The 117,512-nt window shown below is 40.0% G+C and overlaps 4 protein-coding genes across 5 annotated transcripts; 3 read left to right on the top strand and 1 right to left on the bottom strand.

The window, feature by feature from the left end:
* The first annotated feature begins 14,087 nt into the window (after positions 1 to 14,087).
* LOC137195366 (aggrecan core protein-like) lies at positions 14,088 to 34,234 on the top strand. Of its 2 annotated transcripts, XM_067607692.1 has the most exons (19): positions 14,088 to 14,175; positions 14,349 to 14,440; positions 15,387 to 15,678; positions 16,421 to 16,595; positions 17,105 to 17,232; positions 17,341 to 17,634; positions 17,820 to 18,824; positions 18,963 to 19,137; positions 19,226 to 19,353; positions 20,811 to 21,104; positions 21,191 to 21,289; positions 21,392 to 23,239; positions 24,234 to 24,311; positions 25,282 to 25,395; positions 27,663 to 27,821; positions 27,918 to 28,000; positions 29,661 to 29,805; positions 31,391 to 31,573; positions 31,691 to 34,234. In XM_067607692.1, the coding sequence occupies exons 1-19, from the start codon at positions 14,088 to 14,090 to the stop codon at positions 31,771 to 31,773; spliced, it is 5,463 nt and encodes a 1,820-aa protein (XP_067463793.1). In that variant the 3' UTR covers positions 31,774 to 34,234. The 2 variants fall into 2 exon arrangements, with proteins under 2 accessions (XP_067463793.1, XP_067463879.1); XM_067607778.1 differs by lacking the exon at positions 25,282 to 25,395.
* A 4,716-nt stretch (positions 34,235 to 38,950) lies between these two features.
* znf408 (zinc finger protein 408) lies at positions 38,951 to 61,043 on the top strand. The gene is made up of 9 exons (XM_067607570.1): positions 38,951 to 39,180; positions 41,605 to 41,881; positions 45,019 to 45,077; positions 46,813 to 47,033; positions 50,473 to 51,206; positions 52,552 to 52,761; positions 53,169 to 53,292; positions 55,713 to 55,946; positions 59,038 to 61,043. The coding sequence occupies exons 2-9, from the start codon at positions 41,609 to 41,611 to the stop codon at positions 59,697 to 59,699; spliced, it is 2,517 nt and encodes an 838-aa protein (XP_067463671.1). The 5' UTR covers positions 38,951 to 39,180; positions 41,605 to 41,608; the 3' UTR covers positions 59,700 to 61,043.
* Positions 61,044 to 74,988: 13,945 nt separating this feature from the next.
* Positions 74,989 to 91,428, bottom strand: LOC137195221 (interleukin-17C-like). The gene is made up of 3 exons (XM_067607442.1): positions 90,876 to 91,428; positions 76,015 to 76,259; positions 74,989 to 75,235 (listed from the first exon to the last, which is right to left on the bottom strand). Exons 2-3 carry the CDS (start codon positions 76,179 to 76,181, stop codon positions 75,007 to 75,009), a joined length of 396 nt encoding a protein of 131 aa, XP_067463543.1. The 5' UTR covers positions 76,182 to 76,259; positions 90,876 to 91,428; the 3' UTR covers positions 74,989 to 75,006.
* Positions 83,531 to 92,654, top strand: LOC137195148 (alpha-2Db adrenergic receptor-like). The gene is made up of 2 exons (XM_067607324.1): positions 83,531 to 85,992; positions 91,337 to 92,654. The coding sequence occupies exons 1-2, from the start codon at positions 85,666 to 85,668 to the stop codon at positions 92,480 to 92,482; spliced, it is 1,473 nt and encodes a 490-aa protein (XP_067463425.1). The 5' UTR covers positions 83,531 to 85,665; the 3' UTR covers positions 92,483 to 92,654.
* Positions 92,655 to 117,512: the final 24,858 nt, after the last annotated feature.

The raw sequence follows: 117,512 nt of genomic DNA, 5'->3' as shown, positions 1-117,512 counted from the left end.
ATCATTTTAAAAACAATACGTATTATTATTTATTGTCCTCTACTCCAATACATTTATTTGACACACATATTTACTAGTTACTTTGAAGATTAAGACTGAGATTTTGAATGAAGGACTTTACGTTGTAATGGAGTAATGTGGAGTAATGGGTCTGAATACTTGTATCCCACCATTGGACAGCTATGGAAATAATTTATGTTACTTCCGGTTTCCGGTGTTTGTTTCCGGTGTAATGCTTAAATTTTTTGACTACATGTGTTTGTGTCTAATGCTATTTATAGCTGACTATAGCCTACAATAGTTTTATTATTAATATTATTATTTTGTACTTTTTTTTATACATTCATGGCCAGTTGGTGCATCTGTGGGAGTTTACTTCCAATAGTATCACTGACCAATCTTGATTGAACTCTTTATTGACTTGTGTTTTGTGAAATGTGTGTTTTGCACCTCAGGGCCACTGTAATCTTTATATTTTTCTTTTTTTTTAATGACAGAATATGCACAAACCAATATACTACATGTGTTTCTGCTACTAGTTCCACTATAATTTACTATCACTAAATTACTAGTCCCACTACTGCCATTACATCTCAATGATTGTACTGTATTACATGAATCCAACAACAGGAAATGTTCTGAAGGCTTCTCTGACTCGAACTCAGCATTTTTAAAGGTGACCCTGCCCTCTTTCAATATAGAGTCAGCAGAGCGAACCGCCTGCCTGCTGCAGCTGCTGCCAACATTGACGCAAGTGTGTCTCTGAGCTTCCCTGTGCAGACCGGAGCCTGTTTGACCAACGCACCACCCAGTCGATTACATACCTGTGTGCAGGCCAGCTGGGGCTGCTGCTGCTGCTGCTGCTGCTGCTGCTGCTGTGAACTTCTCTGAGTCACAGTGGGCCGCTATACTACTTATGAAAAGAGCATTTTATAAACAGCAGGCATGCAAACAAGGCTCTTCTCAAATCAAACTGAACATGGAGAAGAGAGGGTGTACCCACTTGCACAAATATTGTCTGTATGCAACATAAAAATATGTTTGTCCTCCTGGCGTAAGATTATTTTTTTTATCATAATCAGCTACAATTAACACTAAAACTCACATATGGTGTTTGTGCTGCGTCACCCACTGTATATAGTTGGAACAGAGTATCTTTAGGTAGCGGTCAAGAGGCAGCTTTTCTCAGATTTTCACTCAGATTTACCTAAATGATCCTTGCCTTCACTGCCTCCGGCTCCTCTCACAAAGACCCTCTGTAAAGCAGACCCTCTGCTGCTCAGTGCCCTCATATGGCTTCTATTTGCCAAATTCAGGGGTGTTTCACTCCCGGCGACTTACAGCAACAGGTCAGACCAGGACAAGGAGTCTCATTATGAATGCAGTTCCAGTCTCTGTACCTCTGGGCTGCTGCTGCTGCTGGTGGTTGCTTCGGTCTCTGGGCCCCTGGAGGAACCCTATCAGCTTATCCCACCTTTAACTGGCTGTTCATACTGTCAGGTTGTTCCTTAAACTGCACAACAGGTGGATGCGGAGGGAAGCCATGTGGGTGATGCAACCCTTAGATTAAGGTGTGGCATGTGGAAATTTCCACCAAAGGTTAAGTAAGCACTTCATCATTCTTTATAACATGTGCGCTTGAGTAGACCAGCCCAGATGTGGTTTTGAAATGAAAGGATACAGCTGATGATGTTCTATATTTCTCTTTTTAATGAATCCAAAACCTGATATGTCTTATTCCTCCGTGTCGCAGAGCTTCATTGTTGTTTGTGGTGTCCTGAAAAGGCTGACTACAGTAATACATTGGAGCAGTTAGGGGGTTAAGTGCCTTGCGCAAGGGCTCTGCTCCGCTCTTTCACTTCCTTACCCAGATTTCTCCTGCCAGTCCAGGTATTGAACCGACAACCTTCTGATCAGGAAGCTGCTTCTCAATTTGAACATATCAGACGTTCATATTAAATATTAATGTTTGATTAAAGAGTTTAAATGATCAACAGTAACCTGCTTGTGTTACAATAAGAACATTTATCTTTATCTTTATCTACATTGTTATCATCACTGTGAAATGCTTTTGAACAATGAACACATTATAAATAGACTTTTGTCACAATTTGTCACTTTATCTCAACAGGATACACCTCTCTTTTCATCTGAGTCACTTTTTATATAGTTTTGCAATCATGTGAAAACAGAAAGAGACTGAAATGTCAGTGACAATACCTGTGAGGCTGGATGTACTGAAACACTAAATAAACAATCAGAGACAGAAATACAGGCAACAGAAACCTGTTTATACAATCACAAATCTTACATCTTCTCAATTTCATGCGGGAATAAAACTGCACATCATTCATCCTGCACCCTGACTCTGAATACTGTATCAATATTAAACACATATTTCTTTATTTCAGTCTTTGAGTTACCAGAAACTAAAATAAAATAACAATAACCTGTAAGAATTAATAATAAGTCAGCCATAATAATAATAAATCTACAAACTCTTTTCTCCTCTTTCAGTGTCCCTCTAATTACAGTCACTTAAGAAACCCTATCAAGGAGCTACAGTGGCTTTAAGTTGTTTTAACACATTTGAACATGTCCTGTTTGACCCGGCTCAGTACTTATGGTGTCAGAAAGCCATATAAAACACGTACAAGACGTCTTTCAGAAAGTGAAGGCACGTGTCACAACACCCGTGCAGTTATGCGAGTAACGCAGCGGTTAATGACTCAGGGTGTTGAGTAAACGCAGGCTGGTTGCGGTCTGGCTCCCGGTTATCAGCTGTGTTTTCCAGCTCTGCTCAGTGAGAAGAGAGGCTGTTCTGTACTCAGCCAGAAGGAAACAGTGTTCTGTCAGAAACACTCCGAACAAGTCCACAGATTAAGTATTCATTCTCATTTTCGCAGAGAAAAGTAGACATGCACGAACACGCGCAGATGTGCGTTCAAGTTCATCGCGGTTGGGAAAAACTGTAACTGTAATTTCAAGGACTTTCATGTTTTCACTGATTGATGACGTGACATGGAGCCAGTGACCACCGGGATAATAAAAACACTTAGAAAACCCGCTGGAAAAAACTGAAAATGCTTGGTCATGAAGTTAGAAACAAGACGGTTTTTCATTTTTGCAAACATTCAATGGAACCAACAGCAAAGACTGTAAACTCTTACTTAATTGCACAAAAAGGAATGTTCAATATTTATAATGGACACGCATGTGAAAAATAGACTATGTCAACTCATCATGGGCATTTTTTTTTTTTTTAAAGATCCTCTCCAGTCGTGTTTAAGACATATAAAAGTACACTGGAGACTTCAAGTTTCCACATCACACTTGTGTACGTTGCATATTGGACAACAATTAGCTCCAAACTAGTTGTAAATTCACAAATCATGGCTGTAGGTGTACGTCTTGAACTCAGATTTAAGGTGAGCAAAGAGAAACTTTTTCCCCTTCAGCAAACTGCACAGACATCATTCTGCAGCAAAGCTCAAACATCCAACTGTATGAACGAAGAAAAAGCTTATGTTGTACTTAGGAGCAGTACAACAAACTGTATACACTATATTTACTTATTATTACCAAGCAGCAACCTCTGGGGCTGTAACATGAAGCCAATGCTGAAGTGCCAAAAACCGCAGTTCCTTGAATGGCCACTTGAGGCTCCAAAAGCGAGTCAATCCCCATAGACTTCCATGTTAAAATACCCAACTTTACAGCAGAAATAAACATGTTTACAGCCTGGTACAAAAAACGGTTCTGGTCTCTAAAGCTAATTTCCCCTTTCATGACAACTGTACGGGGGTGAATTTTTTTATAACTCACTCGTTTAAATTTTATTAAGCCGTAAAGTTATGCATAATGAAGGACATGGCTGCTTTGAGTGACAGGTCCGCCAGCCGCTAGGTGGCTTGTTTCAGCCATTCAGCCCGCCTCTTTGCCATTTTTGATTGGCTGGGAGTTACGCAGAGTCACGTACTGCCAAGATGGCGACGGCCGGAGCGGTTCACTTTGGGCTTCAAAAACCGCTCCTCAGAAACCAACGGGTGACGTCACGGTAACTACGTTCATATTTTTATACAGTCTATGATTATTACCCAACAAAGTTGATAATGGTGAACATGTTAACAAAGTGGTAAGAGTAAATCAAAATATTAAAGGTGTGGGCTGTAAAACCAAAACAATAAGTTAATAGACACTAAAATGCTCCATAAAGTTCAGGGAAACTGTAGATTGGGTGATAAATCTCTGTGGTTTCATCACTACAAGCGAAACCTTTCACACTACATGTAGTCATTTGATCAGTAAAAATATCACTTAGAGCAGCTTTAAGATAAATGTGCAGCAGTTTAAAATAGATTCTTTGTGTCAGGATGGTGCAAGCAGAGAGCTCAATGGAGATTTTTATCAGACAGTCAGTTGATGAGACATTTCACTCTAAACTAAAACTGTCATTTAAAAAGTCATTGATTACAATTAATCTTCTGGAGACTTTGAATATCTGCAACTCATTAATTCATTCAGTAGCCATCAAGAAATTTCACTCTGAGCCAAGCGACCAACATTTCCATCCATAAAGCCGCGCTAGTGTGGCTAAAGATTTGTGCTTTTCTCAGACACTTAACAAATTGCTGAAATAATATTTTACAGTCTGTAATTTCAAACTTCTCTGTGTCTTGATGTGACCATGCACCTTGTGTTTTTCACTGAACAGCCTCACACTGATGGAACATTTTTATTTCTTGATTACAGTTTGCATTCCTGTGGACTAAAATCAACTTGAATATTTATTTTTTCTCTTAAACCCAATTCTGTCAAATCCAAAGACGCCTCAAATCCTACAAAATTTCCTCCCAACGCAAACACCACGAAACAAGTTTGACCTGTTGTAATATTTAGACTCCGACAACAGACATGGTGTAGTTACTGTGAGTCTCCTGTGCAGCAGGAATCAGCTGCTTGTGTCTGATCTCTAGTACACGGTGAAGCTGCAGACTCAGTTCTGCTCTGTAGGTACAGAGAGAGAGAGAGCTGCACACAGCAGCCATTCATACGTACAAGGCATGAAAAAATAAACACACTCTGCTTTCAACAAATGTTCTCCTGAGAGGTTCCTAACAAAATCCTTTCAGCAGTAGAGAGCAGACTTCCTGACTGCAGGGAAGCTTCTCGGGTCTGAAAAAGTTCAAATGGAAGTTTGCTACAAGTCCATCAGATTGGAAACCCCTGCTGGTCCATCAGGCAGAACAATGAACAATGACAAACAACTGAGCCTATGTGTCCAGGTGAAACCACCCCAACAGACTCAGGATAGTGAGTTTCTTTGCAGTTCTTTGTTTTAGTTGCAATTACATTCAATACACTGACAGAAGTGCGGTGATTAAAGGGGGCATGCTTTTTGTGATTTTCTGTCATTTATATACTGTTATGATGTCAGATGTTAAACATGGATGCAGTTCCAAAACTTGAGGTGAACCTACGTAAAAATGCTCCCTGAAAGACAAAGCAACATGCTCTAAATGCTTCGTTTGCAAAGTTACCTCTACTTCCTCCTCATGATGACATCAGATTGTTCACGTTTACCCACAAACATCCGTTTGTAATATTTGTTGCTAAGATTGTTCCACGAGTAGTCGGATTTGGGCTCGAACATGTACGGATGTATTTGAGAAGCTTATATTTTACTTAAAGAATGAGAAAAAGAAGTGAAATCCAACTATGTTTGTCTGTGTAGCCTTTGGACTGCAGTTTGACGAAGCTGACCAATCAGAACAGAGTGGACACTTAAAGAGACAGGAGCTAAAATGGCCTGTTTCAGACAGAGGCTGAACTGAGGGGCTGCATATAGTGTCAGTAAAAGATAAATAAGGAGTTTTTTGAACTGTTAATCGTGCAAATATATTCCACTTGAGCCCTAGAATAAAAAAAATATAGACCTGGAAATGTGCAGAATATGTCCCCTTTAAGTCCAAATCTTCATCCTGTGATGACCTTCTGGAAAACCAGATGTTCTTCATGTTTAAAATGTCTTCACTGTTCTAACCACAAGTCTCTTGAAAACAGGTTAGTTTACATTCTCACAGATATAAATGAGCTTCCGCTTAATGTCCCCTGAGACTCAGATACGGATAAATAATATGATGCTTCTATGCAAGCTGTACAGCAGACTATTGATTATGGAAGGTCTAAGACAATGAACCCTATTGGGCACACTCCCCCGGTTACTGCAAAAGCACCTCGCCATTCTATATGTCTTTATTTATAATTGATGCAATCTGTACATTTACTAAGAAACAATAGTCTGGGAGGATATATTGATTTTGAAGTAGGTGGAAGGAAATTTGCCCAACTGTTCGGATAATGAACTTTTCCAAAGTTCAAGCTGCAGGATACAAGTTTATTTCTGTGACTGAGGAAAGAAAACACAATCATACACAAAACGCTGAAGGCCTTGGAAATATACAGTATATTCAATTGTACTTAATGTCAACAGACAAACAGGTGCTGAGGAAAAAGATATATATATAAAAGTCAGGCTGAGGTGGAGAAATAAAGAAATATACAGAGAAATATAGAGTGAAACAGACAGAACAGAGTTTACAGTCATGCTAGCATCAGCATGCTAACATGGTGATGTCCCTAATTTAGTCTAATTAGCACTAAACACAGAATGTCATTTGTTTTGTAGGTTTTTGCTCATAAACATCACAACATTTAATTTGTTCTGCCTGGCTGTGCTCGCTTTCTTTTTCTCTGCTGTACTCAAAAGAAATGTTGATATCAAAGATCAGCTGATTAAAAATAAATGTCATACAGTACCGGTTAAAAGTCTGGACTCACCTTTCCATGAATGAGAAAGTGTCTCCAAACTTAGTATTCGACAAATTAAAATTTTGACCTGATGATGACAGAGAAGTTATTGGTATTTCTTTGAGGGGGGCATGAATGTCTGTGGCCCTCATGGTGGCACTAGAGGAAAAGTCATTAAATCATTGAAGAACCATGAATGTCTGTATAAAATGTTGTGCCAATAGATAGATGGATATAGTCTTTATTGTCCCGAGGGAGATTTATTTTCACAGCCTGTGCATATTCCACACAGAAATATCCACACAACAATAAACCGATATACACAATACATAAACATGTAACATTCATTCCCCATATACCAACAAATGTACACAGATACACACACACACAGATGAGTCTGGATCTATACAGGGCTGCGATGGCAGAAAACGAGCTCTCAGGGAGGCAGCTGGAGGCAGTATGTGTAATCCTGATGAGTTTATTTCTGTTAGAGATAGTTAACAAGGTAAAGAAACACAGGGAACAGTACAACAGGATGGGTTGAATTATGCTTTTGTAAAGCAACGGCAAGAGGTGCGCTCTGAGTTTGGGTACGATATGGAGTCTTTGCACGGATTGTAGATATTTCAGTGGATAAGTGAAAGCTTTGACCTGCTGGTGGAGCTAGATGAAAAGTCAAAGGCTCAGTAAAGTCAGTAGGATTCATCCCAGTTGTTAAGATATTTCAGTCTGGACCAACCGACAGAACAAACCGCCACACAGAGAGAGAGAGAGAGAGGCAGCAGTATTAGTTTGTGTACTCTCTGTCTTACAGCTCTCAGACAGCAGTCCTATTGAGAAAGCGGCCTTTATTGTGAAAGGAGCTTATGAATAAAGCTAAATCCCCGAGGATTTAACCGAAACTCTGTCATCGATACATCACCGTGGGTCACTTCGGTTCCACCTGCTAGAACCAGACAGACACCGCTCTAACGGGCACGAATGACGCCCAGTTTACCGTTATTCTTATGTCATCGCAAAAAAAAACAAAACAGCTTTGCTTTGTTGACAGGTTGCCGAGGTGGGGCTTGAGTGAAAATTTCTTCAGTTAGTCTAACAATTTAGTCATTTCACCCGACCCTGCCTCCAGTATAAATAGCCCCCGTCTGCAGACACACCTTGTCCTAAAAATCTCTGGACAAATATTCTAAAAGTGGAAAAATCTAAACATACTAGAAGAAAACGGGACAACTGGTGACACAATCACACCATACAGGAACAGAGTCTCTCCCCCCCCCACCCCCTCGTCCTCCTCCTCTTTGAAGTTCGGTCCAGGCGGTTCAATTTCTGTACTCTATTTAGATTTAAATCCAGCGAGGCCGACGCAGAGAGTTCAGGTTCTCAGATCTAACATTCTCTCCATTCCTGCATCTCTTCAGCCTCTCATCGCAGCGTTCATATGGAGATGAAGCGAGAGGAGAGTTCACAGAGGAGTCAGGGAGCAGTAAAATAATCTCATTTTAATAATAAAAAAAAAAGTACAAAAGATTGAAGAGGAATTTGTTGTAGCATCATAGAATAAAAACTTTGAGTGCTGCTGGTGGAACAGCACTTAAAACTCGACCTAGACTCCCTTTATAAGTTAAGTGGGGTTCATTTGTATCCGTGGCAACAACATTATTAGGTGTGTGAACTGTTGCCGTCTCCTGCCCAATAAGCGCTCACTGGTACCTGTTTGAAAGAGCGGCTTTGTCTCCAGTTTTTTTCTTTTCTTTTCAGGAGTGAAAGCAAGCAGGCGGAGAGAAAGTTAAAGGAGGCGAGGTGTGATACTCTCAAACGTTTTTAGGAGCAGCTTAATGAGCCCAGAGATGACAGTGAAAGAGCAGGGAATCATATGAAATCTGTCTTAGTCTGGTCCAAGAATTCAGTAATTACCTAATTGGATTAAATTAGAGTAGTTATGACAAATTATGTAGTTTGGGTTCCCTTAAGAGGCGATGATGGATAAAAAAAACAAACTCTATGCAGATCAGTAAAGTAGAGTTAAGACGGTGCATAAGAATATTTTACTTGGGGGGCCACTGATTTGAATTGAAAAGCCTTAAAATACAAGAGACAACACTAGCTGACTCCCTGACTGTATAAGGATCATTACCTCATTTCTAACAGGCTGCAGTGGGACGAGCACACACCTTCCACCTCCTCAACCCCCCTCCCTCTCTCACCACCTTCATATAAATCAAGTATGCCAGATATCCCCTGATACATTTCCTTCAAAATAAAAGCATAACTTAATTGGGGGATCAGCTTGGTCTAATGAGATATTTGTTCTGGTTTGAAACATGTTTGTCCATTATGTATAAAGTGTTATATTTTCTCTCGTTATTTTCTGCCACATCCTGTATTATTTTATTGATGATTCATCACTCTAACGACTTTCAAATCTAACTTAAAAACTGTTTTGTTTTTTCCTGCATCTTTGATCGATTAATTGATTGGTTTCTCTACTGCTATTGTGTTTCCTTTTTCCTTTTTACATTTGGGGTATTTTGTAATTTCTTTCTGCACTCTGGACTGTATTTCCAGTATTTATGACTCTGTTCTTAACTTTTCAAATGTCCTTTTAAAAAGGTTTCTATTCTCTTAGTTGGCATTTTAATGTTCTTATATTGTTTTTCTAATGCATTATGTAAAGCACTTTAAATTGCTCTTGTGTATGAAATGTGCTGTACAAATAAACTTGCCGTATATTTTTTTCTTGCCATATCTTGACAATTGTTTCTCTTGTTTCTTTTGTTTTTATCTGTTTCTAAACTGAGTCAGGCCCACAGCTGGTAATGTTTCATTGCTCCACTGTTTTTCCTTCTTAAAAAAAAAAACCCAAATAAAGTGAAAATGACAATGAAACATGTTACTTTGTCTGAAAAAATGTTACAGTGTTGAACTCACTCACCTCCTGAGCAGCAAGGGTTTTACCCAGCAGCCTGGTTTTATTTTGAAAGCGGTAACGTGGCTTCCTCACGTTTCACTGTGAACAGCTTGACGCCGGTGTTTCCTCTGAGGTTTGACAGCCAGACCTGGTCCCAGTTTCTTTCCTCTGCACACAGCCAAGCATCCTGAGCTGTTGCTTCTGCTCACTGGAACTTTTAAACTCACAACCTGGCAAACTGGAACCCCACTGAGCCAAAAATACACCACTGAAGAAGAAGTTCTGCAACAGGTGGGTAATATTCTTTTTTATAAAAAAGTTTTATACAAAGTTTCCTTTTATGAAGAAACATGAACATGTATGCTCTCTTTACCTTAAGATACTCTGTTCTCATCTACATTAACTCACATCCCTGTGATTGAACTTAACACAGAATATCATTCATTGTGAAGATATATTCAAGTCTGAAAAGAAGGATAAAGTGAATTTCAGATGAGTTTAAACTCTGCTGTTCCTCCTGAATCGACACGTGGATTCATATTCAGTCTTGTCTTCTTTTTGTCTTCAAATATTCAATATGAAATTTTATTTCTGAAGAAGGAAAAAATTATTTCAAAAAGAAGATATGTAGGAAATCAACAGATTAGATCTGTGTTTTTCACCTAAAACTTGAAAAACATGTATGTCTATTGGACAATTAACACGTCAGCATCATATCGGTTTAATATCTGAACGGCCTTGACAAATAACATAAAATAAAATAAAAAACATCAGAATAAATTTGACAAAAATGAAATGAAATAAACGAAACAAACTAAAACCAAATCTGTCATTACTTTTACTACATAGAAGACAAACATGTCAAAACTATAAACTTTATTTGTTTGGTCTTCCACATGTGATAAAGTACCTAAAAGTATGAGAATGTCAGTTTAATCACTCTTGTGTATCACACACACACTTATATTTGAGTTAATTATATTTTTAATCAGATTTAAAAACAGTTTATGTTGATGAAAGTACTGCAGAATGTTAATATATCTATAAAATAAACTTTAAATAGTAGTAGACGAATATTAAAGTGATTTTTTCTGTTTCAAAAGTGTGTTTAATATAATGTAGAGAATCTATTGATTGTATTTGACAAACTGGTTGTTCAAACCTGATTGTTCACATGAGAAAAGTGCCTCATGTAGGGAGAAAAAATAGATGGACAGGTGAGGAGTTGTCCTGTCATGGCCTCAGCTCCTCCCATCATGTCTCACATTTTTCCGAGTCTCCTTCCTGAATGTTTGCAGTGTTGAGACGTGATGGAAAAAGGGCAGACTCTGGAATATATACACCGTGCTGTTTACATAGGCCCCGGTGTCGTCAGAGCTCCCATAATACAGGCTTCAAGTGGGCGAACAGATCTGGTCTTATGGGCCCTTGGTCTCTCTGGGAGTGGAGCTCACCACAGCAGCTCAATGAGCTCAGTGTGGGGGCCGGCCACCAGTACGACTCACACACACACACACACACACACACAACTCAGCTGCTAATGAACTGTCACTTAGTCCAAACACCACGTCTCAGTCCTGAGGAGACACTCCCTCCAGGTTCTGAAGAAAGGCAACTTTTAACAGATCAGATGTACATCTGGGAGCAGCTGAGTTGAGTTTTGGGTCCTACATAGACGTGAAACCAAAGAAACTTCTCCACATGAAGTTTCACATCAGCCTTACGAGTTACATAAACTCTATTTGGCAAATAAAAGCAGACAGGAGTGTTCACCTTTGCTTCACTGCATCTCTGGCGATAAGTGAGCAATTTGTTCAGGTTGTAGAAAGTGTGTTAGATTTCCGCAGCTCAGAGCAGTTTGCAGGAGCTTGTTGAATCTGTGCTGAGTGCCAGAGCTGCATCCACACCTGGTCTGATGCCCCAGTGACAATTTGTCCCAGGGTTTCTGAGCTGTTTACGTGAACTCTCTGTGCTTTCGGTGCTGCTGACCAACTGTAAAATCTAGGAGTGACATTTTATTATTTGTATTCCAATCCTTTTACTGAGAGACCCTGAAGGAAAAGTTTTGGTTATTTCCCATGAGAGACTTCTGTATTTGTATATCTGTGTGAGCTCTTCTCACTGGTTTGAAGTGGGCAGGTCTCAGTTGGGAAACGGGGATGTCACATATTTCTGTTGACCAGTCAGAGTTTAGTAATATTTGAATCAAAATCAGGATGAAAGTTGTAGGTTTTGTTCGTTTATGGCGTCAGGCCATTGCCACACCTACACAGCCCAGATGAAGCACATCAGTTTTTGAGTGATAAACTCTTCTGTCTATTTAGTCATGAATCTCTGAAGCGGCTATAATCAATATTTATAATGACGTATGAATGTATGAAATCACCATGTGTAGCCAAATGTGTTGGTTGCAGCTCGTAGTGATGAACCTACAGAGATTATCAATGACTCTGCAGCTCCTCTCGGCTTTATAGTGAGTTTTAGCTCATTTTTTAGCTGCAACTTTGCAACTTTACTGTTTTAGTTCACTCTCAGCGCTCTCATAGTGTCATTTAAGGCCGCAGCAGGCAGCTGTTTTCAGAGAAAAAGCTCTAATAAGCCACTGTACTGCTGCTCAGCACCAAATGGCAAACAGACACAGTTAGCTGTAGGCTAGCTGGTGAACGTTGTGGAGCATTTAGCAGATAAAGAGCCAGATATTTCTCTCAGGTGTTGGTAGAGAGTAAAAACAGAAGCTAAAAGAGAGTGAATATTGGACTTATATTCACCAGGTGTTGTTGCTCCGTAACTGCTGGATGTGGAAAAAAGCAACTGTTTGCTAACAAGTCCAACAAATCAACTTAGAAGGTCATGATATAGCCAAAAAATCAGTTATGGCAGGTTCAATCTTCATGAGAATTATCAAGGGTTTTAAACCATGCTGTCAATGAATTTAAGTTCTGTAAGAGTAGAAATGTCATGGTGGAAAAATACTTAATTGCAAGTAAAAGTCTTGCATTTAAAGTTGCACTTAAGTAAACAAGTATTAGCATGTAGCATACTCAAGGATCAAATGGTGAAAGTGAAATTGTATAAAATGGGAATCAAAGTCCAAATACCTCAAAAACTGCTTATAAACTTGTGGTTTAATGAGCAAATATTCCTCACGCACTTCTTTTAGGTTCTTCACATATTAAGTAATGGAGTTAATTTTGTATTATTATTGTGTTGAGACTGGAACATACGAACCGAATTTAGGAAAAGTCTCTTCACTCTTCACAAGTCTCTCACTGGGAGGAGGAGGAGGAGGGAGGAGCAGGAAGTGTTGCTCAGATGTAATAACAGCAAACATTTACTTTTTGAAATAACTGCAGCTCCTTGTTTTCCTCCTTGTAGAAAATAAGAGGCGGTTGTTAGAGAGTGAGTAATTGCTCACATGAACCGGTCGTGCGGTCGTGTGTCATTCCTCCCGGAAATGTAGCTGCTGTGTGACTTTTGTGGATTCATTCAATTGGAATCATGTCAGTTTGGTTTTAGGAGTCTGGAGGTGTACATCAAATGACTTGGACTTCAGAGCTGATTTGTTAACTTGACTTTGAACACCAGCGACTTGTGCTTTAATTTGGATATGACTCGGCTGGACCGGCAGCGTATTCACAGACAGAGCAGTGTTTAAACTGTAGGACTCCTACATGTGTTTTGAATGAATGCATGTGACTTTATTGCAGGATTTCTTTGTATTTTGTGTGTATTTGTAGAGAAATGGGGTCCGCTAACAACATAACTGTGGAATGAGAGCTTGTATTGATCCCTCTTTGACTGAAAAAATGTTTTATTATATGAGACATTTTCACTTTTGTTTGCACTATTTGATATCTAATTGTTAAATTCAGTGGCACAGTTTGTCACCTCCACCGAGAAGGTCGTTTTCCATCTCGTTAATCTGTGTCATAGTTAATATATAACTATATATATAACTATATATATGTATAGATATAATATATCTCCAAAATCAGTGAACAGATGTCTTTGAAATGTAGTGAAAAGTCTGGTTTTATTCATAACTTAACTAACAAAAAATTAATATCTGATCGTTTCCAGTATTTTCTCATGCAGTACTGCACTTATTTGAATGAAAAAATATCAATTACATTAAATTAATTAATTTAATTTTCAAAACAGAAACAGCAATAAATGCTCACTGTTTTATATGTAGCAGTGACAAAAATGAGAGCGATGCTTTTATATCCCATCATTAGTGAGATAAGGTGACATGATGACGGTTCCTAAAAGAAAACTTTCTGGGGATTAATGAAATTCTTATTATGACTCATAATTGTTTTACTTGCATTTTGCTAATTTTCCTTCCTTTCCTTATTTCAGATAAAATATGATCAGGTGGACTGTGCTTCTGACTGTGTGTCTGAATGTCATCTCTGCAACATTTGACTACGTTTATGAAGAGCGTTCACTTCTGGGTAAGAGAGTATTCTGATCTTCATGAAGTGCACCTGAAAACATCATGACCGTAAATCAAGGCTGTATGAAATATATCTCTCTCGATACAGATCTCAAACATCTGTCATTTTTAGTCAGATAGAGTTTATATGTTGTCGTCTTTCTTCCTATTTTCTGTGTTTTTCTCTCACAGATCCAGAGGATGTGCTGAGTGTGGGCATTCCTCTGGAGAAACCACAGCGCCCTCTACTGGGAGGAACGTTAACATTACCGTGTTACTTCGAGGTGTGTGAATACGAGCTTTTGCTAAATATCACTCCAGAAAAAAAACAATTTGTCATATGCTTAGATGGCGGACTGTTTACATAACTTAAAGCTCTGCTAATTATTTCTTTTAAAATATATTTTATAATTAAATGTAAAAATGCTCTGCAGCTTTTCTGAGCCTCTTTTAGCTCATGACTTCATTTTGATTTTATGGTACATTTGTTTTCAACAAAAAATCCAATAAATCCACCATCGCTACTAGCTGGAGAGGAACGTGGAAGATCTTGGAGCTAAAGAGTCAGATATTTTTCTCAGGGGTTATTGTAAAAAAAAGAGCTAAAAGGAGAGTGAATATTTGACAGAGAGATGAGTGCTATTTCTGCTCCATATCTGGGAATTGTTAGCTAACAGCTACATAATAAACCAATGTCATGACTGTGTATCTGCCAGATTGTTTCAGAGTTTCTCTGCCCCCTAGTGGCCAAAAATGAATACAGCTTTAAAGGTGTACAGATTTAAAAAAAAAAAAAAAAAAGAAGAAGAAAAAATCAAGAGACAGATAATTAAAGACTTATCTTGCAAAACACAGAGGTATAAAACAAGAGAAAAAAAACACTGTTGCTCCCAAATTCAATTTGTTTTTTATTCTAATTTCAAAAAAAGCAGATTTTCCTACTAACCTCTGGCAGTCGTGCAGTTTCAGTTTAATGGTAACTAAATAAAAACTTCTTCCTCCACTCTAATATAATAAATGTAAATTAGTTTTTGGTGCTCATAGCATCAATAAAATACATTTAAAAAATTAACAGTAATGTGTATTTTCAGAAACTATTTCCACATAACTGGATAATGAAGAGAGCTCACTGTCACCCATTTCATAGGGATACATTTTAAAGGAGCTGCATCACACCCTGTAAGGGAGTATGAAGTAAATTGGTGGTGAATGTTGTTGTTTTCCATGTAGGACCACACTGTCCCAGACCCAGGAGCTCCCACCATCGCCCCCTTCGCTCACCGCATCAAATGGAGCCTCATCACCAAAGAAAAAGTCACGACCATCTTAGTGGCCTTGGAAGGACAGGTGCGTATCGGCGAGAGCTACCTGGACAGGGTTCAACTGACGGGCTACCCGACAACCCCGACAGACGCTACCATCAAGATATCTGAACTGCGGTCCAGCGACACGGGAGTCTACCGCTGTGAGGTTCAACACGACATCGAGGACAACCACGATGATATCAATGTGCAGGTTCAAGGTACGCAAAGGAGTGTCAGATCAGTGTCTCATAAAGTCAGCGAGACAAATGCGGTGGATACAACAGATCTGAATATCCCTGAAAAAGTTGTTTAATTGTTTTTTTTATATTTCACACTGTTTTCCTTTAATTGGTTGCCAAATTCATGTGGGTGTGGCCTATTTGACATAAGCTGTGACCAGATTTAGAAGTGCAACATGCTGCAAAATGTGTCGCCGTGGTATTACAGAAATAACTCAGTGGTCATGAACCAGACTTGATGTTTTGCACAAATTGATTTCATTACAAAGCCATAATATTCTCAGACAGGTTTTAAGTAAAATCAAGTTACCACCGTCACCAAATCATCATCTGTCGCTGTGATACTTTGATGCAAATCCAGATTAGGTTTAAAAATGTCTAAACATGTTTTATTATTAAAATAAAATTGGATAATTGTTCTTTACTTAACCTTTTCTAGAGACTTTGTGAGTGTTTTTTTTAGTTTTGTGGTCTTGAAAACATCTTACTGATATCACCTTTAAACAAGAGATGGACTGATCTATCGGCCGATATTAGTTCATGGCAGACATATCAGTATCTATTTATATGTCGACCCATAAGTAACAAAAAATTGTTTGGTTATATTATGTGTTTATGTTTTTAAAAATTACTATCAGCTGATATCAGATTTGTAAATAGATACAGATAAGAACTCCAGTATCAGTGAAGCTACACTTTAAACTATTGTTTATCTCTGTAGGTATCGTCTTTCACTACCGGGCCATCATGGGACGCTACAGTTTGACCTTCGAGAAGGCGAAGGCTGCGTGTACCCAGAACAGCGCCGTCCTGGCTTCACCTGAACAGCTTCAAGCAGCTTATGATGATGGATTCCACCAGTGTGACGCTGGCTGGCTCTCTGACCAGACAGTCAGGTCAGTCTGTGCTGTAACATGACGGACAATGACTGCCGATTAATGAAGATTCATGTGTTGAAGACGGTGACAAACATATTATATATAAGTGTCTTAACAAATACAAGCTATCCAACTGACAAATGCACAGTCTATGTACTTTCTAACATTACATACATTTAAAATATATATACTATATTATTATATATACTATAACTAGTATAGGTTAAAGGTTGTATATGTTTATGTTATGTATATGTTTGTATAACAGCTTAATTATGAGTAAAAATGTGCTTTAAATCATTCCCTGCATTGAACAGTTTGTCACTTTTGTTTAATTATTAAATTCATTTTCTGTCAGAATTGTGATGTGTTGCACGGTTTCTAGAAGGGACCATTTTTAAACACTCCTTAGTGGTGCGTTCATGAATGCTCCAACATCAGAGAATTCATAGTTGCCTGCAGAAAAGCAGCAATACATTAACTATTTCATACTTAAGAAACCAAAGCTCATTTGTCTTTGTCTGAAGGTACCCAATCCATGATCCTCGTGTGAACTGCTACGGTGACAAGGAGGAACTTCCTGGGGTCAGGACTTATGGAGTGAGAGAACTCAATGAGACTTATGACGTCTACTGCTTTAGTGAGAGGATGACAGGTACACAATGAATCTGTTGTGGGAATTTTCATACATTTTTAGATGTTCTTTGTGTATTTTAAGGTCATTCTTTAATTTTAATAATATAATCTCCCTTATACGATACAGGCAAAGTTTTCTACACCGCCTCTGCAGAAAAGTTCACCTTCTCTGAGGCTGTGGTGGAATGCTCTAAGCATGGTGCTCAGCTGGCCACTACAGGTCAGCTGTACCTGGCCTGGCAGGGTGGGATGGATGTCTGTAACGCTGGCTGGCTGGGAGACAGGAGCGTCCGTTACCCCATCAACATTCGACGGCCGCAGTGCGGAGGAGGTCTGCTGGGGGTGCGAACTGTTTACCTCCACACAAACCAGACAGGATACCCACTTCCTGAGTCTCGCTATGACGCCTTCTGCTACACGGGTAAGTCCTCGTTCAAATCCTGAGTGTCTAGATTTACAGTGCTTTCTGTGCTCCATAAGTAGTCTAGTTCTGTTCTGTGAAAATCAGACAACAAGATGAGAAAGACCAACACAAAAAAGATGTGAATATAGTCACAGCAAAGTCTTAGGATTCCCTTATTAACACTTCTTCTCCCTCACCTTCAGACTTAACTGATGAAGATGGTTCAGGTATCACAAGAGAAGGAAGTGACGTGTTGAGTGTTAGCACAGAGACACGAAGCCCGGAGGTGTTCTTCAGGAGGACGACTACAGAGAGCGAAGCGGTTGGAGAGGTGGAGACTCAGCAGCCCACCGTTGTGGACTTCACCTTCACAGAGAGCCCCACCGAGCTGCCGCTGCCTCAGCCGCCCAGCGTCACTGAGCTCATCACTGAGTGGATACAGCCAGCCACCGCCAAGCCTGACGTGGACAGGGAGCCGCAGCCACCCAGCGCCACTGAGCACATCACTGAGTGGATACAGCCAGCCACCGCCAAGCCTGACGTGGACAGGGAGCCGCAGCCACCCAGCGCCACTGAGCACATCACTGAGTGGATACAGCCAGCCACCGCCAAGCCTGATGTGGACAGGGAGCCTCAGCCGCCCAGCGCCACTGAGCACATCACTGAGTGGATACAGCCAGCCACCGCCGAGCCTGGCGTGGACAGGGAGCCTCAGCCGCCCAGCGCCACTGAGCACATCACTGAGTGGATACAGCCAGCCACCGCCGAGCCTGGCGTGGACAGGGAGCCTCAGCCGCCCAGCGCCACTGAGCACATCACTGAGTGGATACAGCCAGCCACCGCCGAGCCTGGCGTGGACAGGGAGCCTCAGCCGCCCAGCGCCACTGAGCACATCACTGAGTGGATACAGCCAGCCACCGCCCAGCCTGATGTGGACAGGGAGCCTCAGCCGCCCAGCGCCACTGAGCACATCACTGAGTGGATACAGCCAGCCACTGCTGAGCCTGATGTGTCCAGGGAGCCTCAGCCGCCCAGCGCCACTGAGCACATCACTGAGTGGATACAGCCAGCCACCGCCGAGCCTGACGTGTCCAGGGAGCCTCAGCCGCCCAGCGTCACTGAGCACATCACTGAGTGGATACAGCCAGTCACCGCCAGGCCTGAGGTGGCCAGGGAGCCCAGCGAAGGCTTTGTGATGCCTTCAACTGGTCAGTGATGGAACTGCTGGTGCATGTTATAGTAACTGTAACATCACAAAGACAGTCTAGTGTGGTCCTACTCCTAATATTGAATAAAAAGGCTCCACCACATGAGATTCTTTCTTTTCTTCTTCTTTCTGTACACAGGTGTGGTCTTCCATTACCGCCCAGGATCCGGTCGCTATGTCCTCACCTTCATTGAGGCCCAGCTGGCCTGCCAGAGTGTTGGAGCCTCCATCGCCACCCCAGAGCAGCTGCAGGCGGCATATGAGGCTGGATATCACCAGTGTGCTGCAGGATGGCTGATGGACCAGACTGTCAGGTAAATCTGACATGTATTTTCAGACCAGGCAGAGAGATTATTGTTCTAAAAAGACATTCAATAAGCCTTCACATCTGCTCTTTTCTAGGTATCCCATCGTTTCTACTCGAGATAAGTGTACTGGAGATCTGGGAAATCAACCTGGAGTTCGGTCCTATGGTCTGAGGCCAGCAGATGAGAGATATGATGTGTACTGCTACGCTGATGGGCTCAAAGGTGAGAAACCTACAGAGAGTTATCAGAAACTCCGCAGCTCCCCTCAGCTTTATAGCAAGTTTCAGCTCATTGTTTAGCTGTCCAACTGCAACTTTACTGTTTAGTTTCACTCACAGTGCTCTCATAGCGTCGCTTTTGGCTGCAACACTTTTCAAAGAAAAACCTCTAAAAACTCACTGTACACTACCTGCTCAGCACCAAATGGCAAACAGTTAGCGACTAGCTGCTGAACATAGTGGAACATTTAGCAGCTAAAGAGACAGATATTTCCCTCAGGAGTTGGTAGAGAGCAAAAACAAAATAAAGAGAGTGAATATTGGACTTACATTCACCAGGTGGACAGAAACACGACTCCAAATGAATGATAATGTTGTTCTGAAACTGCTGGATGTGGAAATAAGCAACTGTTTGCTAACAAGATCAACATATCAACTTAAAAGCTGATAATATGTCAGTGTTGTGTTCACTACTTGTTTCTGCTGAAAACAAGGCCAAAAAAACCAATTAATGCATCTTGCTGTAAGAAGATCGATGCCACTCTACTGTCTGTACATGAAGAATTGAACTTGAATCTGAAGGCAGTTAGCATAGCTTAGCATAAAGACTGGAAATAGTGGGAAACAGCTCTGGCTGAAGCTCAAAACTCCACCCGCCATTGGCTTACCAGTTAATGTGTTATATGTCATTTGTTTACTTTGTACACAAACAGAAATGTAAAAAATACAACAATTTGTGGTTTTTAAGGAGAGTTATGGTATGTGCTGTAACTATTTTTTGGCAAACAGCATCTAAGAGCACTGACTTTCAAGAGCCTTTTCGTTACTTTGAGGTTTCCAGGCAACCAGGAGACTCTACACAGAAGTGTGGTTGTTTGTCAAGAAATAGTGCAATGTTACTCTTTCTAAATCTGTACAGATTAAACCGACAAGATACAAGTTCTAGGGGTGTTGGGAGGTGGAGAAACAAGCTTGCTGTTTCCCCCTGCTTCCAATCTTTATGCTAATTGCCTCCTGGCTCCAGCTCCATACTTGACGGAGAAACACAAAAATGGTATTGATCCTCTCATCTAAGACTTAACAAGAAAGCAAATACTGTAAGCATATTGTCCTAAATGTTGAAACGGTTCCTTTAAGGTTTTTACAAGTCTATGCTAAAAAGCTAGCATTCACGTTTAATTTAGTTTTAACAAGTAATGAAAATTTTTGTGCTATATTTAACATCAATTAGTTAGCCAAATGCTTGTCAGTAAACAAGCAGTAAGCTTTTTAAATGAACTATAGGAGTCATGAAAACTTGAATCACAATTAACCAAAATGTACCAGACTTAGAATGATATGAGTATAACATATGTAAGACAGGTTAATCAGAATTTCAGTTTGTCTCTGACTTTATGTCTCCATTTTCCACATTTTTCACTTCTTCACCATCTTTACATCTCTTCGTCATCTGCTCCACAGGCGAGGTTTTCCACTTGGGCTCTGCTGAGGGTTTCACCTATGACGAGGCTGTTTCTAGCTGTCAAGCGCAGAACGCCATCCTGGCCTCCACAGGAGAACTCTATGCAGCCTGGAAAATGGGTTTCGACAAGTGCCGTGCTGGCTGGCTCTTGGATCGTAGCGTCCGTTATCCTATCACCAACCCTCGTGCTGGGTGTGGAGCAGGGAGGAGAGGAGTACACACTGTGTACGCTGACCCCAGCCGGGCAGGCTACCCTGACCTTCACGCCAGATATGATGCATATTGTTTTAGAGGTAAACACTTAATTAAAACTATCTAAAGGGCTCGTTCTGAATTCATTCATTAATGCATATAATTTTCCTCTGTTTAATTCTTGCAGCTGATATTCTACTTATTGCAAATGAAACTGGACTGAACATCACAGATATCCAGGAGGCTCTCCTGAACCTAACAACAGTTACTGATTTATTGAGGCCTGGTAAGCTATATTTCAGTCCTGAACACTGAATGCTTTATTTACCTGCCCAAACATTTCTTTTACTTCCCATGTAACTCACTCTCTTCTTATATGTCTCTTTAGCTGTTCCCTCCATCGTCCAACCCATCCCTGTGGAGTCTTCAGGTTCTGGTTCAGGCTCAGGAGACTTTGGCTCAGGGTCTGCGGTTGATAGCGGCTCTGGGGGTCACTCTGGAGACTTGTCTGGCTCTGGAGACGGGTCTGGATCTTCAGACTTGTCTGGTTCTGAAGACCGGGTCATCTCTGGAGACTTGTCTGGTTCTGGAGACGGGGTCATCTCTGGAGACTTGTCTGGCACTGAAGACCGGGTCATCTCAGGAGACTTGTCTGGTACTAGAGATGGGGCCATCTCTGGAGACTTGTCTGGTTCTGGAGACCGTGTCATCTCTGGAGACTTGTCTGGTTCTGAAGACCAGGTTATCTCAGAAGACTTGTCTGGTTCTAGAGACGGGGCCATCTCTAGAGACTTGTCTGGTTCTGGAGACCGTGTCATCTCTGGAGACCTGTCTGGTTCTGAAGACCGGGTCATCTCAGGAGACTTGTCTGGTTCTAGAGATGGGGTCATTTCTGGAGACTTGTCTGGTTCTGGAGACCGTGTCATCTCTGGAGACTTGTCTGGTTCTGGAGATCAGGTCATCTCTGGAGACTTATATGGTTCTGGAGACTTGTTTGGCTCAGGAGATCAGTCTGGCTCAGGGGACCTGGTTGGTAGTGTGAGTGCAGAGCTGCCCAGCGGAACATTGGGTCTTACCAGTACAGATGCTTCTGGATCAGGTCTCAGTGGAGAAAGATCCGACATCACTGTCATTTTTTCAGGCATCGACAGCACTCTGGCTGAAGGAGGTTCAGTTTCAGGAAGACTCCAAGAAGCCGAAGAGGGGAGCGTGGGGATCCTTATCTTCCCTTTATCTGAAACAGGCTCTGGAGTGGTCAGTGGTAGTGGGGACCTGTCCGGATCTGGCAGTGGATCTGGCTCTGCAGAGAGTGGCTCTTCCATGGAAAGTGGACAAAGTGGACAATTCTCTGGCATGTCGTCCAGTTTCATCACTAGCCGGGACTTTTCTGGGTTCAGTGGTTTCCCATCAGGAGCCTCTGGAAGTGCCAGTGGACAGCCAGGAGATGCTCAGATACTACTTGTAGATGATGAACTGGTTGATGCATCCACACATATTACCCACAAGGAGTATGAGCTTGGTGGAGGCTCTCTGGCATTCAGTGGCTCAGGATCTGGGGTTCTCAGTGGTGATCTCAGTGGCTCGGCATCTGGAAGTGGCTCTGGGTTCTTCTCAGGTGTTACCTTTGTGGGGTCAGGCTTCACTGACCTTACAGAGTCATCTTCTGTAGAGCAGGAGGCCTCTGGGTTTTTACTCTACAGCTCCGGACAGGGAAGTGGTGGACATATGTCAGGATCTGGAAGCTCAGGCTTCCACTCTGGGTCTGGATCAGGAATGTCTGGATTGGAGTCCTCTACGAGCGGGGAAGAAGGCAGTGTTACATTCTTGACTGAGGATTTTATGACAGAGGTATCTGGAGGCAATACAGTGGCTATGGAGCTTGGACAGGGGTCAGCGGAGTACAGTGGAGAAGGAAGCGGCAGCAGCGGCAGTGGCATCTACTCCGGCAGCGGAGATACCCACTCATCCACAGCCAGTGGCGTTTCTTCAGGAGCTCCCTCTGGAGATCTGCCACAAGTGGTGCTGCCCTCTCCGTCCAGTGAGTGGGTACTGACAGAGAGTACCACAGGAGCAGAGCAGATGCTGAGTGGAGTTGAACTAGCACAGACTCCTAATAATGTCTATCAGACCCCCGGCCATGCATTCGCCCCTGCAGGACTGGCTGCCCCTGCCACTGCAGCTACACCAGTCTCTGTGCAGGCACCAGGCATTGTGGCAGAAACTGATTCTGTGGAGGGTAAGTCTACCTATTCTTTCACATGAAAATTTTGTACTTTGTGTCTTTGGTTGTTAGGTATATTTTACAATTTGTTGTCTTGTATTCTGTAAAACCAAAGGATAGAGTGTGTGGATGGTATGGAAAGCAGGGTTTGTTCAAACTTATAGGGATTTTGCACCCTCATGATATAATGTTTAAAGGAGTTTACTGCGGGTTTTGCATGTTTTGGTCAAGAGCTGAAATGATTAGTTGAATCTTTAATGGAAAGAAAAGGATCAGTTAACGGTTTGGTTCATTTTTTATGCAAAACTTAAACCTCTCAAATGCAAATACTTCTAGTTAGTCTATGTCAGTAAACTGCACATCTCTGGGTTTTGGACTGTTGATCGGACAAAACAAGCAAACAATTTAAAGAAGTCAACTTGTGCTTTGTGAAGTTGTTGTGGACACTTTACACTGTTGTCTGACATTTTATGGACTCGAGGATTAATCAGTGAACTGAGAAAATAACAGCTGTGTCAGTCAGCATTAGCAACAAATGTTTGCGGAGCTGCTACGACTAGTTGATTAATTAATTAGACAAAAAAATAATCAACAACAATTTTGATAATAGTTTAATTTGCTGCTTTTGCTGCCTTGTCTTAAATTATAGTAAATATTTTTGGGTTTTAGACTGTTGGTCAGACAAAACAAGACATTTGAAGATGTCACTGTGGACTCTAGGAAATTAATAATAAAATTAATCGTTAGTTGCAGCCCTAAATCTTTGATAAAGTTTGCTGATGACACAACTTTGTAAGTTTATAAGCAATGAAGAAACAGAACATGGTCCTGTGCTGGAAGAGTTTAAGACTCTCATCTGACCAACAAAATCAAAACCCCCGGTAACTCCGTTTCAACACAACAATACTGTAACTTTAACAAAAGAAAAAAAGGCATCACGGCTCCACCGCTGAATTTACACTTGTAGATTCAGAGCATCACATTTTAATCATTTTACCTATGTTTCTAGGTGGCCTTAACCCATGTGAACCCAACCCCTGCGGCAGTGCTTCATGTACAGTAGAGGACGGGGTCGCTCTCTGCCATGGTAAGTCCCAACACTGTTCATCTTCTCCTCCTTTCTTTCTATGAAAACTACTGCATTCAAAATTGTGTGATGATGTTTTGGTTTAACAAACCTCGTCAGTAACGTTTCTCTGTATGTCTTTGTTGTTGAGCAGTTTGCATGTTTTATATTTTTGGACTGCATTCTGTATATTAATCAGCTTGTGACCTAAAATTATATTTTCAGATAAACACTTGATTATATTTACTGTTTGTGAATCAGCATTACCAGACTTAACAAAAATCCTTTTTCTCTCCCTGCTGTTCTGTCCTGTTTTGCATCATATTTTTGCTCTTTGTTTTGTGTGTTCCTTTTCGTTCATTTTGTCTGTGCCTGGTTATGGGTCTCTGTGTTTGTGTGGCAGATTTGAATGTTATGGTGTTTGTCAAATACGTATCGGCTCTGCTCTGACGTTACACAGCATCTGTGTCACACGTTTATCACAAGTGTCGTCAGCCTATATGTTGTTTTTGGTCTGCTGTGCCAATTCGCCACCTCCGCTCCACTGCATGCATGCTAAACACGGGCAACATATGTGCTTTCTGGCATTATATGGGTGCTCTAATCCTGCTGGAAATTGAATACTGATCTCCTGCTGCAACCAACCACAGATTCAAACATAAACTTACTGCAAATATTGTGATTTTTATCTACTGCCTTTGCAAAACTAAATAAATATGCATTTCATTATATATCATATATATTTGGTAACCTGGAAGACCTCAAATCATAAGATGTATCAAAAACAAAACATAGTTTGCAGTAACTCTAATCTGGATCAGAAGTTCCAGCAGTGATAGTATTGTTCACTAACTCCATCAGACCTGAGGTGTGATAGTCCTGCTATCACAGCCCCACCCCCACCCCCCACCCCTTCTTGTTTGCCAACCTAACCACCTCCCATCCCCACCCCTCGCTCAAACAGTAGTGTCACCCGCCCCCTTTTTTGCAGAGGTAGATGTGTGCCATTCCAACCCTTGTGCCAATGGAGCCACCTGTGTGGAGAGTGCAGACTCTTACAAATGCTTATGCCTGCCCAGCTACGGAGGGGAACGCTGTGAGATCGGTACGAGATCAGCTTCAGCTAATAAATACTAACAAAAGCCTCTCAAAAACAACTGAAGCGAAAGAGAGATGCTAAACATCACCATCATTACTCACTGTGGCTCTGTGAAAATACAAAGTCATGTGGAGTCCTGTTGGCCCAACAGTCGAAGATGCAAAATGTGTAACTGTGATGTCCCTGGTCTGCAAAAGGCTGTAAAAGTAGCTAAAGGGTCAGTTCATCCAAATCACAGAAAAAAATATTTCACTTACCACAAGCAGCGTCTAGTAATGCAGTAATTGTTCAGTTTTTTACAGCTCAAAACACTGAACAATTAACCCTTTTTTATACCCCTTTATTGAACAGCAATTGTCCAGTCATAGCTAAACAACCTAAATGACTCAGCAGGTCTGTTTGGAGACCTCCCAAGTTGCCGAAGTGATGAGCATAGGGTACTACTAGTAGTAAGTATCTAAAGAAAGAGATTTTTCTTTTGTCCAAAACCCAAAACACAACAGCACAATTTTAAGGAATGGATTAAACAAAGTATTTGTCTCCTGACAAATGCTAACGTTGTATCCTAGCATTGCTTCCAAGATTAAAGGGCAGCATATTATTAGATAACTACATTCATTTACAGGATTTCAGGTTCCATTCAGAATATCCCTGTTCAGGACCTGGTATTGGAAGCCACGTTGACACATCCCAATATTCCAATAATTACTGCCAATTTTGAGTGATAAATCTGCCACCATTATCAATAAAAACTGCATATGTGCCATGTTACTATTAAACGCCAGACTGGTGTAGCAACAGTAACTAAGGGAGGAGGGACTTAGCAAACAAACAAAGGTTTCTTTGGCAGAACGTTGATCATAGTGAGACAAAATAATCTCGGTTTAAGGTCCAAGATATTAGCTTATTCAGGGCTTTAAACCGCATATCACAGTCTTCATCAGAAAATGGAACTGGCTCAGGTGTCATCACATGACCACAGTTACACTCGGAGATCATGTGATTGACACTAGCTTCATTATGCTTGGGGCCGCATTCTAGTCATTCACTTTTTGTACCCGCGCTGGCCCAAAGCGACAATCTCTCTACCCTCCTCTTTACTGACAAGATGTTCTGCTCCGTGTTGGAGGGTCCTCACCACTGATCTTTGATGTTGTACGATGACACCTGAGACAGTTCCATTAGTGGATGAAGACTGTGAGAGGCACTTGAAAGCTCAGAAAAAGGCTAGTGAGTGGATCTTGAGTTGAGATTATGTTGTCACACATACTGATCCAAAGGTCAACAATGACCTTCCATGCTCGTGTTCATAGTGGGGTCTGCGGATTACCCTGAGCAAACTGGCGGTCACACCACAAAGTACATTGGCTCGTCCATGTGACATACGGCCAGTCACGATATCGCTCGCAGTTTCTCTATTTTCTCTCTACTGATCTGTTTATATCCCTCTGGCATTTTGTTCAGCATAGAAAACCATTTTCTTTAATAACATCTTATTGAAGAGGGAAATCACAGCTAACGAGCTTGCTAACGGTTAGTTAGAAAACTAATTCAAAGTAACTGAATTTGCCATGAAATTTCTCTGTTTTAAATGCTGATGTGACCAGACAGAAAATTGGGATGGTAACAGAAATCTCAGAGGTGGACATCTCAAACTCTGGGGCAAATAAAAACCAATGCTTTCTGCACGGCTAAATGCTACTAAGGCTAAGTGGAAATGTCTGGCTGAACCAACTCATTAAAGTGGAGCATGGGAGAGAATGAAGCCTTTCAATGTTTGAGTAAAAGAAAAAAAAAAAGTGGAAATTTACAATCACGTTACTGTTGGGCATGGCCCTTCCTGTTGAGAGTGAAATTATGTGTAATTTTCCCTTCTGTATTGGGACATTAGCACGTCAGGAAGGAAATACCATCCATCATCAAGTTTGTACTGGATGCAGGACTGACTGCGGGCATCGCAGTGGCATAATATGTTCCTCACTGACTTACGAGACAACAACTGAACATGTTAAACAGAAACACTACATGGGTTGTGAAGAACATCAAGCACTGTTCCAGCTGCTGAAACACTAACAGACAGCTGCATCTGATGATGAGAGGCTTCTCATCATCAGATTCAGTGCTTTAGTATTTCAACCCATCTGTAGTTGTAGATATTATCTTTGTCTCAGAGCCTCAAAATTGAAAAAAAAGGGACATATTTAAGTGAAAGTTCATACATTGAATGAAGTGACATATTTCACAATGTTTCCTCCTTGGTGTTGTGGCTGCAGATGAGCAGCAGTGTGAAAAAGGTTGGACTAAGTTTCAGGGGAACTGCTACCTGCACTTCTCCGAGAGGGAGGAGTGGCTGGACGCAGAGCAGCGCTGCCGGGACCTGAACGCACATCTGGTCAGCATCATCACACCGGAGGAGCAACACTTTGTCAACTGTGAGTGCTTAACGTGGTGTGTGTGCGTGTTTGTGTCTGTAGAGATGGAGAGAAAATGAAAAGTAAAGTTCTGTCGACATGTTTTTCTGCCTGCAGTGAACGGAAAGGACTACCAGTGGATCGGACTGAACGACAAGACAGTAGAGAATGACTTCCGCTGGACAGATGGCACTCCACTGGTGAGTGAAGGACGGTGTTTGATAGCATTTTATCCACTTATTGAATCCAAACCTTTTCAAATCCCTTACTGAATCTTCTAGGTTGGCAGAAACGGTTTCCAGTAGCAGCCAAATTAATGTTCATAACCTAAAAATGAGATGAAAAGCATAATATATGAAATGTGAATTGAATTATCCGACGCATTCAAATCATATGCTGCAGCCTTCTGTACTTCAGGAGCTACTTAATACAAGTACTGAAGGTCCAGATTCAGAACTATTAAATTAATCAGATTAAAATATTGATTTGATGTGAACCAGAGTTTAAGATTCTTGAAAGTGAGGCGAGGTGATCAGCTGATTATGTCTCTATCAAACTACAAAAACGCACAGTCCACAGTGTTGTTACAGAGTGATGCATCTTCACTGACAAACAATCTAAGTGTGAATACCAACACCTGCTGCTGAGAGCACATTCACCAGAGAACTTTTCATTGTACCCGTTACACAATTAAAGTTAATTAGCTACAGCTGATCTAATCTGCCACAGGTGACATCTGTTATTATACAGACAATGACAGTCAGCTAAAAATGAGAAGCTGCAGTGTATGTTTTCCACTACTCTCGACTAGTAAAAGATAAAAAGGTTTGATGTGTGAAAAGCTGTGAAAATTGCTGTTTACACTTGTGATAAGAGGTTCTCTGAGCAGGTGAAAACTCAATCACCAAAATAGCTCTGCACCACCTGATCTGCATAAACACGACCTCAGCTGCATCGCTGCACCTTCCTCAGCGCACAGATGCAAGAACGAAAGACATATTTCATCTGTACTTCTGCCACCTTTGCAGCAAGAGACCTAAAAGTTTAAACACACCCTGCTAGCGGACCCTTGATGCTGAAATGTTCATTACACACTCAAAAACACACACACACACAGTACTGATGATTATTCTACTCTCAGAGCTTTACCAGCAGTGGAGCCACCAAAGTAAATAATGTATTGCATTACATTTGATATTCCTGTGTGTAAGAGGACATTTATTTTTTATTGTAATGCTAGAGGAAAGCTCAGGGGCTCAACACACTGGTGCTGCAAATAACATTAATTCTCATCATTTATTAATCTTCCAGTTATTTTCTCTTAATCATTTTGCACATAAACTGCTGGAAAATAGTGACAAAAACCCTATTTTAGACATTACATCTGAGGTAACATGTTGAAATAGTTTGTTTATCTAACCAACGGTGCAAAATCCAAAGACATTTAATCTATTATCATATATAACAAGGAAAAGCATCAAATCCAAACCAACATGTTTGGCATTCTTACTTTAAAAACGACTGAAACTATTAATCGGTTATTAAAATAGTAGCAAAGTAATGTTCTGTTGATCAACTGATTGATTGATCTACTAATCCATTCAGCTCTACAACATACAAAAACTACATTTCATGGCAATCTGGCAATTTAGATGTTGATATTTCTTGCTGTGGACGAACATCCTGAAGGGCTAAACAAACAACAAAAACAGTAGTGTTGCATGGTATAAGATATTATAGTATAATTTAGCTAATACAAAATGATAAAAACAGTAAAATTCAAAGGTAAAGCTGTGAGGTCCCTCTACTCTGTGCTTACTTTGTGGTAAAGAATGTTTCTATTTCCTTTTTCTTCTTCAGCAATATGAAAACTGGAGGCCGAACCAGCCTGATAGTTACTTTAAAGCCGGAGAAGACTGTGTGGTGATGATCTGGCAAGAGAGCGGCCAGTGGAACGACGTGCCCTGCAACTACCACCTGCCATTCACCTGCAAGAAAGGCCCAGGTACGCCGGCTCAGGCTTCACATCTGCTCCGGTCTGTAGCAAAGCCTTTAAAGCTGCATCGATTGATATTCAGTCACTAGAGAGTAGATATTATTGCCTGATGTGGTTGCTATGGTAAATGTATTGGCAAATGTTTAAATGCTTGCACATCCAGTCTGACATTGACTCTCCTTTTAGCTCTATTCTGACTGTCACCAGCTCCTGAAAAAAACATGTTTTTTTACTGTAGCTGCTAAAGTAAATACTCCACTTTGTTCACTACATAGTTGCTAACATTGCATATCTGCTGTTGGCTGCTGAGCAGGTATTACAGGTCTCATGGGTCCAAAATTTTGGTGAGCTGAACTGAAATGGACCCATGGAAGACCTGCCCGAACCCAACCTGCAAACATTCAGATCAGGAAAGAAAAGTGCAGTGGATGCAGTAATTAGACCAACAAACAGACCCAAATGAGAGAAAACAGCAACAGCAGCAGTCTGATGCTCCAGCAATTAACGAGCTGCAGCAGTCGAAAAGAGCAAAACATGTCATTTTTTCCCTACGCTCCACAGCTCACACTCTCCGTCTTGCCTCTAAACACACATTTTCCCCTGCGGTAATAATGACACATCACATGAGCAGAGCTAATAGAGAGTCTGACACACAAACCCAAGACCCAATAAAACCGGTACCCCACCCACCCGATCAGACTGAGTATAATCAGGACCGACTCGAGTCCTGGGTCGGGTCTCGGTGACTATAGGAACCAAGTGGAACTGTGAATACTAGGGGGTGTGCCCGAGTACAAATACGTTATTCGAAAAAGCACAAATAGTGGGGTTTCTTACAAATATTTGTTTCATACAAATATTTTGAAATTTATTTGTTTTCGGGAAGAAAAAAAAAAAGTCAAATACCAGCATGCAGGTCGATTACATCTCTATCTCAGTGTCTCTCCTCTGCTCCGCTGTGACGTCTATCAGCAGGTCTCAACGAGGGGAGTCACATCCACCTGCTACATGACGCACATTTCCTAATTTGGACATCACTCCTGGAGCTACTGACACTTTAATTTTCTTAAGCGTAATAAAAACAAAAACAGTATTTTTTTAGGCCTCTTCCCACTTTCATTCGAATACAAATACAAATAATTTTGCTGCCTCAACAGATACAAATACAAATACTGGGCCCTCTGCACATCCCCTAGTGAATACCTCTAGCAAGTAGCATACTGGTTTAGCAGGGCTTGTTTTCAGGAAACAGCTGTCTACTGTTGCTTGAAATGGGATTAAAACCAAAACAACAAGATAAAAGATGGTCTAACCTTAACTAAGTGCTGCCAGTGCCTAAACTTTACCAGACATTGTACTGCAAACTCAGATATTTTGGCCGGGAAAAACAGGAAATACGTTGCCACTGAACATTTTACTCATACGTTCAATATTAATATTTTTGTGACTTGCCAAATACTTGACTGAACAACCTTGTTTTGTTGGCAGAAAACATTATTTGTCTGGAATTACGTTTCCTGTTGCAGTTTAATAGTATATAAACATATTTCTAGGAGACATGGTTTGATATGTTGACCTCTGGCCTTGTCCTCAGTGTCTTGTGGCGCCCCGCCGGAGGTGGAGAACGCTCACATGTTCGGTAACAGGAGGGAGGAGTACCCTGTCAACTCCATCATCCGGTATCAGTGCAACCCAGGGTTTACACAGCGCCACCCACCGGTAGTTCGCTGTAAGGCAGACGGACAGTGGGAGCAACCCCAGGTGGAATGTACTGACGGTGAGTTCGCTCTTTCTCGGGATATAGTTTGTAGAGAAACCTCACTGATAGCGAAGGACGGGTGTGTTCATTTCTAACAATAACTCACTTTTTGTTGTGTCTTCTCCTTCGCTGCAGTAAAATCCAGAAAAAGAATACAGGAGAGGATCAGCAGGAGTCCGGCAGAACCAGCCAGCAGCAGCAGCAGCAAGCTTCACTAAGAAAGAACAAAGAGGAATTAATTATTTAAAAGAACATTTGCTCCACACAAAAATCCATTTTCCATTTTAGTGAAGATGATTTGAAAGGTTGAATTATTGAAATTTCCACATCCCACAGGGTGCTACATCATGGTAATGTGATTTTTTTGTCTGTTGTGTTCCCTGCCCCTTCATAATATATTTTAATTATATGTAATAATTTTATTGCTCTGAGTTTATTTTCATTGTGTGTATTGTAATATAATTTTGTTTGGTGAAATTATTGATGAAATACTTTGTTCTATACAAGTTTTACATTTATAGACGGCAACATCTGTCTGGTTCACTGTAGTCTGCTGTAGATCTTTACCACAGAAAACAGTCCACATATCCTGATCGGCATTTAGATGTCGGTCGAATGAGCTGATGATGATGTCAGGTACCAGGAAGAAATGTATTTGTGTACCCATTAAACTCTGTAGGAGTTAAAACACAGCGGGTGGGGGGTTCTGCTTTAAAATGTGTGTTAAAGTGTTTTCACGTCAATCATCAGTTGAAGGTGTCAGTGTCAGTTTCCTGCTGTTCGTTCCTGTTATACGACTTGATAAAAAAATGATGACTCATCACAGGAAACAATCCGTCTAACGTCACCCGGAGGTGAATGTTGTCATTAAGTGTAAGCACATTCGAGCGCTGTTTTAAGTTTAGTATATGAATACATGAAGATGGAAACCCCAGTATTAATGGTTGAGTTCAATTTCAATTAATTTTAACAAACGCTCTTTGTAAAAATACATTGTGGAGCGGGAACTGTGGCCGAGTCATTTTGAGCATCTGGAGCGGCTAATTCATTCCGACTTCGGTTTGACAAGTTTGGATTTTGAATGTGGAAGACTTATTGCAAAAGTTAGGTAGAGGTAAACCTGATGCAACTCTAAATTTAATTGTCAAAAGGAAAAGTTTGACATTTTGGGAAACTTTGGGAAAGATTGATGCCACCGTCTCATATCATGTCTGCATGCTAAATATGAAGCAGGCGGTTAACGTTAGCTTAGTTTAGCATAAAGAATGAAAGCGGGGGGGTAAAATAAATTGTCTTCCAGCATGTACTGCGGCAGGAGTACCAATGCAGAAGGTTCAAGCAAACCAATGTTGGGTCACCCGGAGAAAAAGTTGAACCTGGTGCAACTTTTGCTGCGACGCATTGTGACATCATCCGGCAATTGTGTACATAGATTCTGACTGTAGCGCTGTGCTAGCCAAATCTCTCGCCACCATGTTTCCCGTCTCCATTATCAGCTCTCGGTTAAAGGCAAAAATGCCCAAAAATATATCTTAAAATAAATAAACAAAAACCTTCCTAGATGAATGCAAAGTTAATATTTAAGCAAAACTAAGTCGTAGGAAGAAATCAAACAAACTCGATCAAGCTTTGGCCACAAGTCTCTGGTTTAAGCAGAAACTTTTGTCTACATACAACCTTTTATTTATTGATTTCACACAGTGACAGAGAGTCTCTGCTGGACTGAGCCGGTGATTGTTATATAAAAGAGAGAGAGATTCAGTACTGTTGTATTAGACTACAGCAGCATCAGCAACACACGGCCAGGGCGAATAAACTCCATGTTTCATAGTTAATGTGTAGAGGATGAAGTGGTACTGTTCATGACCTCACAGTTTGTCATGTCGGCTGGTTTGAGTCTTTCGTTTTCTGTGTGTTTAGTCTCTTATCATCTTCCACGAGGCTGTGCAGTGCACGGCGTTTCTGTGGAGCAGGTGTCGGTATAATGAACCTGTTATCAGTTTCATGTGTGTAGCTTCAGAGGAAATAACCTCGCCGTAACCATTGCAGTGTGTTACTATTATTGTTTCTTTTTTCCAACTTTGCTTTCATTTGTGCACTTGTTTTGTGTCATTGTTGCTGTATTTTGGGGGGGGGGCTGTGCCTTCTTCTAACATACTGTCACCTGCTGCATGATAAACCAAAGACTGAGAATTCAATTTCCGAGTTGTACGTGTGTGTCTGCTGTAGCCACATTTTATTCACTCATTAACGTCTGGCAATAGTCTATATTTTTCATATTGTCAACAAATCCATGAAAAGACCAAAACCTACAATAAATTGATCTGCTTACAAGTATTATGTGTGTATCCAAAGTCTGATATATCTTTTTTCCTCTGTGTCGTAGACCTCCGTTGTCCAAAATATATTAAAAACACACCAGTGAGCCGCACCGCTGCACTGAGTGACATGTTCCTTCATTATCATAAACACACATACTGTAGTTTATTTTATACACCATCCTGCTGCCAGAAATACTGCTGTACTAGCTCACTAGACCGCCAAACGTGTATTAATCCGCCGCTGAAAATAGTCCCCAACAAATACACAATTTTCTCCTGTTTTAGTAACGTTTGCTAAAAACTACAGTGCCCAGCTACTTTAGGAAACTCCTGAGCCTTTTTTAAAAAAAAAAAACAAAACTATATATTTGTGACCCATTTTAAAAGATATATATATCTTCAGTAGGTTGAATACCACAGACAAGGAAGTCAAAGTAGAAAGTATTGAGAGACGGACTGACAAATTTCTGATTTTGGTCTTTTCATGAGACGATAAGAAAAATGTGGTATAAAGCCAGCCTCATCCTTAAATGTGTCAGTTCAAATGCAAATTCAAACATCATGTCAATGTGAGGACAACGCTATGGTTTATAAATTCATCAATAAAACTACTCTTGAGATGGGACAGATTAAAAACAAGGAAGTGATATAACAGAAAAAAGATACACAAAATATCATGTAAGGAAAAACACATATTTGCCTCATCATCCTCACATAAGAATGTCTTTCAATTTCTAATTTAAAGGACGGGTTCTTGGTTTTTCAAGTCTGTCAGGTGTTCAAATGAACATTGAAACATGTTTTTCTTGCTGTAATCATTCCTCCTGTTCATACTGACCATTAGAAGATCCCTTCATAATGACCTTACAATGGAAGTGATGGAGGACAAAATCCACAGTCCTCCTTCTGTGCAAAAATCTATTTAAAAGTTTATCTGAAGCTAATATGAAGCTTCAGCATCCAAATGAGTCAAATCAAGTAGATATCTTTCAACGTTACAGTCTTTTTTAGTGCCAAAGTCCCTCTTTTTGTTACTATACTTCCACCGCAGCTCAACAGGGAAACACAAAGAGGGAATTTGATGCTAAAAAGACTGTAAATGTGTCAGATATCCACTTGATACGACTAACTTAGACTGCTGAAGCCTCATATAAGCTTCACATCTACTTTTAAATGACTGTGCGGACACACTGTGGATTTTAGCCTCCATCACTTTCATTGAAAGCACATTTGAAGGATCTCTTAATAGCCAGAATGAACAGGAGGAAAACCTCTTTCACTGCTCTTATAGACACCTGACTGATGTTTGAAGACAGACTTGAAAAACTGTGAACCTTACTGTTCATGTTGCAGAATGTCTGAATGTTTCTACTCTGAAAACGAATCAATCAATGCCAAATAAAAAACTCTTTGGTTGTTACCTTATGTAATGGGTTCAGGTTTCCCTTATGACACATGCTGCTCATACAGAAAAGCTACATAAAGATGTTTGAAAGTTACATAATCAACAAACTGCAGAGATCAGTCATTCCTGGAGGGTCAACACCCAGATATTCCAGGTACAGACAACAAACGCGTCTTTCACCTTGGTGTCTGAGTCTCAGTGAGCTCAGTGTTTTTCTGGCAGTAGCTGAGGTAAATAGCATACAGTGCTGACTCACAGGAATAATAAAATTACGGTAAATTTGTATTTGCCCAACTGGGTGGGTTGTACATGGCGTCAGCGCTGCCTTGTGACTGAATAGAGTCCTTTTAAGGATCCTCTGCACCCCACCCTCCACACACAGCGGCTCACCTCTCTGCCTCCCGGGGGCCCTCTGGATGAATCGTCTCTCTCTCTGCTCTGATGATAGTTTGCACTCGTTAATTAGTAGAAAACAGATTACAATTACAATGTTTATGTCACAATAACTTAAAATATATACTTAATTACTTCACGAGTGAGCTGTAACCATTTCAGAAACACTAACGTCATTGTCGAACTCTGCGTCAGAGTCGGTGTTATTGCTGTTGAAGGTTTGAACTTAAACATGAACCATAAATATAAAAAGAATATCTATAAAAAGACCAAACAAATAACAGAATAAGAAACTATTTAAATAAAGTCAAAGCTGTGGAATTTTAAGGAACCTCAACAAATTTAAGAATAAATTTAGACTCATCGTTCCTGTTTATATGCAACTATTTATTGTCTGTTTTTACTCTAAAAGTAACTTGAATCAAAGACTTGTGAGGCTCTTGCTGTGTCATTAGTTTAGCTGCAATTTAAGGGTTAAGATGGGTTCAAATCTCTGTTGTTTGGAATAAAATCATGTAGTCTCTGAATCTACACGTCTGTGCCCTCAAGCTATGGTTTAAAACTGCACCTGTGGTTTAAACCCAGCTGCTGCTGCACCCTGTAGAAAATAATTAATTTAACTGTTATTAAATTTAAAAAAAAAAAGTGTCAGTGATCAGAGGCAGCTGAGGTGGAAAATTGGAAGTTTGAAAGCTGAAACTAATTTCTTTAATTCACCTTTTCGGAGTAAACAGAGCGCTATTCCGTGGCGTTCGTCTGACTGGACGTGTGGAACATCCAGCTGTGGTGCCGCCACCTCATATAAAAAGGGCAGAAGATTTTTATTTGGACCTGGAAACTTTTTCAGGGATGTTATTGAAGCAGTTTGTCAGGCAGGAGGATGTGCAAAAAAAAAAAAAGAAGTGACGTTTATTAACAAAAATATTAATGGAACAGAGGAAAAAATGAACCCCAGGAAATTTAACAGAAATAATTTAAGCTGAAGCAAAGAACAAACAAATAAAATCTGCTGCCTCCTCGTCTCCTCCTCATCTCAACCAACCAGTGACTGATCTTTTACCTTCTCTGTCTCATCTAAGTGGGACGTATCATCTGCTCAGGTGACCACAGGGTGACTGATACAAAGCTTTCGAAACATACAGAACAACATTGATGTAGAATTTCTCTGTTACTGCTGACAATCATAATTTCCTACAGAATGTTTTATCCTTCCTACCTCAACTTGACGATAGTGACTCACTGCTTAGTGCAGCTAATGATGCACACCTGTTGTCACCATCACTGATGATCTGATTGACAGCAGGACTGAAGCCTGTCAACAAAATATAACATGGTCAAACATAAACTTCTCAACTGAAACCTGTGCTCCTTTATTTGTATAACATGACTGATACATTAACAGAAACATTGGACTGAAATTAGTGATTTAACACACAGAACACTAATGATAATGTTGGGAACCAGTGAGGAGGGAGAGGAGCAACCTTTTCACACCAGTTTAGCAGCAGTTCAGCTGAACCTTTGCTTCTTTTGACAAAACAATCAGGTTCAACAGCTGAGTTTTAATGAAGCTATTCAACGAAGTTTCAGGAACAGGACCACACCTCAACTACGCCACTTCTGGCATTCCCATAAATACCACCTAACCCTGCTGCGGCGGAATCCCCACGACGCAGTCAGCAACCACAAGAACTATGCACATCAATGGTTTTCCTTAATAAATCGTTCAAACGCATTTTGTCGATGGTGTGGTCTTTGCTAGTGAATAAATCAGCAACATCCGGTTTAGCTGAAGTTGATAATAACGGCAGCTAAGCCTGATGCTAAGTGACACAGCGACATGCAGGTATGATCACAGATCATCTCTACATCTGTGTTGTTTGTTTCCACTCAAACACTAAAATGTATTAATGTTCAGTAAACTGTTACTGATAAACGAATCTGAAAGGTTCTGCTGCATGATCACCCAAAACTGCACTCATGGATTCTGCCACTTACAGTAAATCAGACCAGCATACAGTAATTTTTCAATGGAAACGAACATTTTATTGACAAACATTAAATATCATAAATATGTCCTTCATGCATAACCACACGGAGGAGCTGTGACTGTGTTGAACAAGTTTTAAATAAAATAAAACCGTAAAAATGAACAAACTCCACACATGGACTGAAGAAACTTTCTGTCCACCTCTGAGGGAACTGAACAGTTTCTGTGCAGTGAGCTGATCATGGTAAACATTTCCCTTCTTCCTACTGGAGCACAATAAGACCTGTTTCCTTCCTCAGTTATTTTATATATTTATCAGTTATTGTCTGTGACAACTACAACAACTAACTGCTGAGTTTTTCATAAGAGAGAAATCTCCAAGCGCAGAGAAGCGGTGCAGAACATGCTGTTTACCCTGCAGGTCCTTGTAGTGCTGGATACCATTAAATAAACAAGTGCACAGTCTTACTTTCAGAACATGTACACCATGAGTCCCATTTATATTTTAAAACTGCTGTATAATGGATATGTTGGCTGTCATTCAACCAGATAAAATATTTCCCATGAACCAGATTCAGTCATCACTCTTTTCATTAGAAAATAGTGGCATCATATCTTCTTTTGTATCCTCTTTTCTTGTCATGAAGGATTTAAAATTTCAGGCATTACTTTTTAAAAATTTTTTGCAAGACATTTACATTTATTTTGTAGTGATATTGAATAGCTAAAACAGATCTACATGATTTTATTAACATTTTGGTAGTCTATTGTACCGATTTTTAGTAAAGTAAATATAAGAGTTAAGTTGATCACTTATTTCCATTGTAGCATTGATACAGTGGAGCTATTCAGGACTCTTGTCGGGACTGGCTGGATCAATAAGTCATTCCTAAATGTGTAAATATTGCCCATATTTGTTTTGTTTGTTTGTTTTTACATTTAGCACATTATGTTACGTCTATGTTACTGTCATTTGACATTTTACTGTCAAACATGTCCCATGTCCAACTCAAAAGATGTGCAAAAATAGGATGACCTGGACAAGCATGGTGTTCATGACGGTGCTTTGAATCTGGATAAAAGTCTCCAGACTTCAATACTTTGTATATCACAAATGTAACAGCTTTTTCTTTTGGTTGTATTTTTCTTTATATTTTATTTAAATTTTGCTCCTTTTTTCTACTTTTATGTTATTGTTGGTTAAATATATATAAAACAGGATGAAATACGGCTGCTATTCGATATAGACACACATTTCAATACATATAAGTATAAGGGTGCTATCACTTCAACATTCTCAATCTAAAGATACTGTGTCATTTGTTGTGCGTGTTTTCAGATTTGTGACTGCAGAACTAAATACACTATAACTCCATTTTCCAGTCGGACCATTAATGACGAGGACTTCCGCTTGTGTTTTCTCGCTGGATAACGATGGCTTTCCCAGAGTTTATTACGGAATAAAATAACTGGTATTGTAATAAATAATCAACCCAAGACAGCGTGCACACCCCAAGTATGTACACGGTTACATTCAGTATCAAACTGACTCATAAAATCGTTTGTGTAACACGGACCTTTGTTAAAAACAGCTAGTTAGCTCACCACTGCTAACACACCGTGAAAGTTGGTTGCTGGGAAACCGTTAGCTCTGGTGCATTTAGCTGACAGTAAGCATCATTTTGTTATTAATTAACACGAAGGACATCGTCCAAGGTTTTGTAAATGGGAAGGTCCTTCAGTTTAAATGAATCTATTCAGCTTTCAGCTAACATACTAGCGAGGCTGTGTTGTTTGTTGTTGGCCAGAAATGCATTTTCCCTGCGTTAGCTGGGAGTCAAACTGACTGGAAACAGCTTCTGACAGAGTATATATTAATATAATCAGTGGTGGAAGAAGTATTCAAAGCCTTTACTTAAGTTAAAGTACATAAGTATTATGAGATTGATGTAGTTAAAGTATTGCAGTAAAAGTAGTGGTTTGGTTCCTCTGACTGATATATTATTATATATGACATCATTAGATTATTAATAGTGAAGCATCAGTGTTAGAGCAGCATGTTACTGTTGTAGCTGCTGGAGGTGGAGCTAGTTTACACTACTTTATATACAGTTAGCTGGTTTAGTCCAGTGGTTCCCAACCTAGGGGTTGGGGCCCCTCCAAAGGGTCAGCAGATAAATCTGAGGGGTCATGAGATGATTAATGGGAGAGGAAAGAAGAAAAAACAAAGTTCTGATACACAAATCTGTTCTCAGTTTTTGGACTTTTTCTCTAATCTTTGATTTTTGCTGAAATATTGGATCATTTGAACATTTATTGAAATGAAAGCATGTGAGAAGTTTAGAGGGAAAAATCACTATTTGGTGCAGCTGTTAACAACTCATAGACATGTGAAATGTGACCCCGACTACACACTGCTTTTTGTAAGACGTCAAAAGACAAAAAGGTTGGAAACCACTGGTTTCATCTTTAACAATGTGTTGTATTTTAAAAGCTTGTTATATTATCCATTGTGTCAAATCTTCATCTGAAAAGTAACTAAAGCTGTCAAATAAATGTAGTGGAGTAGAAAGTACAATATTTCCCTCTGAAATGTAGTGGAGTGGAAGTATAAAGTAGCGTCAAATAGAAATACTCAAGGGAAGTACAAGTACCTCAAAATTGTACTTAAGTACAGTACTTGAGTAAATGTACTTAGTTACTTCCCACCACTGAATATAATATGAGGTGTAAAGAGTCTTAGAATACTTAGTTATCAGTACTACTACTTGACTTAAATATTATGTTAAATTTATTGTAATGTAGCCAAATTAAATTGCATTATTAGTTGAAAAATTAAAATTAAAGAACATAAACAATATCAATAATTGTATTTAACATTAACAAGACCATCATTGTGCATCCTCATAGCGTATTTAATGTGTTCAGTATAATTACACCCCCCCAAAAAAAACAACCCCTCTACAGTTCAAAGATGCTCTCAGACGTTATGACCGTTATTGTACAATTATTTTAAAAGATACTTCTAGAGCTGCAACGTTAATCCATTAGTCAACCGACAGAAAATTAAAATTGAATAATAATTGAATAATAGCCTAATTTTAGTACTTTTTTAAGGCAAAATGCCAAGTATTTGCTGGTTCCAGCTTCTCAAATGTGATGTTTTTATAGTTTCATTTGTCTTATGTGATAGTAAACTGAATCTCTGGGATTTGGACTGTTGTTTGGGACAAAACAAGACATTTGGAGATGTCAATTTAGGATGTTGGGGATTATAACAGGCATTTTTCACTTCTGACATTTTATAGGCAAAATGACCAAGCAATGGAGAAATTATTTGGCAAATTAATTTATAGTGAATATAATCTTTAGTTGCAGCGCTACATATTTCATTGTGAAAGAAGTGAAGCCTGCTTAAACACTGCTGTGTTCCTCAGTGATGCAGCAGCCGCTGCCTCATACATGCAGGTGCATCTAGAATAAAAACGCATCTGATTATTGAGGTTTTACTGTAGCCAGACAGGTGACGCTCCTTATTATTACCTGCACCTGTTAGATGTATGATAAAGGAAGGTTATTGTATGTATTGGCCTGTTTCATTGTAACTACCTAGAAACCCTTTTGTACTTACATCACTAGTTTTTTCTCTTATATTTTTTATATTAACTGAACTAAATATCAGGATTTTTCATCATTTTATGGCCCTAAAGTAACAGAAAACATAATGGAATAAAATGTCAATGAGCAACATAATATAGAAAGTGAAAGACTAAACTTGACATTGCTGATGTAAAAACACCTTCATTCATAAACAATGATGACAAAAACTTTTATTCATGTAAAAGTGATGAGTGTCTCAGACCTCCTGGAAGTTTCTGCAACACAGCAGCTGTAAAAGGAACATTTCTACCTGTAACCAGCTTGTCATTTGTCTGTACAGGGTGATGGCCGGGCTCCCGTCTGCTCTCGCCTCTTTTCTCTCCGCGTCGCTTCCCCGTGGCTTCGCCGTGGGGCCTTCTCTGTTCTGCGAGGGGAGGCTGGGGCTGTGGTGGGTCGGCCGATCTCTGGAGGCCGGATGCCTGCTGGGGAGGGAGGGGGACGCAGGACGGGCCTCGAAGCATCGCACTGACCCCCTGACTCACTGCCGAGAGGATGAATTTACAGAGACTTCTCAGTCCATAACAGATCAGACCAACAGCACAGAGGAGGAGGAGAAGGTAAATTTAATACAAAGATGTAAAAACATTATTACAGATGTGCAGCTTACAGACAAGGTCCTTTGTGTCTGTAGAGTCTTTTTGTCACATTTTGAATTGTCATTTTTGTTCATTTTGACTGTAAATTAGATTTTTTTCCTTAAGAAATTAACTCAGTTTTGAATTTAGTCTGCTTAATATGGAATATTAAACCATTTTGCACCTGTAATCTTAGTTTTGTAATCTTGTACCTTTAAGTTTGTTGTTTTGACAGCTTTTATATTCAGTTCAGTTTATTGTCCTGGAAGAGGAGATTTTTTTTTGCAGCAAGTCAACATATAAAACATTCAACAAAACCCGATAAAAGACAGTAGAAGACATGAAAAGCGGTTCTGTACACACAAAAAAAATACAAAAGGGCTTTTCCACATCAGTAATTTTGACATGTCATAGCAGGATTTTATCAACATGCATTTAACTGCTTTATTATCAGATCCCTGGTATTGTGCATGCTGGCTGTCACTGTTACGGCTTACTGGGATACTTAAATAGAGTTTTTTACTTTTTATTTTTATTTCTGTGTCATGCCAAACATCTGGACAAGACACCGCTATTTTACATAACTCTCATCTTCCTATAATACATATACAGAGCATATACAGAAGCAAAACAATCAAACAAAACCCAAAAAAATCCCAAGTGAACTATTACATACAGCTTATTTCAGTACAGAGCTTTTTTCTCTTCTCTCAGACTTTCTCCAAGTAACTTCATCATCCATATTTACAAAATCAATACCTATTTTATCTTACTAAACAAAGCATCACGTAGTTCCCCATAAAGAGGATGATAGAAAACAAAATGGAACTCATTTTCTATTTTTTTTTTAGATAACACTATGATAACAAATATACCTTTCCTCTTTTAGCATACTGTCTAGTTTCAACAGCAAGTGGCAGATCTCAGCTGGGAACACAGAGAACTTTGCCTTTTAGACATATTATATACAACATATTCATTCTTTATCATCCTAAATATATACACAGTTTTGGTTTAGTCCATATATATTTTCAACCCTCTGCTCGGAGCAAACAAATATTACGCTTGAATAGAAATATGTTATTAGTAACACTACAATAACTGCAGCTATAAGAATAAACAGTTTATTGTGTATTTATTGCTCCTGGTATGAATGAAAACTTGAATCTGTTGCAGCTCATGTAGGATGTCAAATGTCTATTAGGGGTGTGCCCCGAATACAAATAGCAAAGCACAAATAACGGGTTTTTTTACAAATATTTGTTTCATACAAATATTTTAAGAAATATTTGTTAGTTAGAGGTCTGTCTGCAATGAGGCGATGAGTAAAGTTTTAGTTTAGTTCTTTCCACTTTTATTCAAATACAAATACAAATAATTTTGCTGTCTCAACAAATACAAATACAAATACTGGACTCTCTGCACATCACTAACGTCTATAACGTCAACTAAAGTTTCTATAATATCACACAGCTGCTGATCACCAGTGATTTTACTCACCTTCACAATGTTACCCATTGATCCACGTTTCACACATTTACAGTAAACTCCCAATACCGAGAAATCACTGAAGGTCAGGACTGATTGTATGACATTAAAACCATTTATCCTCCTCGGAAGAATCTTTCATATCGCCTCAGTGTTCACATCAAAGCTTTATTTCTAATAAGAGGTTATTCAGAGGTCTGCGCTCGCTCGCAAGTCTGAACATTTACATTTTTTTTTCCCCCTGTAAGCTTATAATTCAACCACTGCTTTCTTCTTCTGTGGTGCAGCTGACACTCTGGAGTCATGTACTTATACATGTACTTAAAGGATCATTTGGTTTTAGTGCAGTCATCATAATCGTATACTATAATGGAGTTAACATTATGCATTACTTAACTGTAGATTTTCTCTTCTCATTATGCACTACTTAAATATAAATTTTCTCCATCTAAACCTGTGGACACTTTAGGAAACCGAGAAAGAACGATAGATGGAAATTTAGCCTGTAAAAAAACCTGCAGTTATCATATGTTTGGGCCTGAATCATAACTGCACCTGAGCACAGTTATCCAAGATCAGTAAAACACACAGCAGCTAAGATGTTATCCTTACAAAAATAGAAATGTAAATTCCAACTGTAAAATTAGTTTTTTTAACATTTATTTAACCTTCTAATCCTAATCTCTCAACAGAGGCCTTGACGAGAAAGAAGCATTGCAATAATGATTTTTAAAGTATCTATCTCCGTATATTTATATCTATATATAATTATATCTGCGACCAAAGTCTCAAACAAAGAGAAAAGATGCTTTGTACCAGATTTGCTGCTAGTTAATTTCCATCTGTCGTCTCTGGGCAGAAGAACAGAAACAATAAAACACAAAGAAAATCCTATTACCTCCACTACAAATGGACTAACAACCTATTGACATCCACACAGGAACATGCACACACACACACACACACACACACACACACAGTTACACATTTCATAGAAATAAATGCAAAGCAGAATACAAACATCAAAATATTAAATCCAAAGTTATAAAAACAGGTCGTCAAAATGTCAAATTAATGCAGTTCAATGCATTATTAATCAAGTATCAATCCAACAGTCCCAGACGTGAATCCATCCTGTCTGACTCAGGAAACAATCACGTTGTTGAATCGGCCCAGAGATCCTTCACAATGTTTGTACCTTCACCTGCAGCAACGTCTTCTGTTTGAAGCCGTTAGCAGTAAACGCGAGCCTCTCTGCTTAATTAAGTGCCGACCCTGTGGAGAAGATAATGAGCCAGTCCTTGTAATTTCCTCCAAGCTTTCTACAGACGAAAAAAAAAAACATAAGGAGAAAGAGTCAGGGCAGCTTCACGGATAAAATATGTACCGGCGATAATTTTACAAGCACACTGCAAGAAAACACATTCAAAACAAAAACCCTCCTATCGGCTCGTTATTGTTTTGCTCTGAGTGGAAGATAAGAGACACTAAGTGATACTGAGTCAGACAGGAACCGTAATCATTCATTTGAAAATGAATATAAAAGTATAAAAGGTGCTAAACATCTGATTAATTAGGCAGCTTAAGAAAAACGTGATGATGTAACTTCTGTGTTGTGTTTTTGTTTGTAGGCGCTGATGGACTTAACAACAGATAAAGAAACTCTGCTGCAGAAATCTGTCTGGATCAGGTACGTCAACTCGCTGCTTCATACAGAGATATTTCAGGTTTTTTGGGGGGCAAATTAACACTTGGATTGGTTTGATTTATTTAGGGTTGAAACATATCCATCACTTTTTCCCAAAACCCAAGATGACGTCTTCAAATGTTTTGTTTTGTCCACAACCCAAAGATATTCAGTTTACTGTCACAGAGCACTAAAGAAACCAGAAAATATTCACATTTGAGATGCTGGAATAAGATCATTTGGATATTTTCTTCTTCAAATTGCTCAAAATGATTAATAGATTGTCAAAATTGTTGGCGATTAATTTAACAGTTGGCAACTAATCGATAAATCGTAGCTAATCGTTGCAGCTCTAAAAATGTCCTTAAGTTTAGTTAACCTTGAGAAGAGAAAATCTACAGTTGAATAATGCATGTAAAAGAAAAACTCCATACAGAATTTGGAAATTTTCTTCTTAAAATTACTCAAAACAATTAATTGATTATCAAAACAGTTGACGATTCATTTTCTGCTGATCGACTTATCAATAAATCAAGTACTTGTTGCAGCTCTAGATTTATCAACAATAAAAAACAACATATCAGACTTTGTCCTGGACTGATTTCCATCCATCCTGCTGTTTTCACAGTAAACAAACATTTATCAAGATGGAAACAGGAGTTTACAGCCATGCTAGTAACTCTGCAGTGCTTTGAGCAAAATGCTAACGTCAGCATGCTAATATTTAGCAGGTATAATGTTTACCGTATTCACTATCTTATTTTAGCATGTTAGCATGGGAGTTAGCACAGGAGAGCATGCTAACATTTGCTAGTTAGCACTAAACACGAAGTACAGCTGAGGGCAACGGGACATGAACCAAATTTGAACCAAATTTCATGTTAAAAACTAGAAAACTGAATCAGAGCAGATCAAAACAGAAATTCAATATATGTTTTTGTCCATCAATTTATTAAAAGGTCAAACATAAAGCAGTACATTCAGATATCCACAGACTATTTAGGAATGACAGCTAGCAGCAACTGTTTAACTAACGCTTGAAGATAGTTGGTTTGATGTGATGACACCAGCGTACAGAAAACAATCTTTATCCATCTTAGCATGGTATCTATAAATATTTAAGGATGCTTAAATTAACTAAATATGTCATTTAAAATCTTAATATTAGAAATGCTTCTGTCCCATCGTTGGAAACACACCTCTGACCTTACTGAAGAGCATCCCTTCCTTCCTCTGACCAGTTCTTCCTTCTCTGCCTCCATATTTGAGGTTTTTACCATATTTAGTGTGTTATGTTTTATCAACACTGTGGTTTGTGTGTCATCTGTACTTTCTGCTACTGCTGGCTGCCAATATTTTCTCCGGCTGCAGGCTGTGTACTGTGTGGTGTCCTGATTAAAAAAAAATTGGCCTAGTTTTTCTCTTTGAGAGTGAAAATCTTATCATATGCTTCCACAGATCACCTGTGATGGAGCAGAAGGGATTAATAAAGTGTTAATTGGTGTAATTTTCATTTAGCACTTATTGCCTTCTCATATTTGCAGTATTTGGACTTTCAAGGGTTTTTATGCTCTAAATCTCTACTGGACTCCAAACTGGCCTCATGAAAAACATCTTTCAATCATCATGTGGACACCTGACTGTTGCTTTAAGACACACTTGAAAAATTGGGAACCTGTCAAGATTAGATTAGTTTTCTACACATTTTGATCCAGTACATTGTGTTTTTTCCCCCCAGCTTTGCCTGCCAGGCGCGGAGCAGAGCCCAGCAGAACGTGACGGCGCAGTGTGCGTGCGGAGAGGTGTGTGCGGGCGAGTGTGCGGACGCGTGTCTGCGTGTGTGTCGGGACATCCAGCCGGGAACAGAGCTGCTGTTGTACGGAGACACTGTGGTGAAAAGTCAGACAGCAGACGAACCACCTGACACACGGGACAACACCACCGGACAACACCGCCGAGGTAACCGATTATTTACACGGGGAGGAGTTTAGTTATGAAGCTTATAGATACATCAGCCAAAGAGATGATGATGATGATGATGATGATGATGATGATGCCGTAAGGTTTGTAGTCACACTGAAGTCAAAGGAAAGATTAATTACCACGTTTATTCCCTGGGAGGGTTGGAGATTAGGTTCATTTCACCACCTTTGGGTATTAAAATCTGTCATGCAGTATTTATAAGACAAACAAATCCCTGATATCTGATGCTTTTTTTCTAGTATCTGTTTAAAGTTGCACTAAAACAACACAAAACTGATTTTGGAGTTTTATTAAATAGTGAACGTGAGCCCATATTTGAGTTTTTTTTCTTGTCGATATATATAATCTATCACTCAGCTGATAATCAAGACTTTACTGCAGGTTTGATGGTTTATTGTAAGATGGGAAATACTCACATTTCTTAACATGGAACCATCAAATGTTTGGCATTCGAAAATAAATGACTTATTATTTGATTATCAAAATAAATGCAGATTACTTTTCTTTCAACCGACTAATTAATTAACGGACTAATCATTACAGCTAAACCTAAAAGTATAAGTAGTGTTGTTGAGCTTCAACAGTTGACCGATTAATCGTCAATCGCCAACTACTTTGATAATCGATGAGTCATTTTTAAAGAAAAAAAAATGCCAAAATGATCTGATTCCAGCTTCTCAGATGTGAATATTTTCTGGTTTCTTTGGTCTTCTATGACAGTAAACTGTATATTTTTGGATTGCGGACTGTTGATCAGGACAAAACAAGACGTTTAAGGACGTCTCATTGGATTTTAGGAAACAGTGATCAGCATTTTTCACCATTTTCTGACATTTTACAGACCAATAATTGACAGTTAAATCAATAAAAGTGGTACCAAACATGGCCCTGATTAATGTCAACAGACTGCTGCTATTCATTCATACTCTCCACCTGGAGGAGCCAGAGGGACGTTTACCTCTGGAAGTCAGGGGGACCCTTTTTTTTCAACAATAACCACATTATTGACCCCAGAAAACCTCATTTACCACCCCGCGTTATAATTACACTCTCACTTAGAGTGAAATGAAACGGCCTGTATGTAAACACGGGGAGGTCCGGGTAGATGAACGAGCGTCGACTTTGACTGATCGGCCGGATGATAAAAGCAGAATTTCCACGTCGACGTTATTTAAAATCACACACGTCGTTTAATTTTCAGCTTTGTGAGGGATCTGCTTAGTCAGCTGAAATACACTCAAAAAATAAGGCTGGACATTAATAATCAGAAGATGAATCACGTCTGACAAACACAAAATACCTCAATTAAAAAGAAAAACACGAAGCAAGAAAAACAAAATTATTAAAGCGCATTTGTTATACGGGAATAATAGGCTCTCCAACGCTCTCTCTGTTCCTTTATTATTCCTGGGTTGTGGAGCATTAATGGGTCGTGATTGATGGGACATTAAGGAGGCTCTTCATGCAGAGAATACCCAGCAGCGTCGGGCTGTAGCTCGACTGTGGATATCTTATTAACCTCTCTCTCTCTCTGTAGAGTGCTGATTTAAACAGATTGAGCCTATAAATCATGAAAGCATCTTCAAAACAATTATGAAAACTCAAATGAAAGATAATAAGATAAGAAGCAATCGATCCCTTTGGGGGAAATTACATTGTTGTGGTTGCTAATATTAATTAGTTTTCACAGGAGGGAGAGCTGTAATATGGGCAAGAAGAAGTAAATAGTTGAAGCTTTTTCAAATGATGAAATAATGAGAAAATAAAATAATATGTAAACACGTGAAAAAGCTTCCAGTGGAAAAACACAGCAACCAGTTTGTTTTAGATATTGTATATATACATATGAATATAAGCAGGTACAAGGTGTTAATCATGGAGGGTAACGTGCTGCAGTTAAATACTTGCATCTTATTTGAGTATTTCCATTTTATGCTACTTCATACCTCCATTCAGAGGGAAATAATTAATAATATTAAAATGATACTTTTAACTGGACCTTATGTATCTAACAGTTGTTAAGATTTTATAATATGAGCATATAAAAACAGTTCATTGTGTTATTTTACATACTAGCCAACAGTACAGTACATAAAATGCTTACAAGAGCTAAAATATTAAAATACAATAATCCAGTAATGTTTATATCAATCAACCAAACTGTATCTGTGTAGCACCTTTCATACAGGTTACTGCAGTTCAAAGTGCTTTATAAATGACTAACAAGCTGATATGTGTCAATAATCTTAGACTATATAATAATAAAACACTGACAGAGGATATTCTACATAAGTACTTTACTAACATTTTACTGTTACTTAAAGAAATACTTCTGCATTTTGGGACATTTCCTTATTCTTGCTGAGAGTTAGATGAAGAGATGAGAGTGATCTTACTCCTCGTATTCCTTCAAAATTCCTTAAAAATTTGAATGCAGGACTTAGTTGTAATGGAGTATCTTTACATTGTAGCTTTTATTAGAATAAAGGATCTGAACACCTCTTCTACCCACTAGTCTAACAACACATGGATGTATAAAGAGAACTGGATACAACGTTGGAAGTGAGGCTTCGTTCATTCCTATGAAAGTTGCTCAGTGGTGCATGAAGCCGAAAAAGTTCAGCTTCTTCCGCATTTCTAACTAGTAACTTTCACCGGCTGAGTCGGCTACTTCCTGTTTAGCCCTCCCGTTAACTTGAATGAGGATAAAACAAACCAAACATTTGGCTCTTCTAGGCTTTCGATATGTGATCGGACCAAATGGATCAAATCCTGATGGTGAGACGAGTCATTTCGCGGTGGTTGTGACGCTCAAAAAAATTTATCCGCTGTTTACATCGTCGTTTACATACGACGTCTCTTTCACAATGTAAGTCTAGCATCACGTGACGTTGTAATTACATGATTTGGGTGATATGTCATATTTGATCCAAAGCCCGGCGCTCCTCCTGTATCCAGTTCTCTTTATACATCCATGTAACAACAGCCGTATGTGCAGGAAGTGTCTCGTTAGTTTAACGGTAACCGACTGAGGGAAGATACTTTTTTAGGTGACTGTATTTTTTTCTGTAGAACTGGAACTAATGATGAAACTACCAATTATTTTTTGGTTAATTATTTTATTCTTTAATCTATAAAATGACAGAAAAACATCACAAGTTCCTAAAGTCCAACGTGAGAACTTCCAGGTTTTTGTCTGGTCAGCAGTCTTAAACCCAAAGATGTCGAGTTTACAATGATGTCAAACAGAGAAGCAACAAATGCTCATATTTTAGAGGCTGAAACTACAGAATATTTAGTATTTTGCATAATAAAAGGCCTAAATGATTAATTGATTATTAAAATGTGTCAATACATTTCCTGTCAATCAACCAACCATGTCACACTGCTAACTGTATTCTGTTTAAATCGACAGATAACGAGGTGGAACACATAAAACACCCAGAGATCGTTGTTGCCGACACATCCATCATTCGGGAAAGGGAAGAGGAGACGGATGACAGACGGGAGGAGGAGGAGGAGGAGGAGGAAGAGGAGCACAGATTCATCAAGAAGACTCACTCAACCACACTCAGGAGGAACAAGAGAGCCGAGAAAATCCTGTCTGAGCCGAACCCAGACGGCGACAAACAGCCAGACAGCAGAACTGACGCTCACACAGAGAGTACAGAGAGCGTCCCGGCTGCTGCGGACGCACAGTCACACTCGTACGCTACAGTTTCCAGAGGCCCACCTGCGCCTCCACCTGTCCGCTGTAGCTCCCGCCTGGCCGCTAAACCGCGACGGGTTCACTGTCTGAGCAGCCGGGTGAAGCAACCAGCTGCCCACTCTGACCCTCACCCGCCCAGACAGACGGACAGACAGAGAGGAAGCCCCACCGAGGGCACATCCACAGAAAAGGTGGTTTCCATAAAGACGTCATTACACCCCGACGCCGAGACGCTCGCAGCGGCGTACGTTGCCGGGGCGACTCTGACGTGGCATCCGGAGATCAGAGAGAGGCGGTACAGGTGTTCCAGCTGTGGTAAAAAGTTCTTCCAGATCGGTCACTTAAAGAAACACCAGTTCAGTCACACGGAGGAGAAACCCTTCACCTGCAAAGAGTGCGGGAAAAACTACACCTCCGCAGAAAGCTTCAAAGCACACGAGGTAAGAGACGTGATAGGACGACTGAGCTGATTAATGACTTTAAACCTCCTTTATTTTATGTTTTTAATAAAAGGTTGGATTTTTGAGGCAGATATAATATTGATATTTGAGAGTTTTAAAAAGTCTAGAAATATAGATGCTGATATTTTTTTTTTTACACGATTAATTCATTTTTTTTACAACATGTTACATAATCAAACAATTTCAAGAAGGATCCCTTAAATCTGGTTATTTAATATTTATGAACAAGATGCATAAACTTAAATAACATAATATTAAAAGGAAATGAAACAGTACACTCTAAAATGAATTTGAACTAGAAAATTGAATTTGTGTAGCATAAATATTGTTCCATAACAGCTAAAATAAACGATACAAATGTAAATAAAATATATTTAAGTTTAGATCAGAAAAATACGTTTCAAATATAAAAAAACGCAGCTGATAAAAAAGTCAGAATAAACTGTAAGTTATCAAAAGATGATATCAGTTTTGATTTTAACCTGTTTAAACGCTGCTTTCTTTCTCTATAAAGTCAACGGTTGTCATACTGTAAACTGTATTTACGATCAAAGCCTGATTGATTCTGGATTTTTGAGGTTGATATCACTCTTTGATTGTTAAAGAAATGTGACAATATATCAATATATTGGCCAATGTTTCTCTTATTTTATACACATCAACACATTTTGGGTTTGGTACTACAATTAAAAAATACACTTACCAGTCCGCACTAATCAATGTCATGTAGACACTGTTTTTAAATTACTTCCAACATATGTTTGTACTAACGTGTCTTGTTATTTATCGGCTGACATTTACACCAGTTTATCTGGGAAAAGCCAAAATTGTGATATAATATTTCTTTCTTCCTGTATGTTCAGCTCTCTTCTTCTTTTATTCTGACGGACCGTCTAACATCAAACACTCATATTTACCGTTGATGCTTTAGCTGAAACATTTCCTGCTATCAGAGCTGTTACCCTCTTGGCTCAGCTATTTGCAGGAATAAAAAAAAAAAAAGAAACCACTTGACAACTAAACGGGCTCAGGATACAAGATACGTCAGTTGTCGTGTGGGTACGGGGGTCAGTTTTCCTTTACAGACTGTCGACGGCTACGAGTTTAGTCATCATGTAGAGTAGCAATTAACCCACCCGAGTGAATAATAACAATAGCAGTAGTCATAATAAACGTGTAAGTAGGTAAATTTGATTATCCTGAATGGAGTGAGACACACAAAGAAGCATAAGTCTGAATACGGCTTTATTTCCGGCCTTTTCAACATATGTTTTCTGTTATCAGTGGACTTCTCCTTAAATAAAACTGTTTTTTTTCTTTCCAGCTGAGTCACCGCGGGGAGCGTCCGTACTCGTGTCCTCACTGTGAGAAGACCTACGGCCTGAAGCGGGACCTGAAGGAGCACATGGTCCTGCACACGGGAGAGAAACCTTACGTCTGCGAGCACTGTGGCAAAGGATTCGCACGCCGCCCCTCCCTACGCATCCACCGCCTCCTTCACTGCAGCAGATTGATTTACACACAGTCTCCTAAGGTAGGGACATGTTTTTGTTCCGCACAGTCAAGCGCTCGGTCGCTCGTCTGTGGTGACATTTTCAAATCGTCGCCGTTTTAATAAGAGCGGCCGGCAGCTAAATTGATTCATTTTTCACTCACAAAGTGCAATATTTCTCCTGCAATCACCAAGGAGGATTATTTTTAAATTGCTGCTGCTGCTGCTTCACCTTCCCCCTTCAGCTATTCTAGACTTTTAAACACGGTTTCTAAAAAAAAAGTTGCGTTTCTGTCCGAGCGCCGCTCAGCCACATTTGAAAAATCTTTCATGTAACATCTTTAAATTGTCATGCCGGTCCTTTTCTTCCTCCTTGACAAGCAGTTTCAACTTTTAGCATTTAAAAAGAGAGAAAAAAGGCGCATTTGATTTTTGTTTTTCTCTCTCAGCTGCAGTGTACAATCTGCCCCAAGCTGCTGGCTAACTCCGGCTCTCTGAGGAACCACATGAAGCTCCACACGGGGGAGAGACCTCACATCTGTCAGCACTGTGGGAAGTGCTTTAGTCAGAAAGGTAATGTCAGAGGTCCGAGTCTGAACGTGGAGCTGCGGTCAGTCTTTCTTTTTCTGACAGCAGATCATGTTAAAGGCTGGGCAGATTGTGCAGACGCCTTGCTGGTATGAGTAAACAAAGTAATGGTGCAAACCAGGATCTGTGTGATGTAACTGAAAACTAATCGGTCTGGAAAGATGCTCAAAATTTGGCCTTGATACATTTCAAATAAAAAAATCTGAATGTACCTGCACCAGAAACCACTCACCCTTTCTTGACCTTATTATTATTTAAAGGTATACTATGCAGGATTTTCCTTTAAAAAAACAAAACAATGTATAGACTCATACTAAAATAATCCTTCTCAGTCATCACTTATGACCCACTAGAAGTGTTTGGGGGTGCATTTATCTGCAGAGATGCTAACCTCTGTCTGTATTTTCTTATTATTTTGCTGTGTTCGTTTCTGGGCGTCAACCTTTGAGCAGTGGGTGTGTAGCCCCCCAACCAGTAACAGCGTGCAGGTGTGCTCTCTGTCTCTGTGTCATGGATGTATAAAGAGCAGCAGGTCTGTGTGTCTGTTGACCAAGGGGGCGGGGCTGAGCTACACACACGCAGAGCAGAGAGGCCACATCCTTCCTGCAGGGTTGCACGGGGGGGGGGGGGGGGGGGGGGGTGTTTATTTGTGCTTTAGAATATAACCACCATGAAACAATCAGAAAATAACGTTTTATTCACTTGATTGATGGCTTTGTTCTCACCAGCGCTGCTCTCTCTCTCTCTGAACCGGGGAGGAGGATTTGTAAGTTGGTGTTTACAAACACCAACTTACAAATCCTGCATAGTATACCTTTATATTCTGTATTGTTGTGCTGCCCCCATCAACACTTCAGCAGTTAAAGCCTGTGTATCACAGTACGTTACGCTTTATGACAAATGACAAATTTGAAAACCGCCCTCAAACTTGAGTCTTACATTCCTCTCTGAGACTTAAGAACTTTATAATCTGATGTTTTTTTAATGATTGTTGTAACTGTTTTCATGAATTTCCTTGTTTATTGTGTCGTTGTTTCTGTCTGCTGATGAATGATGAATGTTTCTTGTTCTCTGTGGGAAAAGAGACCTTTTTAATCTCTATGAGACTGCCTGATTAAAAAAAGATTACATAAATAAAAACAAATGTTATATTAAAAAGAGATATAATCAGATTTTAAAAAGTTCTTATTAAGTTACAAAGTATGTGCAAGAACTAGAAATGAAGTCTTGGAAATCTCAAATAACATTAAGTGTTAACTCCTTTTTTTGCCTTTGTTTAGCTGTCAAAACATCACAATTAAACCTCACATCAGTATTTTTGTCTGCTTAAATTGAAATGTAACCAGTATTTTTTTTATTTTTTGGATCAGATTCTGTCTTGAAGATGTAAGAATGGACAGAATTTGAAATGTTGACGTTTTGTTTAGCCTCTGGACCTGTCGGAAAGCGGCCGGGATGCAGCTTCCATGAGCTATAACCAATCAGAACAGAGTGGGCTCATCAGGAGGCGGGGCCTTAAAGTGTCAGGAGCTAAAAACGGCCTGTTTACAGACAGAGGCTGAACTGAGGGGCTGCACAAAGGACCAGTATAAGATAATCCTGAATTCTCTCTCTCTATTCCAGATGCTCTACAACAACCTACTTAAAATGTTTTTTAAAAATAGAACCAGATAATAGATGAGACGATAGCAGCTTGAACACGTGATATCATCTACAGTAGCAGACTTTGCATTGAAAATAGTTAGCAACACTCAGCACCACTTAGCACAAAGACTAAACGCAGGAGAGGAAAAAATAGACCTTCCAACACCTCAAGAGCTAACAATACACCTCTAAACGTGCTGGTTACAAAAGCCAGCAGCATCACCCTGACGACGGCTCTTCTGTTAGCTGTTGCTGCTCATAAATGTCCAATATATTCAATTTGTAAACAAACTGCCCATTAAGCCACGACGGGCATTACAACGTGTACATAATTCAGCTTTGGACTCGTTAAATAGCAGGACGGTAGCTTTGTCGTTTCCTCTCGCTACGAGCTAATTACGTCCCAGAGCTACTTCTTCTCACCGAACACAGAGATGAAACTATCGATCTCTCGTCTGACCTCCAGTAAGAAAGTAAATTGATTTCACACACCGTCAAAGTATTCGTCCAATATCGGAAGACAGGAAAACATTACCTTGTTGTGTTCACACTGATGAGTTGATGAGAACTGTTTAACGGTTGTTTTTTGCACCACTGTGAGGACGTCTTCAGCTGTGATCAATTCCTCCAATTTAAGTTTTCATCTGTCAAAACGACACATTACAAATACACCGCGACCAAAACCTCCCCCGTCAGCGAGTATAGCGTGAGCGTCTCTAGTTCTGGCTTCCTGTCTGACTGTCTTTACTTGCGTCTCTCAGGGAACCTCGATAGTCATCTGAGAATCCACAACGGAGAGAAGCCGTATCCCTGCGCCGAGTGTGACCAGAATTTCTCCCAGAAACAGGAACTCCGCCGGCACATGCTCTCCCACACCGGAGGCGGTTTCCTCTGTAGCTACTGTGGGAAATCTTTGAGGGACCCGCACACCCTGAAGTCCCACGAGAGACTGCACACTGGAGAAAGACCCCATCGCTGCTTTATCTGTGGAAAAGGTTAGAACGTGAAACTGAAATTTAAAAGTCAATTAAAATTCAAAGGAGGAAACAGGCAGGGGACAAGTCTTTGGAAAAGGTTTTTATTTTATATATTTTTTAGGACTTTTTCTCTAATTTTCTCCCAGTTTGGAAGCCCAGACATTTTCAAATTCACATACAGTGAATTTAAAGCACCTAAAAATTGGTTTCAGGGTATTTCTCTGTAACATTAAGTATTAATGATTAAGTAAGCAATAATCAAAGTCATCCTTGCAGGTTATTTACAAAAACTAAACCACACATTGAACATACACACTATCATCTTCACAGAGAAGTGGTCCGGCATGTGTCGACCCCCTGACTTTCCCTATAGCACCATCATGAGGTTGACATTTTTGTTTTTTTATTTAAAACAACTTAACAACTATTGGTTGGATTATCATGACACGACATTCCCAGCTCTAGTTTGTGTCAGTTAGCAAATGTTTTCATGCTAAAAGGCTGAACTAATATGGGAACATGGCAAACGTTATATCTGCTAAATATCAGCATATAAACATTGTCATGACATGTTAGTTAGCATCCCGAGCCGTTAGCATGGCTAGTAGACCTACAGTATGTGTGAGTCGCGTTCGTGCCAGCAGGGGTGCAACTAACGATTATTTTCATTATCGATCAGTCTATGAAATGTAAAAAAGTAGGAAAGAAAAAACTCCCATCTTAGTCCGATGTAACTTCTTCAAATGTCTTGTTTTATTCTGAGCAACAGTCAGACAAACTGAGATCAACTATTCAATGTACAATGATGTTAAACTCACATTTAAGTAAGTGGAAGCAACACATTTTTTAGCATTTTTGCTCGAATAACAACTGAAACGATTAATCGGTTATCAAAACGTTCTTTTATTCTACTAACGAACGAATCGTTGCAACTCTATATGCCAATAGGACTTTTTAAAATTATTAGTATTATTGTGTTTAAAGCTGAAACGATTAGTCCGTTAATCAACGAGTCGAACAGAACATTTTTACGGCAGCTGTTTTGCTAATTGATTAATCGTTTTAGTCATTTTTCAAGCAAAATTTGTCTGATTTCAGCTTCACAAATGTGAGGATTTCATGCTTTTGTTTGTCATTTTTACTCTGGAAAATTATAACATTCATTCATTTTTCACTGATATTTTATAGATTAAATGATTAATTGAGAATGAAAATGATCGTTAGCTGCGGCTCTAATTGTGCTCGCATTTATTCTCAGAAAATAGAGTAGATTCTCTCTATTTTTACAGAAATTGTAATGTAATACTAGTGATAAAGTAAAATATTTTAACATGCTAGACAATTCTCATTAAAATAAGAAATGTTTAAAACAGTAGCTGAAATCTGTTTTTTGGTATTTTATCAAAGAATTGGCTCAGAGTGAAAAACACATCTTGTAACTGAAACAAAACAATGAAAAACCCAGTCGGGCATGAAGCACACACACGCTGGCCAATTCCCCTCCGACCGGCCTTGTTTATCTCACTCAGTAGGCTGCAGATGTTCTGCCCTGCATACTTGAGTGGAAAACACACAAATGCTGATTACAAGGTTGTCCGCATATACTTTTTATGAAGCGTTAGACAGCAAAAAAAAAACTCTTGTGTGTGCTGAGTTCAGCGGTTGCATTATTGATGAACTCAATAATAAGTGGTATTTTATCCCTCGTGACTGCATGGCATGTTTTCATCTTTGTGAAATGTATTTAAAGGAGTGAATATGATTGTTTCTGGACTTGAATCACTCACAGTTGCAGCCATTTTTTTTATACAGTACAATTAATGCACTGAGGCAATTTTAAAGTGCTTTACATACATTTTCCCTTATAGATAACCTCTTCCAGTATTCTGTGTTTCTCTTGCAGTTGGCAAATCCCATGAAAAGACCAAAATAAGCAATTGAGCTACTAAGTATTGTGTGTTTCCAAAGCCTGATATATCATTTATTTACATGTCTGTGAGAACCTGTGTACCGACATAGGGGTTTCAAGATGTTCACACCAAACGCTGAGACCATTACACACGAACATACAAAACTGAGAAAACCATCAATGCAGCTCTCCTTCGACTTCACACACAAACCTATTTATACCAACAGCGGACGTGACTTCCTGCCTATGTTTTTTGGCACTTTTGTGAGCCAAATGATCACTTGGACATTTCTTAATTTCTGCTGCGTGTGCACATGTGTGGTGTACTTTGCTCCCCCCCTTTTCCTAATATCTCCAGATGTCTCCTGTTTGTCTGGTGGCCTAACGCTTTTTGGGTGGATCAATGACCGGTGTGGGTCAAGTCGATCGGGTAAAAGTTTTGTTTTCCCAGAGATTATAACCAGAACTTTGGAAAACCATCTCCTTTAAAGGAGTTGTTTTCGCCTCTCCATTGGTGCTATGCAACCCTCATCATATTTTTGCTGACTGTCTCTGTTATAGGTCTGTTTGTTTTTTGTTTCTTCTTACGCATGGTCTGGGTACACTGCAAAACGGAATTGCCCCTTGGGATAGTTGTCTGTCTTACTCCTCAGAGAGTCACACCGTTTATTTTGACTTAATCCCACACAGCTGCTGGAAATACTCATTAGAAATCTGGTGACCTCTATTTATTCAAAAATTCAAAAATCAACCATTCAGAAAGTTCATTGACCATAACCGGGTCGAACCGGGTCAATTTTGACCCAGGAGGACAAAAGTCCACAGATGCAAAGTAGTGATCATCACTTTTACTTGCAAAGCGTTTGGTATGGAACCATCCTTGTGATTTTCAGGCAATTAGATGAAAGAAATCCATATTTCTGAGATGAAAAACATTTGAAAACGGGTCAAATTTGACCCGAGGACAACAGGAGGGTTAAAAAATTCTTACAAGTTCTAAGATTATGACAACCAACTGTTTTGGTTGGTGAATGTTTGTACTGTAACCAAGTGAAAATCAAACATGAGGTTAAAAAAAAAACTGTTAATGAAGCAAACAGGTCTTCTTTAATCTTGGTTTTCTCATTTATAAATGACAGTGAGTTGTTAATGTTCTGTAATACTTTATAATACCAATTTAATTGCTGGTTTCTACCTTAGGCTACACCGTGGCCACCAAGCTGAGGAGACACATAAAGTCTTCTCACCTGATGGAGAAGCCACACAGCTGCCATTGCGGCGCCTCCTACACTCTGAGACAAAGTCTGCTGAGGCATCAAGCTCAGCACAGGACAGAGGAGGAAACTCAGAAAGAGACGGAGGTGAAGGGAGGACACGGAGGGGAGACGAAAGAGGCTGTGCAAGAGTTAGCGGCTTTAAGCTCCAGTCACCCGAAACCAGTCAGAGGCAGACCCAAGAAGAACTCGCTCCCTCAAGGTGCAGGAGAGAAGGAGGCGGGTGAAATGAAGCGGAGGAGAAGACGAGGGAAAGGGGACGAAAAGGATGTAGCGAGGACGGTTCAAGAGAGCGAGACCTCGACAGCGGGGAGAGGAGGAGACGGGGAGGCCGCGGGTGACATCCAGCACGCCGTCGTCTACGTCCGCACCGACTCTACGTCAAACTCCGGCCCTCTGCTCCTCACCTCGGGGAGCTCGCTGCCTGCGGGGGCGGGACAGGAGCTGGTGGAGGTGGTGATATCAGAGGGGGCAGAGCAATGCATTGTGGTCCACGGGCAGCAGACGGTAGGAGAGTTACTGATCTTACAGGAGGAGGGGAGCGGACTCTGCTCTGTCGCTCAGACTGTCGAGATAAACACAGTGTAGCTTAAAATCTGAGTTTCTTGAACCATCTCTGGTGCTTCCTACATGACAGCTGGAGATCTAATCAGCATCGATCCCAGGTAACTTTAAGATGAAGTGTTTTTTTTTTTTGTTGAACTCACCTTCCCTCAACCTACCTCGTCTACACTTTCTTCACTGTATTATTTTTTTGTATATCCCAGAATGCCTTTGAACAACCTCCACAGAACAGATGTGAACTCATTAGATGTAATAAGCTGCTGGTTAAACATGCAGGAGGGGAGAAGTTTGATATTTTCCAGTTGTGAACAAGTGAAAGTTCTGCCCCCATCACTCTGATCCCAGCATGTTTGTACATGCATTGAATTCAGGTCTGTTTTCTCCTGTTGGTTCCACAGTGATGAATTTCTTCTGTTGTGATTGTTGAACAGCGGCGTGCAGTTTGATGCTGAGCGGCAGACACCCAAAGCTGACATTTAGTGTTGATGCTAAATATAAGAACAAACACTTTCATTTACTGGAAGTAGCTTGATGTGACATTTTGTCTTCTATATTTATCTAGTTATTCCCTGAAGTTAAAAGAAACATGCAGAAATACAACATAGATGTGTTGTTATCCATGTGATTTAAGGTGGACTATTTTAATTTTTATTACTTCTGTGTATGGCTGGGTATGAAAATGTTGATACCTTTGGGACAGCACAAGAAGCTGTAAACACAAAATTGGCATATTATTACCTCATAGAGACGCTATGGTGAGCGTGTTAGCTAACAGTCTTCTTTAGCAGACATGGAGTTAATTTAACAAAACAATAAATTTGTAGCCTGTAAATCCAAAACACTGAGCTGAAAGATGCTAAAATGTGTGATAGAGTTGAAGGTAACACTAGAGTTGGGTTATGATTATCTGTGAGTGAGTGACCCCCTTTCACATCTGGACATGCACTGTTATATTAAAGGGCACATATCATGCCTTTTGTGATTTTCTGTTATTTTTACACTGTTATAATGTCGGATGTTTATGTTAAACACGATCAAACGTATGTAAAAATGCTCCCTGCAAGTCAAAACTAGTGATGGGAATTGTGGCTGTTTGAAGGGAGCGGGACTCTATGGCTCCGTTCCTTTCCGAAAGCCGAACTAGTCGTATTGTCAGACCTAATGTTAAAGATCTGCACTGTAAACGTTACATAAGGTGACGACTTATCCTTCTGTTTTGTCAGTGAATTTACTAATTTGAATTTACCCTCTGTATGAAATGTGTTATGTAAGTAAAGTTGCCTCGCCTTGAATGTAATTCATGCAGCACTTATTAGAAAAGTTTTTATTGACACATTAAAAAAACACTTTTTTTTTCAAAAATTTCAACTTTTGTGCAAAACAGATTTTGAGTGCAACAATTATCTGAAAAACATTTTACATGAGATTTTTTTAAAGAATAAATAATAGAACAACTTATCAAAATAATACTGCAAATGAACTCTCCCGGGCTGTGTACACGTGAGCTGCTTTGACAAAAACAGGAGAGGAGCTTTGGCCACATCAGCTTGCTAAATGTGCCGAATTCCCAGTGGCCTGGCAAGCTGATTGGTCTGGAGTGTCAGGCGAGTGTCAAAAATGCTAAATGAAACGGGTAAATCAAAAAGAAAACACCAGAGGGCAGCTACACTGTAGACTGTCAGCCCCCTGCCTGCTTTTAACCTAATGGTATGATCTCTGTCTGTCATCACACATGATTGGTCACATGTAGGCATTCATCCATTCACACCCAGCAGCCATTGAGAGCAATTTGGGGTTCAGTATCTTTCCCAAGGGCACTTGGACATGCAGATTGGAGGAGCCGGGGATCGAACCACTGACCTTCACTCACTCCTGAGCCACAGCTGCCCCATTAAAGATTCACCAACTTTCTTCTGTGACCAACCAGCCCCTCTTCACTCTAACTGCGTTTTTTAAGGTTTATTGGCACTAATATATTTAAAATACAACATATCAGACTTTGTGTGAAAGTAACTTTCAGGTATATTCGGAGCTCTGATCATCATAAATAAATTCTCACCATGTGGGAAACTGCATCTACTTAGCTTTTGTTGGTCTATCCGTTTAGAAACTGGATTGTTGAGCGTTGGTGCAAAATCAGAACTATTTTCTGCAATAAAACTCTATCGCAGCAGCTGGAAATACACATTATGGTCATTAGTATGTAATATGTCCACATACTTTTATTTATTTTTGGTTTGGTTTTTGGGTTTCTATTTGACGGAAAGGCTACAGGATACACTATGTTAGGTAATAGTGTTCTTCCCACTTTGTGTCAACAGTTTGTGGAAAGCCCCCTTCGATTTCAACATCACAAAGCTCCCATGCAGAAGGAATTTGTTGGTACACATGATCATAAGTGGCTCCAAATGTACGCACATTCTCAGGCACAAGAAGAAATTGATGAGCCTGAGTCTATGTTTAGAAATGAGCATGAATGATGCATGGTGGACTAAAAAGACTAATAATAGTGATCACGTTTTCAGTGTCCAGAGAGTAGTTCTGTGTAAGGCAGACCCCACACTATATCACAACCTACTGACTTTGTACTGAAGTTCTTCAAGAAATTTATATTGCAGTACAAAGTCAAGAGGTTGTGATATGTAGCCCAACAAGCTAGAAAAGCTTTAAATAGAACTGCGTTCCCGCACGTGCTCAGTGGCATCTGCCTAACATAGAACTACTCACTAGAACTACTACTCTCCGGAGGCTGAAAACGAGATTGTTATGACAAACTAACGTGACCGAACTCTTCATAATGAAGGAACATGTCACCCAGTGCAGCAGTATGACTTAATAGTTTTTGGACAACAACAGAGGTCTACAGCACAGAGGAATAAGATATATCAGGCTTTGAATACACACACAATAGTTGTTAGTAGATCAATTAATTCTTGGTTTGGCTCTACACATGAGATACGGTGAGCAAAAATATAGAACATTGCCAGCCTCATTTAATGTTTAGGTGTCCACATACTTTTGGCCATATAGCATGGCTATAATTGGGTAGATTACCACACCAGTAATAAAAATACATTTTAATAAATGCATCCATAAAGTCTAAATACATCACCTGTAGTTGTTTTAAGTGTCTTAGATTTATCTTTATCCTTGCAATTTGTTGGGATCAAACTCAACAAATGAAGCAGCCTCAGTGGACAAAACTCTGTTAGGAATGTAATGTTGTTTTCACCCTCAGAGCCCCACAGGAGTCACAGACGCTCTCACATTCTGCCACTCACTGCTGAGATGGTTTACGTTGTTGGGAGTTACTGACCCACAACATACAACCTCCTCTGTAAAACACCTGTCTGAATGATGTGTAGCATTACTTATTTCTTCTTAACAAATCCTACATAAAGATGACCTCTGCTTGCTCCTTTTTGCAGTTCATATTTGTATTACTGAGCTTCTGTATTAGTCGTCTCACTCTAGACCTGCATCCTGCAGATTGATCCCTGTCATCTGCGGTGTTCCGCAAGGATCGGTTTTCGGCCCCATTCTGTTTACCCTCTACATGTTCCCGCTTGGACATCAGTCATCAGTACACATAGGATGTCTATTCATTGCTATGCTGATGATACCCAGCTGTACATCAAAAGTGCCCCAAGCCCTTGTGCAGCCATGTCGCACCTTAGCACCTGTCTTAAGGAGATAAAGCCTGGATGAGCACAAATTTCCTCGAGTTAAACAGCAGCAACAGCAGCAGCTCTCCTTATTGGCACTCAACACAAGATTCAGTCATCCACCATACCTCATCTCACCCCCCCTTTCCTCCTCAATCACTAATCAATCACTAAGAGTGTTAGCTTTGACCCTCAGCTGACTTTTGATGACCATATAAGACATCTGTGCAAAACCTCTTTCTACCATCTGAAAAACATCTCTAAACTCCACCTCCACATATAACACCAGTTCTGTTTTCATTGCAGTGGCTCCCTGTCTCCTTTAGGATTGACTACAAAGTCCTGCTACTCGCATATAGATCCATCAACGGTCATGCGCCTCCCTTCCTACATGAACTGATCATACCACAAACCTACACTCACACCCTCAGATCTGCTAGCAGCAGCTTGTTCCTCTGGGCCCTCAGTACTAAGCTCCGCACCATGGGGGCTCGAGCCTTCTGCTCTGCTGCACACTACACTGGTGGAACAGCTTTCCTAACCATCTGAGGGCAGCACGGCCTAAAAACCTTTCTATTCAGGAAACTTCTGAGTATCTTAACTCGTATTATTTTCTTTGTGTTGTGTGTTCTATGTGATTAATACTGTCACACTTTGAGTTTCACTATGAATGAAAGTGCAGTACAAATTAAATGTATTATTATTGTAATTGATATTCAGAGACAGTGTTCCTTAAATGTCTTAATTAGCTTTGTTCTCTTGGCAGGGCTAGTTTTCCCAGTCTGGCAGTTTGGACATTAAAAAAGGGATTTAAAACCTCAATTGACAGCCGTAGAGATATTGCATTGGCCTGTACTCAGAAGGTTTCACTGCTGGCTCATCTTTTTCCGTTTAACGCTGGCTGCCCGTTCAGTCTGTTTATGTTTATCTCCTTTCTATACTGTCTGCATCTCTCTCTCTCTCTCCATCTCTCTTTTTCTTGCCATTAGAGTCGGGGAGATATGACTCACCCAGAGGGTCCACAGATGTCACCCCTCGCTTCACTCTCCAGGCTATTAAGTGAAAAAAAGAAAATGGAGAGAGTTTTTTTTTTCCAGGCAGGTTCTGGGCTTCATTTTTAAGTAGTTGCTGCAGAGCTGTCAAACAGGATTCAGGCAGTTTTCCTAAACCGCTGCTGCAGCAGCTCAGTGAAACTTGAGAGTGATTTAGCAGTGCAGTGGCTTCGGGCTTCCCTCTGTAATGCACCGCCACAGACCGGGTTTCTTCATTTGAAATATTTTTTGACTTTAGCTGAACGCCTTCCTGCGGAGGTGTGCAGAGCTGATACAACATTAACCCCTTGTCATTTTTGCCTTGAAAGAAAGAAAGAAATAACTCCACATTTTTCTGTGGCTATTATTTAAACTCTAAAAGGGCAAAGTCACTGTTAGTCATATTTTCCCATTTTTGTCATTCATTATTATGTGATCCATTGATTCAAATGAAATAACCTGCTATTGCTGTCACTTTTACTTTAATCCAAAAAAAAGAAGAAAAAACTGATATCTATTCCTTTCAGTCTTATTTAAATTCCTTTATTTTATTCAATACAAAAAGACTCCAGTATAATTCATGTTATTTTATAAACACATTTCACTCTGCACATAATATCATGCAATTCTAGTTTGTAGATAATACTCAGACATTATCCTGTGGATCCAGAGTTTTTTTCTTAAATAACAAATGAAGAAGAAAACAAACTAAAAGATCCCCTCTAGACATTTTTAAATACAAAATATAAAAATATTCTGCTTTGAATCATAGTTTGTATCCACCAAAAAAGTCCAGTTACCTTGTTAAAATCCTCAAATTCTTAAATATGCAAATATATTTCATTTGTAAAGTTTAACTGCTGGAAATTTCAAAAATTCCCCATCACACTTGTGCAATACTGGACCAAGATTGGTGACAAACTAGTTGTGATGTCACTAATCATGCTTGTAGGTACACGTCTGAGAAACACGTCTGAAGATTTGAGGTGTGCACAGAAACGTTCCTCCTTCAGCAGATGAATGTGAAAACAAATTGTGCGTATACATCATTCTGCACAACATCCAACAGAAACAAGAAAAAATAAAACATTTTTGAGTGGAATGAGACTTTAATGTATCCTTTTACATTTTACAACTGTTGCAGAGAACAATACCTACAAAACTAGTAAACCGTTTGTGGTCTGAGGTTGGAGCAGATCTTAACGATACGGCCTGCACTGAAGGGGTCCTGAGACAAATACACAGTTTTTTTTGTTTTGTTTTTAGGACTTTTCTGATGTTTTCCTTGTAAAATACTGTATTCTTTCACCAGTTCAGGCATCTAATAATCCTTGAAATGAAATACTCACTCTTTGGTTGGGCTGTGTACAACTCATTACATTAAGGTCAACTTATGATTAGAGGTCACACGTAGACAGGAGCTCCTTTTACACAGAGACTGGTCATTATGGCTTCTTTGCTTTTTTACTCTGAACCAAACAACGGCATGATGCTGCCCCTGTGTGTGATTTAAGATAGTGTGCAGGCGCTCTGGAATCAGAGGTGTGAGGTGTAACACAACAGTGTCGGTATCTAGTGTGTGTAGTCCTGCCATGCTAGCAATCCCTTTTACACAGATGTTGATCCGGCAACGATCGACAGCTGGAATCAATGCATAACATTCCTGCGTTGAATAGGCCGTATAAAAGGGACTATTGCCTCATTTTATGAGGTCACAAACCAGAAAGGTTGGGAATCACTGTTGTGTGTGCTTCCAACTTTGTGGGAACAGTTTGATGAAGGCCGTCTCCTGTTTGAACATGAAGCCAGGTCTATAAAAAAATGTTCTCCCAGTCTGGTGTGGGAGAACTTGACTTGTCTGGCCTGCACAAACATTTTGGCCATGTAGTTAAGTGGCCAATTGGAACATCAACCAGTCTATTTCAGTTCATAAGCGATTCATTTAAACTCATGCCACTTTTAAGAACAACGAGGGGCTATTTTTTTTTTTTAAGATTATGCAAATATTTTTAAGCTGTGTCTGCCATTTAGATAACTCTTGGTAATGTGCTTTTGTGGCTCCAAATGTTAGGCTTTGTTTGCTGTTCTGTAAAGGATTTTGGTGCCATTTATTTCCCACTTTGAGTGGAATACAATGAAATGCTGGAATATAATAATTCACCACAGGAAGCTGCCTTAATGAATATGTGAAAAAAAATAAGTGGACAAACTGAAGGTGTCTTCCTGAAAAGAGTAGCGCAAAGTTTTGTCTGAGTTGGCAAAAAGTTTAATAAGATATAGGAGAGATAAAGAAATCCTGTCTTATCAACAGACTATAAATCAAAATTAGACTGAAAGTTTCCTCTAACAGTGGTACATATTACTTAAATATAGCAAATAAAAATCCCAGAAACATCACTGTATGACGCACTGAGACCTTTTGAGTGAACTGTTTCCAGCTCAGATAAAGGAGGATCTATCTTTTTCTTCCTTTAACAGGTAAGACTCATATGTTCCCCTGAGCGAGACCCTTTTCTCATTTTATTTTTAATATGGTAGCAGCAACCTAAAATATTCAGGCTTGGATTATAACCCCTCTAAATCCATCCCAACACAGGTACATTGGTACCATCTAGGAGCTGTCTGGTCCGGCTACAGCCTCCGGCAGCACCTACACACAAGATATTGTTAGCTGAAGCAGGTTAAACTCAATTCTAGATCCTAAAAAGATGTGGTATGTTCTCTGAAAGCTAAAAGAGAATTATTTGTTTGCTGGTAAAGCCTCACTAATCAGTATATTTTATATTAACAATGATTATGTCCAATTGAGCCCATTCGATTAGATGTGTCGATGTGTAATGACTCCTATTCAAAAAGACCTCATCTTCTCTTAGAAATACTAAATCAATCATTTTTTTTTCATCAAGTCATTATGGTCTCAATCTCTAAATTCAGACCCACTTATAAATGTGCTGGTGGTCATTTTGGAAATTATTGCTCCATTAATAAGATTTGAGGACTTACAGTAGCTGTGATGTCTCCCATGTGGGCGTTGATTGAAAGCTGTGATAAACAATTGGCTCACATGCTGCTCTTCCCAGCAGCGGGAGTCGCGCTGAGTCACTAAGTTTAATGTTACTTTAATGTGGAAATTTGCGGGACACCTTGCCAGCAGCTCCATGCCCAGGAGACACAAATCAAGTTGTGGGTCTGGGGGTCCTCCCCCATGAGATTTTGATTGTCAGACTTAATTCTCTGCATTCTGGTGAATTTTTTTTGGACCAATTTGTGTTTTTTATAAAGGAAATAAAGAAATAAATAGTCAGTAAGAGTGAAGCACAGTTGCATCAATTATATTAAGGATGAAAACAGACATGGGCAAAATGTTTGATCTGTCAAATTAACTATTTGGTATATTTGGAAGAAGTAAGAACCTATTGATAAACTTGCGAATAGTAAATAACCTGGAAGACCACGGAGACCGCTACAGTGGATTACTGAACAATACATTTATTTGTGAAAATAAATTCATTTTACTGTTGAACTGATTATCTCCTGGATGTAGGCACTGAAATAAAGATCAACCTATTCCAGAGTGAGGGAAATGTGGAGAAACAAAATAATTACTAATTATCTAAGTTATGTGAACTTTGTGAATGTGAATTCTCTCTCTACCCAACCTATTCCCCACCTTCTCTACTTTTTCATCTATGTGTACTTTTTGTTACTCCTTGCTGCTTGAAGCAGTGCCTTGTCCTTTAAAACCACTGTGTAGAAGTCAGCACAGGACAGGTCAAAGTTCAGAGACAAGTAGCTCACTCTTCATGAGCTCCACAGAGCACCGGTTCTGGATCTCACTCTACTTGCTGTTTATCCTGGAGAAGATTCTCTCCACAAACTCTGTTGAGGCTGGTATGCTCAGAATGTAGGAGATGATGGAGAGCATATTTGGCAGAGCAGCTGCCTTAAATACAGCCATCCACTTGACTGCACCACACCACTGATCTCCCTCCTGGAGCTTCTCCATAAATATGTTCAGTGTGGTGCACGTCCATGTTCACTCTGGCCATGAGGTGAAGCTTCTCACAAATCTTCTCCAGGTCAATGAAGGTGAGTTTGCCACGGAGAGAGAGGGGTGAAAGACAATGAAGCCAATTGCTTTCAGAGAAGTCAAACCATTCCTCGATGTACCTGAGGGCAGTGTCGATGAACGCAGTGAACTCTTTCCTGCATCAACCGGAGAGAGATGCTGCAGCTTTGTTTTTGTGAGGTAACCATAGAACTGGTCATCTCGCATCTGTTTTAGTTTGGCACTGAAGGAATGCATGATGGGATAAAGCTCTACACATGTAGTTGCACTGGCCTCAAGCTTCTTGACAATCTCTTCAAAGAGAGAGAGAATGTTGTTGCAGAAGAGAAGGTAAACTTCCACAACATCCTCCTGTACTCTGGAATCAGTGGTGAGCTTCAACAAAGTCCTGATTTGTTTTGGGCACTCATCTCCAAGGCTGCTGAAGTAGGACTTCAGTGCCGACCAGCTTTGCAGGACTCATGAGATGTCAGGGTTGAGAGAAAGTCATCTGGTAGTCGCACACCGCAGGACTTCTCTGAACTTAATGTCACAGAACTCACAAAACTCCTTCAGAGCATCTCTTCTTTTTGCTGATGTGGAGAAGAAGCTGTACAGTTTCAGGACCACATTCTCCACATCTACTCTCAGGTTGTCAAGAGCATGCTTGAAGATATTATGCACAATGTGTTCATGGCAGTTACCCTGAAGTAGGTTGATCTCAACATTGTGTAGACCAAGTGGTGGACCCCAAAGTTCACATTTGTGTTGTTGGCGCTGAAAGCTGAAACTTGCTCTATTTTAAGGCCAAGTGTTTCCAACAAGTGCAGTAGACACCCAACAATCCCCTCTGCTGATTGATCAGGATTTTAAACAAAGTAATTTTATTCACCACACCACATTCTGGTGTGAAGAACTGGACCACCAGGGGGAACATCTTTCTGTTGCATTTGTTGGAGGCATCCGTCTGTATGGAGAGAGGTAGAGGTGTTTCATCTTCCTTCAACATCCCGACCACATCTTCCACGGCCTTTGGTGCTAGCACATCCTTCACCAAGGACTCCGCCTTTGTTCTCTGACAAAAGATTTTTTGGCAACCTTTGAGTCCGGCAACATTTTCTGGATGAGCTTCTGTTCCCAATCGCTACTCTTGCAGCTCAGGTTGTGCTTCACGGTATAGTAAACCTGAGTCAGCTCTGCAGCTATTACCTGGAAGGGAGAAATCATTAAATAGAGTAAAGAACTGAATATAAAAAAATGATGGACCATAAAAAACTGTTGGCCTTTTTATTGGTAAAATTACTTATTCATTATTACTTATACACTATCATATTTTAGGTCTCTAGATTTGTATTTGGTTTTTATATTCATGGATGCTGTGATGGAATAAAAAGTGAATGGACAAAGTTTTTTTTATGCTTATAATATTCAGAGATGGATGGCTGTAGCTCTGACAGTATAGGCTTTATTCTAAGACTCTCAAGTATACAGCCAGTTTTAACAAATAGCCAGACCTAACAACTCTGATAAAGCCTTGCCCTTGTGTTATTACCGGTTAACAGTAGAGGTCCAAGCACCCTCTGTTAGTCTAGACTGCATCATAACAAAAGTGTTCTCTTGCAGAATATTATCATTTGTAGGTATTAAAAATAAATCTAATTTTAACCTTCAGTCCAACACCTTTCAGGAAGGATGGGGTAACCTAGCCTTTCCACCAAGTGGGTTATTGGTTAAAGTTCTCTCTCACACATACACACACAAACACACATGCTTGCACATGCATAGGCCTTCTGCTTACATCCTCAGAGAACTGTCAACCTGTGTAAATGGGAGAATGGCTCAGCTTAGCTATCTATCACATCATGACTCTAAACACAGTACAATCTAATAACAACACACATAATAGCCAACAACAACTTATCGATCCACCTCTGGGAAAGTCTGGGGTATCATGAATTGAGTGATTCCACACTGCATCCTCTGCTAACATTATTCACCGACATTTTTAAAAGCTGCGAGTCTGATTCTCCGTAAACCACGGCAACATTGACTTGAGTGACAGACAGCTTGCCTGTCATTCTGATTTAATACTTCTCCCCAATGTCTCATGAAACTTTTTTTGTTTTTATTATTTCTTATGTCATTTCAAGCATGTGAAAACGCAGTGTATGCATTAGATTAGGGTGCGTACGAAAATACAGGACCCATTGTGTCCCATATTGATTCAGTAAGGGACGGTGCATTTTATTTTTTCAGTAAAACTCTGCGTTTCAAACCGGCTCCAATAAAACCAAAAGGTAACATCACACCTTGCTACATCCAGCTTTATATACAGGCTTTTGTTAGATGAGAAGATTGATATCATGACTCTAATTTCTGTTTCTATGAAGCTACAGGTAGTAGACAGCTAGCTTAGTTTAGCACAAAGACTGCAAACGGGCTAGCTTGGTCTGTCTAACAGTAACAAAAACTGCACACCAGCATCTCCTAAACTCATTAATTAAGATGTTATGACCTGTTTGTTTAATCTGTACAAAAATAAAAGTGTAAAAAAAACAGGTTGTGCTTTTATGGAGGGTTATGTGCTTACACTTTTTTGGCTTGCTATCTTTGTTTAGCTGTACGTCCGTATCTGTTTATTAGGAGCTAATGAGACCTGGAGTCAGAATCCTTGTGTCTGCATACTTGGCCAATAAGGTTATTTGATTATGAATTAGTGAGCTTTAGAGATGCTGGTTGGTGGGTTTTGTTAAATTTGGACAGAGCCAGGCTAACAGTATCCATTCTTTATGCTAAGCTAAGCTAAGTGTTTCCTAGCTGTAGCTTCATATTTACTGTACATGAAAGTGTTATCTAACTTTTGGGGAATAAGCATATTTCCCGAAAATGTCTATCTTTCCTTTTCTTTTCCTTTGTTCACTTCTAGCTGCTAGCTGTTAGCTAGCTTTTTGGTCATATTATTTCACATTGATCAGTAAGTGCAAACTACTAATCTAAAAAATGTAGGTGACAAGTGTTGTGTAATAAAGAGCATTTTGTTGCTGTTGTGGGTATGCATCTCCTTGTCTCTTTTCTTTACAACTTGAGCTTCAGAGTTAAACCAGATGGTCTTTCAACCTTAATTACTATGTGATATATGAACTCCAGGCAAGGTGAGGAAAAAAGTTACATAGGTTGAATTTTTGTCTCTGGGGACCATAAATATCTTTATAAAATGACACTCTAGTTATTGAGATATTTCAGTCTGGACCACAGTAATGAACTGACCAACAGATATTACCATCCTTAGAGTTGCTAGCGTAACTTCTGATCTACCATCACTGTATACACAAATGGAGTAAACCACCTGAACAGAATCTAAAAGTTGTGGTGTCAGTTTTGGTCTTCTGTGGCACCTTTGAAATCACCATAAAACATCTACAAAGAAACATGAAAGTGATAACTAACTAACTAATGACACCATAATAGGTCATACAGAAATATATTAGTATCACCCCATGCTACAAGATGGATTATTATTATTATTATTATGCTGTTAACTTGGTTGATGCAGTGCCAATGTGAGTGTATGATTAGAATAGTTTCTTAGATCATTTACAGATGTGGCCGAAAACGTTGGTACCCTTCCACCTTTTTTAAAAATTAAAAAAAAAAAAAAAAAAAAAAAAAATTCTCTGTATTAAATTGAAACTGACAGAAGAATATGGTATCCGTAATTCTTTATTTCACATTGAATATGACTGAAACTTTGCTTTTGATTTACAACTTAACATATTAACACAATAAAACAAATGAAAATGGCCAAAAATATCGGTACACTTAACTTAATATTTTGTAGCACAGCCTTTTGGAGGCAATAACTGCAGTCAAGTGCTTTCTGTAACTCTGAATAATGTTTCATGCCTCCTCCATGGCTCAGTGATGGCTACAGTTCAATGTCTGGTTTCTGTTCCCAGATAAACTTTTGAGCCCGGGTGTGTTGGTCCGTCCCCAGGGAAGCCACTTTGACACCAGAACTCTGAAGAAATTCCACACTCCGGATCAGCTCTTCCTTTTTCATACAGACACTTTCCCACTTCATTGCTTTATGGAACATAAACAGACATAAAATGTCTTTTAAGTACAGTCTTAAAAACTCAAAAATTTAATTACTCCAAATGTCACAACAGTTTCCCTGTTGCAGGGTTTTCTATTGTAATAAATGATACATACTTGGACACAACCTGGTCCCCAGTGACATAGTTGCACTAATGCAATCAAGAAAGTCATTTATTATTACTACTGAGCACATTTTATATTTTTTATGACCTATTTACCCGTACGAGCTGGATGTCAACAATGTTGTTTGTGCTGAGATCCATCCTGGAGTATGAGTCATATTTCCTACAATGGCCTGGACTGTTAGCTCTCATGTCACCGCCAAGAGATACAGTTTCTCTACGTTTCAGTCTCTCAAGCAAGTCTGGACAAAATAAGAACCTGATAGTTGCAGATTTCCTGCTGGAGAGCTGCCCAGAAGGGGATGACTCTTCCATTCTCTAGTTAATAAGCAACTCTGGTGCAGGCACTTCTGGGTCACAGAAAGGAAAGTCCCTTTTACAAGTGTGTCTACTTTGCAGACTCTTCAGCAGTTGGGGCAGATTTTAAAAAGGTCAAGCAGGCAATCCTCGTACACCAAGTACTTTGCCGTGTCCTACGGTGTCTCAGTTGGTGCTCTGTTGACAAAGAAAACCACAGGCGACAAAAAAGACTTGTTACAAAGTGTATTATTTGTAATGTCTCACATTCATAGTGAATTAACATGAAATAAAATTCTCACATTAGAATATAAATGCATCAAATCAAATAATATTGACAAATAGATTATTCCTATGATCTCTGATTAACAAAGATCTACAACAAGTTAACTTACTGTTCACTGGCGGTGTCATCTAATTCTGACACGCTGGGGAGATAAATGGCGTCATCAGGATCTGCATAGATGGAATTTGTTTCAGATTCATGAAAAGAGAGAAACTCCACGAGAGGATGCGGTGTTGCCCACAGCAACACTCCTGGTGGCTACTGTAGCCTGAGAACCTGGAAAACATATATGTAAAAGAGTAATAAGTGTTCCTTATTTTTAGTGTTTATATGTTTAAGACAGATGGAGATATGTAAATAGAACAGACTTGTTAAAAATTTCACCTTACTTAAATTTGCAGGATTTCATACAAAATTTAATGACAACCTCTAACTTACTGTCTGTTTTCAGTGACTCATTAATAGGTTCTTACCACAGCAGTAACATCAACAGCAGACACGGTCCCACAAAGCGGTCCGTCTGTCAACGTGACTTTCCGCACGTCGTCACGCCGGTGTGCCGTCTTTCTTGTGGTTGGAAGGGACTGCTTTGTGAAAACAAAACAGCTTAGGGTACTTGTCTAAGGAGTCAAACATACTGATGCATATAAACTAAAGTTTGTATCTCCTGATCAATGACAACCTGGTAAAACTGGAGCGTGGACAGCAAGCTTTCCAAATACTCCAAACCTATTCCACTTGTTGGGGATAATACAAAAGCAGAAGAGAAGCTTTAGTTTAGACATGACTGAAACATGTATGTATGTATGTGTGCATAAAATTACATGACAACTCAAATTTTGAACCCACTCTGGGCAAGTTGAATCAATCTCACTGTATACATATGTTAATAGTAATAATATGTGGCAAGAGAATAGGTATGAAGGGCACTAACCAGTGCAACCACAAGAATCCAACTACGCCAGCCTGGGGGTTTTACCCAGGGACAAATGTTACCTCAGACCAGTACCAATAACCCAAAAAGGCAATCAGGTTCGTTACACCAAGAAGTGAGAGACGTGGTTCCAACCATCAATTCTTTATTTTAACAATAACAAAATTTAGTAAAAAAAAACAAAACACAATTATTAAGCGTACCGACCACACAGGTATTTAAAAGAAGGGCAGTGGAATTATTCAGGGCCGAGGCTTACCAGTGGAGGGGAGGTAGGAGAGGTGACCAGGAGAGAGTCACCCCGAATCACACGTGTACACACATCCACATCCACACACACACACACACTGGTGAAGGGTCAAACTCAGGGACGCTCAGTTAAACACAACACACAGGAAAAAGAAGGAACCATCACCTACAGTCACCAACTCCACCACCGTGGGCGCTCAGCTCCCGAAAAAAATAAAAAGGGATACAAAAATCAATAAAGTGTTCAACCAAATAAACAAAACCACCATACAGTGGCTCTAATGTTGAAACTCTTAACACTGATTCCTGCCAGCGGTGCAACAAAACAAGAAAAAAAGAGAAAAGAATAAACCAACAAACAAAACTAAACTAAATACAAACACAAACACAATACCAAACAATATTCATTACAGGGCATAAAAACGAAAGCCCTGTACTTGTACAACAACAAAAAAAGAAAAACAAATCAACAAAATAACCTAGGAAAACAATATTATTAATATGAATCATTATATAAGCTATAAAGTAAAAAAAACCCAAATGAATGAACTAAACTAAGCAAAGCTGAGAATAAGCAAACAATAACGGCCTCATCTGTAGTTTACATGGGTGAAACACAAGTGCAGGCCACATAGATCAATATAACATCCTTTCTGAGCACATATTTATCTGGGTCACTCGGGCACGGAGTCTTCATCAGCACCGTCAGTGGAGCACGCACAGGCACAGAGTTGTAGCTATGGTTTTCTCTCCGGTTGATGATGCAGCCCTTGCAGAGGCACTTTGCAACGGCGATCTCATGAGGGAACCTGCTGTCGTCTCGGTCTATGCTGAAGGAGACAATCAGCGATCAATACAGCAACTAATCACAATGAGTTCGTCACATTAAGTTTCTGTTGCACCAGCATTTCTTTTCTGTTCTCTCAGTCTGTTAAGTATTAAAACTAAACGGTGTAACTAATAGTAATTGTTCTTTTTGTAAGCTTTTGTACAGTCTCCACCTCCCTACACTCGTATTTTGAGTGTAATTCATTTGCCAGAAAAATTAACAAAGTTAAAGATGATTTGATTGATAAATTTTTTTTTTCAGATTTTCTATAGATAGAGAGATAATATCGTTATTGTGAATTCTTTTGGCCACGATCACCATGTAGTGAAAATGTTATATATATATATATATATATATATATGAATAAAGGTATTATTTGAAAGATAGGATCACATTTTTTCTAATCTGTTGTCAGAAGCAAATACAGCTTTTTAACAAAGGATTAAAATCGATGCAGCAGAACCAGAGATGTCCTCTTTTTTTAATTCCTTGTCAGAACTTGGCACCTACATTACTCACAATGCACCTCCACCACTGACAGTTGGATTGGAGATTTGAAAGTGCTATGCTACTTTTACTTTAATACTTCAACTACATTTTAGTGATAATATTTATGTACTAATGGAGAATTTTTACATTGCTGTATTGGTATCTTTACTTAGGTAAAGGATCTGAATACTCCCTCCACCACCTGTTGTGATAAGTGATACCTGTTGAGTCGTGAGATTAAGGAGCATTTTTGTCCCTCTGTGGCCTCCACAGCTGCATGTTGTGCCTCACCTGTATTCCCACGGGGACAGGGCCCGGTTGTTCTGCTCGCCGTGCATCTCTTTGGCCACCTGCTCGCACGTGCGTGTGGACTGCAGTGACAGCAGGTTTTTGGAGACACTTAACTTGTTCCAGTACAGTCTCCAAAAGTTTCCAACACCGTTGTTAAATGCTTTCATGCTGATGCACCTGGGGCTCCTGGCAGCTGTGCTGGTAGAAACCTGGTTGTTGAGGAACAGCAGCAAGCCGAGGGAGATCTATAAACATGTAAAAACAAAACATTTTCAAAAAAAAGTCGCACTGTAGAGAATCTGTCCAAAGCTCCATCCAGATCCACGCATGAAGGAAACACAGCTGCAATCTGTGAAGTGAAGTATGTAAAACAAAGTGTTTGCCGTCTGATGCACAGTCAGAATTACCATTTGCAGACTGACCCACGTCATCTTGAACTTGGACAGGTTTGACTGATACCAACTGCTCCATTGAACCCTATATATACACAGTGTCTGTATGAAGTCTTGTGCACCCAGCTGTGTGTGTTTGTTTGGGCAAATGCTAAAACGAGTATTTCCTTTTACTGAATCATTGCCTCGACATATAATCCCACCTCCTGGTGGGTGTTGTGTTTTGTCTCCATATCACTGATATCTGACTGGGAAGATCAACAACTCCAAAATTCATCTCATTACTTTTTGAACTCATTTATTTAACTAAAAACACTTTATGATAGTAGACTGTGTGTTAAAGTCTAAACATCTTTACAGTAAAACTGCCTTTGCACTCTCTCTTTTGTCATATGATATTCAGTATCACTATCACTGTTGACATGCAAACATGCTGTGGGAACGGCAGAAAACACTGCCACCGCCCTGATGATGTTACCAGGACAAAAATAAATACACAGGTTAAAGTTGCCTCATCACTAAGGAATTAAAGTAGGAAACAAAAATGCCTGTGGCTTCTGAAAAGTGACTGTATGCATACCTTGGCAATTCCCAGGAAAGAAACCTCCCAAAGTTTCTCATGAGGAGTGTCAGAAACACTTCAGCTGATACAGAAACAGAGCAGCTGGTCTTTGAAGTCAGTAAAAATTTTAGAAATTTTGTCTGCTTAAAATAAAAATGTTTTCAGCCTAAATAACTGCCTGCGGTTATGTCTGTAAAGGTCGAGGGCAGAATGTGACTGCAAACTAAATACCTGCCTCACATTTGAAGAAGATAGCACACAGTGTGACACGTCCATGGTGATTTATACATGAAAAAGTCCGGGCAGATTTCCAAAAAGGGACATTTGGAGGCTTCATATTTTTGTAAAGTCAGCTTTATTGGCCAAGTATGTTCATGAATACAAGAAATCTGACTGGGGTTTATGTAAATATATACATGTTAAACAGTTTCTGTAAACTGTCAACAAAGATACAAGTAGAGTGAAGGTGTGTAAGAGTGCAGAGAGTGTTGAATAAATATTGAATGGGTAATGTAATGAGCTACTTTATATACATATAAGTGGTTATGTAGAGTATATACACGTGTGTACATTTGTGTACTGTAAAGACATCCGGCTATTGGATGACTGCGAGCAGGAAGAAACTGTATAAATAAAGAGATACAAAACGCAACATAAAAATCAAAACACACCTGGAGAGATGTAGTAGGTGGAAACCAGTACAAGGATCAGTCTCCTCAACATTTTGGAGAGAAAAGTAGAAATATATTCCCAGACAACAAACTATAGAGTCAACTTCATGAGCGCTGTACCAGTTTGGCTGCATTAAGAGCCTATTAACAGGATGAGTTTAGTGGAATTGCCCTGAAGGTAATTATGGGATTAATAAAGGTTTGAGTTGCTCATATTTCTCCTCCACAAAACAAAACAACAGACTCGACTCAAGTAGAGTTTTGCTCACAAATCAAAAGGTTGTTGCTGTCACATGAAACCACACTTCTTCATGACGTCAACTTTTCATGAAGTAGGAAAGTAAATTTGAGTAATTAGAGTTTCATAAAGAGATGATGAATTCCCTCAACTCACAGAAAAGCATACAGTCTTTTAAAAGGAGAGGTCTGGTCTATATTTTTCGTTTTGTAGACAATAAGAAAAGATCAAAACCAGCAATTAACTGATCTGCAAAGTGCTGTCTGTCGTATATCTTATTCCTCTGTGCTGTAAAGCTCCATTGTTGTCCGAAAACTATTAAAAACACCTCAACGAGCAGCACTGCTGCACTGAGTGACATGTTCCTTCATTACCATGAACACATGCTGTAGTTTATTTTCAATCAATCCCACACACACTGTCCTGCTGCCAGAAATACTCACTTGAATATAGATTAATCCACTGCTGAAAATAGTCCCCAACAAATGCACTATTTCCTCCTGTTTGAGTTATTATGGGTCGCGGAGCAGGTGGACCCAAATACAGAGACAAGGAAGCAGAGCTGAATAAAACCTTCTTTACACTGAGGCTCATGCAGGCAAAAAACCCCCAAAAAACTGGCTGAGCAGAAAATAAGACACGACTAACCTGACGAGACCAGACCAGACCTGACTGGACTGAACAGAACAGAAACTTGACTCAACAGAACAAACCAAGACTTAAATACAGCCAGAACTAATAATGGGGAGGACAGGGAGCAGGTGACGAGACACAAGGGCTGGCTGGGAGTTGATTGGCTGGGAAGCAGGACAGGGCTGACGAGACTGATGCAGGCAGGTATGAAGGTAACAGGCAAGCTGAGGGAAAACACTGAGCAGGGCAGGGCTAATGAACACGGTGCAGGGCAGTTGTAGAGGGAAAAAACAGGCTGAGGAGGAGTGCAGGAACACAGAAGGGAAACGCAGAGCAAACTGAAAACCAAAACCCAGATAACACACTGTCAATACAACTCAGCTACTACATTAAAAAGCCCAAGAATACACATGAATATAAACCCCAGTACACCAAAAACTAACCAATAATGCAAGGCAGTCATTCAAACCAAAAACCCAAATGATATGAATGAGCAAAACCAAATGACCAACAGAAGTATAACACAGGAAACCAAGAGAACAAAAACACAAAGAGTTTTAATCCATTAAGGTTTTATAATTGTAAAACTTCCATAGAGCTTAGAAAAGTGTTGTGTGTGTGATGTCATCCCAATGTAAAGTCTATGGGCCCGCAGGAAAAACACTGCTGCACGTATTCAGTGGGCTGCACAACATGGAAGCTAGAAAACATTTTTGGTCTATGAGCAATTTTCATTCGAGTGGATGGGCGCCATCTTTGAGTCCGGTACCCAGTTCCTGTAATACATCCATGGGTAAACATTACATGCAATTTGGATTTTATTAAGTTATTCAGTATGTTGCTATCGTTCTGGAAGAAAAATTCAATAAGTTGAATTTAAGTTTGTTTAGAAGCTGTTGTCAGGTTATCGGGTATCTGACTTCTAGTTGTTATTAGTAATAAGCGTATCATATACAGTATACATCCATACTCCCCTCAGGTATGTTTTCATACCAACAAGTCCTTCAAATTAAAGCTGCAAGCAGCAATGAACGGGCCCTCGCGCCTCCACACATGTCGGGCCACGACGCAATCGAAGGTCTTCTGTCACGGCCATGTAGATGTCTTCAGACCCGGGCTGTTTTCAGACAGTGCAAGAAGGAGATAAACATCACTTCCTTTGTCCACTATTTTGCCTGCTGCTAGGGCTGCTTTACTGAAATTTCGTAGGGGGCGCTATTCAGCCAGTTTGCATCACTGATGGAATATTGTCATGTAGACGTGTTCAGGCCGGGACTCTTATCAAACATGTAAAGTTTGGTGCAGACTGGAGCATTTACAATAAAGTTATAGCAACTTCCTCTGTCATGGCGAAGCATCAAATCTCAATGGTATGAGGATGAGGTTTTTCTGCAGGGTGAGACATGTCTGTCTTGCCCTTTCACTTGGATTCCAATAAATAAATTGAAAACTTTTGATGAGTTTATATGTAAAAGAAATTCACTTCCTAATTTTCATCAAACCTATTTTTAGAAAAGTAAAGACTTTTAACCCACATGACCTGGTCAAAGTTTGATTGACATGTGTACTGTCAGGTGTGTAGAGACAATAAGTAACTGCAGCTGGACACAGAAAAATACTCATATATTTGAATGGAGAGTGTGAGCGAACCCACACCTTTTTGAACATTTACTGCTTCCACATAGTTTTAGATACAAACTTCATTTGAACTTTAAATGAGTCACAAAACTTTTACCTACAAATCTTGAATTTACATGTGTTTTCTATCCTTTACTGTTCGGGGCATGGCACAGTCCAAGGGCTTCTGTCACAAGCATGTAGATGTTTTCAGACCTGGGTTGACAGGTCTGACTTTACCCATCCCCCGCCTTTCTTCCCTCCTTCTCCCTCTCAGTTGGAGAGCAGGATTTGGAGTAGTCTTCTTGTGAGATATCCTCATAAATCCCATGACTTTGGCCAAATCCTACATTAAAAATCACATTTTTTTGTAGGAAATTTCGTCATGAATACATTGATACAGGTTTCAAAGTGGTCAGACTTATAGTTTAGACATCAGAACCATTTGTTTGACACAAAGTCCATGCCTAGAGATTGCCTCCCCATTGCTTTACATTGTAAGGTGTGATGTGGCACTCTAACTTTCAGGGCTTACAATATGTAAACCGTTTGAGTTATTACAAAGTTTTTAACAACTTTTGTTCAGCACAGTGTGATAAGTCATGTATTCAAGTTTGAAGCCGATACCATTAACACCCTAGGAGGAGATAGCGTTTCTTGGGGGTCCAAAATTGGCGCAAAGTCGAACTTTGATGGGCATATTGCAGACTTCCTGTTGGATTTAGGTCAGGAGTGTCAGTAAATGATTTGTAGGTCTTGATGAGACGAATAATTGAGTTTTGGTTCGATGTCTCTACGACATTCCTACGGGCCGTGGCAGCCATATTCGTTACATAGGTGGTGCTCTTTTTTGTAACATTTTATCAAATTTTTCACCAGACCTGATGTGCGTGCCAAATTTGGTGAGTTTTTGAGCATCTTTAGGGGGTCAAATTTAGGGTTTAAGTGGCGAGATAATAAAGAAAGAAAGAAACACACGAAATACAATAGGGTCTTCGCCCTTTTGGGGCTCAGGCCCTAATAATGATGTTCTATGATTTGACAACTCTGTAGTTAAGGTCTGGTTAGGTTTAACCACAAAAACCACCTGGTTAGGTTTAGGGAAAGATCATGGTTTGGGTTAAAATGGTTGCTTTGTTAAGGTTTGAGAAACATGTGGTGTGGGTTAAAGTTAGTACTTCCTTAAAGAAGCATCTTTAGCTTCTGTACTGTGACAAATTTGCGAAGTGAAACAGAATATTTGAGCGGCGTACAGTTCTTTCAATCAGGAGAGACTCAGTTTTACGTAGTGAATGGTGTTTATTGAACAGCATGATAATGAATGTAAAAGTCTTTGGCGATTAGACTCCATCGTGATATGGCTGAATATGGAGGGGGCGATGAAAGCATGAACAGGATAACCCCCAGATGGAGTCTAGACACTGGTGGCGGTGATGGAGAGGCGTGGATCGTGGTGGTGTGGTATCGGCTCCTGGAGACTTGGGGGAACGTGAGGTTGGGCAGAAGAATGATGATCCGGGATGGAGAGGCGAAGAGCGAGCTCCGGTGTTGCGGCTGAGGAGGTGGATGGGGTGGAGGTGGATGCGATTATTGCCTGAAATGACAGCTTACAGCGACAGAGAGGGAAACGGTTTTAAAGTTTGACAGCTAGGCCGTGATTGGCTGTTTAGGGATCGTGGCGAAATTTGATTTGTTAACTAGAAGTGACGCAACTAACCGAGCCGAGAGAGAGAGAGGGAGAAAGAAGAGTGAAATTATGAATGGATGAATGATTAAGAGTCTTCCTGTCTGAATTTACGGTAAGCTTCATGAGAGGGATTTCAATTAAATCCTTCACATTTGATTGGACTGCTAACATGTGGACGGGGCTTAGAGTTAAGCGTGATGCGGAGCTGCAGAGGACTGTTAGCTCCACCTCCCTCACCTATTGTTAGATCAGGAGGAGGACGAGGGAGAGATGAATGAATTTGACGTCAGCCACATTGTTGTGGAAATGATTGCCCACTGATACTCAAACATACATCTCTTCCTATCTCTCTCTCCATATTGCTCTGTTAGCTACTGTGACCCACAAACGGTGAAGTGCAGTTTTATATAACTGATGTGGCTAGCTACTAACCCAAAGTCACATTTGATTGGATTAACTTTTGTAAATGCCCCCTGAGTGCAGGATGAGTCATCATACATTTGAAACCATTTCACAGCAAGAGAAAAAACAGGGATTTAGATGTAAAAATACTCTTTTTTTGACATATATCTGGCATATAAGAAGAGATAAATGAACAATTAACACAGGGACACAGGATTAACACTGGGTCCATATAGTTAGGCCATCTTCATTGTCTTGGCTACGATAATAACCACAGGGTTAAGGTTAGGGAACAACCCCCCGACTCGCAATTGGAAAGACGAAACGAACAGCGGTCTCCTGTGGCAAAGTCCACTGTCGGGGTTAATGCCTCCATCCAACCCTCCTGCTCCGGGTCAGAATTACTACGGTTGCTTGATGGCATCTGTCGCTTGTCATTTTTGGTCGTGTTGTTTTTCTTGGGAGGACAGTCTCATTCATACTGTGTACTTCCTTTGTCCCAGCGACTGACGTAGACTGAAACGATGCACTGCTTCACTGTTCTTCAGCTTGTTTGTTTACTCGAGGAGGCTTAGATGGACATTGACGTCATTTGGTTTTTAGTCTGGGTCCTTTTATCCTGTTAGTGAGCCCTTCATTATCACCTAACAATCCTTAATGCAATTGTTGGTGAAGTGTGAATATTCTAGCATCAAGAACAAATTATTCTCGCCAACCTAAACCCCTGAATGCTCTTTAGGTTGAATAAATGGCTCTGAACATGCCGGTGTGAATGCTCCCTGTGGAAACCTGTTGATGTTTATCCAACTTGGCAGTGCCAGCTACAGTGGGAGGGCAGTTGTACTGTAAATCCACTGTCCCTGATCTGTTGTTAAGTGTGCCTACAGGCTGTGGCATCATGGGATTACCTCCCCGCTTGGATTCATGTCACCCAGGCGGGGGGGGGGGGGGGAGGTTGTGATGTCTGATTTAAGAGGTTGTCTACCTCTGAAGCCGATATAAAAGGCGTGTGAGTGTCCCAGCCTGCTCTGTTATGTGGTGGGCTGCATTCAGAAGCAGGAGAGATGTAACCACGTCAGAGGCGGATTCTGGTTGATCTGCCTACATGTCATCGCTCAGTGCCAGGCGGCTAAATTAAGAGCACCGACGAGTGATTCAATAAAGGGTTTCTCACTCTCTCCACTCATCTCAGGGTAAATTGGAATTGATTGATGACCACTCAAAAGTCTAAAGCATCGGAGCTAACTCTAGCTTTCTGTCATTTCCTCCCAATATAATCTCTACTCCTCTCTTTCTCTCACCTCCTCTCTGTTTCTTCTCTATAAACTTTTTCCTCTCTCCTCTCGTATTCTGTCTCCTTTTCCTCTCCTCTCATGGTCCCTGTATGTCTCTTTTTTATCATCTACTCACCTTTTTGTTGTTTGCTCCCCTTTCCTCTATCCTTGTTTCCTTTCCTCTCCTCTACCCTTGTTTACTCTCATCTCCTTTCCTCCCTTCTGTCCTCATTTCCTTTCCTCTCTTCTACCCCTGTTTCTTTTCCTTCACTCTATCCTTATTTCATTTCCTCTCCTCTATCATTGTTTTCTTTCCTCTTTTCTATCCTTATTTCCTTTCCTTTTTTTCCTCTATCCTTATTTCCTTTACTCTTCTTTCCTCTCATCACCTCTGTATATCTCCTCTCTTCTTTTCCTCTCCTCTCCTCGTCCACACGTCTCTCCTTTCATTTCCTCCCACTCTCTCTCATCATGTATAATTTGTTCCTCTCATCTCTCATTTCTCCTCGTTTCTCCTCGTTACCATCTCCTCTTCTGTCGTCTCTTTTTCCTCTCCATCTCTTTATTTTCTCTCCTCTCTTTTCTTTTTCTTTCTTCTCTTTCTTGCCTGTTTTCCTTTCTATCTTTTCCTCTCCTTCTTTCATCTCACCTCCTCTCCTGTCTTCTATTTCATTTTCTTTCTTCTCCTCTTGTTTTCCTCACTTTTTTCCCCCTCATCTCTTCTTCTTTTTCCTCTCCTCTCATTGTAGGTGTTCTCCCTTCCTTTCTTCCCTCTCTCCTGTTTCTTTTTCATCCCCCCTCTCTTTTTCTTTTCTTTTCTTTTCTGTCTTTTCCACTTATCCCTGTATATCCCCTCTCTTTTTCCTTTTCTATCCTCTCGTTCTCTTCATTACTCCCTCTCCTGTCTAATCCTCCCTTCCTCTCCTCTCGTCTTCTCACCTTTCCTCTCCTCATCCCTTTATCTCTCCTCCTTCCCTTTCTCCCACTCTTTTCTCCTTCCCTGTCTAATCTTTTCTTCTTTCCTTTCCTTCTCTTCTCTTCCCTCTCCTCTCTCGTCTTTCCTCTCCTCATCCCCGTATCTCTCCTCTCTTTCCCTCTCATTTACTCCCACTCTCTCTCTCTTGTCTTGTAGTGCCCTCGTCTCCTGTATATAATACCTTCCTCTCATCTCTCACTTCATCCACCTCTTCTTCCCTTCTCTCACTCTCTGTCTTTGCTCATTTCCTGGCCTTTCCTATAGCCTCTCTTCAAACATCTCTTCCTCTCTGCATCTTCTCTATCCGCATCTCTTACTCTTTCTTTCATCTCTCCTCTCTATTAGTCTCTCCTCCTCCTCCTCCCCCTCCTTCTCCTCCTCCTCCTCCTCTCTTCCAGCAGTAGAGAATCACTGAACAGCGGCAGCAGCAGTATCACTCAGCACGGCAGCGACTCGCATGAAAGTGAGGACCGCTGTTTTTTTCTTTTTCTCGCCTCCTAGTTTTTCTCCTCTTCTACCCTCTTCCTTTTTTATCGCTTCTTCCCATTCAGTCTTTTCATTTCACTCATTTCTTCTGTACTTTTGAATCCTTTTTTTTTTTCTGCACACATTGATCCTTTTCGGAGTGCAGCAGTATGAGGGTACCATGCATTCCAAACAGGGTTTCTGCTCCATCTAGAGCATGTAGCAATATGCTTTTCTTCTGTTGTGCATCACATTGGAGATAAGTAGGACAGTCTTGTAGCTTCAATATAGTATGTCAACCTCTGGGCTCAGATCTGCTTCTTTATGAACGGATATTTTAGCAGGTATGACTTTTCTTTAATCCTAACTTAATTCATGCAAATCCCTCCTTCAGTCACAGAATGTGTTGCGGGTACAATATGAAATATTGACCATAGCTGTAGTGCTGAAGATTTTGACACATGCTTGTGTATTTTTTTATTCTGAGAGAAACCTAATTTGTTTTTAAAAATCTGATATTTTGTCAGCAGTGATGGATTTTTTCGTCTGTAACCAAAGAGACACCTTTTGAATTATCTTGGCACTCTCACTCAATCTTTTCTCTCTCTTCTTCTCTCATTCCTTTTGCCATTTTTGTACTTTCTGTTCATTTATTTTCTCACTGGCTGGCTTTGAATGCACAGGAGGTAAAAAAAAAAAAAAATGGGGATCATATCATCAGCCATTTAACCAAGATGAACTTCTCGGATGTATCGACACCTGTGATGGCCACGATGCCGCCCACTTTACCACCAAACTCTTCTTTGGAGAATGTTAGTCAGGCGTCCTCTTCCTCGCCGAGATCTCCTCCTCTACCTCCACACTCGCAGGTGGCGTCGGTGTTCATCGTGCTGGTGGTCACAGTCATCATCCTGGGGACCGTGGTGGGTAACGTGCTGGTCGTGGTGGCGGTCTTCACCAGCCGAGCCCTGCGGGCGCCTCAGAACCTCTTCCTGGTGTCTCTGGCGTCAGCGGACATACTGGTGGCGACGCTGGTCATCCCCTTCTCCTTGGCTAATGAGGTGAGGAAACTTCAGATATTTATACTCCAAAGGCATTTTCAAAACCTGTAGTTCGTTCGCTGTGGTCCGAACCAGTGGACGACGTGGTAAACGTGGGTCAGTTTCTTGTCACACAGAAAAAAATTAAAGCGAACCACAATGCATCACTAAAAGTCAGGTGAGAACGTCCTCTCCTTCATTGCATAGATGTGTCTGGGGCGGGAGCAAGGATGTAAACACAGGAAGGAAGTTCTATCTGCCCAAATATCAAAATTGCAACGTACTTTGTTGTCAGTCCAGGTCGGACCTTGATTCATTCTCCAGCAAGCTGCAAACTATTCATTTCATCTGCATCCCAGCCTGCAAAGTTCACCTGTTTATGGGAGCCATTTAGCTCAAATTTACAGAGTACGCCCTGTAGTTGAGTCAGATCGAGGTCAGATTACATTCCCACCACAAACAAACTGTTTGGCTGCGACCAAACCTAGACCGCTTCCTCAAGGGTACGCGTGTTTTGGTCCGCACCTGAGTACGATTACTGTTTTCAGATCTGCCCAAATGAATCGCACCAAGTGGGAAAACCAACCTGAGTCAGATTCAACCAGACACATGATATCTTGTCTGGATTATCAGGAAAAACATATGTTAATGCAGGTGTAAATGCAGATAAAATGCATTTAAATCCAATCGATTTGTATCTTCTGGGGACCATGAATGTTTGTACAAAATTTCTTGGCATCCATCCAACAGAGATATTTCAGTCTGTTCTTTCTCACAGCCGCATGGCTGGCAAATCGCTGCATGAAGTTGGTGTGAATATCAGATTGTCAGTTTTGGAAAGTTACAGAAATTCTCAGATGGAGCCCCCACAATTCCAAAGTCGGAAAAGTGTAGGGGAAGAAGGTTTCGGAAGCTGTTCAACCATCCGTCAAACACTTCTGATGGAGTATACTGACACCTTTGCTCTGCCTCCTCCTGCTCTTTCAAGGAAGCCCAGCAACAAGCTACAGAAGAATATGTAGCCCATACGGTGGCATCACTTTCTTTGACCTGGGACCTCATGTTTGTTGACAAGCCCACCAGCTACCCTGTTTAATTTGTTTGATGAGATCCAATCACAGTACAGACAGAATCAAGATAAGGAGAATGCTCATCAATACTAGGTGTAAATGCAAAATTCACGTAATTATCTAACTAATGTATCCACATACAGATTGCATATAAATGGGGTCTACATGACACATGCACATGCTTCTGGTATTGGAGAAGTCAATATTTATTTGTATAGATTTGTGGATCAATGAAATCCATCACTGACAGAACTTTGCCTACAAGCTGCATTCCAGCTTCAAAGCTGTGATTTTGCACTTAGGTGACCCCTAGTGGCAGCAGGTGATACAATTTGTAAAATGTCAAAAGTTTGAGGGGTATACATGTGACTTCAGGCAAAGGGAGCATTCCTCAAACCTAGAACCACTTTCAAGACAGCTTGAAACATGAAAAGAACCTCTGCTCTGTATCTATTCATAGCATCAAAAACATGGTGACAAAGCAGCCTTTGTTTGTTTAATTTGTTAAAATCCACCTCCACTCAAAGATATGTTTTTCTTCTTGTTCCCTCAGATGAATGTTTGAGCTGTTTCTGTGCAGAATGATGATACTGGAAGGCTGTTTACACAATCATCTGCTGAAAGTGGAAACTTTTTCTGTGCTCATTGATAATAATTTAGGGATGGGCCAAAGAGCGTGATTTGTGACATCACAACTACTTTGGAAGTTAATCAAGGTCCAATATTCAATTTATACAAGTGTGATGTGGAAAGCCTCCAGTGCACATACAGTAATATTTTTATATGTCTTAAAACATGTCTGGAGGGGATCTTTAAGTTTAAATCCGATATAATGTGTTTGACACATATGTGTACAATACTGGTGTGCTTTTCTTTTTGTTTTCTCCTGCCGCCATAGGTAATGTAAGGGTCTTGCATGACATCAATCATTCATATTTCCTTTGGTAGTGGTGATGTGGATTTTCCCTCACATCATGAATTTGTACTCTAAGAAACATATCAATACTCCAGCTTTTGCTATTCCCCATGAGGAAAACAATAAAAATTTCTTATTTGTCACTTGTGCCCTGTGAGAGGATGTACCCAACATGAAATACATTTCATTTTTTGAAAACTGGTGTGTTTTTGAAATAACATCTTAAAGGGAACCTATTATGCTTTTCCTTATTTTCAGTTGTATATGTATGATGTTACAATTTTGGATGTTCATATTAAACGTGGCCATAGTGTCAAATAATGAGGTAAACATATGTAGAAGCAATCTCTGTGAGCATTTAGTCATTTAAAAGCTTTTAATATGAAGCAGTAAAGCAGGGAATGTTGGGTTTGCATCAGCGGTAACTTAACACGACTCTGATACGGCTGCCCCTCGGCAGGCTTCCAGAAAGCTGGCCAATCAGAACAGAGAGGGCTTATCAGGAGGCGGGCCTTAAAGACACAGGAGCTAAGACTGCCTGTTAGAGACAGAGGCTGAACTGAGGTGCTGCATAAAGGGCCAGTATAAGATACATAAGGAATTTTTTGAACTGTGAATCATGCAAAGCTATTCTAGTGGAGTCCCAGAATAAAAATATAGAGCTGGAAATTAGCATAATAGGTCCCCTTTAAACATTTTACAGTTTTTGAATCATTTCAGACAATTTAATGATATCTTTTCTACCCTGAAATTAGTGGGTGTCTACTTTATGTGTTGCTGCTGTTTCCTCTCATCTGCACTCAGTAATAACTGGTTAGTGGTTTGTCCCCGCTTTTCCTCAGCCATTAATACTTAAAATCTACCTTGAGCTTTTTCTATGTCACTTGAGACGTTACAGACTCTTTTCCCTCTGCTTTAGATGGGCTGGTACTTTGAGTTCATCTAGGTTGCTCTTTTTCTCTTTTTATTCACAAATGTTCAAAACACAGCCTTCCTGGTACTTTGGATCAGCCTGTCTCGCTGATTTATCATCTGTCTTGTACTTGAAGTCTTCAGGTTTATCTGTTTTTCCTGTTTTCCAGTTGATTGGTTCCATAATTCCACCTAGATAAGGATAGTCATTAAATCAAGTGCTATGGCACTGAATAAAAAGCTGAGACTAGAAAAAAACAAAGAAATTTAAATGAAGTAATATTCAGATCCAGTGCAACTACATTCCTCTACTGCTGACCACTATTCATCTCACAATCAAAGTTGAGGCTAAATGAATAGAGGATATGAATTTAGTTGATATCCTATCCCCCAAACTAGGGCTGCAACTAATGATTATTTTCATAATTGATTAATTTATTCATCTTTTCCTGATTAACGCTACAATATACCAGTTCTGGAAATCAAGTTAGCACTAGCATGACTCTCCCAGCCCTTCATCTGCATCCTTGTGATCATGCTCACTCGTTGTATTGATTTCTCCCCGGGACTGGAAGTAACAGAGCTCTTCCATTGTAGGTATCAGGAGCTCCCTAGCCTGTGAGTCAGCCATAGTTAAGTCTTCCAGCAGCTAATGCTGGTTTGAAGCCTCAGTACAAGAGAAGTTGCATGCCAGAAGTGTGTTTATATACTGATTGACAGCTGTGTGCTCCCACCCCTGACTTTGGCCTTCTCTGGTTGGTTAGAAGGTTGCGGCTCGCTTAAAAAGCTTGTGCTGCTGCCAGATTGCTCAATAAGCCTGGGTCACAGAAGCCAAACAGCTCTCCATATTAAGATATGCTTTGGAGCATATTTCAACAAAAGTTATATAAGAAAAAATGTAATGTCTTTTGCTTTAATAGCCTGTTTTATTTAGAAAAGGTCAAAAATCTGTTAACATGCTCATTTCCATTTCCCAGATCACAAGCCAAGGTGACGCCTTCAGATTATTTGTTTGGTCAAACCTACAGGATAAAAACCAAAGAAAGTCAATTTACAATGATATAAAATAGAGAAAAGCAGCAAATTGAGAAGTTGGAATCAGAGAATGTTTGGCATTTTTAGCCTTGCTGGAGCCATGGCTCAAGGAGTGTTGATATGTTGCTTCAGACCGAAATATTTAAACAACTATCAGATGGATTGCCATGGAATTTGGTAAAGACGTTCATGATCTCCAGAGGATGAAGCCCATTGACTTTGGTGATCCCCTGAACTTTCCTCTAGTGCCACCATGAGGTTGACATTTGAGTTAAATATCTCAATAACTATTGAATGGATTTTTATGACCAAATACCTGCAAAATAAATGACATTCCCATCAGCCTCAGCTTTACTTTGTGTTTTGTGCTAATTAGTAAACATTAGCATGCTAACATGCTGCACTAAGATGGTGAACATAGTAAACATTATACATGCTAAACATGCAGCATGTTAGCACTGTCACTGTGCTAACACTTCTGCTTTAGGAACACACAAACAGTGAGGTGTGAGACAAGCTTCAATGCAAGTCCATCAAAATTAAAACATGTCGCACGACCTCGATGAAGGCGAGATAGCCGAAAACATTTGGCGAATAAAGCATGGTGTCCTGGAGAAGAGTCGTGTAACGTGTTTGGATTTTGATGGACTAGCATTGTTGTGCGCATGTTAGCATGGTAACATTTAGCTCAGAACACCACTACATAGATACATACACAAGTACAGCCTTACAGAGCCACTAGCATGGCTGTAGAGTCTTGTTGTTTGACAAATAACAGAGATTTTTCATAAATGTTGATTCACTAACTGATTAAACGGTTGTTTCAGCATCAATCAATACCTCATTGAAGTTTGTCTCATTGAAGCAAACCAAATACAAGGCTTTCAATAGTTTCATCTCAGCCATCTCCTTGACTACTCAAGTTTTGCAGCCAATCAATTTCATTGCAGCTAAGAAGGTCCAATACTTACTTCATTAGCTCCTGCCAGCGAGGACCATACAGGTGATGAAGAGGTAAATGTCGGACCTTCCTCTTTAAACTCCCTTAATTAAACTGCAGAGGACCACAAAAGTAAAAGCACAAGCTGTGGAAGAATATGATGGATATTTTATGTGGTTCTGAAAAGATTGTTGGCTTCAATCAATTTGAAGCCGACTGAGATGGGCAGAGATGAAACCACTGGGGAAAACTCTCTGTGAGGTTTCCTTACAAGCTAAACCGTTTCAGACAGCGTGGCAGTAATGAGATATTGACTGAATTTTTATTTTGAAGTGAAATAATCCTTTAGACACCTCAATCAAGGCCGCCCTGACTGACTGAAGCTGATTGAAGAATAAAATATGAATAAACACTTTTTCTTTTCTCCTGCAGTTCATTAATGGTGCTTACATGAGTAATTAACATATCTCAATTGGTTTCTTGTCTTTCCAGGTCATGGGCTACTGGTACTTTGGTTCCACCTGGTGCTCCTTCTACCTGGCTCTGGATGTCCTCTTTTGTACTTCCTCCATTGTCCATCTCTGCGCCATCAGCCTTGACCGCTACTGGTCTGTCACTAAAGCTGTCAGCTACAACCGCAAACGGACGCCCAAACGGATTAAAGCAATGATCAGCATCGTGTGGCTCATATCTATCGTCATCTCTTCCCCGCCACTCCTTATGACACAGAAAGAGGAGAGTTGGGATTTGGACATGGAGGCGGACAACAACACACAAAGGCAGGAGTGTCTTCTCAACAACCAGACGTGGTACATCCTGTCCTCCTGCCTCGTGTCCTTCTTCGCCCCAGGAGTCATCATGATACTTGTTTATTGTAAGATCTACCATGTTGCTAAGCAGCGGGCCTCCACTGTGTTTGTGGCGAAGAACGTGATGGAGCGGCAGCCGTCGCAGTCCGAGACCTGCTTTGTGGGCACCGCCAGGACTTGCCAAAGAAAGGGAACCAGCTGCGGGAAACCCCAGTACGAGCTGGACAGCCCGCCACCTGCGAAGCGACACAGCTCCTCCAATGTAGACAGCAACAGCAGCAGTCACAAGAGAGGAGAGCTGGATGATATTGCCTTAGAGGAGAGGAGCTGCGAGATAAAAACATCCTCATCATTTTCTTCTTCACTCCGCTTCCCCAGGAGAGCCGGCGGGAGGGTGAAAACAGAGGAGGGAAAGGACTCTGAGGGAACAGCAAACAGGTTGAAGCCTCCTCCTTCCTGTGCCTCCATATCATGGGCATCATCTGACCACTGCTCCCATCACTTCCTCCTTTCTTCTCCTGTGCCTCTCCGTAGCCGGCAGATGTCTCTGTCCAAAAACAAAGTGGCGCAAATGAGGGAGAAGCGCTTCACGTTTGTTCTGGCGGTGGTGATGGGGGTTTTTGTTCTCTGCTGGTTCCCGTTCTTCTTTACTTACAGTCTCCACGCTGTCTGCAGAGAGAACTGTACGATCCCCGACACACTCTTCAACCTCTTTTTCTGGATCGGTTACTGCAACAGCTGCCTGAATCCCATCATTTACACTATTTTTAACCGAGACTTCAGGAGGGCCTTCAAGAAGATTTTATTCCCAACTCATAAACGAACATAAGATGTGAATGTACGTGTGTATGTGTGTGTTTGTGTGTGTGTGTGTGTTTGTGTGTGAGTGCCTTCAGCTCATTCACACACACACACACACACACAAACACAAATGTGTGCACACGGTTTTAATCCTGTTTTCCACTGTGCTGTCATACCGACATTAAAGGGCTTGTCATACAGCCTGAGTATTGATTTATTATTCAACTACTCTCTAATGTATTAAATAATCACTTTCTATTCTAGTTTAAAACAAACCAGAGGAAGGTGATTATGACATTGATGCTGTGAAGGAAGGTCGATGCAATAATGGTTCAACATTACAACTTGTGTTTTGCAACTTGAATGTTAATTAGAGGAAAATAGCCACAGGGCATTGAACTATGTCCCCGCGGAGCTGCGAGATGTCTGCGCATATAGTAAGGAGGCTAACTGGTTCTGCGAACCCACTATTGACAGAAAAGCTGATTTATATGAAACTGAGCTAAACTGGCTGCACTTTGTAAAATACACAATGAGTTCTTAATAGATTTCTGCGCCTCAGAGTATTTAAACACCAGCAGCACCTAAAGTTTAACATAAAGAACAGAGGCAAATGAAAGTTACCAGTTTTTTCACACAGCAGCAATGTTCTGTTGACACTGCACAGCTCGGGGGCAAAGACATTAAAAATTCATGTGCAGCTAGCAGATGGGCTGAGCCGCTATAAACAGAAAGAGAGAGGACAAAAGAGAACGAAACGGAGAGAGGGAAGAAAAGAGAGAGTCTAACTATAACCGAGCCTCTGAATAAATATAATCAACCTCGGGCTCAGACAATGATGGATAATTATCCTCTGACGCTCAGGATGAAATAACTGGGCGGATCTTCGCGGGCTGGATGACCCAGAGCTCACATCTCTACCGTCACTGGAAAAGTCGCACCTGACGGGACCGAGCGCTGATCCATGACCTGACCGAGCACAACCTGGACTCGAGCTACAAGAGGAAGCATAAATAATTACTGATTTAATCATTCACGTAATGTAGATTGTAGAATAGTTTGTGCAAGGAAAGTTCATGTGTTGCTTTTTCTTTGAGAGGAGACTGAGATAATAATCAGGCATGATGCATCTTTTCAAACACAAAGATACGAGTATCGGCAGCAGTGGATGGAGCAAAATGTCCAAGGCCACAAGTGATGTTATGTCATTCTGGTTGCTATGCAACACCACGTTTGACAACAGCTCAAAAGTTGCGTGATTAATAATCTCACCTTAAGTAATAAAGAATATATGGCTGGTGAAAACTAACAAGGCCAAAAAAACAACAACTGAAAGACCACTGCTCAGGAGTGTAGCTTTCATATTTGTGAGGTCGAGCACAAAGTGAAGAGAAGCACATCGTTTTACAAAGCAACTAACTACAGTAGGATGCTACAGATGCTACAGACGATGCTCTAATGTAAATATCACAATATTACATTTCTAACCTCATATCTCTGTCTACTCTCATGTTTTCTATCAGGCTTGTAGTAGTTATCCAACTGTGAATTCAGAGATGCACAAAAATGAACTTTTCCATCCAACATGGTTGTTATTGTAACCATGACGATGAGCATCCCCTAACCTTAAAGCGCCTACAATCAGTATTTTTTTTAATAATACCAATGTATCAAATTACAATGTGTAATATTAGAGGTGTGTGGCTCGTACTAATGAACCTACAGAGAATTATCAGCGACTCTGCAGCTCTGCTCCGCTTTACGGAGCTTTATAGTGAGTTTCAGCTCATTGTTTAACTGTCACTCTCAGCGCTCTCATAGCGTCATTTGCAGTCGCAGCAGGCAGCTGTTTTCAGAGAAAAAGCTCTAAAAAGCCTCTGTACACTACCTGCTCGGCACCAAATGGCAAACAGACACAGTTAGCTGTAGACTAGCTGGTGAACATAGTGGAGCATTTAGCAGCTAAAGAGTCAGATATTTCCCTCAGGAGTTGGTAGAGAGCAAAAACAGAGTAAGAGAGCAAAAAGAGAGTGAATATTGGACTTACATTCACCAGGTGGACAGAAACACGACTCCGAATGAATGGTAATGTTGCTCCGTAACTACTGGATGAGGAAATAACTGTTTGCCAACAAGTTCAACATATCATCTTAAAAGGTGACGATATGTCAGTGTTGTACTTGTTTCTGCTTGAAACAAGCGGCCAAAAAAAGCAGGTTTAACAAAAAAGTAGTTTTGACCCAAACCATAGTATTTCTCTAAACCTAACCAAACCTTCAACATAGCATTGTCACATCATAACTTTATTTTTATTTATTTTTCAGCAGTGATTTCAAATGGTTTTAGAAGGCACAGACAAAGGATATCATCCTGTAGATCAGAACGCTTCTCTGTGTCGTTCTGGAGTTCAAAGACCAATTTGTTGAGGACTTACTGGTTGGGAAAATGTTTAGCCAGACTACTAGTGTTTCTTGCCCTGTCTGACTCTGACTTTCCAGGGAGGTCACTGCCCTCCAAGATCCCAACTGCTAACTTTGTGAATAAAATGTTATGATGGCCGACAGAAACAACGGCCAAACCTTCGACAATACACATCACTGAGCCTGAAATGAAAACATTTGCTCTGAGCACTTAGAGAGTGTATGAAAGCATTCATGTGATGTGTCCTAACCTTGAAACTGTGATCACTCAGCTCTCGTTTGAATGCATGCAAGAAGAGCTGGTTATTTTTAAATCTGGCTGTCACTTGGTTTGCTAGTTCGGGGGCACACAAACCACAGCGAAACACACAATGGCTCTCCTCCTGCCAGGTGGAGCGATTGGAGACGAGATCCTGGACTCTGTCCAAGGGTTCACACTGTTGTGTCTCACAGAAGCAACACAGCTGTCACTCATTGTGTGGGTGTCAATGAGGCCAAAATGAGAATATGTTAATTTACTCTTCATATGAGAAGTTCAGTTGGAAGACTGAAATAAAGCAGTGCAGTGTTTCATGTGTAATGGTTGTAATATAGTTCTGTAGACTTGTTTAAATAATTAAATTCACGTCATCACATTATTCATCATCAATCCATCCTTTGGGAACCATTAATGCGTGTGCCACATTTTGCGCCCATCCATCTGGTAGAGGTGGAGATATTTCACTGGATAATTAAAAGTCTTGACTTGGTGCTAGATGAACAATCAGGGTAGCGCCAGGCTCATTAGGATTTATCCTCTGGGGACCTTGAATGCACCAAATTTTAATGGCAATCCATCCACAGTTTGTTCAGATATTTTAATCTGGACCAAAGTGAAGCCCCTAGCGTGTTTTAAAGAGGACACACATTTACACGTCTATATTTATATTCTGGGGCTCCACTGAAATATCTTTGCATGATTTGCAATTTTAAAAAAATCCTTATTCATCTTATGCAGCCCCTCAGTTCAGCCTCTGTCTGAAACAGGCCGTTTAAGCTCCTGTCCCTTTAAGACCCGCCTCCTGATGACCCAGCTCTGTTCTGATTGGTCAGCTTCAGGAAGCTTCCTCCAGCTTTGGAGGCTACTTAAACAAACTAAAGTAGCAGGATTTCACTTCTTTTTCTCGTTCTTTCCTTGATATGGAAACTTCTCAAATACATCCCTACATATTGGAGCATGAATCCGATTTGAAATAGTGGACAACGTGAACAACACATTAGCAACAAAGACTATTGAACAGAAAGTATTTCATTCACATTCCTGTTTGCATGCTACAGATCAAAACCTAGTTGTTTAGTGAAAGTATGTAAAATTTGTTGTCACGATCGAGTTTGTTCGAGCTTCAAATTTTGCAAAAACACTGCTCTCGGCTGTTGCTTTTACAGATAACTGAGTTATACAAGCATAGAATCTATTGTCAAAGTGTTTGATTGCTGAATGTGTTGATAAATGCCACAAAAACACCAACGGTTATTTTGTTTAATTAAGATGTATCCATGAATCTGTTATCACACTACATTTTAACTGATAGTCACATCTGGAGATTTGGGTATTTATCCATTCATATCATAAAGATCACACGTCAAAACATATTTTTTACTCGTTTTCTGAGTCGCTCAAAAGAGAGATAAGAGTCGTGAGAGCATGCAGAAGGACAAAGTGTGATGCTTTGTGTGCATACAAATAGACAAAGTAACCAAAGTGGCAAAGAAAAAAAAAAGTGCAGTGAGCACCACAGAGCAAAAGCAAAGAAAACATCAACCCCCTGCAGTCTGCTTCACAAAGACCAACTCTCTCTGTCTCTGTGAAGCATCTCTGGTGAATAAATATGTTTGCCACAGAATGGGTTGAAGTTCTGAACTTTAAAAACACAAGATAAATGTTATGACCGGGGGAGAGCAGGGAGCACAGAGAATACTAATTTTTGTTTTGTATGTGGATGGAACGCCTTTGTGATTTCAGCACAATAGACAGAGACAAGGAGCACATATTTGAATAGAGATAAATATACAATGTGTCCCCGATAAGTGCTGAATATGAGAAGATTAACACCAAACACTTTGATTAACAAATGCAGTGGTGAAGTAACAAGTACATCATGCAGACTGAGTTGCTTTCTTTGACATGACTGTTATTGCTAATGGAGCTCTGCCTACCTACAAGGATGTAATTCCCACTAAGGATGGAGCAGAAATTTCTCCCCCTTTTTAAGGTTTCAGGTTGGTTTCCTTACTAAGAATCTCTCTTGAACAGCTTACTGCCCATCCACAATAATCCAGATGAGAGGAGATGCTAAAGTCATGTGAGTAGCTTTCATTTATTACCATGCTAACTCCACAGGTTTTCCATGTCAATGTGTGTTTCCAGGTTTTGAGCAATACAACTGCATATGTGAAAAAGTCTCTGCTAACATAACACACCCAAATCTCTGTCTGCAGTCTAGTTGCATTGTGGGTAATGTAGGCACCAGTACTGGGCTGCACCAGCTGTTCATAAATCCATCACTTTGATTGTGACTAAAGCCCGTCTTAACTTCTTTACTACTAGCTAGTTTCAAACTAATGGTTTAGCACTGATGAAGTCACATGACCAGAGAGAGATCTGAAGGGAGTAGACTGAAGGGGAAGTCTGCGGAAAAGCATCATCTCAGCATTCACAGCACTTTGACCTCGTTATTGTGATAATGAGGTTTGAGGGCTTTGACTGACTCATTAAGAGTCAGTAAGACTGTGTTATGTTTCAACTAAAACTTGAATTATTTGCTGCAGATACAGGCGCAAAATTAAAAGTTTCTGAACATTTCCCATCATTAAAATATCAAATTAGGAGGACTGTGCAGCCGTGTATGAGCTCAATATGGTATCTAATGTTTGGGAGTAATTATTGTAGATATGATAATGCAGCAAAGGAAGCCCTGATAACTCAGCTGGATAAGAAGCAGATTTGATAACAAAGTGGGTGTTTCAAATAACTTTACTTCCTCTATGTCTTGAAACAGTGAAAAGTTCATTTCTAAATAAGAGTCTGACAAACCAAACTTTTTTTATTAATGATTTTGCTCTGGTGTGTGCTACTTACACCTAATGCTTTAAAAACAATGTAAATTCAATTGACGTCATTATTAAAGGATATGTCTGGCGATTCATTCAATTTTTCTTATTGTCAACAAATATCGTGTGCAGAGACAAACCAACAATGAACTGATGTTGGCAGGCATGCACGCAGTCATAAAGCCTGACGACAAAGAAACAGTGCCAAGTCAAACAAAAGGAGTCCAAAATGGACTTCAACCCCCATCATGCTTTGCTCAACCCACACCTAGCTGTGAAATCCAGCAGATGGGATTCCCCCTCCCGGCTGTGACATCACTGAGAGCATAAACACCTGAGACAGTCTGTAAACTGCGCCTCCAGCTGTTCGCACGGCCGACGTAAGGAAGTAACTCCCGTACGTACGTAACTGTAACTAAGCCATACAATCTCAACCTTGCTGGACGAGTAGAGATTTTCTCCCTGTTCAACCAAGCACATTATTGGATCTGAAGAAGAAGACGCTTTGCAACCCAGCGCTCTTCCACGAACCTCTGTGCCCCACTCGCCTTTAACTGAGTCGACTGTGCTGTTTTCTCCGCTCCGCCACCGAGGATCAGCTGCCGCGAAACCCGCTGACAGAGCAAGAGGACGGCCCCAGTCAGCATCCGAGCCCAAGGAACCAAGCCGGACCAGAGAGATGAAGTGAAATACACCCTACTCGCTCCCTTAAGCGACACAAGTAAGAAGTTTAAGTCTGGGCAGAGATAGGTTATGAAAGTGTATGTGTCAAATTCAAACCTTCACTGGTCATCCTATAATGTTAATACCTCTCAGATGTTGACATTCTTGGATGAGCACCCCTTCTTGAGACGATATTCACTGTTTGGTTATTGGTCCCTGACCTCAGGTGCCCTGTTATTCCTTCAAGAATTTTATTGATTATCTTCGATAATTAGTAACTATTGCTAAGAACAAAATCACAAAAAGTATTGTGGCTGATATATTGTTGTGGAAAAAATCCCTCAGATAGGCCAGTGAACCTTCAGGTCACCTCCAACAAATAATTACTCAAAAATGGTTAAAATTCCCCAAAAATCAGAAGACTAAGTCAACCAATCAAGAAATACACTGAAACATACATTTTCATTGTTATGCAGACGATACCCGATTATATTTATCAATGAAGCCAGATGAATTCAATCAATTAATGAAACTACAAGAATGCCTTAAGGACATAAAGACCTGGATGCCCTGCATTTTAGTGCCCTGCCACTAAACTCAGACAAAACTTAAGTTATTGTGCCTGACCTTAAACACCATAGAAACACATTATCTAATGATATAGCTACTCTGGATGACATTGCACTGGCCGCCAGCACCACCATAAGGAATCTGGGAGTTATCTTTGATGAGGATATGTCCTTTAACTCCCATATAAAACAAATGTCAAGGACTGCCTTTTTTTTACTCACATAATATTGCAAAAATCAGGCACATCCTGTCTCAAAAAGATGCAGAAAAACCAGTCCATGGATTTGTTACTTCTAGGCTGGATTATTGCAATTCCTTACTATCAGGCTGCCCTAACAAGTCTCTAAAGACTCTACATGTTAATGCATGTTAATAACTTGGCTTCTTCCCTGGAGTCTTTGTGCTCTCTCGTCTCAAAGGAAAACCGGATGTCGAGGGTTGCAGTGATGGTGGCGTGGTTCTGTGGATTTCCTACCTCGACACCTTCTCCTACTGTTATTGCTATTATTATTACTAGTCATATTTCTATTATTATTATTGTTGTTATTGTTATTAGTGTTGTTATTATGCTTCTCTGTGTCTCTCTCCCCCCTCCCTCTTTCTTTCTCAACCCAACTTGTCAAGGCAGATGGCCGCCCACCTAGAGCCCTGTTCTACTTGAGGTTTCTTCCTGTTAAAGGGGGATTTTTCCTTGCTGCTGTCACAGGGCCGCTCCTAACCATTTGGAGGCCCTAAGAATAATTGGTCATGGGGGCCCTGAGTCGAGTCTGAGTCGAGTCCCGAGATGGGCTCCAGTCCTTTAATCTGGCACGGTCAAAGAGCTGACGTACAAATAAAAAAAGTCTACATTTAACAAAAATGACACAGCTGTGATTTAATATTAATATTAATGATGCACTGATTGCAATTTTATTGGATTTTTGGTGATTCTGATTTTCTTTGTAAGAATTAAATAAGTTTTTTTTTTCTTTTGGACTTTAAGGTATTACAAATTGCAAGCTTTGTGTCTTCTTCACTCACGCTTAAGAACTTCCATACCATTTTTATATACCTCTTTTTATATATTAGGTAAAAACATCTAATTTGCCTGAATTGAGTAAATACAATGAAAAAACCAATGGTGGGCCTGTCCATAACTAATTTAGATATTTTTTCAATTTGTGTTAAAATGTAATAATGTGATAATTATCATGACATTTTTATCAACCTTAAGTTTGGGGGCCCCCGCCTGGTACTTGAGGCCCCACGCGCTCTGTGTACTCTGCGTATGCGGAGCGGCGGCACTGTGCTGTCGCTAAGTGCTGCTCATGGGGGGACGATCTCTGCTCTATGAGAAAAGTGCCCTGAGATGACTTTGTTATGATTTTGCTCTATATGAATAAAATTGAATTGAAAAAAAAAAAATTAAAAAACAGGCAGAGTTCAGTGTAATAACAGATTTATTGTATATCAAGTGCAATACAAGTAAACTGAGGGCTAGTTCATGAAGTAGCACACTGAAACCAAATCTGAAAGCTTTGTCTTATATACCCTGTTTTCTATTCTGCCTGTGTTCAAGGGCTCCTTTTCATTTTCAAAATCCAGGTATTTTCCACTATCAGTTCTGGCAATCTGCCACAAATAACCTCATAGGTAAAGAATGCTGGAAATGATTCAACATGATTTTTAATTAGCTACTCTTATTTCTGAGTCAGTTTTTACAGTTAAAATTAAAAGGTGGCCCATTCACTTTTAATCACACATTCTGAATCATACATTCTGACCTTTAACAAGTTATTGTCACTTATCAGACTTACTATGACTATGGTACATAATCTCATGATCGGTGAGTCACTGGTGAATCAAAGTCATACACTGGTGATTTAGAGTTCCACTTTAATATCCTGTAATTACCAACTTATTCAACAATATCTTATTCCTCTGTGCCGTAGGTCTTCATTGTTTTCCAAAAACTATTAAAAACACATCACTGAGTCACACCCCTGCACTGGGTGACATGTTCCTTCGTCCCCAAAGACGGTGGTTACTAACTTGTTTAGAAATGGCTCCTAAGAGTAAAAGAAACAATAAGATAGAAACTCTCAGGAGTGAAGCTCCTAGTACGGCAGGCAGACGCCACGGCGCATGTATTAGAACGCGGGTCTACTCATGACCTCTTGACTTTGTACTACTTTATAAATTTCTCAAAGAACTTTAGTACAAAGTCAAGAGGTTGGGTTATGTAGCATGACAAGCTATTGAAGCTCTGTAAACAGAACCACGTGTCTGTGCATGCGCAGTGGCCACTGGTTACTATCTTATCACTATTTTTATCTTTGGAGCTGTTTCTAAACAACCTACAGTAACCTCTGTCGTCAGAGATGAAGGAACATGTCTCCCAGTGCAGCGATGTGACTCACTGATGAGTTTTTAACAGCGGAATAAGATATATCAGACTTTGGATACACACATTGCACATGAGAAAAATGTAGAAAATCTCCAGCCTTATCCTTTAACAATGTACTATTTTAATTATAAGGATTCATTTGTTCTGGACATTGAAGCAAAAGAGTGAAAACCCACTATCCTCTGCATGTCCATGGTTGCCTGAAATGCTAGTCCTACTAAAAATGAAATCCAACTTTATAGCTTGTTGCTGCTTCCAGCACATTGTTTGGTTTGCTCGACCATATGGTTGAACCCCAGCAGCTCTCAACCCCCCATGTAGAGAGCATTAGAGCTTATGTTGCACTGATATTTTATCAGTCTTTCTGAAAAGTTGAGAAACATGTCCCTGTGGTTTTTGACCATATGCTGAGCCTAATGGGTAACATATGAAAAATCTTTAGAAAAACATTTTACTTTTGTTTCATTGACAGAAACATTCTAAAATTAGTTATATTGAGGTCCACTGGTGTAAGTCTTGTATTATTTCCTGTTAGTACAAAACTTTTGAAAAGTAAGCAATCACAATTAGTATAAAGTACACACCGTATTTTATTCATACATAATATGGGACACAACATGAGAAATGACTGAATGCTCGGGCCCGTCAGAGAGCCGTAGTAAATGCTAAAGAGCTGGATATTTTTCTCAGAAGACCAAATCAGAATAGACGAAACAGACTCCAATAGTACAATACTCTCTGCTACATGTGTAAGTGGGAGTGTTATTTTTACACTTGGTTGTATGCACATAGAGCGTGCACAGTACGTTTTCATCTGAGTAACGTCTTTACAGCAGGAAGTGACTTTTTTGGCGTTATGCTCCATTGAGCAACTTTCATGGGAATGAACGGAGCCCCGCCTCCGATGCTGTATCCTGTTCTTTTTATATATCCATGCTACATTCAGGTGTCATCTGATAATAGTTTCGTTCAGAGCTGGAGGGTGTGTGAATCATGCAGCTGAGGTCGGGAGTGGTAGGTGAAGCATGGTAGGTCTTAAACATCAACAACAACAACATACATACTCATAAAGACCATGCATGTATGTACACAGACACACACACACCTATAAATATTATGCACATAAACACATCATTGCCACATGTGCACACACACGCAACACATAAATTGATTGATATGTGATGTAAATACTGTTGTTATTGAGAATGTCACTATTTATTATGAGCTCTATTTAACTAATGTATTTCTGGTAATGATATGTTATGACTATTTTTAAGTAGAAAAGCCTAACCAGGGACAGGGGTTTAACCTGTTGCAATGTTTTTTGCATCGTCCCTGACAAATAAACTAATAAATAAATAAATAAATAAAAGTCCTGCCACCTTCAAATGCTGTGGAAATTTAATGAACTGTAGGAGAAACTTTTCATACGGTATAAAGCAGCTGTGGACAGCAGATACTGCAAGAATCACCCACATTCATTTATAGATCACTGCAGACTGATTTGCTTTACTTTCCTGCTTTAACCTCATTAAACATTATTTTCTGTGCCGATTTCGGTTGGAGAATGTTTCATTGAAATAAATTTGACATTTTCAGCATTAATCCATTGTTGCAGAACATCTGCAGCAAGTATTTAGTTTGAAACAGCGGCAGATACTGTATCAGTAGTAGTAACATGTAGCCTACAATATCTTAAAAATGCCAAAATACACTGAAGGGAGGCTTTAAGGAATCTGCAAAAGAAAGAGAAGAGGTGTAAGATGGAGCTCAGACAGAGGGAGGCAAATGAAATAGATAGAGAGAAGACCAGAGCCATAGAGGCAGCTGAGAGGGAGGAGAGGAGACAGCATGAGGCTGCAGAGAGAGAGGAATGTTTTTTTAAAGAGATGAATGAGAGGGAGGAGAGGAGAGACAGGAAGATTGCTGCCAGGGAGGAGCACTTCCTGACAGTCCTTGAGAAATTACTAAACAAATGATAAAAAAACCTCATTATCTGCTCTGTCTGTTATTTGTGTCACTCTAGATCTTTAGTCAATCACACATAAATGTTCACACACATGGCAAGGCAAATTTATTTGTATAGCACATTTCAACAACAACAGTGCTTTACATAAAACATTAAAAGCATTAAGACAAAGTGCAAAAAAACACATTAAAAAAAGGCATTTAAATACTTCTGCTCCATAGATGGTGCCTTGAGGTAGTGGTTCTGGTTGGTCCCCTGCTGCTCCCTCCACATCAACATCTTCTGGCTCCGACTGGTCCCCATTGCTGAGACAGATGTTGTGCAGAACTGTGCAGCAGGCTATGACCTCCAGGACATAGAGGACGTCAAACTCCAGCGCCTTCAAGAAAATAGACCTTCACCTGGTCTTCAGGATGCCAAAAGGTCTCTCCACAACACATCTCGCTTTAGACAGGTGACTATTAAAATGAACCTGGAGTTTGTTATGAAGAGACTGTATGTAAGGGGTCATGAGGGTCATGGATTGTTTGAGGCAGGGGTAGCCACCATCCCCAGTGATATAGAAGCCTGGTGGAGGGTATCTCTGTAGATAATAAATGGCCTGTGCTTTAACACTCTTGTGTCACGCCCTGACCCAGGGAAACTAATGAACATATCGATGAACTTGGATGTGTGATCTGAAACTGAATTGGATAGAATAGTTTTCTATTCAGGTAACACGGTGCATCCTCTGTTGGTGGCTTCACGTGGATGCGTCAGCCATCAATGCTGCCAACAACCCTATTAAAGGCTGCTGAGGCCCCGCCAAATGTGCTAAACCTGCACCCAGTTGAGGCAAATCCTCCTCAGATGGAAGGCGGATGACCTTGGGGAGGAGAGAGAGGACTTTTCTGTTGGTCTGGTGGACTGCCCATTGCATGGTGGAATGGGACATATCAAAGGCTCTGGCCAGAACACAATATGAGGTACCACTGGCCAACTGAAATAGGAACACAAGGGCCTCAATGATGGGTCCCCAGCCATGGTCACACAGAGTTGTTGGAGTGACTGCTCGCCCTGTCCATGGTCCATGGTCAGCAGGGGGGATGCACTGCCAGTATTTATGATTAGGCGTTCCGACTAGGCTACCTCTGTTGTCTTTTGGATTACAGTTAGGGTTACGGTTATGATTAGGGTTAGTATATGCACCAAAAAGCAAACACTTTGTTAAGTATCAAGCGTTTGCACATCTTAATACCCTAAGATATTAAGGGCAAAAAATGGAAGTGTGTAAGTAGACCATTTAACCGTGCTGGCAGCGTGGATCTAGTAAAGGTAATATCAGTTTGTTGGTCCATCCCTTTTGTCCAAACTGAAATTTGGTCCTGATTGCTCTGGAATTTTGTGCAGACATTCATCTGTGAGATTGACATTTATGTTTCACAGTGAAATATCTGAACAACTATTGATGGATTGCCATGAAATTCAAAAGGAGTTAAATGTCCCGAGGGAATACATTTTTGACAACTTTGTTTTTGTTTTTCCTGCTGCAAAAAGACACACAGAACCAGGATTAGTAATCTGCACCATCCTCAGTGCTTGGATTGGTTCTTACAAAACATTATCGGTGCATAAAATGATCCATGTAAATTTGAACATCTAAGTTTGTTAAGAAAGCAAGTCAAAAAATGTTTATGGAGGAACATTTTGAAAAGTGACATATTTCAAGGTGCCATCAATCAGCTGTTGTTTGACCTTTCTGGTATTAAGTGCTTAAGACATGTCAGAGGCAATAACCTCACTTTCATTTGATCTTTCAGATGAATACACTGCTGTGTGATTTCCTCTGACAGTTAAACTCAGCAGTCTCAGAAGTCATTACAGCGTACTGAACCAACCGCTTTGAGCACCCTGCCTTGAACGTTGAGTGTCACCTGTGGGACACAAGGAATGAAAGCCTTTCTATTTGTTGGTTCAGTAAAGACTTGACATGATTACACACATTTTCTTTTAAAACTTTTGACTGCAGTCTGTTTTGTTGTTAAATCTCACAGTCCATTTTCATCAAGGCTCTGCACTTTAGCCCTGAGTGTGGCAGATTAGGTTTTCTCCTTTTTTCTGGCCCCCTAAATTGTCAGCGGACTGGATTCAGTGATTCATCAGTGCTCTAATTACTGGGCAACAGTGTTCAGAGCTATATCTGGGTGGTGACTGCTTCTCAGCTGGACGTTTCCTACTTCCTACTACTTCTTCACAATCTGGCTTCCCTGCAATTGTAAGCTATGCATTTTTATAGTTTTCCTGTATTGCATGCACTAGCATGTGCCACTGGCGTTATATCTGCCTCTACTCCCTTGCTTTACAGCATAGCTGGCTCGTTTCCTGGATTTGCCAATCTGGAGTAATATTGCCCTGATTTGATCCCTTGCTTAACGCAGCTTTATTTTACTAACTTTTGGCAGCTTCTGTCTGGCCTCCAGCTAAACATAACTCTTTTTTTTTTTTTCGGTCACTGCTGTCAATAGTGATTGAGCTGCAGCTTTAAGGCTTTCCTCCTGCTGTTTGGGAAGCTGCACCTCCACTCTGGTATGTATATGCAAGTTTGCATTACTTTTAATTCAGATGTAGTTCCCAGTTCATGCACCCTGCAGGTACTTGTAGGCCACTGTGCATCATGGTACCTGGCCTCCGCTCCCCGGCACAAGTTCTGTTTTGTCTATACGCCTCCACTTTGCAGTCATTGTTTGTATATCTAATGATTTGTCTTATTTTGTTTTCAAAGTGATGAAACTTCCTAAGAATTTTCTTGGAGTGAGAGACTCCTGGGGTGGCTTTGTTGACACCATAGACTGTATAAAAATATGGATGTAGTTACCATGATGTCACCCGTTGGTTTCTGAAGAGCGGTTTTGAAGCTCAAAGTGAACCGCTCCGGCCGTCACCATCTTAGCAGTACGTGACGCTGCCTAACTCCCAGCCAATCAAAAATGGGCAAGTAATAACATAGATATTACCATGGTATTACCGTCAATACGGAGCTGGAATATGATGTGGTAACAGTCACTTTTCATTGTGCTATTTAGTCAAATGTCTATTTATTAGCTGTGCTGTATCATAGTAAAATGTACTTTATACATTATGAAGTCATATTTCCATAGAACTACAGAATAACTGAATAGAGTAGTGTAAACCTTTAATAACTGTTAAGTGGTTGTGTGATAGTATGTGTGATGGATGTTATAGGCAAAAGTTGGAGGGGCGAAAGAAAGAAAGAAAGAAAGAAAGAAAGAAAGAGAGAAAGAAAGAGAGAAAGAAGCTCCAGGACAAAGTGAAAGCTACAAGAGGCCTTAGCAGCTGAAAAAAGAGAAAAGAAGTGATATAAAAAAAAAAAAAAGGTTCCAATAGGTGCTGATTAGGTCATGGTGATTGGAGACCTGGACACCCTGAAAAACCTGCACAAGAAAAAACTGATTTCCTTGGAAAATCTGCCAAGTATTTCTTGGTCAGGGAGTGAAGGCTCCACCCAAGTGGCGTACGTGCAGTGGGTCCCAGAGGACACGAAAGGACAAAGAAAGGATAACACTGAAACAACCCTCAATAAGACAGTCATACTAGATGATCTCATCAAGTTCTTCAGCAGCATGCTTGTGAAATTCAAATACCATTCATTCAACATCTGACAACAGAACAGATACGGAGGGACGAGGGACGAAGAGGAACATGGCTAAGAATTAATGTTTCATACATGTGTGACTTCTCTGAGAATTACATATGTAATTAAAGCTGCAAGCAGCGTTGGTCGGGACCTCGCACTCTGGCCCGTCGGGATCAGATCATTTTGCTTTTTAAAAAATGAGGGATATTTCTTACAAGTGTGGTGTGCTTTTATTTTGAAAGTTTGATTGACAGGATGAGAATTTTCTGCAGGGTGAGACATGTCTGTCTTGCTCACATGTGTGTCATCAAAATCATGTACGTGTTGGGCCCATTCACTTGAATTTCATTTAGTAAATTGAAAACTCTTGATGAGTTTGTGTTTAAAACAAATTCATTTCCTAATTTACATCAAGTCTTTTTTTTTTTTTTTTAGAAAAGTAAAGACTTTTAACCCACATGACCTGGGCAAAGTTTGTTTGACATGTGTACTGTCAGGTGTGTAGAGACAATAAGTACCTGCAGCTGGACACAGAAAAATACTCATATATTTTAATGGAGAGTGTGAGTGAACCCACACCTTTTTGAACATTTACTGCTTCCACATAATTTTAGATACAGACTTCATTTGAACTTTAAATGAGTCACGAGACTTTGACCTACAAATTTTGAATTTACATGTGTTTTCTATCTTTTATTGTTTTTGAGATATTAGAGTGTGAGTTTTAAAGTCTTTTCTTGCTCCTCCTGTGATTTTATAATGAGTGTGTATTGCGGAATGTGTCACAGCACTGAGGGAGTGACATCACCAGGAGCAGTTGGAGAGGAGGATTTTAGAGTACACTTTTTGTGAAATCTCCTCATAAATCCCATGACTTTGGAAATCTTACATTAAAAGTCATATTTTTTAGTAGGGAATTTCGTGGCGAATCCATTGATACAGGTTTAAAAGTGGTCAGACTTATAGTTTAGATGTCAGAAGCCTCTGTTTGACACAAAGTTCATGCCCATAGATTGCCTCCCCATTGTTTTACATTGTAAGGGTGATGTGGCACTGCAACTTTCAGGGCTTATAAAATCCAAACCGTTCAAGTTATTAAAACGTTTTTAACAACTACTGTTTTACAGTAGTCCTCTGCCTTTTGGGCTCGGTCCCTAAATATGCATCTGAGATTCAGGCAGTGCACGTTGGTGCATCCCATGAGCAAGCAACACTGCACACTGGAGTTTTATATGTAGGACCAGATGCTGAGTCAGTGTGCTTCAGCAACTTTTCGCCCTGTCTTTCTGATGTCAAGAACCTCTTCCCTGCTGTCACAGTGGTCCATTTACTCAGAAATGGACCTTGTAGTCTACGCAGTACTGTCAGAAGGGGAACTTCTACCTCTTCACCTCCCTCCTCCACAAAAAGGGATTCCAAGTTGGGACGTGTTATTTCTACGAGGCCAGCCATGGATAAGGGGTGCCAGATGGGGTTGGCGGTGTTATGAAGAAGAAGGTAGATTGGTTGGTGAGCCATAGCCACAACATCCACAGTGCAATGTACCTGTTTGAGGCCTTTGTGCACACCAGCCACCACTCTTAAATTGTTCTACGTAAATGAAGTGTCCATTGACAGGGTAATGAAAGACATGCCAGACAGCATCCCCTAAGTCCCATCAACAATGAGAGTACACCAGGTCTTCACCACATCTCCTGGGCAGATGTTGTACCGGGACGTGAGCTCCATGTGGACTGTTGACAAGATTCAGTGTGCATGCTTTAACACAAAGGCATTCAGCGTCAACACACCAAGCACACCAACAATAGAAGGGATTGAATGGGGTCCAGAAATCATTCAAAAGTGGTGCGTCATAAAATATGACGTGGACCTCTACGCAGGCATCATCACCACCATTGATGAGGTTCAGGTGCAAGTGAGATGCATGCACCATGTGGGAGTGAACTGATTCTTCTGGCCCACCAGAGAGGACATAATCTGGTACATATTTGAGGATGTCATTTGTTTCATTCCACCTCCTCAACCTGTAACCACCCGTCACCATGAAATCCAAAAAGACATTTGGGCAAAGCTTGTGGAGTATAAGGATTAGACTACACCCGCGCACACGTAGCACAAGCAGGGGTTTTTGTTTTCACTCTTGTCTGTGTTTGTGCCATTCTAGTCATTCATTGTTATTGTTATTGTATCTGGCCATGTTATTGTTAAATGAATTGTGTCTAATAAATTGTTAATTGAAATATGTTTTTACATTGAAATATTCCAAAATTAGTTTATTCAATTAAAAAGATGTTTGAACTATCAGTTGTCAGTCATATTCTAATGAATTAGGTCCTTACTATATGTGCTTAGTTGAACTTTACTATATTAGTCTAAAATTACATCAACATTAAAATTATAATAATAATTTAAAATAGGAATGTTTAACAAAACTTAAATAAAGAACACAAAACACAACTTTTACTGCATCAACAAAATCCATAAAGTCAGTCCTGTCACACAGGACATTATGACATAAAAAGTGAGAAAATATCGACGAATTAATCTCTTTAACTGTGTAGATGAAGTTTGGGGTATATTACATTACGTTTACGTTACATTTTTATAAAAATCTCCTGTGTAAAGGTAGGGTTTTTTTTTTTACAGCTGTATGAGTGCCTGGCGGTTATTCTGTGCTTACCATCCACTGTCGGTGACCGAAAAGTTGCTTATATTTCTTATAGGAATTACAAAACCATGTTAGATACAATCAGGGACATGTGGAGTAAGAAAATACTATTTGTATCAAAGAAATTCATTAGGAAACAATTCTGACATGTACAGATTTGTCTGTTACAGGGCCTGACATTTTAGGTGTGAAATGCATATAAAAATGTATTTTATTCAGGCATAAAAACATTCTGAGATGGTATGATATGTGTTTCTCATAGTTTAACATGTCCTCTCTACGTTCAGAGTCAAGAATCTTTTTTCCCAAAGTTTTTTAGAAGTGGAAATTTATATTTCTAGTAGAATGTCCCTCATGTTTACTTGAGAGAGATGAAGCTGGTTAATTTCACTGAGCTAATGAGAGAAGGAGACTTAAAGGAATCCTAATCAAATATGGATCAAGATTCTGTTACTGCATTGCCTATTTCTCGCCTCAAATATTTTCAGAAACATATTTTAGTGTACTGTGTACTGTACTGCCAGGAAGGGACTCATGCACTAACATGCACTAACATGCACTAACATGCACTGACATGCACTGACATGCACTAACATGCACTAACATGCACTAACATGCACTTACATGCACTAACATGCACTAACATGCACTGACATGCGGCTGTCAAAACAAGCAACAGAGAGGCTCGGATGACAACACACACAGAGGTAGTGTGACTTCATTCTCTTCTCAAGTCGCCACTCCGTATCTTTGCATAGCAAATAGTTGTTTGCTGACATCTGTGGGGGCTGAATGTCGTATATTGCACCTTTAATTAAGCAATGCTGAAAATACTCAAGACAACACTGAAATGTGATGACTCATCTTGTCAGCTGAAGAAAGCTTTTTCTCTGTTTTCTCCCATTTTTGGATCGCTCAATTCCCTATGCTTTCTGGTCCTTGTCACTGCTGAGTCTACTGTTGCAATACACTTCTTTTCACCTGTCAGCGAGGAGCTTCACCAAGAGGGGAGCAGGTTTGCAGTAGAAATGATTTTGCTAGATGTTTGTTATATGATCTTTATTTAATCAGGTAATCTCAATGAGATCAAGATCTCTTTTTGTGAGAGAGGCCTGAGTCCAGCAGAGAGAAATAAAACAAGCACAGCCAGATAGACAAAAGAGCATAACAATCACAGACATCACTACACAGACTCAAGGTTAGGTTTTAATGCTCTTGTATTGGGTGGAAAGATGCTATCAGGCTCAGTGTGACCAACCTTTATGCAAAGGTTTGATTTGCTGTATGTAAATAAGGACTCCAGCTACATATAAGTGGATGATGGAACGACATTTTATTGAAATAATGTAAAACTAGGGGGCGCCATCATGAACTCAGAGAATTTAAAATATAAATTCTTCCTTTTTGATCTTTACAGAGCTGTAGGAGCAGTTTGATTTCAGTTGGACTTTAAGGGGTAGCAGTTTTACTCTCAGCTCCTTCCAGATATTCAGCTGTTTGTATTCACTATCTGATTATTCCCGTCTTGTTCATAGTTCATGACCATATGAGGGTTTGAACATAAATTGAGTGTATCCATATAAGTCTCAGCACAAGGAGTGTGCCCGAAAACAAAGACATTATTCGGCAAAGCACAGATAATGGGTTTTTTTCTTACAAATATTTGTTTCATACAAATATTTTTTAGATTATTTGTTTTCTGGAAGAAATAAAAACATGTTAAATACCAGCGCGCAGGTCGGTTATGTCGCTATCTCAGTGTCTCTCCTCTGTTCCGCTGTCACGTCTATCAGCAGGTCTCAATGAGGGGAGTCACATCCACCTGCTACATGACGCACATTTCCTTATTTGGACATCACTCCTGGAGTTGGGGGTGTTCCTCTGAGATAAAGTTGAGCTATCGACACATGTGAAGTGTTCCCAAGAGACTCTCTGTAACCAGTAGTTCCCCTTCTTTTGTCTGCAGTGAGGCGATGAGTAAAGTTTTAGCTCAGTAGTCCTGGTGTGGGGACCTCTTTCATAAGGTAGTTTATTCATGAACACTTATTGTAATACTTTAATTTTCTAAAATTAAAAGCGTAATAAAAAAACACAGGATTTTTAAGCTTCTTTCCACTTTTATTCTAATACAAATGCAAATACTGGACCCTCTGCACATCCCTACTCAGCACATGTGCATTGTGGAGACTGAAGTTTCATTAGTTCTCATTTGAGATTCCAGTGTTCAATACTTTTTAAAACTTTGGATGGTTAATTCATTTTCTGTCAGATAAAGTTAGGGACCAGTCATGTCACGTCAAATGGTGAGTGCCTGCCGCTGGCTCTCTGGCCATCTGGTGACAAGCCATTATTTTGAACATGACTTCTTCTTTGTTTTGTGGATTTTTCAATCACATCTTGGAAATATTGTGACAGGTGGTTATGGTTTGATGATTTGACAGATAGCCATCTATCCTATTGTAGTGAATGTGTGTGTGCATGCAGAATCTAGATTTTATTTGACATGTGCAAGTGACACAATATGGGACTCGCCTTTGCTGTCTACAACTGTCAGCGAGAGAAAACACCTGCTCACTCTGCAGCTGACAGTCCTGTGGTTATTATAGAGATGTACTGTACCTTTTTCAGTTTGATGGTGCTTCAGCCTGCGGTTTTCTCAGTCAGCTAAATGCAATTACATAACATAATTACATAACTTAACGTGTTTATATAATGTACTCTAACTTCAATCTAAATGGTTTTGCATGTTTTAGCCCGTTGACAATGTTTCTGACCCCTCTCTATATCATCCCAAAGGTTTTTACATTGGTTTCCTACCTTCCACCAAGCCATTCATTTCAGTACACTTGCAAAAGGTAATTTATCACACTTGGTGTACTTTAGATGGGGTCCCCAGTATATACAACCCGTTCACTCATTAGCAATAAAAAACAATTAATACATGTAAATGGCTTACATTTAGAACCTTTAAATGTCAGCATTGTATTATTTACGCATCATTTGCTATGATCCTAAACTTCATACAAACCTGCTTAAAGTAAGCCCAGCAGGTTTTACAGAAAACCTGAAATGTTTTTGTAATTCGGGTCCTTTATAATTCCTTTTCCCACTGATGCCCGAACAGGCAACAGAAATCAGATCCCAAGTGGTCTCTGTTTTGTTAAGACAGCCTTTGGTTGACAAAGGTTAGAAATTCAATAGTTGGTGCTTGTGTGAGATGTGTGGAGTGTCTTGAGTCTGACTGGTGGTAAAAAAAAAAAAAGATAAAAAGAAAAGAAGACATGCACCCACACAAAGAGAGAGGATATCTAATACCCAACAGAAATGACAAGGACTGTGATAGTGGCTGGCATTGCTGCCTTCTTTTGTCTGTTAGCTCTTATTCTATATCTTATTTTTTCTTTCACTTTCTTTCCACCTTTGATCTTTGGGCCCTCTTCTGCCTTGTTTGTTCCTTTATTTTGTTGTTTTTGTGTTGCTTCCCTCTTTCTTTTGATTCGTATTTCTTTCTCTTTACTTTTTCTTCTTTCCATATTAATTTCTTTTTGAAGAAAACAGAAACTGGCTTCTGAAAAACTAAGGAAGTCAACCTAGAAATAAACAACACACATTCTCCCTAGCAATGATCACTTATTATTTATTGGGAGAATCACTGGGAGGAGGTTGTTTATTTTCCAGTTTCCAAAATGCTAATTTACCGCAATAGACAGTCAATAATTTGACTTTGTCCCAAGGACACGGAGCATTTTCTCATATTGTTAGATGGTGACAGGTGGCGGTTACTGCTTAAATTGAAGAGACAAGTAAGACGCCAGCCACTTTGAAATTCATATAACCCAGATTATCAAAGAAATCATCATCCCAGTTGCCTGGCGGAGCCTTTTTGCAAACTGAAGCAACGCTGAGACTTTGAGAGCTGAAAGAGGAAATGTTCATAAACACAGTTTGTGGAGGAAGCTGGAGGACTTCAAGCACTTCACCTCTTCATCACCTTGTGGTTATGAATACATTCAAACGACATGTTGATGTTGTTTAAGTGGCAATAGAGGAAGCCCATTTGCGAGTATTTGGCAAATAATCAGCAAATTTAAAACTTTCATCATTCACAGTTAATGGCAGCTTCTCCCACAGGAAGCAGCTGCAAGCTTTCATCCAGTCTGAGCTGTGTGGAGCAAGACAAGCTGCTCCATACAGTAACTCAGCTTAGAAGACCAAAAAAAAAAAAAAATACATACGAATGATCCTTTTTGGATGGATTTGGATTTAGATGAAACAATTATGTGAGGAGAGAACTCGTCTTTGTAATGTGGATGTACCGACTCCACAACTAAGAAAGAGCTCATACCTGGAAACAAGGCTGCACAATCCTCAAAATGTGTTAATTTAACTTCAGGAAATGTTTCTAATAATAAAGTAGAACAACAGTGTGATGTATAGTGCAAATTAATATGTTACGTGGAAAGTTGTTTAAGGCTGTAGGAGTTAGTAAAACAATTGTAGCTCACATGAAAGTGCTTCTGTGTGATTTTTCAAAGGTTTACGTGGATGTGCCTCCACCCACTGAAGTAATAAAAATCAGAATATCAATGTGTAGTTTTAAAATGGCCTGAATGGAGCTGCAAAATGGGAAGAGTTATTTCGGACATCCCTGGTTGGGGAAAGCTGCTCCATTTTCTGCACAGACAATGTTATATGACTGACAAGACTCAGACTCAGCACAAAAGATGAACAACTGTGTGAGAAAATATCTGGATGCTTGATAAAAACCTCAAAGGTGCAAGACTGTGTACACAAAAACTACGAATCCAAGGTTACCACCATCAACTGTCAAATTAGTGGAATAGTGTGATGGCAGGATGTGAATCGTGTCACCTGCACACTCGTACATGTGCGTCCTCATTATTGTGCAGGATGTAAACAAAACAGGGACCCACTTATAAAAATATTACTCCAAACTGGTGTAGTGGTCAAAAACTAGATTAAAAAAATAATGTCCACACAATCAGGATACCACGTTTCTTCATTATATATTTCATTGGCATCGTTTGACCATCTTCAAAATGTCTTTACATTTTAGTTTGAAACATAAAATTTAAATGTAGGCACCAAGCGGCAACGCTTTAAAGTACCACTGGTGGCAGATTGCTCTAACTGACCTCCATTCAAAAAGGGTCAATTTCTCTCTAGAAATATTAAATAATTTTTTTCAATGAGTCATTATAATCTTAATCTCTAAATTCAGACCCTCTAATAAGTGTGCTGGTGGTCATTTTTCAATTATTGCTCCATTAATAAGATTTGAAGACTTATAGTAGCTTTGATGTCTGTTGTGTGGACGTTGATTGACAGCTGTGATTGACAGTTGGCTCACATGCTGCTCTCCGTGGCTCTGGGACTCACACTGAAGCTGTCTCAAATCACATACTTCTGTCAGTACACTTTCATTCAGTACACTGTGTACACTATGTACTTACTGGCGTAGTGCGCAAATTTTGACAGGGTAGTGTTGTCTCAAATCAAACACAGCCATTGTGCACTTACCCGAAATTACGATCGCAAATTAGCATTAGCTAGCGTTAGCATTCGCGCTATCAAATCATTACAGACTGCTAAATTAACCCAAAAAACATACTGATGACTTATATCCGACAACAGTATAGTGGTGCTTAGTGCTAAAAACACATGTATAACTTAGATTTGTATAATATATCCGCTACGTAGCCAAGATGGCGTCCATAATTCCACACTCAACTTTTTGATCGTTTTGAGTGCACCATCCGGGTACTCACAGTGCACTGCATTTTTCCATACTTCTCAGAGTGAATGCACTTATGTACTCAAAATGTTAGTGTAAGTACAGAAATATGCGATTTGAGACACAGCATGAGTCACACTATTGTCACAATATTTCACTAAGTTTAATGTTACTTGTTTATGATGCCTGCCCTGTTAGCACAATTTAGCTAAAGTAACTAACGTTAGCCCAAGTGTGCAGCACTCGGTGTTCCCAGTAAGCTAGCGTTAGCTTGGGTCCAAGGCAGCAGGGGCGTGTTTCCAGAGCGTGAAAGGCAACACTCTGCACTCCTTATCTGGAGGATCCTCGTTCCAAACGGAGAAGATGGCGCCAACCATAAGCTGCAACTCTGGGCTTCAAACACACTCCAATGCAAACCAACATTACACCACACTTACAGACTGTGGTAGGCACTCACCTCATGAGTTTCCCTCTTGTAAATACACGTAAACCACCAAGTGCTAATTACAACTGGACAAATGGGATTTTTCTGAAAGCTATGAAATATCTGACATGATGCTTAGTAATTCAGAGGTGCCAGAAAACCAAACAAACATGGACGTCTCGTATCAGCCTAAGTCTGCCACTCAATGAAATTAAACCCAAATGTAATGGATATAATGTCATTTTGTCAATGCACAGTATTTTAAACCGTCATACAACCAACTCAGTTATCAGTCAACCTTCCTGAGTTATCAGATGACGTGAACCCTCGCAAGTCCTAAATGTAGGAATATTTACAAATCCGATCCTTCCCATCCTTCCGACATAGCATGAATGCAAGTTGGCGCGGAAAACTTTTCGAGGTGGTCTGAGTTCATGTTGAGCTGTGATTGGTGCATTCACTGAAAGGGGCGGTGCTTAGGATTGGTCTATTGGCAGTGACAATTCACATCAAAATGCCAAATACGAAAAACTGGGCTAAACCACTTCTTTTTCTGTTACAAAGATAAATTCCAATGAGTCTCATATTTAATCATTCATTATATTTTGTTGAGGAATAAGAAATTTTATCTCTGGTAAAATTAAAAGAAAAATGAAAACAGCTAACAAATTAAAAGTTTGCATTAATAATTTCACATCATCTCCGTCCTCATTTGATGAGGCGTAAAAATAATGGCATTTTGGAAATAATTAGGGAAGCCACCGAAATCTATTAATTTTCATTTTTACCCATTAAAATAATTTGTCTAAATGTGGTGAGGATAATGAATTGGTGTTTATCTGTGGTTTGTGATCTTATAATAACAGTAGTTAAACTGAAAATGTCTCTCACACACACACACTCACACACACACAGCAGCAGCAATAATGAGCTGATAATGAGCCTCGTCTGCTGTAAGTTTGGTGACAAAACAAGATAAAATTATGCCCTTGAGGTGAACTGTGCATTCCAGTTTTTATCTCTGATAGGTTGACTTTAATAATAATAATAATAATGATAACTTTATAGCACCTTTGATACAAAAAATGCCGCTCAAAGTACTTTAAAACAAAAGAAATTACATGCAGCAAGTGCTTCACATGAGAAATGACGTAAATTGAACATAAAAACATGTAAATGTACATAAGATGGAAAAAAAACCCCTCTTGATAATAATAATAAATGAGATAAAATAAAGTGAAAACAGAATACGTAGAATGTGTACTTCGGTGGTGGTAATTTGAGACTTCATAAGTGAAAGCTCAGACAGTATTTTACCATGTGTGCACTATATATAAATCAGTGCCTTGGTCTCTGTAGCCATAAACATAACTGAACTTCCCTTTTCCCAACGGACACAGACTCACCAGCGGTCTTTATTAACCAAAATAAGCCTCTTCCAGTTTACCTCAGAATGGGTTTAATCTCACTGGTCTTATC

Source organism: Thunnus thynnus, chromosome 1 (assembly GCF_963924715.1).
Source record: "Thunnus thynnus chromosome 1, fThuThy2.1, whole genome shotgun sequence".
In the NCBI taxonomy this organism is placed as follows: Eukaryota; Metazoa; Chordata; class Actinopteri; order Scombriformes; family Scombridae; genus Thunnus; species Thunnus thynnus.
This window is presented reverse-complemented; position numbering and strand designations above follow the sequence as displayed.

Coding starts and splice junctions, on each gene's coding strand:
- LOC137195366 (XM_067607692.1), top strand. CDS start 14,088: ATGATCAGGTGGACTGTGCTTCTGACTGTGTGTCTGAATGTCATCTCT. Junction 18,825..18,962: donor CTTTGTGATGCCTTCAACTG/GTCAGTGATGGA, acceptor TTCTGTACACAG/GTGTGGTCTTCCATTACCGC. Junction 19,354..20,810: donor CTACGCTGATGGGCTCAAAG/GTGAGAAACCTA, acceptor TCTGCTCCACAG/GCGAGGTTTTCCACTTGGGC.
- LOC137195221 (XM_067607442.1), bottom strand. CDS start 76,181: ATGAAAGCATTTAACAACGGTGTTGGAAACTTTTGGAGACTGTACTGG. Junction 75,236..76,014: donor CTGTCCCCGTGGGAATACAG/GTGAGGCACAAC, acceptor TGTCTCCTTCAG/CATAGACCGAGACGACAGCA.
- LOC137195148 (XM_067607324.1), top strand. CDS start 85,666: ATGAACTTCTCGGATGTATCGACACCTGTGATGGCCACGATGCCGCCC. Junction 85,993..91,336: donor CCTTCTCCTTGGCTAATGAG/GTGAGGAAACTT, acceptor TTGTCTTTCCAG/GTCATGGGCTACTGGTACTT.
- znf408 (XM_067607570.1), top strand. CDS start 41,609: ATGGCCGGGCTCCCGTCTGCTCTCGCCTCTTTTCTCTCCGCGTCGCTT. Junction 41,882..45,018: donor GCACAGAGGAGGAGGAGAAG/GTAAATTTAATA, acceptor TTTTGTTTGTAG/GCGCTGATGGACTTAACAAC. Junction 47,034..50,472: donor CACCGGACAACACCGCCGAG/GTAACCGATTAT, acceptor TTAAATCGACAG/ATAACGAGGTGGAACACATA.